This window comes from Pomacea canaliculata, linkage group LG13, assembly GCF_003073045.1.
Source record: "Pomacea canaliculata isolate SZHN2017 linkage group LG13, ASM307304v1, whole genome shotgun sequence".
Taxonomy (NCBI): domain Eukaryota; kingdom Metazoa; phylum Mollusca; class Gastropoda; order Architaenioglossa; family Ampullariidae; genus Pomacea; species Pomacea canaliculata.
This window is the reverse complement of record NC_037602.1, coordinates 12,085,074-12,195,416: the sequence shown is the minus strand read 5'-3', so window position 1 is coordinate 12,195,416 and position 110,343 is coordinate 12,085,074. Positions and strand designations below refer to the sequence as shown.

The 110,343-nt window shown below is 37.2% G+C and overlaps 10 protein-coding genes across 14 annotated transcripts; 4 read left to right on the top strand and 6 right to left on the bottom strand.

The window, feature by feature from the left end:
* The first annotated feature begins 5,326 nt into the window (after nucleotides 1-5,326).
* Nucleotides 5,327-14,078, top strand: LOC112553862 (endothelin-converting enzyme 1-like). The gene is made up of 12 exons (XM_025221334.1): nucleotides 5,327-5,378; nucleotides 5,971-6,060; nucleotides 6,399-6,525; nucleotides 7,072-7,294; nucleotides 7,577-7,753; nucleotides 8,047-8,150; nucleotides 8,954-9,064; nucleotides 9,331-9,398; nucleotides 10,156-10,280; nucleotides 10,980-11,138; nucleotides 11,630-11,706; nucleotides 12,070-14,078. Exons 3-12 carry the CDS (start codon nucleotides 6,431-6,433, stop codon nucleotides 12,167-12,169), a joined length of 1,239 nt encoding a protein of 412 aa, XP_025077119.1. The 5' UTR covers nucleotides 5,327-5,378; nucleotides 5,971-6,060; nucleotides 6,399-6,430; the 3' UTR covers nucleotides 12,170-14,078.
* Nucleotides 14,079-14,081: 3 nt separating this feature from the next.
* On the bottom strand, nucleotides 14,082-19,127 carry LOC112553866 (deoxyuridine 5'-triphosphate nucleotidohydrolase-like). Its single transcript, XM_025221338.1, has 6 exons — nucleotides 18,922-19,127; nucleotides 18,316-18,407; nucleotides 17,775-17,819; nucleotides 16,419-16,493; nucleotides 14,649-14,719; nucleotides 14,082-14,334 (listed from the first exon to the last, which is right to left on the bottom strand). Exons 1-6 carry the CDS (start codon nucleotides 19,101-19,103, stop codon nucleotides 14,278-14,280), a joined length of 522 nt encoding a protein of 173 aa, XP_025077123.1. The 5' UTR covers nucleotides 19,104-19,127; the 3' UTR covers nucleotides 14,082-14,277.
* On the top strand, nucleotides 19,097-21,732 carry LOC112553863 (protein Mis18-alpha-like). 2 transcript variants are annotated; one of them, XM_025221337.1, is made up of 4 exons: nucleotides 19,097-19,155; nucleotides 19,459-19,638; nucleotides 20,217-20,339; nucleotides 20,686-21,732. In XM_025221337.1, exons 2-4 carry the CDS (start codon nucleotides 19,483-19,485, stop codon nucleotides 20,959-20,961), a joined length of 555 nt encoding a protein of 184 aa, XP_025077122.1. In that variant the 5' UTR covers nucleotides 19,097-19,155; nucleotides 19,459-19,482; the 3' UTR covers nucleotides 20,962-21,732. The 2 variants fall into 2 exon arrangements, with proteins under 2 accessions (XP_025077122.1, XP_025077120.1); XM_025221335.1 differs by lacking the exon at nucleotides 19,097-19,155 and having other exon boundaries at nucleotides 19,446-19,638.
* Nucleotides 21,733-25,668: 3,936 nt separating this feature from the next.
* On the top strand, nucleotides 25,669-32,165 carry LOC112554713. The gene is made up of 6 exons (XM_025222685.1): nucleotides 25,669-25,775; nucleotides 26,386-26,539; nucleotides 26,844-27,094; nucleotides 28,875-29,072; nucleotides 29,544-29,630; nucleotides 30,002-32,165. Exons 1-6 carry the CDS (start codon nucleotides 25,688-25,690, stop codon nucleotides 30,775-30,777), a joined length of 1,554 nt encoding a protein of 517 aa, XP_025078470.1. The 5' UTR covers nucleotides 25,669-25,687; the 3' UTR covers nucleotides 30,778-32,165.
* Nucleotides 32,166-34,516: 2,351 nt separating this feature from the next.
* LOC112554201 (NADH-quinone oxidoreductase subunit B-like) lies at nucleotides 34,517-45,647 on the bottom strand. Its single transcript, XM_025221853.1, is given in 7 exon segments — nucleotides 34,517-34,772; nucleotides 37,660-37,795; nucleotides 38,883-38,896; nucleotides 38,899-39,061; nucleotides 40,736-40,880; nucleotides 44,823-44,955; nucleotides 45,527-45,647. Coding segments are annotated over 7 exon segments (705 nt in total). The 5' UTR covers nucleotides 45,543-45,647; the 3' UTR covers nucleotides 34,517-34,674.
* Nucleotides 45,648-46,914: 1,267 nt separating this feature from the next.
* Nucleotides 46,915-50,944, bottom strand: LOC112554433 (molybdopterin synthase catalytic subunit-like). Its single transcript, XM_025222208.1, has 5 exons — nucleotides 50,924-50,944; nucleotides 48,890-49,022; nucleotides 48,066-48,216; nucleotides 47,487-47,610; nucleotides 46,915-47,074 (listed from the first exon to the last, which is right to left on the bottom strand). Exons 1-5 carry the CDS (start codon nucleotides 50,942-50,944, stop codon nucleotides 47,006-47,008), a joined length of 498 nt encoding a protein of 165 aa, XP_025077993.1. The 3' UTR covers nucleotides 46,915-47,005.
* On the bottom strand, nucleotides 50,924-52,607 carry LOC112554009 (molybdopterin synthase sulfur carrier subunit-like). The gene is made up of 3 exons (XM_025221565.1): nucleotides 52,487-52,607; nucleotides 51,950-52,071; nucleotides 50,924-51,111 (listed from the first exon to the last, which is right to left on the bottom strand). Exons 1-3 carry the CDS (start codon nucleotides 52,499-52,501, stop codon nucleotides 50,985-50,987), a joined length of 264 nt encoding a protein of 87 aa, XP_025077350.1. The 5' UTR covers nucleotides 52,502-52,607; the 3' UTR covers nucleotides 50,924-50,984.
* Nucleotides 52,608-53,630: 1,023 nt separating this feature from the next.
* LOC112554432 (ATP-dependent Clp protease ATP-binding subunit clpX-like, mitochondrial) lies at nucleotides 53,631-61,937 on the bottom strand (the record flags this gene model as incomplete). Its single annotated transcript, XM_025222207.1, has 11 exons — nucleotides 53,631-53,756; nucleotides 55,316-55,464; nucleotides 56,278-56,370; nucleotides 56,589-56,888; nucleotides 57,425-57,589; nucleotides 58,203-58,291; nucleotides 58,856-59,020; nucleotides 59,362-59,526; nucleotides 59,946-60,153; nucleotides 60,790-60,929; nucleotides 61,781-61,937. Coding segments are annotated over 11 exons (1,698 nt in total), but the record flags the coding sequence as incomplete, so codon positions are not given.
* A 1,990-nt stretch (nucleotides 61,938-63,927) lies between these two features.
* LOC112554008 (eukaryotic translation initiation factor 3 subunit J-A-like) lies at nucleotides 63,928-74,860 on the top strand. Its single transcript, XM_025221564.1, has 9 exons — nucleotides 63,928-64,144; nucleotides 64,234-64,319; nucleotides 66,076-66,130; nucleotides 67,754-67,869; nucleotides 69,525-69,627; nucleotides 70,167-70,264; nucleotides 71,547-71,604; nucleotides 73,239-73,312; nucleotides 73,711-74,860. Exons 1-9 carry the CDS (start codon nucleotides 64,123-64,125, stop codon nucleotides 73,831-73,833), a joined length of 735 nt encoding a protein of 244 aa, XP_025077349.1. The 5' UTR covers nucleotides 63,928-64,122; the 3' UTR covers nucleotides 73,834-74,860.
* A 1,589-nt stretch (nucleotides 74,861-76,449) lies between these two features.
* LOC112554006 (CREB-regulated transcription coactivator 1-like) lies at nucleotides 76,450-110,031 on the bottom strand. Of its 4 annotated transcripts, XM_025221561.1 has the most exons (13): nucleotides 109,856-110,030; nucleotides 109,624-109,734; nucleotides 109,280-109,402; nucleotides 107,268-107,329; nucleotides 100,696-100,731; nucleotides 96,285-96,382; nucleotides 95,480-95,591; nucleotides 94,805-95,120; nucleotides 91,893-92,070; nucleotides 91,747-91,856; nucleotides 90,122-90,331; nucleotides 87,435-87,765; nucleotides 76,450-86,647 (listed from the first exon to the last, which is right to left on the bottom strand). In XM_025221561.1, exons 1-13 carry the CDS (start codon nucleotides 110,006-110,008, stop codon nucleotides 86,424-86,426), a joined length of 2,064 nt encoding a protein of 687 aa, XP_025077346.1. In that variant the 5' UTR covers nucleotides 110,009-110,030; the 3' UTR covers nucleotides 76,450-86,423. The 4 variants fall into 4 exon arrangements, with proteins under 4 accessions (XP_025077346.1, XP_025077344.1, XP_025077347.1 ...); XM_025221559.1 differs by having other exon boundaries at nucleotides 91,747-92,070; XM_025221562.1 differs by lacking the exons at nucleotides 91,747-91,856; nucleotides 91,893-92,070 and having other exon boundaries at nucleotides 109,856-110,031.
* Nucleotides 110,032-110,343: the final 312 nt, after the last annotated feature.

The following is a 110,343-nucleotide window of genomic DNA, read 5'->3' as shown; positions in this document are numbered from 1 at the left end:
AAAACCTTCAAGTGGCAGAAGCTGGTGTGGTTCAGTCATGTTGTCTGACATGATACCTTGCCATCCTACAAGGTTATGTTGAAGGTGGTCAATGCTATGGCAAGCAATTAAAAGCTGGATGACAAACATGAAAAAGTGGGTGTCCACTGAGGGACCTTCTCATGCAGATCCAAGACCAGTCTTGCTGGTGTGAATTTACCTCTGCTATGTCACATTGTGTCTCTCCAAAGACTAGTAGCTCCGGTACCAATTAAGAGATGAAAAGAAGGTGTGCTTTTATACCAGGAGTGGGGAACCTTTTCATTGTCAAGGGCTATTTGGATGTTTATTTTTAATATCATTTACAGGTCTTACAAAATTATCAACTTAAAAATTAGCCTGTCATACCTGGTAAAACTATAGTTTTGCAAGACTGCTAAACCTTTTTGCAACGTTTACACTCCCAGCCTACCTAACACTGACTGTCCATTGATTCAATGCAATACAATACTGAATCGCCCTCTGGGATAAATAAAGTCTTATCTTATACAGGCAGAAAGGCCATTGGCAGCTGATGAAAAACATGCTTGTCTGTACCTGTATATCTTCATCTAATGTGTAATGGACATTCTTTGCTTGTCCCTAAAATTTATTGTTATTCACTTATGTTGCTATTAAAAAAAACCCTTTAAAGTTATTGAATTTGAGTCCTGGGTTCATATCTCAGACATGTTCTGCATGTGGCACTTGTTGACATAATAATAATAAATGCAAAATTTGTTAAGCACATACTAAGGAGCATGCTCTTAGCACTTAAGAACAAGAATGAAACATAGACAGCATACAAGGGACAGGAAAACAAACAAATAACACATGAACCATAAAAGAATAAACAACTATACTAAACAAAGAATAAAATCAAATACAAAAAACACAAAGGGGAACCAAATAACAGCAGCTGCCTACAGATGGTCTTCTGGCTAACATGGTTGTGTGTTATGGCATTTAGCCTTGTGAATTGGTTGTCTTGGTGTCTCATCATTCAGGGCTGTCCTGACCAAGGGCATTGTTCAGTGCTGCCTGTCATCTGAAATCATTCCAGCAGTCATTGAATGACAGAATGACACAACCCCAGCCACTCCTTTATGCATGTTTGTTTTAGCCCCCTTTTCACCCCATTCTAGCTAAACAATCTGTTCACAGTACCCATGTGTTTTTAATGCATTGTGGGGTGCTGTAAAAAAAAAATGCAGTAAAAGCAGAACACATGTTGGTCATTAAGGTTCATTCCACAGTGCTTTACTATAGGCTTTAATTTATATTTCATCACCAAATCTGCAAATGGCCTTTAACTTTTTGAAGTATACTGTTTCTTGCACTAAGATGTGTCTGTGTGCTGGCATGCATATTTAGGCATATGTGTCAGTGCATACAATTAAACATGTTCTGTGCTTTATTGAAGCAGATTTTTCAGCAGAAGAACAGAGGCGATCCTGTGACAAGAACATGTTCCTAAAAGTAATGGTGGCTCTACTGCTTGTAGTCATTGCTGTTCTCATAGGACTACTTCAGTGGAAGTGGAACAGAAATGAACATGAGGTAGACTACACAAAATAATGTCATTATTAGCTGTCCTCACATTCTTACTTATCACTCAGTGTTGAGTTTCTTTCAATATTTATATTTTTAAGTAGGAAAGCTACTGGTAAGTGTACTACTGAACCATTGTACAAATGAGATTTTATTATTTAGTAAATAGTTCATTATTTAGTGGACTGGTTCTGCATTTTTGTGTACTGGTTCTTCATTTGTGTATGTGTGCTTGTGTATATGCATACTTGCTTATTTCTTTCCTAATGCATGTGTATATGTCCTTGTGCTTATATAGTCAGTAATATGTGATAAATTATTTGTAGGTAAAAATATTTTAAATATTTGTTTTAATCACTAAAAGGTAATTATGGGTAACTGAGGGGAAACAACTAGCATAATTGTGTCCTTTGGTTTTTAGCAGGTGTGCTTATCACCTGAGTGTGTGGACATCAGCTCATACATTATAAACAAGATGAACTTGTCTGCTGATCCCTGCAAGGATTTTTACAACTATGCCTGTGGGGGATGGGAGAAAAAAACCTTTATTCCACCAGAATATGCAAAGTTTGATACTTTTGCTGAGGTCAACACATATAACATGGGCATCATCAAAAAAGTATGAGAAACTAAATTGCTTTGTCTACAGTATTCTGAAATGTTCCAGATTCATTAGTGTTGAGTTGTTGCCCAATTAGTTTCCATGTAAATGCTATATTACTTAAAATGAAAAAGCCTTATATAACTATATATAAATATGCACATTTGCAAACTTAAGATCACCAGCTTCAGCATAGCTTACTTTAATTGCAAAGCAATCCTGCTACAGTGCAACAGATTGATATGGCATTTATAAGAAATGAAAAACCCATGAGGTACCGCTCAGCTGCAACCCATAAATGGACTTTGTGGTGGGTGGGGAGCAGAAGAAATGAATTTTCTTTTTTCTTTATGGCAAAAAACTCTTAAATTCTGTAAAGCACTCGGCTCATCCCCGTGTCCTGGGAATCTTTCAAGTTTCCACCCAAACATCTGGAAACCCCTCTCGCAGATGTGGTCTCACGGCAGGCTATTCAATCAGAAATTTTCTCATGGATATCCTTATCCTTTTGTTCTTTTTATTATCACAGATTTTGGATAACAGAAGCACAATGTTGAAAGGACAAAACTCCTCTGCAGTAGACAAACTCAAAACGTATTACCGAACATGCATGGATATCGAGAAAATTGAATTGGATGGGAGTGGACCTTTACTTAAGGTTATGTATAATTTTTGTTTCCCAGTGCATTGCTTTCTTTGAAGTGTTTAGTGTTTTAATAAGTAGTTTGACAGAATTGTCTCATAATATATATTTTAGAAAGAACATTAAGAACCTTATTATTTCAAGGATATAAAGCTTTTAAAAAATTTATATTTTTTTTGTTCATTTGATACTTCTTATAATAACAACACAGAGGCACTTATAAAATATGAATTTGTTGTGAAATGATTGCATACTGAGAGGAAAGATTATCCTGACAATGATTCATTGATTTATATTGTTGCCATGTGTTACAACTTATCAATTGGCATGCTGGCTTTCACAGTGACTGCTGCCACACCATTCTTCCTTCCTGTAAGAGTGAAATTACATGAAATTACAATTATTGTCACTCAGGCTGCAAGCTCTGAAAGTGTATTACCTGTGTGATCTGAACTTCACTGTTTAGGGGTACATGATTGCCATGCTTTGTGTCCATCAAAGAAGAAACAAAGCTGCCTTTTTGGCAGGCACTAAAAGAGACTTCCCCAACAACTATTCCAGTGACAATCTCTACTCGTACCTTCAATCTGAACCACTCCCGAGTAGCTCTGTGCACCGTGAATGTAGTTGTCCCTGTGATTTTACCTGTGAGGATACTCTCCACTGGATTGTTAATGTGCATACCACGTTCATAAGCCTGGTCTGAACAAGGCAATCCTGATCCCAATGAACTTTTTTCCATCATCACCAAATTCTCATGAGCAGTTTAAAGACACTTAGCTCTTGACATCTGGCCCACTTTGCCAGCACACCAGAGTGTTCACTGGCACACAGCCAATTCTTGATTCTATCAAAAACTGGAAGCTGGATTTTGACAAGCAGATTTTGATGAGAACAAAACTGAATTCATCCTGATAACCTCTCAAACTTCTGCTTAAACATCCATTCACATCACTCATTCTCTCTGGATCCACCACTACTCTTTCAGTCTGTCAGAAATCTCAGTGTCCTTAAAGATTCATGTTAACTCAGTCTGCAATTCTATCTTTTTTTTAACTGTGCTGGGTCATTTGCATCAGATATCTCCTCTCTGTTGTTTCCACCTTGTCTACATTTGCTCAATGCAAATATTTCGGCATTTGCTCATTGCAAATATTGTCGGCATTTGCTCATTGCAAATATTGTCGGCATTTGTATTGTCCAGGCTTGACTATTGTAACTTTCTGTTTGTGGATCTCCCTGACTACCCTCTTGACAAGCTCCCAACAGCTCAGAACAATACTGCTAACATTATTCTCTGCAAGCAGAAGGCCAGTCATATCACACCACTTCTACATGATATCTGCACTGGGAGTCAAGTTCAGGGTTGCATCGAATTCAAGATTTCCATACTTTGCTATCAAGTTGTTCATGGCCTTGCCCCAATCCATGTCCAAGCTTGTGTCACCCTGCCAGCCTGGCAGGTCAGATTTCTCTGCCCATGCCAGTTTTCTCTGTTCTGCCTGATGCTTCATCTTTATCACATGTTCATCTCTATCACTACTACTCCCTGTCTCTTGTAAGGTGCATTGAGCTTGCCTTCATGTGTAGCAATGTACTATATAATTCCTATTATTATTATTTATGCATGTGCACACTTACATGCTTTGTGTGTTCTTACTGTTCTTGACATGAAATTGATGTTTTGTATTTATCTGGTGTGACTGGATAAACACAGTAATTTTAGGCTTCACATACATGTGAGAAATTTTCATGAACTATAAACTGTAAAGAGCAACACCATTACTAATAAATTGTAAATGTTGTTTGTGAGAAGTTTGGAATGGATAACTCTATTCTTATAATATTGAAGACAAAAATTGATATAGAGGACCAAGCTGGTTGCTGCCTACAGTATTATGACTTTATGAGAAAAGGTTTTGAAAGTTAGTTTGTGGTTTGGCAACTGAATACAGATTTGATGAACATTTTGTTGAAGATTGTTGTTGAAGATGACACTGTTACCAGCTTTGTCACATGAGGGAAAAAAATTTGTGTTTCTGCAGATTATTGATAAGCTGGGCTCATGGTCAGTGCTTAACAACTACATTCAGCCCAGCTGGAATCTTGAAGAAATGCTTATTCAGCACAATAGACTAGGTTTCTCGCCACTCTTCATCATTGATGTGGAGGTGGACATGAAGAACAGCTCTCGCTATGTGGTGGTGGTAAGTCCCCGATGAATGATGGTATACTATGCTCATAAAGGAAATAGCAACAGCACAAATAACTAACTTCACCACATGCTTTCTTTTTTGTCAATACCTTTGTTTTCTTATGCCACAGATAAATTCACAGAGTTGTGTGTGCTGCATGGATTTTTTGTTCAGCAATGTTTTATTTTTTTATCAGTTTAGTCAAGGAGGACTGACTCTAGATAGCAGAGAAGAATATGGGGCTGATATAGAAAAATATCACCATGCATATCTGGAATTTGGCGTCTCTGTGGGGAGGTTACTAGGAGGAGATAACTCCACCCACCAAAAGATGGAGGCCATATACCAATTTGAGAAAAGGATTGCAGAGGTGATTAAACTTTATTATTCTTTGTGAGATCCTTTGATAGTTTTATAATGTATCATTGTCTACATATGCCCTGTGTCTTGATTTCAGTTAAAGCTTCAAAGTTAGATCTTTTTCCAGGAAAGAATGAAAATTGCAGAGTTTACTCTGCACACTAAGTGGCTGAAAAATTTATCAATTTTTTTATGGTAAAGTATTGTGATATAATGATAGGGAAAAATTTTCACGTCAATTTCAAGCTCAATTTTTTTTAAGTTTAATCTCTTGGAAAAATGGATTGCCTTGTAGCTCGACACAACTTGTGCAAGATCTTTAACACTTATCCTGAATTGATTCCACGTTTAGTTGCTTGGATAAAACTTTTCATTTTCTAAACTATTGAATACAATGCCAGAGACTTGTATCTGAGTTCAGTGTTTTCTCATGAACTATGACACAATTTTTTGTATTTATTTACATTTGATTGTGGAAGAAACACAGATGCATGTTGTCCCTCTTTATACTGAGGAATTTCAGTGACAAAAGAGTAGGGAAAATAGTAAGATGGATCTGAAGCATTGACATGGCTTTATATTCCCTTCATCTGGATGTGCAGAGTTTTGTGCCAAAAGAAGAGCTGACTGACCCACAGAGTAAATACAACTTGATGAACTTGACAGAGCTTCAGGGGATGTTTGGATTGCAGGTAACATGCATCATTTATAAAAAGCCTACCACATTTAATCACAGACAAGCCTTCATCTGCTTCTGTTCCTTGCTGTGGGGCATTCCCATGCTAATACTTTGTGTGGTAGAAAAAAAATGGTGGCTTGACATTTAGAAACTACTATAGCTGATGTGGGAGGTGTACCGTGTACGCTATTATTATTAATGTCCAGTGTGACTGGATCAGGGTTTTCTTCATATATAAAATGCTACATTGGAAGATGATTGGCAATATAGTTTTATATGTGGAATGACTTTACGGAACAACTGAAGTCCAAAAATGTCCACAAAAAAATGCAGACTGTTTGTTTATTTCAGCTGAATGTAACCCATTTTATGACGCTGATATAATGAACCAAACTTTTGACCAATCATATGAAGTGGTGGTGGTAACAAAGGACTACTTTCCTAGGTTGCAGAAAATCTTATCAGAAACTGATCCACAGTAAGTCAACATTTTAATTGTGGTAATGAAGAATATGCCCCCTCCCCCCAACCTCTCTCAAAAAAAGAAACTGGAGAATGAGTGGCATGATTTAAATGAGAGTCAGAATGTTTACTGGGTGATTAATGTTGTATGCACATCTATGGTGTGGGTCTGAGATTGTCTTAATGTTCCACAGTGTGTCTACAGTGTAACTCTGGGAAAGTTTCTCGTTATTGTTCAGAATGAAAGTTACTTTGTTTATTTTTCGAAGATGTACTGTAAGACTGTAGACTGTTTAAGCAATAATCATTTTTCTAATTATTAGGCAGATTTGTGCTGGTGGGAAAGTGAAGAGGGATGAGTAGGGAAGAATATTAACATGGAGAATGTGTTATCCTGTTCACATTAAATATACAAGAGGTGTGCCTGATATTTGGAGAAGAGAATGTTCTGTCCGTATTGAATGTATAATTGGTGAGGCATGGTTGATATTTGCAGAGGAGAGAATTTGTTGTTTTGTCTGTGTTAAACATGCACATTATAAGATATTCCTGATATTTGCAGGGTGGTGCAGGACTATTTGATATTTCACCTAGTGCAGGCCATCCCTGGTTACCTTCCACAGTCATTTGCAGATGCTGCTATGGCAATAAACAAAGTGGAATTTGGTATCTCAGACCTTCCACCACGGTGGAAACGGTGCATATCTAAAGCTGAAAGTGCTTTTGGCTTTGCAGTTTCTGCTCTTTATGTAGAAGAACACTTTCCTCCAGAAAGCAAGGCACAAGTAAGTGGTATTGGTTAGTGTTGCTTCAGCTTCTCCGTCTCTTTCACTGGTAAGTTTGGATTGATTAAGAGGTAGTTTACAATATTCTGCCACCTTTATTTGCACCTTGTCCTCTTCATTCTGAAAATGTTCTAATTCTAGTCACATTAATAAATATATGGAGCTTCCACCCATGTATTCTGGATTTTTAATCAAGCAAGTTTTTAATATTTCCTTCTTTTATAGTTAAAAGGTGCTTGCTGTTGTTGATTACTTCTGAATTACATTTTACTCTCATTGTAGGCCTATGAGATTGTATCAGCAGTTCGCTCAGCCTTTATAGCTAACTTAGACAACGTTCCCTGGATGGACCAAAAGACGCTGCAAACAGCCAAAATAAAAGCACAGACAGCAGGCATACAGCTGGGTTACCCAGACTGGATACTTAATGTCACTAAACTGGACAAAAACTATGAAATGGTTAGTTCTGGCTAAAAAATAATCAAGATAGTACCATGTGTGCATTGCTTACCCAGTTTTCAAGTATTTATAAATAATATTATTGTCTTTGGCATGACTTAAATTTAAATATGATTTTTGACCAAGAAGACATGCACTTTCTTTTGGTATCAGAGCAGCTGAATCCCATTTAAGAGAAGGGAAAAGGTATAGCACAGGGGGCTTAAGTAAGGACCTGCCTTTTGAAAAAGAAAAGCTGAAAGTCTTTTAAGCTGTGTTTCATGTAATCAGCAAGAACATTTTTCTGTCCCCAGGTTAAGGTGACTAAGGGGGCTTTTCTTGATAGCTACTTCAGTGTCAGCCAGGCGGCCGCACTGAATACATGGTCACTTCTGGGGACTGTACCGGATACAGATATGTAAGTCTAGACATTTTCTGTGGGCGATGCTGCAATAGCATGAAGGCTTACTTTTGTCCGATGATGTGTTGCCTTAAGAATAACATTGCTTGATGAGAAAATGAGAACATTTAAATTTTCTTTATTTATAAATATTGTTGTGTAGGACAAAAAAACACAAGGACCAGAAACTAGATATTTAGTAAAAGATATGGAAGTGTATTTACCCTTTAGCTGAAGATATACTAGTTCTGTCATCTGACAAAATAGTTGAATAGGCTAGTCAAAGTCAGGAGAAAATAACAGCTTCTTGTACTTTCACAAAAGTGTTCATTCATGATGACTTGAACATATCCAACAAAAACCCAAATAAAAAAAGGGTGAGAAGAATAGCATCCAACACAATAATCTTCAGTTGCACTGTAAATGTGACTAGAAATATTTGAAATAAAAGGGGCTATAAATATTTGAAATAAACATGATTAAAAATATTTGAAATAAATGAAAATACAGATAGAAAAGCATTTTATGAATGTGGCATTATTTCAACTATCAAAAAGTTTGTCCCCAATGTAAACAAGATACTTTAGATTACCTTCATATTAATTTTCCGTGAAATATACTCATGAAAGTAACTTATAGCTATCAGTTTCTTAGGGTTTGTGGAAAAGAATGTAGAACAGTTGCGGAGAACAACAAGTTGCTTGCCCATGCCAAAAAGCATTTATGTGTGAAACATTTTGCATTTGACTTGGGCTTTTTTTTATACAGCTTTAAATTTAAAAACATTTGTAACATTTACCAAGTATTCTCTTATTTTGTAGGTGGAGCCTTAAACCTCACCAGGTAAATGCTGTCTTCCGTTCATCATACAATGAACTTGTCATTTTGGCTGGCCTGCTCCAGAGACCATTTTTTGACCCAAGGTATCCTCTGTAAGTGTGAACCAATTTCAATATTGGAAGGAAGCTTCTTATCAGAAACTTCCACATTTACCTGACCTTTTCTTAAATGCACAGTCTTACATCAGACATCATGGCCAAGTAGAAACATTTTCAATTTGGTGTAGAAATGGAAGCAGTGCTGTGATCAAAGCAAGAAAGGTAGGATATGTAAGTATAAGCCAAAAGTAATCTACTAAAACCTGTTACTCTTCCACCTTCATTGCAATGACTGGCATATTGCATATATTTGTTGGCAGATCATACACATATGGTTCAACAGGTTCAATTTCTGGTCACGAGTTGTCCCATGGATTTGACGATAATGGTGGGTACTGTCAATGGAGATTTCTCCTGCTGGTTGTCAATGTGTTCTAGTGTTTGCTCATTCGATTGTCGATGCTTATGTCTTTTTATCTCTAGAATGATCTCATCAAACTTACATGTCAGACTTTTTATCCATTGAAGTTTTTCTCGGCTTATAATGTGACAAAAAGTAAGTCTCTTATGCATCAGTATTAAGAGTCCTTCATTTTATTCAAATGTATTAGCTCTCTTCAATACCCCATACCATCAGGAAACTTTATTTTTAAGCTTGCTAAAACAAGTAAGAGTTTTATGTCAAGTTTTCCTGAAAGAATTAATTTGATGAAATGTGTGTGAACAAGAAAAAAAATCTCTAAATGTTTCTTAATCTAAAAAAAAAGCAGGTTTATGGGTTTTTTCAAATACAAGTAAAAGGTCTGGCAACAATTTAAATTCTGCACTGTTGTATGAACTGAAGATCTGTATGCTTATCATATTTTTTATCAATAAATTACTGGTTTGATAGCTTCTGTTATCAGGCATAGCCATCTTAACCACTTGCTCCATTTTTCCTATTTATTTTCCAGTGTGGTATATGCCGCATCTTAACAGATGTTGCTAAAATGTGATAAACAATCACTAGAGCTGAATGTTCTAATGAAGATTGCAGGACTTTCATTACTCATAATGTTGTAAGATTTTAGTCCTTTGTTTTGACACAGCCATATTTATGAAGGACGAAGAGGTAAGATCCTGATGTCATCATTTCTGTGTGTCAGGTCGTAAGTATGACCAACATGGAAATCTCAATGACTGGTGGAGTCCATCAGCATCACAAGCCTTCAGTGAGCATACAAGCTGCTTGGTTGAAGAGTATTCCCAATTCTCTATATATGGCAAGCATGTAGGTCCTCAAGTTGTACCCTTTGCTTGACATAGAAAGCATATTTTCTTTAGATACAGCTGGCATCCATGTGTACAAGTACAGTGCATATTGTTTTTTTAAACACAGCTGGTATCCGCATGGTGCATAATGTTTTGTTTCAATCACTGCATTGAGCTTAGTTCAAGGTAGCTTTCCCAAATATGGGCTAGTAAGCCTCCTCCATTCTTAAGATGTCTAAAAATATCTCCATGCACAGAGAGGTCTAACTCATGGCTTAAGTTGTCTTTGGATGCCTCTAATATAGTTCCAGCTCTCCCAGTGGCTGAAACTTTGACAACCTAGATGTGTATGTTTAATCCTGATGTCCAGTCATGAAAAAAAGTGTTGAGCTTTAGTAAGCATAATTATTAATATAATCAGTTTTTGTTTAAGGCTATCCGAGATTAGGTCTTGTCCCCATAACCAGTCCTTGGGAAAGACCCCATCTGGTAGTGCAGCCTGGTGTGTTGAAGGAACAGCTTCACGTCATTGTCACAGGAGCAACTCTGAAACTCTGTTACAGAATCTGAAGGGACATCTACAACAGTTGCAGAGGAGGCATTTTGAAAGATTTTGAAAATCTTTTGCAGAATTCAGCAGCTGTTACAAATACATCTTGCTACACTGTGTCCATAAACTGTCAAGTAAAGGACTGTCTCTTTTTGAAAATGTCAACAGGTGAATGGAGAGTACACACTAGGAGAAAACATTGCAGACAATGGTGGACTCAAGATGGCCTATGCAGCCTATATGAAGCAGAGAGATGGACAGCCAGAGCTGCGGCTGCCTGGCCTGTCTCTGACACCTGAACAGCTCTACTTTTTAGGTTTTGCGCAGGTTTGTTTGCTAGTGCATGGAGACATCTTAATTTTACTTAATCACCAAGTGAAACAAAAGTTACTGGAAACATGTTATGCTTAATTAAAAACGAAGCAAAAAATAACAAAAGGGAGTTCCCAAAAATGGACTCGTTTCAAATCATAACACCTGAGGAACCCAGCCATACTGTCTTAGCTTACTTTTTTTTTTTTTTGGAAGGGGGGGGGGGGGCTAAGGTCACAGTTCACAAACATGGACAAGACCAAATTTCTAAACTTCTGTGGTATATGACAGATATTAGGGTAGCTGTCAGTGACTACCTGCAGTATGTCTGATCTTGTATGTAATGCCAAGGTTATAGGATAGACTACTTGCCGAGCTTTGAAGGGTTACAGGGAGCATTTAGAGTCACATTTAGCTCAGATATATTTACTGATAATGCTAATTATTGTATCTCTGCTCTTGGCTTTAGTAACAATTTCAGTGGATGTTGTTTTCTGGCTGGACAGATCTGGTGCTCACAATACACACCTGAGTATGCAATACACTCCATTCTGACAGATGAGCATGCCATATCAAGATTTAGGTAAGAGCGACATGGCACTTTCTGGGAAAATAACACCCAAAATGGCATCAGATTATTTAGTATGTTCTTTGCCACAAAGAAAAAAGGTTCAGCTGATTATTAAAAATGCTTAGTTGCCTAGAACAGGACAATTATTAGTCTTGCAATAACTTTTTTTGCAAATTTTCAGAGAAATTATGCTGGAAACTTCCAAAATATATTTTCTTGGGGAAGGTTGGGGGAAATGGTCTGATGGAACTTGTCAGCATTTAAGGATGTGTTGTGCCATAATCATTAATCAGAATGTTCTCTACATGGTATCCATGCCTTAATTATGGGCAACATGGATTATTTTATTTATGTAAAATTTTATTCTTTGACCAGGGTGCTGGGATCAGTTGCAAACAGTCCTGCCTTTTCAAAAGCCTATGGATGTCCAGCAGCCAGCCCCCTTAATCCTGTAAAGAAGTGTCAAGTCTGGTAGCACACACAGCTTCAGCATCTTTGCCTTGTATAGACTGTCCAGGCTACTGTTCCTGTAACCAATTCATGGAGCTGTTACATCATTTCATGGACTGCTTCCTGTACATGTGCATCATGAGGTCAATGACAATTTTCCTTTAGTCTTCATACCAATCTATGGTTGAAGAATAAAGGCACTTTTGTTCAGATGTACATGGTCACTTGTGATGGCTTTTACAGACCTGTTTACCCTTACACGTTAGCCAGTCTTTATGGAAATCCACAGTATTGTGTGAATTATATTTAAGGCTTAATAATTATTGGCATTTTTATGGCTGCTTTCTTATCTTTTGGGGATCTTAAGCTTGTCTTAATGTTGGATTGCTTTCAAACTGTTATCCCATATTCTAAATTTTGCTGCAGGAAATGGGTTATATTTGAGCACTTGCTTCTGCAAATTCTCACCATACTTGAGGGTTTTAAAAAGAAAGGGCATATCAGGATCTGTATTAATGGAGCACTCTTCACCCCAAGTGAGATCACAGGCTGATGAACAGCCAGTTGACAGGTGGAAGATAGCAAAACAAAACCAGGTAAAGAAAAATCAGGGTTAAGATATATCTCACAGCAAAGTAGTTAATATCAAAGGATGAAACATGAACCAGATGAAAGCAGTCTAAAAGAATATTTTAATGTACTATACTATAGTATATATAATGTACTGTTTTGGTGAGAGAAATCACAACTATTATACATAAATAGCAGATGATATCCACTATACTAGAACGTAATTTAAATTTAACAAAACAACAGATATAGCCCTTCTATCAGTGCTCAATAAAAGTAAAAGCATTTCAAGAGTTAATTTTAGAAATGGCCTAGTTAATCAGAGTGGAATAAAACTGAACCAAAAAATAATTGGCCAGTACCCTTATATCAAGATTGCTGGTAGAAATTAGTGGTAATGTCATTTCAATAATAAAAAAAATATGCATATCTGATTAAATTAATCTGCATTTTCAATAGTATGCATTGTATTCTTCTGTATATAAAATATATTTCAGTTCTAAGGGTAAATGGGTCTGTTCTTACATCTTTCATGTAGTATGAATTGCTGTTTTGTAATGAGAGCCTGTATCAGTCTTGGTGTATATTAAGTGCATTCGCAAGCCGACTTCCCTTTCAAGGGATTTTTGTGATACATGCTAGGTCTACAGAATCTGAAGTGCCTTAAAAGCTTTTTTCAAATGTATGGTACATTACCAAGCAATCTCTAAGTGTTCAATGTTTATAACAGAAGTTAAGAAAGGAAGCATACATTCTTTTCCTCCTACTCTTCCACATTTGTATGCACAAAGATCAATGTAGGAGGTAAACTGCACTCCATCAAATAGCTTGTGATACAAGTTCCACTGCACATCAAATGTGATGCCCATTTCTTTTGAGCGCTGTATATATTACATGTTTAGCTCATGAAATGTACTTGGGCTGTTTTGTTGCAGTTGATCTGTAAATCAGATATTATTTATTTCAGCTTTTATAAATCCTTTTTTATATTTGCTGATCTGTTTTCAAACCCAAGATATTTTTGGAACTAACCTTGACATGTGATACACTTAAGCTGCCTTTAGCAATACCCTTGGTTGTGTTTTTCCTGCTAATTATTAATTTAATGTGCCTGAATAGTTACTCAACCCTCCTTTTTTGAGGGTTTGCGCACATTTTTCCCAGTCCTGTAAAATGTTCTGAAAGTTTAATGACATACCAAATAACTGATGTTTTGCCAAATTTGCATCAATCACACTTTTTTGGTGTGGGACTAAGATCAAGTGCAAAATGTTAACTGAAAATATTCCAGATTTATGTCACTTGAAAAAATTTTTGAAGAAAAGATTGTGTAGATCTCTGACAAGTAAAAGTTAACAACACAAGCATTGTGTCTTAATTTCTTTAATATAATGGATAACAATGAATGCACAAATACTTTTAATCAGCAAAACTGATGCAGCCTGCTTCATATGAAAATTATATTACACATTCTCTAGATCATACACACAGAGTACTAACCACTGTCAGAGTATGAAATTACACATTAACATGATAGTGATGTTAATGCTTCTGGAAAAATCATTAATTTCTGCCAGTAGAGCCAAAGCCACCATCACCACGTAGTGTTACATCTAAAGTCTGAAAAAAAGAAAAGCACTGGATTTATCTTGCAGAAATTAAACTAACTTGAAATTTTGGAATAACACTACCCCAGTACGAATCCTGTAATTATGCAGGCAAAAATGTAATATTTTCTTTGTAATATAATATATACACACATGTAATATAATCAAAAACTGGACCTTACCCAGTTCAAACTTTTTATCCAATTGCATTTTGATGTAAATGTTTGTGTATCAGGCACAAAACTCATACATCTTGTAGTCTGAATTTAGGCAACTATCATAAAATGACAGCAACCTCTTTTGTGATATGAAACATCTAATACTCACCTCAGCCTCCTGGAGAGCAGGCAGATATATCCGTTCACAAATGAGTTGAGCAATTCTGTCCCCCTTTTTAACTGAAATAATTATATACTTTGATTGCATTTCTCAGCCATTAAAATCTGTTTAAAAACAAAATTTTATCTTTCCCCTCAAAATTTCATCTGCATAGGTCAGTCTCTTCACCTTCTTCCTACCTAAATACTGAAAATATTTCCCCAATTTCCATTACTTTTCAGTAATTGTACAATTAAAGTTTTAAAATCACTACATCTAGAAAGGATCATGTGGCAAGTTGAAAGGTATTATTTTACTGGAAGATTGACCTGTTAATCACATTGACTAAAAGTTTGATACTCAAGTAACAACTGTGGGAAAATGCACCAAAAGGAGCTGAAGTGCCCAATGACAACATCAGGGTACCAACAAAATGGCCTGCAGTCATGAGTCTGAATAACATCTAAACCATACCAGCTCAAACTGCTGGACTGCCTAGACAGTGTGAAGACAATGTTTTTAAAAACAACGTTGCAAAACAAGTTACAACTGATTGTCCACAGCTGGTTAAATCTTGAAGAATTCAAAATCTAAAACAATTTCTAAAAATGGAAAATGCTAAGTGTCAGTCTACCACAGATTATAAAAAAAAATTGGATCCTAAACAGCTATCTGCATTAAAAGGAAGATTCAGTCATCATACAATACTAAATTTTCTTCATAACTTTTACATACATGAAATCTGAAGACTGTTACTAGTGTGGCTACATCTTCATCGTTTAAGGTGAAAGTTTTTCTTCATCTTCACAGTTTGATGCTCTTTCAATATTTAATGGCTTTTTGGGAGATCTGAACACTGGCTGGTGGAGTACGTTCTACATCCAAAACTATGCACATTTTTTTCTTTTTCTGTGCAGAGAACATAGTTTATGAACAAATGCCCCGTGCTTCAGAGAGTGACTGTGACTAATGTCACTGCTCTCATCAATGGGCGAGGGAAGGATACTGAGGTGCATTTTTGGTTGCTGTTGTCTGATTCTATATCCATATACTGCACTTTTGCGATTTTAATCACACTGTAAAACACAACCTAATCTATGCTTATGCCAGTAAAAAAAAAAATTCCACAGATGCTCATGCAGAAGTACTGATTTAACTGTATACCTTTATAGATCTGAACAAATATATTTAAACTTCAAAATGTGAGTGCACACACATAAAGCTCAGAGTACCTCAAGGGTTCAGAGGTCTGGAGCCTCTTATGGATCAGGTTACTTAAAGTCAGTGTTCAATGGGGAGAGAATGGGGGTTCAAATGCACATACACACCGCAAAACTAAGTATAAGTTACATTTCCTGCAAATTACTGTGTGCTCTAATAGCTGAGTGGTCTAGAAGAAAAAATAGGTTCTTTGAGAGCGCAGGCCTTTATCTAGGTTGTGGCAGTACTCGGAGAGAAGATAGGTGCCACCAAGTGTATAAACCCACAGTGAGGAAACAGGTAGCCAGGTGGAAACAAGCTTTCATGCTGGATCACTTGAGGCAGATTAACCATGAATGCAGCAAGCCCCAGGTAGGGGACAGTGAAAAGTGTGCTACTGGAACCAAACCACCCATAAAGCTGACAGAACGGACTCCATTGATACATAGACTGTCCACACATACACCACTGTTGCAAAGTGAAAGAACTAACAAATTAGAATTTGTCAGCTGGTACCAGTCAAGGGATAATAAATGAGCTCTGCAATAAATAGTATTATCTGTATACTTGTATACTCACTTTCAAACTCTGTGTCAGCAAAGTTGAAAAGAACCACACCAACATTGCCACGGTAATCTTGATCAATCACACCAGCTGCAAATGTTAAAAAAAAAAAAAAAAGAAAAACATTTAAGACGGACACAGAAATATTTCCATTACTAACTGTAAATACAAACATCTGTTCCACTAGCATTACTCCTTAAGCCAATCACCATAGTTGTAAATACTTGTGATTATAGTCAATTGACTAGTCCACCTGCTTGCATTCCTCTGCAGATTTGTGACACTCTCCATCCTCAGTTTATTCACTGATTCTTTTTGTGTCTTCTATGTTTTTCTTTCATTGTTTGTCTGCAAAGTTGATTCTCTTTCTGTCCTCTATATTCTGTTCATGTCTCCTACTTGTCTTAAGCGCTGCGAGCATGCCAACTTGGTAACTGGGTAATAGTTGCTTTTAGGGTACTGAAGTTACAAACAAAAACCATTCTATATGCACTTAATTTAATTTAATTTGTCCACTTGTACCGCACGGCATTTACAGCCAAGATAGCTCACACTCTCTGCACTGACCAGTAATGGCAAGAAGACAATGGAAGGTATGGCACACTGAACAGATGCAGTGAATACAGCCTTACCATTACACGGAATCTTTGATATGCATCCAAAAATATCTGAAAGTTATGACATTTATATGGGAGCTCAACTTGCAATCTTCTGTGCATTGGTTCAACTTCTGAAATATCGTTGCATCGACTCTTGTGAGAGACACTAACAGTCATTGTAAGCTGAGCTTCCAGGAGATACCTGATGTCAGTCATTGCAGACTTGCCTGTATTGCACAAAAAGCTTGATGTGATAGATCAAAATCAAACCTTTCTGAAGCAGCTGTAGGAAGGTAGTTAGAGTTTGAAGTTGACATTAAAAGCAGCTGCAGAAAGGTAATAAGAGTTTGAAGTCGACACTGCCGATCTGTAGATCTAAAATCTAAGTAATGGCAAGATGGCGTAGATGTGACAGTGAAATTAAAATGGCCCAGGAAAACACAAAAAGTGGCGCAGACACAGAAATCCACACAGGAATGAAGCAAATATTGTAACAGATGTACTGATGAACATTAAACACAAAATTTCATGCAGATCAACGGCCAAATATGAAAACTAGGGAGAGGAGTCACCCTCGAGCTAGTTAGGCGAAGGGAAATTACTCTCCTTTTAAATGATAAGCATGCAAGATAAAAATGCTGAAGAAAATACAAAAAAACAGATACCTAACACTGAATATGTAGCTAAGAATGGCCTGTGCAACACATCTTTATTTAATACATGAATGTTGTAATAAGTGAAAACAGTGAAATTCATTTGAATGCTTTCTCACCTCCAACATCAATAAAGTGCTTTACAGCAAGGCCAGACCTTGGAGCTGAAAAATGTTAAAGTAAATGACATTAACAATAAAATCAAAGGATAAACATCAAAATTAAGTAATTCTTTATAACCATGAAACAAATAAATTAAATGCAAGTGTGATGCTTAATGCTTGCATAAATTGGCTTCCCTTCAATTTATGAGATGATCCAAAAGCTAATTGCAGCTGATTTGAATTTCTACTGCTACTGTACAATAAATATGTGTACGCAAGTTTCAATCATTTGCACAGCTGAAATTTAAATCTGTAACTTTTTGAGTGCATATATCATCAGGCTATAAAACTTGCTAACTACTGATCTGCAACCCATCATTATCATAGAAGAATTTCATGAAGGGTTGTCTTTTGTCAACTGGTGATCAGACATAACTTCTGGTGAGCCAGCTGGCAACAGAGGAGTGGTTCTATGTGAAGATGCATATGTCCGAAAAACAGTCTCTTGAATTTCAAGCTGAAACGAAACCCCAAAAGTAATGTGACTGCTGCTTACCAACACGACCGTAGCATCCATCAGGAAGAGCAATCTGAATATCAGTGTTGGCTACGATCTTTCCTCGTGCTGGTATGATGTAGTCATATGCACTGCAACAGATGACACCCTGAGTTACAAATTTACTGAACATAACATCCCATCCTGACACTGTATAAGCAAAACAGTGAAACAAGCACTTGACCATTTGACAGACACCAACACTTTTTTCACCATCGTGAGGACTATAATAAGCAGGACAAAAGAAAAACACTTGTTATACATTGCTAAAACTCTGTGGTTCTTTGCTATACACCAGCTGTCCATCAACAGAAATGGACAGCCTTCTTTACACCATCTGTCACTACTATTCTTACGGTTAGGGATCAGTGCTAGCTGAAGTTAAAGCCCTGAAGCTGCCGTTTTCAAGACTCATTAGTAGCAAGTTGATCAGCATTAGTAATAAGTTTCACAAATGTTGCAAGTATTGCTCACTAAGATGTTGCTATGTTGTTGTCACGCATGGACACTTAAAATTAAGTGACACTGTCTATGAACCGGTTGGGATACAATCGAAGTTAAAGATTGTTTTAAAACTTACAAAAAGTATATTGTAACAAAATATACCTGTACAGATCATAACCAGCGGCCTTTTCTGACCCTCGTGTTGGCGTGTAAGCGTTCTTGGTTAGCTTAGCAAACTGAAGAGTAACTTCTGCGCTAGGCATTCTTGAGCAAAATGTGTAACGAGCGACCCACTGGTGTCTGTGATGGAAGATTCTGAAGAAAATTTGGCGCGAATGCTTCATCTCCACAGGCAAGGGGAGGTCACTGTCAAGGACGAAAAAAAAAACGATGGACGTAAGGATTAATAAACAACAATAACTGCAGGTTTACAAGCATCTGTCATTCTCAGCTGTAATTCAGACTAATTTTTAAGCCCGCCTTCAAAAGTAAAGAATTAACAGCGTTCTTTACTTTGAATTGGAGGACTTTTCAGTCACGAGTGGCCAGTCGTATCACCGTGAGCGAGTTCTCACCTCATCCTCCCGCTGGTAAACCACTTACCAGTGTGGGTTGTGACAGTACGGGAATTATTTTGTCTTTGTTTTATACGACAGTAGACCTTTTATCTTATGCTTTCACGTTTCTTTAATTATTAAGGAGGAGAGTTTTTAGTGCGACGAAATGGCAGAAAGTGCTTCCTCGACCAGAGAAGTTGAAACTTCTGGATTCAATCTTGAAGCTGTGCTTGCGGAGTCGATGATCGTGTTCCAATGTGAATCTTGCCGTTCCATCTTGGGGGACTCTACTAAATGGCTTGCAGCTTACGAAGCTCTGGAGGTATGCCCTGCCAAGAACATGCGAGCCATTAGAGTGTACACTAAATTCAGTTCAGTGTGTTTTGGAATAGACGATGTGTCGAATGTTAGGAAAGTGTACAGAAACTGACCAAAAAATAAAAATAAAAAAATTAAGCGTTTACTTATTATGATCATTCAGCGTTCTGTTAGGAGCTTATAAGAATCTGTTTGGTTTGAAACTAAGCTGTAGACTGTACCTCTCAGACCAAAGTTATGCCACTGGAACCAGCAGATGCAACAAAATATCTATTGTATTCTATTAGCTGCTAACTGAAACGACCATATTTAGCATTTTTTAAAATATGTTACTATTAATTATCATTTGGCACTAATTGTGCAAAAGAGTAAAGTAAGTTCCAGTTTTGCAACAAAGCTTTGATGAATATCCTAATTCAGAAAAACAGATGAATATCCTAATTCAATACATTTTTCTTTTTCTTTCTTTTTGCAGTCTTACTTTGTTATTGCAAATAAATCATGCAGTGTGCATACCAGCTGAACACTGGTATGTGTTATTGATAGAATTCTGCTCACTGGTATGAGTACTGATATTTCCAGGCATTTACACTGAGTGCTGTAACTAACAATGTGAGCTGTGGGGAAGTGCTTCATCACTCAGACAGTGTTCATGATGCAGGCAGCTCTTATCACCTTCTCATCTGTCAACTTTGCAAAACAGAGGTACTTGATTCAACCAGAAAGACCAGTCTCTCTAGTCAGATGCCAATGCTAGATAAGCAAGTGGAAGAACCAAGACTGTAATAAGAGAATACAAGGACATTCATTGTGTAGTGGTTTTGACCTCTTTCTGTGTTTGATGATGTTTGTAGGCTTGTAATTTTTTAATTGAATTTGAGAAATAATCTTTTGTGCTAAATTAATCAAGTCCATGCTGTCCATCCATTTAAAAGATAATATTCCTCAGTTTTTGTAGAGGTTTTTAATAAACTATATCATATAGTGTGGGCTCCATAGGTCTGTATATGTTATAAAACAAAAGCTCTTAAAGTGTAAAATCCTGTTTCAGATTGGACGGTACTACGTGACTACACCACGGCAGCTTGACCACCTTCGTGGCAACTTTACGCTTTATGTTGCAATGGTGACTAGGTATCAGTTGGGCAATGCAGGGACAAAACGGATATCTAAAGATTGCAATGATCCCCCCTTACTCTTTGAGCTTGCAGACAGGTGCTTTAAGATTCAACACCTGGTTGTGATGCTGAATGCCCGCCTGACTAACGTGGAAAAATGCCTGACTGCTGATGGTGATGAAGAGGAAGACAGCAAGATCAGCAGGTAAAACCTGAGCACTCAGGTCCTTTTGTGGAAGTGAGGAGAACATTACTCTGAAAAATAAGATGGCTGAACATTGTAAGTGTTTTTTATGTCTTGTCAAGACCACTATTGTTTAGAAAAAAGTTTGTTGATGGTAAAAGTGTATTTGTACTATCACATGATCGTGTGTTCATTCAGGTTGATGTTTATGACTCCTTGAATAATTGGACCTCAAAGTCTTGATGGTACAGTAATGAAATGTTTAAGAGTCAAGCTGGATGGTCAGTTGATCAAAACACAGCTTGATAGGACCTCCCATTTATTTTCATTTGTATTGTTTTGCAGAATTTTCTGTTTGTACTTTTTTGTACTTTAGGGAAACAGACAACTGAGTAGTTAGAGTACTGGCTTCGGGACCCAGTGGTGCACAGAGTTTCATATCTGTACATTACAGCAACCTTTCACTTGTGGACCCCACTGTTCAGAATGGGTTTGTGAATAAACAGAGGGTTGAGGGAAGCTATGGCAGTGAGGGAGGGGAAAGAGCGCCACTCTCACAAAAAGCTGGCACCAGGAAAAGTGAGATGTCTAACACCTCACTCTGCAACAACTGAAAGGCTATGGGACGATATTATAAACTTTTTTCTCTCTTTCTTATGGAGGGGTAATTGTATTTATGAGCTTGATTGTAGTATTACACACATGAAATGCATGTAACAATTGTTTTATGAGATTCTTTCAGAGAAACGTGAGGATAAAGTTGTTTTACAAATAAATCCAGGTCTCTTGTTTCTTAGTATCTTTTCTCAGCAAAGGAACAAATGTTGAAATGTGAAAATATTACAAATATAATGTTAACATTGCCAGTGAGTGTTGGCAATGGTAAACTAAATCTTTAACCAGTCATTTTTTTATGTTAAAATCATATATTTTCATTGGTGTCTACATGTAGTAAAAGATGAATGTTGTGTATGTGGCAGAGTATGTGGTACGCCCATAGAACATGAACCGCGCCTATTTTCTTAAAAAAATAACTATACTTCTTCGAAAATGGTAGTTTATAGCAAAAGCCTGAATCTTTTACCATCTGATAAATTTTGTTGGGTAAGTGTAAGTTTTGTTGTGTTGTGCCAAGGTAATTGCAGAATAGGAAGGACATGGGAAAAGTTATAAATGAAAAAAAAAATGTTATGAGAAGTCCTGGCGTGGAAACACAATTGAGAGTTTACAAGAGATCCGTAAAAATAATCTGTTTTTATTTTATCAACAGGCAAAGATCGATCGCGCGTAAGACTGCGCCATGTATAAGGACTTCCCGATTACAAGCCATTTTGAAATGAGCTCAGTACAGGATGCTAGTTCGTGAAAACTGTTACGATGACTGTACGGTTGAGCAGCATGCTTCGTGGAGTTTAATGCTAACCTTTCACTTTCCCCTTTGTAACAACGTCGCCATCAACCTCTCTCTAATCGTTTCAGCTTCCAAATAAAAACGGGCATCTCGTCTGGAACTAACGTTAATCCCACTGTTTCAGATTTATTCTTCTTTGTTGCAATACCAAATATCAAACTATGCCAAAACGTTCATAGAAATACGCTGAGTTAACCGGAAGGTATTTTGAGGATGACCAGAATAACCTTCTCTAAATTGTAGTTGTTGGACATTCCAAACCTACATCCGTATCTCCTGCAATTACGTGCGACAAATATCTTTTATCCTCGGGGAGCTGAAAGGCAACCATTGTAACTCCTATTGCTCCACCGTCGATTCTTTCCACTTATCCTCATACTGTGCAGCAAATGAAAATAATTAGAAGAGGAAGACAATTTAAGGCCTGTATACTGATTAATCGTTTTCCTAATTGCAAGTAGCCGCCTTGGCGACAGGAAGAAACAGCAGTTTTCCCGTCCCTTTGCCCGACAAACAAAACATTTATAAGTAATTACCCTTTAGAGCGACCAAGGATGGAGGGGAGGGGGGTAAGGTTTGGGCGGAAGGAAAGTAAGAACGTTTGGACAGAGAACTTCTGGCAGAATGTTTCTTTTCTTGAATACATGCGACGCTAAGCACCTGACATGTCCACAGAATACTTCAGGCGGAAAGTGTTTCTTGTCTTGAATGCATGCTACGCTGAAGCTCGCACACATGAAATACAACAACCGCAAAATACAAAGATGCACTCGTCTAAATTACAATACATGAGGACTGAAACTAAAGTACCTGTTCACCGCCACTCTAACACTTTTGTAAGGTGTACAGTCCCAGTCTGCCTGGCACTGGGGTCCTTTGTGTCTCCACAATCCGCCTTTTGGTATTTAGATGCGTGAACAATATTCTCTGCCTCTATGAAGAGCATAGATAAACAACTGTTTGAAGTCCGTAAAATACGTGTTTATAATTAGAAATTTCCTAGAGGAAGCAGAATATATAGTAACAATATTTTTTCCTAATGCACAATTTTCTGTTTGTAGTTGTGCAGAGAAAGTACATTAATAATAATCAGAACTATTTAGTACACACTTTCCTCCTGATATGAAAAGGTCATGACATTTAAAGTGTCTACACACATAGACATGCTTGCTCATAAACCCAAAAGAATTTTTGCCAGCCAGAGCTTTTTCATTTTTCTCATTCTTTGGAAATCATTGAAAGGATAATGTTAAACATTTGTGAAGCTGAACTGTTCATTAAGGTACACAGCAATGGCGACGATTTTTTATTTTTTTATTTTATTTATATATATATATTTTGTGTGTGAGCCGACATGGTGGAAGAAAGGTACACGAATCAACAGCCGACATCAAGCTGGAGGCGGTCTGTATCCTTGCTCGGGGAGTCCGGGGCTCCGGTCAGATGACATGGTTCTCACTGTGACACACTCATCATCCTCCATTTCTGTTCAGTCGTCTCGTATCACACAGGCTATTGTCTGCCACGAGGACAGCAATAGGCTTCGTGAAATGAAACCCCAAAAATCATTTGCGATGAGATTGTTGCAGTTGTCGTGGACAGTTAAAATCGATGCCATCTATAGAGAATTACTGTAGCGTAAAGAAAGAAAACATTAGGCATCGTTTAAAATAACAATCTTGCCATCAACTTTAAGTGCTGTCTGCTCGCCGATATCTACATTGTTTAAAAGTACTGCTACAACAAAACACTCCATGCGCGTGTGTGTGTGGAGAGGGGAGGGAGTGTAGGAGGTGCTTGTATATAAACACGAGTGTTGTTTACCTGTTTATTTATTTACCAACCATGCTCACTCAGTAATGCGCCATCCATACACGGTGTTGTGGCAGGTAGTCTTACGCGTCCAACCTTCCAGACCAGTGGTTGGAATCAACGAGTTAATCGTAATTCAAAATTAATAATATACGATCGAAAGATTTTTTTTTCTCAAGAACAGATGAATAACTTAAGCTGGGAAAAATAATGTCAAAGAACCAGAGCTTTTAATAATGTCTTCATTTTGACAAATCCCATTATACTCTAATTTCAACTTCCGTCATAACCCTTTTGGACTTTGCAAGTCTTCTGATCAACTGGTCAGGCGCCTCAGCCATCAGCTGTACAATAGTGAAATGTCTGCCTATCACCCAACATCAAAATGTGTAATGAACATTTGTGAGTGAGAAGGACTTGTGATCGCAGTGCTGTTCTTACTTGAGTGAGGTCGTCACGCTCAATAAACAGATTATAACGGAACAGAAAGGGGACAGGTGGAATAAGTAGCTACAACCTGAATGCTTTGTCTCGTCATGGAGTCTTTAAAAATTGGCAGCCAAAATTGATCGGGTGCCACTCTTCAGCAATTTCCTTCCCACCCTTTCATGATCACACTGTCGATTTTCTTTTCGACCACCAAGGGACTCCAGCGCTATCCTGTGGTGCAGCATTCCATCATTCGCGGTTGCCCAGAAGTGCAGCACCTGTAAGCCCATCCTCAGGTGAGTGTCGAAGTGAGTTTGATGCTGACTGATAAACAATCGAGGTACTGGGGTAGATTCGGGTTAGATTGCGCCTGACATTATTTCATAAACCATCGATGATTAAGTATTTCATGTTAATACCAGTTCATCGAAGAGTGTCCCCGGAGATTCCGGACCTATGGCCACTGTAATGCTGGATGTCACGTTTACAGTCGAGCCTGAGCTGAGCTTCCGACTGTTGACAAGATGCATGAAGTTCATTGTATTACTTATCGGAAGTTTTTTTCACATGACTTGAGAGAAAGAAAAAAAAAATTATAAGTTTAGTTGTGGGCTTACAAGCTTACGTTAAAAATAATGTGTCTAGCTGCTCAGATTTTGGGAATTTGCATGAAATGAATTAAACCCAAACATTTTAAAAAATACACCCAGATTGGTTTTATTGAGGTGGACGAAACTCAAATAAGATTTAAAAGCCAAAAGCAAACGAAAGAACAGCTCATTGGAGGCAGCTTCTTGAACACTTTTTTCAATTACTGTTTGTTCTTTGCAAGAAAAGAAACCCAAGGCAGCTGTAAACTACTAGGTACTGATAAGAACTACATGTATACTACAGGGACTCACCCCTTTAAGAACAACCATTTCCAGATACACGCCTACAAATGAAGTGCACTTTGGATGTGTCACAGCAGTGGGAGAATAACTGCAACGTCTGACATCCAAAGTGGCTCACGTAGATCAGCAAATAACATAGTAAACAACAACATAGTAAAATATCTCGGTGTTACTTTATTGGCAGATTGAGACTGCGAAGAGTCATAATGAATAGTGCTCAACATTGTCGTCTGCTGCTCGTTACTGGTTTGTCCCTTGTTGCCATGGCTGTCTGCATCATCATTCCTGACTCAGGTATGAACTTTGAACTCGTCTGCTTGTCTGTATGTCTTGTATGGAATCAACAGACCATTAGGAAATAAATGAGATATTTTTCCTGTGTCATTTTGTTAACAAATACCTCAGTTTTCTAAACGCTGATTTGAAGTAGTGTCACGTGCTGTTTCGGGTCACCCTGGCGTGACACGATTACATACCTCTCGTACAACAAACTGTTTACTATTCGCGGTGTGGTAAGTAAAGACATATTCCTTTATTGTATGTTGTCATTGATGTCCAGAGTATTTCTCTGCGCTCATCAGCTGACCACATTTCCCTTCCCTTGAGAGCGAGGTTTACGGTAATCTTCAGTAACTGAAAGCGGTTATATAGCAACTACTTTCTAAGACGGCTACAGCTTTTTTATTCATTCCCGTGACTGTAGGACACTATATCATTTGGAGATCTTTCATTAACATGCGGTGTGGTCTCTCATCAAAACTGATGTGAGTGATAAACAATACTCACGTAAACAACTGAAGTGACCTCTTTCCCTCGTGTGTTACCATTGTCTGGCCAGGTGAAGTTACAGGAAAGCCGCAGAAAATAGAAGTATTGATGGCATGTTTCCCCATGTTGTCCACAGCCCAGGAAGTGGGGAGAAGGTGGGTGTATTACGAGTACAAGGCCCGCATTTCCGTCGCAGAACAAGTGTGTCGCAAGGAGGGAGGAAACTTGTTAGCAGTTGACACGCTTTCTAAAGTCCAGCAACTTCACAATCTTTCTGATTTCCTATACAGGTAAGTCTTTGCAAAGAATATGTTCAGCTCTCTTTTCTTGTGTCGAATCTGTTACTATAAAGAAATTTCTTTATGTGGTCGTCGTGTAAAAATTAGCTGAACATTGTCACAATTGGCAATATTCGTCTGGTTAAGGTCTTAAAGGGACAGTTGGGTTCATTTTGTTTTTATCTGCATAGTCCTATAAGTGTTTATGAGCAGCTGCTTCTCTGCTGCATAGGGTAGGAGTTGTGAGTGTAACGTGCAGCGTAGTTGCAAGTATTGATGCTAACACGTCACCAATGTGACTGCACCTGTCACGAAGGACGTACAAGAAGACGCTGGACGTCATCATCACGGCTCTGTGCATTGGCGTGGACGGCCAGGTGTACGTGCGCAACTCCAGCGGCTGCACCCTGGCCAACGCATTTTCCCGCACCATCTGGAAGGACGCCACACAGCCGACGTACAAGGCTGACAAAAACTGTGTTGTCTTCAAGTTCAACGACGGGTACGTCTTGGATGAAGAGGCTTGCACCTCGGGGCATGATTTCGTGTGCGAGCTTCCGTCTTCAGGTATTTCTCACTGCTCCACACTTCACGCACAAAAGTTTCATCTCACATTACACAAGTCTGGGCAAAATTATTTAAAGGGATACTCAAGGCAAAATAAAACTGCTTAGAAACTCGTAAAGAGTATGATCAATTTGAATCTCGTCTATTTTCATGTCTGTTCATGTGGACAAAGTTGTGTTTAATAAAAGAAATTACACTGGACTCTTTCGTTTACATAGACGAAATCTCGTTCTCCGTCACATGACCGTATAACATATGACCAAGACTGGTTACCAAGCGAGAGCCTATTTTCTATAGTTTTTTTTTTCAAACTGTGGTATGAAAAATTCACTTTAAAACCTAAATATATTCACGAGACACCACCGAGCACGAGTTCAAACCCTATCAATGATCACCGACACTTGCTGTCTGTCTTGGTCCTACGTCACGCGCAGGTTCGTCTACTTGCAACGGTCGATTTCACTTGATTTTTTCGATTTTTATAAGCATTTATAACCGAAATAGTGCTAATAAATGGTAATAAAGTGAGAAACAAATCATTGATTTCTTCTGCATTGCTCTCGTGTACTGCAATCGTAACTAAACCTAATTTTTAAACGTCTTGACCGTCAACACAACCTTATCACAAGCCTTGAGCATCCCTTTAATCTTTGCACAGAAGAAGTAACAGCAGTAAATGAAGAAGTAGCAATAGTAAATTTCAGCCGCAGTTTAAACAAGATCGTCGCAGTTTGTCAAATATTCATTGTTCAAGTGATACCAAATCGATAGAAACTTTGTGTCAAACAATATTGGTGTTTAGAAAGAAAAGCAAAGGTTAAAAGACTAACCTGTTTTGAGTTGACGAGCTGTCATCGGCTAGAATGCGCCACGTGCAAAGCTGATGATCACGCTTGTGATCACAACTAATGCTCGGCTTTCAGTTGCAATGACTAGCACCATCCTCTCTCAATACATTTGGTGTCGCACAAAGATATTGACTATCAGCTATTTGAAATTGAACATGAAATCATCGATTACTCACTCTCTTTCCCACTTTATGTTCTTGCTGAGTGGTGTCCGTCGGTGGTTCTATAGTTCAGCTGTTTATTCCCCTTTTGTTTGGGATGCGCGACATTTCCGCATGGTTACATTGACCGTAGCTGGATCTGTCACGTTTGTGTGTGTTTGTGGGAGGGGGTTACATATTGAAAAAAGACAGTTGTCGATATCAGGTGGTCTTTTTCAGGTTGTCTGCATCTGCTTTCCCCACTACATGTTTTAACGTGAATCCAGAGTTTAAAGACCAACCTGAACAGTTTGCGTTTTATCAGACATCAGTAGATACAGGCGATACAAAACTAACCTGTAAATTTCAGCCTCCAAAACCCACCCGTTAATTAATTATTCGATCACGAGAAATTATCGTTATTACAACACCATCGCACTACACACGGGTGCATACCACTGTTTTCTTTTATTTCTGAGCGATACATATATTTGTGAATACCAATGTTAAACACGGAATTATTGTGAAAACACAATAGTCAGTACAAATAACTAATCTACTATCCCCACGCCCTCCCAGCAGAAATGTAGCAGAAAGGAAATCTTAAACAACCAGTAACTGCGTGCTAAAATGTATCTTCTCATATCACTGCAAAACAGGACATGGATCTCATAGCAAAGGTGACATACTTCACTTGAATTATCAATAGACAGCAATTAGCTTTAGAGAAACACAAAGATTAAGAAGTATCGCAATATGTCTTACTGTTTTATTTATATTCTCATACAATAGATTTCATTGAAAAGTCCAACATGACCCTGACTGCGGTTAAAGTCCTCACCAACACGAAGACAGTTTGCCAGGAAACTTGTCTTCAGATGACTGGATGTTATGCGGCGATGCCTAGCAACGATACTACTTCCACCCAGTGTTATCTCCTCCTGGTAGAGAGCAACAGTAGCACTATGATGGCATACCGCCCCAACCCTTGTAAGTACACAACTGTTTCAGGAATCTGTCAGACAACATACAAGATAGCTTTAGTAATCTGTGACACATGCATTGTCAGTTCAAACTTTCTTAAGGAATCTTTTCCGACCATTTTCAATTAAACATTGAAAAGGGACAATGTAGACTCATCCAGCAACAACAAATATTATTTGATTCTACATCAAGCTCTGATTCACCACCTGTAATGCACCTAGAATTATGGAGATAGAAGATCAGAGACATCGTCGACTACCTCTTAATTTCATCTCTCTTTTTTTAAACTGCTGATGTTATCATTAACTTTACTTTACTTGTCGATACTGTTGTTATACATGCCATCTTCCTATTTATGCTTCTCCGTGTTCACGATACTTCACAGCCTGTTGCATCTTGGAGCCTTGTACATGCGTCCGTTTTATGGAGGTAATGTGTGTGTGGGTAGAATAGTTTTATTTTTGCGCTTGTGAACAGATGGCTACAACAAAACGGCTCTTAATATACAGCCGACAACTGGTACGAGTACCAGATGCTGCCCGGATGCGACCACTAACACACCCAGTAAGTCTGCCAGGCCCTGAAATTTCCTCTCTCATGGTAGAGTACTACCTGTATCGCAATCAAAGATAACTCAGAAATTACATGCATACTCAGAAGGCTGTGTATTTTTTACAACACCATTTAAGAAAAAAAAAAACAAACAAAAAAAAAACAAAAACGAACGTGTTGTGTGTGTGAGAAAGAGAAACATAAAATACGTTACGTGATATTTAAAATATTTATATATACCTACTGATGTGCCTGTGTTCTAAGTGTTGTTTCGTGTCGCATTTTCGTGCTGGCTGAATATTCATGGACTCATTGTCTGAGTCGAGGAGGTTCTTACTCCTCGGTGAGAGTCAGTGAGTGACGTGCGATCGCATTTCTTTCAGGTGTCGGAGAGATCATGTCTTCAGGTGACGTGCAGAGCCAGGCCCCGAGCGGCACGACTGCGCTGTACGCGTGGAGTGACGCTGCGACACGTCAAGTTGCATGCACACCACAAACGCAGTCTACTGTTGTCACGATGGCGCCCGACGTGCTAACATCTTTCCTAACGCTGCCATCCGTGGTGTGGACTAACGGGATACTGGGCACTGTGACTGTCATGCCAAATTTGACCGTGACCATGACCATGACGTACCCAACTGTCCTTGTCACTTGCTTGCCCTTCGTTCCCCAAGTTTCTGTTGTCGCCAACGGCCTTAGCTGCCCCATTGCCCCCAATGTGTCCAGCTTCAACGATCTCTCCGGCATCCTCAACTTGCTCTCCGCCCGCAACATTCACAGCGTCCTACCCCTCTCTGGTCTCAACCAAACCGTCCAGGATATGGCGGTCCTGCTCAACGCCCTACTGAACAATATTGTGAATGAACAATTAGGAGGCGCTGTGAATGACTTGGTGAATGGCACCATCCATAACCTGGGTCTGATGAACGTCAAAGACCTGGCTGTCAATCACACCACAGTGTCACGTGCACGAAGGAAGAAAGAGAGTGCGCCAGACCAGCGGCCATCTGCACAGTCTTTGGGCATCTCGGCAATCTGCCTTCTCTTCTGCATCATGTTGTGTATCATCTTCTTCGACTTGCCCGTACTCTACCGTGGGCTTTGTCCAAGACGGCCCGATGAAAGGGCAGCGCTGCGTCGTCAGACTCAAGTGATGTGACGATGCCCTTTGACTTTGGGGTCAACTAGCCCTCGAGTAGAGTTCAGGACGAGATCACGGGGGACACATCACACACCCACTGGCCTGGGGCAAAACAAAACAACAAAAAAGTGACCTTGTCATCACACTCCAAACCGATACCATTGATGTGTACGACACCAAGTCATGTGATCTCGTGTTTACAATTCGATTTGAAAATCACTCGGACACAAATTCTGGACTCTGCATTTATCGCGAAAATGTGCACAAAACACTCGAATATCGATGCGCGAAAGTGTTTCAATGTAACAATCAAGAGACGGTCAAAAGACCGAGGCTTGTGAAGAACATTTAGAAACTCATTTCCGCGCCGCAGACCGCGACAAGCAGAACCATTGGGTAGACCGGGTAGAGGGTGGAAATCAAAGCGCGTGCATTTGTTGTCGTCTGCAAATGGTGAAGCTTGTGCAGCACGCGGCTACTGATGTAAAGTTCGTGATTTTTTTTTTCCAGTTAGCCTGGTCGGAGTTTTTAATATAGCGACGATCTTTACTTTTATCCGAACATGGATTTCTGCCTATAGGAAATTCTCATTTGTGCTCGTTTATGTTACCTGCTTTTGACCATCTTTCTGTGAGCTACACAAGACTGCAGTCCTAACATTTCTTTGAGTGAAAATCGGTGTTGGGTGAAAGATGTGGGGTACTGGGAGGTCTTCACTGCAAAAAATGTTATGCACAGCGACACTTTGTGGCCAAACGCACTTTCTTCAAGTCACCAACATCCACCCCCTTCGGTGTATATCTCTCATTTGTGAAATCATAATGTAGGGAGGCAACGATAAAACATCCCTCCCCCAGCAACTAAGATATAACAAGTTAAGGACCAGGAAAGACATAAAGCTTATAAAACTTGAGAAATAAGCAGTAACATTTTAATTTCATCATTGGATAGTAAGTTGTGAGAATAATTTTTCTTGTAAACTTATTTCAAGACATAAGTTAAACAGCCCTTACTCCAGTGTCAGTGTCAGTGTTCACTTTGACAGCCAACCACGTGTGTGGCCGCCGTTTCTTGCCACACCATCAGTGCTTCTTTCTCGCAAAAACTGAACAAGTGCCGCTAACATCCCCTTACTGGTATCACTATGAAGATACTCCGAAAGTCGCCAGAGATGGATATAGAGCAAAGAAGAATGAACTTTGATTACAGGAGTTAGCTGTTCAGTTCTGTTCAACCAATGTGCCACACCAATGCTGGGCAGAGCTTCATATGACTACAAATTCCAACATCCATATAACAGAATTGGAACCTATCAGCCTAAACTCTGGTAAATCTGAGGTTGCTGCTACGCCATATCCTGTCCAGCTTGACCATCACTGCTGTCGCTCTTGTGATTCTGATGCGAATGTCTGAGTGGCTCCCATATACAGATATACTTAAAACTGTTCACCTCCTCGAGCTCCATTCGTGACTTTGTTCGTCAGTGTGGGTTAGCATTCCATATGCACACGAACTTGTATAACTGGACTGCAAGTAGACGATTTTCCAGTTAACTACTAAAGCGAGGCTTGTGTATACAAAGCTTCCGGTTTAGTAATATTCATTGTTTACGCTCGCCCAGACTATCCGCGGAGAACTTTGCAGGAGGAAAAGCGTTGGTCTCGACAGACAGACAGAAGTCCACCTACACACGTCCGTGGTATACATTCGCACTGTCAGTCCACTGGTAAGGTCTTGAAGTTCGCTGTTGGTACTTGCTATCAGATCCATGTCGTCTGCAAATCGTAGTTTACACGTAGGTCTACAACTAATGGCAATGGAGGTGTGATGGTCATAGAGGGTTTCTCGCATGTTTCTATAACGATGCTGAACAGTACAGACGCATCACATGAGGTGGCCCCTCGTGCTAGACTCTGTCGGATGCTTTTTTCAAAAGTCGATGAAGTCGTGGAAGAGATCCCGCTGGCCTTGTAATTTTTGCTGTGTGTGGAAAAACCAGAACACGACGGTTGAAGACCTGTCCAATTGTTCTGCATTGCCTCAGTTGAGACAATTCTGGATTATTTGCAGCATGAATTTGCTTGGGTGACTGATTAGGCTAATACTTCTGTAATTTTAAAGCTGTTTCCTTTCTTTGAAGCGGGTTAGATTAGTGATTGCGTTTTTTTTCGGAGGGGGGGGTGATGGGGAGGGGCACTCTTTACGGTCCCATGCACAGAGCAGAAAGGGTCTTTGCTGTTTCATCCAGCTCAGTTGAAACGTTATTCACACCAGGTGACTTTCCTCTCTCAGAACACTCCATAATGGCAAGAATAAATTGCACTTTCATCCACAATAAATCCTTTAGGAGATAACAACCATGCAACGTTCACTTTCTCCTTTTAGTCTACTACATCAGTTTCTGTGCACTTCATATTCGACAAGAGCCTGAAAAAATACCCGAAAACAACTAAAAAACCTGTCGTAGTATAACAATACCTTTGAACTGAAAGATCACAGGACATTGAAAATATAAAAATCATCACACTCGTTTCCATCGCCCACCCAGCATTGTCACCGAAGGACTGCTCCCTCTCCTGCTGCCCCCTTCCACGCCTCCCTTTTTATATCAAATTTCTATAAGACAAACTAAGGTTATGCTGAAGCTGTTTCCATGTATTACAGTGTTGTATCTAACTTAAGGCGGTGGACACGTATTCGTGGAGCACTCTGTTCAAAATGATCATCTGTCATCGCCGTCTTTTTGCGGGGTGATGTGAGACACGCGGTGAGGAAGAGGGCGAGAGAGAGAGAATCCAATCACTTAGATACTGACAAACGAGACTTCACATTTGATTGGAAATAGTGCTGTGCCCCGCCCCATGCCTTTGCAACAATATTTTTTTCCAGCTGCTCAGGTCTATATTTTCCTCGGATATTGATCTACAACTTCTGTTGTTTGCGCCGCCTGTAAAATCCACCTCTTACTGAGACCTATAAATTATTCAATATCGCTCTCTCTACAAACAAGTTATAGCGAGACACAACATGCATTCCCCGTAATCCTGTCACTGAACAGCAGCAACCTACCATTTGTCTTTATGCATTAAACAAAAGATGAAAGGATTCTGCAGAAAACTATATAAATTATTATTTTATAAATTATTGCAAGCATGGCACTTTGTAACCCAGTAGCAGGATAGTGCAAGACTAATCAAATCTGGGCAACAGTTTTAATCAGTAAAATATTTTATTTCATTTTGCTTTTGCGCTGTGCAGTATTATGCTACATTACTTGACAAGAGTTCTTATTTATGCTTAATGCTCAGTGAGTCTACCCTTGAGAAAGTCCATCAAAAAGGGTAGCTGGCACATATTGACAGGTCCCTCAGGCATAATAAAAGAGTATTTTGAGTTTGCACTAAATCACTTTTCTACTTGACAATAGTGAACAAGTGGCCGATCGTTCAGGAAAAAAAGACAAAAGAAAACGTTCCTTGGTGCCACAATTACTTAGTCTCTGCAGATGTAAAACAAATGTTTCTGATTCTCCTGTTGATGTAACAGCTTTTGAGAATGTGTATTTCTGAGTCAACAAATCATTGTGTTCAAACATACACGTTTCTGGACCGAGAACAATAAAATAACTAGGAAGAAAATGAATGCATGCAAATATATGTGCATGAGTGTGTGCTCTACCCTAAAGAGTGTTTGGTGTTAAACATAAGACAATGCACTCCATTTAGTGACCGATAAATGCTAGGATAAATTACAAACGTCAGATTTGCACTAGTATTCATTTAATTTCTTCAGATATCTTCAAATTAAATCTAATTAAAAATAAAGTTCCAAAAAAAAAAAAAAAAACCCCAAAGAAAATGTACAAATAGATATTAGTGAGTAGTTTGTCCATAATGTCACACTCTAAACCACTCGTTATTTCCGGTACCACATCTGCACTGTTTTCATGCGCTTAATCTTTTTCTGAAGCTGTAACACTCCATAAAGCAAGGCTTCTGCTGTTGGTGGGCACCCTGTAGTACAAAGGAATACAATTTGATTAATCGGCATGCAAGTCTTTACAGATCAAACAGATGGTACATTAGGAATGTACAGAATCGATTACTTGACAAAACACTCCCTACCCCTAAAACTTCTACCATGCAATCAACAAAAAACATATCTTTCATGAACTCTACACTCTATGTTCTTTTTCAAAACAAAATCATCACTAGCACCAAATATATTTTTGTTTCCAATCAAGGGACCATGTAATCCTCATATCTTGTCATCTACAGACAACCTGATTTGTTGCTATATTTTCTGTTACATTCAGATTTTATCTGTGCACAACCTGGACTGCACTACCAATATGAAATATTTATATTCTGCCTCTTGCTCCATGGATTTCCTTGACCACTTCATGATCATTCACACTTCTGCAGTTCCAGAACTCACGATGCTGTGCCACTAGCAGTTCTTATGATGATGATGTGTAATGTTTTTGTAAAATGTTTTTAACCCACTTGATGATAGCACTAGTCAACACTGAAATTATTACTGACTTCAAAAGGTCCTTGGTGTGCTGAACACGAATATGACCATGAAGAATTTTTCCCGGCTCTCATTTTGAAGATCTGATGTTCATTTTCTATGTTTCATTGTGTAAATTTATCCAGTAGGACTGTAACAACATCCTAAATAATTCTAGAATGATGTAATATTGTATCACAGTGCATAATATACTGTCATGCACATGTCATCCAGAGTTAATTGGATAATTTTCTGATGCAATGCAGTACTACTGCCAGGGCGGCGTTGAAGTAAGCTGACGTCAGCAGTGTGCTATATATAGCCTAGTCAGAAAGATTGAGCATTTAAAATATTTCCCAGCTCATGGGATACAGTTTAAGCTACTGTAACCTAAAATGTTATTATTTTATCCATTTCGTTATAATACACAGCACTAATGCCTCCAAAGTGCATTAATACCATGGGCAAATTTTGCTATATTTGTGTGAAAATGACACTTGCCAATCAAAAGAAGAAAAGCATCACTTTTAAAGTGAAGAAGGCATATCATCTTTACTTCAGATACAAGATTGGCGACCAAGACAAGCCTTGGGCCCTGCATATATGCTGTGCTACATCTGCAACACAGCTTTCACAGTGACTTGAAGATAGTTGCACTTTTAACAGCACTGCAGCAGGGATGTGTTTCTTATGTGAATGGGATAGCTAAGCAAGGGAACTGCCCTGCTTGTGGAAAGAATGGACTTGCAGACAAAATGTAGCAGTTCGGGAGAAGAAAATCCAGCACCCAGCTCTGGTTGAGGTTCACAAAATCCTGCAATACCACCCCTTCATATGAAACTAAGTTTGATAAAGAATGTCATGAAAGCCATGGACCAGACTTTGTCAGCTTTCTGATACCTGCATGAAAAGTTCCCTTGACTTAGTGAGGCAAAAGTTGAAGAGGGTGTTTTCGTGGGTCATCAGATTCGAAACCTCTTCAAAAATGACCGGTTCAACAACTTGCTTGCAGGGTGATGGGAAACAAGCATGGAATGATTTTTGCCTGGTGTCTACAAACTTCCTCGAGAATGTTAGGGAAGAAAACTACAAGAAACTAGTAGAAGACATGCTATACAGTATCAGAAACTTGGCTGCAATATGTTTCTACAGATCCACTTCATTCCCATCTAGATTTCTTTCCTGACAACTGTGATATGGCTAACATTTTCATCAAGATATTGCAACAATAGAAAAAAGATATTAGGGAAAATTGTCCACTACCATGCTGGCTGACTACTGCTACAAATTTTTCTGTCATGTTCTCCTTGAAAAATTTTTTAAAGCACTAAAAATTTGTTCTCATTACTCTTTTGTGACCTAATTCTAGCAGGCATATGTTTTAAAGTAGTTTTGATTAAAGTAATTGCTGACAAGAGAATTAGTTATTTCGTTGCTCTATTTTCTGATTTGCAACCATGTACTTTGCTACATATTCTGCAGAACAGATTTTGGATCTATATGCTTCAGTGATGTTTAGTGAAAGATGCATTTTGTATCATCCTACATCTTGCTCCATATGTGTTTCTGCACTGTTGTTGCCTTTGTCTATCCTCAGTGCCAGGATTGTGCTCTGTTCTCAATTGTGTTGACTTAAAACTTCAAATGCAGTATTATAAGGAATCTCTCTTTTTGGTGGCTGAATTTGAAATGAAATCCACTGCTCATACCAATCCCTGCTAAGTGAAGGTCATCTTTACAGGAAAATCTGGTGCTGACCTGGTTCTCAAATGTCCATGGCATCTGTGCTAATGGAACAAATGCCTTCATCCTCAAGTGTCACCTTTGACCTTTGCAACTATGCCATTGGATGCTGCCTGCCTTCCTCCTATTTTCATGAGCAGCTACACTAACAGGGCTCAAAATCAACTCTTTGCTTTTGAGACCAGCTGCGTGTTTTCTTTGTGCACAGCGCTTTGAGCCTCCCATTGATGGTGGGGTAAAGTGATATGTAAATCAACTTTATTATTATCACTACTAAATAGATAACAGCTGGTTCAATCCTCAAAGCCTAACTTGGACAATAATGCCATATACCTAACTGACCTAATGCACACTATCAACGGAGAATACTGACCAACTCTTAAGACAGAAAAACATTTTTAGGAGCAAGCCATGATGGAAAAAAGTGCTGATGACAGTGTACTTGTTTTATATTTGGCTCCTATACATGCACAGATGAATACGTGAAGCTACAAATGGTCAAAACCCTATTATCACAGTTCTCCATCACACACTTCCAATATTCTACCCTTAACACAGCTGCCTTATAAAACTGCAGTGACTTGTTTCTTTACCGAGACATCACAGAAGTTGCAGTACTACTGTCCAACAAATGTTCTCACTGACCTGGCACATAAATGTCAACAGGTATAATGCGGTCACATCCTCGAACCACTGAGTAGGAATAATGGTAGTATCCTCCTCCATTGGCACAGCTGCCCATGGAGATGACCCATCGAGGCTCAGGCATCTGATCATATACCTGTTAACAAACATACACTCTTTCAAGCATCTATAATAATAATAATTTTTTTAAAAACCAACCAACCAAACAAAAAAACCCCAAGCAAAATCTATACTTTTGCTTAACTAACCTCATTGTATCAACTATCTCTCCCAACAAAGACGTCACTAGACCTTGCTAGTTACAAACAAAATTAAACAGTATACATAAAGCTTTGCAAGCAAAATAGTATGTACAAGACTGCTTGATATTTTTAAAAACACTTTCTAGCAAAATCAGGCCTTCCTTAGACTGTTCTTTTAAACATGTTACCCATGGCAGCTGATGGCAGATTTATTTATATCACCCTCTTAAAAACATCAGTTCAGAATAACAATTTCAAATTTCTTGAACTAGTGAGAATAATGTCAAATTTCTTGAACTAGCGAGCTACTTCATGATTGGGGCTTCTAATACTCCAGCCTTAAAAAAGAAGGAAATCTGATTCAATTCAAATCAGTTACAAAACAAAACACAGAATCACACAAAATATGAACACTACAAAGATTTATTATAAAATGAGTCTAAAAATCAAATATGAATTTTTTAATATACAGAGACCCTTGCCCTTAGCAATACAAATGCAAAATGTTGCTCTGATATTTTTTCTTAGTGGGAAGGGTCCTATCTCAATCCCCTATGCTGAAATATGAAAAAAATGCCTTCCACCTGTTAACTCCCTATGCCTTTTATTCACCAGGGAAGGGTGGTGGGGGAACATGGAACTGCTTGGTCAGAAAAATATTCAAAATATTTACACACCCTGTTCATGACACTGCCTTTTTAACCTTTCTTGGGGAGAACGTTTTCCCATAGGTGAAAATCTGCTGAAAGGCAGAGAAGTACAGGTCCTACTTAATAAATTAAGGTTATCATGATACAATAAATATCTTATGCTTTTTATATGCACTAGCAACTTAATGCTTTTTTCTCCAAGAGGGACATAGTGCCTTTATGTAAAGTTTTCAAATACCTGCACATTGTCTCTGTTATTCCAGTGTTCTCAAGTGAATTTGTTTTTGAACACATGCATTTGCAATTAAGAACACACTTAAATATAACACACCTTTCTCAAAGCCGAGCCATTTTATTAGTCAAAGTTCCAGCTACAATGATGCAATCTGCTTGTCTTGGACTGGCACGGAACACAACGCCAAAACGGTCCATGTCATAACGAGGAGCAGCAAAGTGCATCATCTCCACAGCACAACATGCCAGACCAAAAGTCAGAGGCCATATTGAACTCTAAGAAACAGAAAAGAAATTACTCTATTAACACTTAACATCCATCCCCATCCCTACAAGATGACATAATACAAATGTTTCCAAAAAAAGTTACCATAAAAATAATGTAAAAACTATAATTCTATGGGGATGTCTCTTTAGTCAAAACTACTTAAACGGTAATTGTTTCTGGTCAACTGAAACTCAAGTGGTCTGTTTTTTTCTGTAGATGGCATAAATTCAGCAAATACAGTGGTACCTCGACATACGAGTTTAATTCGTTCCGTAACCTTGCTCGTATGTCAAATTGCTCGTATCTCAAAGCAATTTTCCCCATTGAAATTCATTGAAATGCCATTAATCCGTTCCAGCTCCCAAAACACCACCTCAGTTGTTTTGTTAAGTGTTTTTGAATAAGAAAAAGTGTATTTACAAGAAAAACATTATTTATGAATAACAAACTACATATTCTATAAAAACATATTAAATTCTTCGTTTGTGGAAGTGTGTGGGATCTGCTTCAGCAAATCACCGTAAATCGCTCTGCCTTCTCACACATGCTTTGTGTTAAGGTTCCTCCTTGAAGCTGCTTTTCTGTCACCCACACAGTCAATAGTTTCTCCATCTTTTCATGGAGAGAAGTCCGGAGCTTAGAAATTATTGTAAGGCCCCTAGCTGGCGTTGTACCCTTTATCAACTCCTGTTTAAGCTCAGAACATATCATTGATGTGCTACACCCGTACATCCTCGCCAAGTCAATTACTTGCACACCTTGCTCATGTTTTTCTACGATTTCACGCTCTAATTCAATAGACATCATCTTCTTCCTCGGACCCATGGTTACAAAAATAAATGTGATAATGTTTTGTAAATGTACAAAAAGCAAAAAACGCGAACCCAACTTATCAAAAATGCTTCGAAACGAGGGAAACAAGCACACAGACTGAGGTCTAGTCTGAGGTGGAGAAACTGTTAGACGCTGCACACGACCCTAATATCCGCCCCGCATGTTGGGTCGTGTGTAGCGTGTAGTGTGCGATAACTCGTATCTCAAATCTTCTCTTATCTCGAAGCAAAATATCGCTCGCTCCGGCTCGTATCTCAAAAAACTTGTATGTCAGGGCACTCGTATGTCGAGGTACCACTGTACTCCTTTTCTTTCTCAGGCCTACTGCTTACAATTCTCTTCCCCTTTTTCTACGAATTGCGTCTATGTTTAAAGCCTTCAAAATCCATCTCTTTAAAAAATATCTTGAATCCAAATTACGGTTCTGCTCCTCAGTTATTTATCCATGCACATAGTTTACTTTTTTTTTTCAGTTATGGTGTCCTCTGTTTGCAAATGTGTTTTGTTTCTTGTATGGACTGTTTGTTTCATACCCAGTACACTGAGCTCACCTCCACATAGGGAAATGCTCTTTAAATATTAAGGTTATTATGAAACTGATAAATTCTCCATAGACAGCCAATGCTTAAAATGTTTTCTATATTTACTATTCTGCATACATGTGTATGTGTGCACACACATCCCAAAGACTACTTAAAAGTCTTATCTGATCTACCCAATGTTAAAAATAACTTGCTGAATAGAACTATCATGATTACAGGTTTACAACTCTAAAACACAATTACTTGAGAATGAAAAATAGATACCACAGATAAATCTCTGCAAGTCCACTTCATATAAAATCATACTTGCCTTGCGTGCCCAATTCAAAGATCGTCTGCTCTGGCCACTGCAAACTCTACTTTGTTGCTTGTGTTTTGAAAGGGGGAGTAAGGTTTTCGTTTGACCACTTCTTGTGCAGGTTCACTGCTCTTTTCACGCACTGGTACCACACTGACAAACACATTGGCAAAATGTATGGGTTAGCATCAAGGTTTATCCCCCAACCAAGGAACTGTTTACAAATTCTTTGCTACAGTTTGGCTGTCCTGAATGTGGAACATGCTCTACAAACTTTACTGATGTTGTATTTATCTCAAACTTCACATTTTGTGTGCATGATGCCTGAAAGTTGTGATTCAGTTTCTTCAGATCTCTTATGGGCTGCTGCTATCTTATTTCAATGGAAATTTCAGTGGCTCTGTATGGCTTCAGAAGAGAATCATTCTCAAGTTAACTTCATGTTATTGAGAATAATTCAGCTGATGATAAAGCAGTGGCTTCACTTTATTGACAAGCCTCTTATAAAGTATGCCAGAAATAACACTGCTAATATTGTGGGAAGTGCCATAGGTTAATGTGCTCAACTTAAGAGTAGGTCACATGTTCACTGAAAATCCTACATCCACCCAGATTAAATGGGCACATAATCTGTCATAGGTTAAAGGGATGGAGAGGGATGGGCTCTTTCTCCAGTATGATATATCCTACACATGGTAAACCACTTACAAATCACTCTAACATGACCACTAGAAAACTTTTAATTAACAGAGTATTTTGTCTATAGTCCATAAGCAAAAACAGCTTAAAAATTATTCTACAAATCAAATCAAACTTTATTGTCTGCCCCAGGAAGTCAACGACAGAAATTTTTCTTATGCTCACAAGCCCAACCACAAATACAAACATAATATGAGCATAAACATAATGTGAGCATGACAAAACATAATTGCCAGACATAACCATACATGACATTCACCACACACACCCCTACACCGTCTCTCACATACATGTGAAACTTCCTAAGGAAGATGTCAGGTAGTATGGCAGCTCTATGAGTGCCTCTTATTTAGGATGGTGATGGCTGCTGGCACGAAGGATCTCTGGTAGGCAGTTTTTCATGCATGTGGCACTTTGTAGCACCTGCTCAAGGGAAACAGCTGAAATCTGGGACGGAGAGGATGTGTTTGGGCTGAAATAATGTTATGTGCCATCTTTCTGACTGCATGAAGTACAAGTCAGAAAGTAGTTGTGGTGTATCAGTAATTTTATTTGCTTGGTGGATGACTCTGGCCAGCCTTGCCTTGTCTTTGACGAGGAGGTGACCATACCAGATGGCGATGCTAAATGTCAGGATGCTCTCAACAAGAGACCTATAAACAGTCTCCAGCACCCCAGAGCTGACGTTGAAGCCACTGAGTTTTCTCAAAAGGTACAGTATTTGCTGCTCTCTGTACCTGCTGATTTGGATTGGTGGGGAGAGAAGGGAAGTGCCATCTCTTCCATTGTGTTCACGTCCAAAGCCCATCTTCTCCGTTTTCTCAACATTCAACTACAGGAACCTGCGGTCAAACCAGTCCTCCAAATTCCCCCACGCAGGCCAGGTACTGTGACAGGGACTGCTTGTTTTTGAGGCAGCCCACAAGAGCCATGTCATCTGCATGCTTAACAAGTTAGAGAATAGCACTGTTAATAGTGATCTCCTTTGTGTATACAGAGAACAGGATAGGGAAAAGAACACATCCCTGAGAGGTATCTGTTGAGGATCTGCTCGTCTGACAATATCCATTGACAGATTTACCCTTTCAGATGAGCTGGACCCTACAGTACCTGTTGGTAAAACTCTGAGACCCACCCTCTGTGGTCCGTCCTTTAGGAATGATCTTATCAACAGAACTAGGCTGGTGTTGACATCCAAGTCTAGTGCGCGTTTTACAAGAAGGTGTGGCTGGACTGTGTTGAAGGTGCTGGAAAAATCCATGAACAGGACCCGAACAGAGGTGCCAGAAGGTGTCCAAATGTTGTAGGATAGTATCTAAAAGAGTGAGAGCGGCATCAGACACTCCCCAACGTGGTCTGTAAGCAAATTGAAGAGGATCCAGGCGATCAGCCACAGTGGAGGTTATCAAACTTCCCGCAACCCTCTCTAAACACTTGGCCACAACAGACGTGAGAGTCACAGGTCGAAAATCTTTCAAGTCTGTAGCATTAGGCTTCTTTGGCACTGGTATAATTATTGATGTGCAGGGGACACAGTGAAAATCAAGGGAAAGCTTAAAAAGTAAATATACCATCTAGTTGACTAGCATACTCCTTTCGAACCTTGGCTCTCACGTGGTCAGGTCTAGGGTTAACATGAGAGAGAAGTCTGATGACATCTCCCTCACAGACTGTGACAGTGAAGAGCAAATATGAAATCTCTCACATCAAATCGTGTGTAGAAGTGTTGAGCTCATTAACAAACGTGAGTGGGTCAAAACACTTTACTCTTTGTTTCTTTTGTTCTCTACCCATCATGGTGTTTAGGCCCCTCCATGCTTCCTTTGCATTGCTCTCGCTGTCGCTTTTCTACCTTCTTTTTGCATTCAACCTTTTGCCTTTGTTCTGAACTCCTTCTCTTTTTCTTTCACCTTCTGTTTCCCTGCATAAAAGCTATCTTCTTTTCATTGAGACAGTCTTTCAGCTCTTTATGCATCCATGGTTTTTTATTCAGATATCTGTAAATCTGCTAGGTAGGGATGACAGACTCTTCACAGAAGTGATATAAGATGTGATTGTGTCTGCCAAACAGTCCAGGTAGCCTCCACAACTAGTGAAGAATAAATTCCAATCGGTGGCCTCAAGGCAGCCTCTAAGCATCGATCTATCTCGATTGCTTCAAATGTCCAGGTCCTAATACACTGTGTTGTTGGGTTTTCACACTTAAGGAGCTGTCTGAATGTTGGTAGCAGATGAACAATGCTGTGGTCTGATCTGCCAAACAGTGGGCAGCACTTTCAAACATAAGCATCCACCACATTACCAAAGCACCTTCCAAGTTTTGTCAAGGCGGGTGGGACCTGTCACATATTGATGGAGACAGGGAAGCAGCTTACTGAAATCATAGCGGTTGAAATCCCCGAGCAAAAATACTAATCTCATCGCTGCTCGATTGTCCACAATGTGCTCAGCTGCGAGGCTGAAGTCTGGGCCTGCACATAGGTTAGTATCACAGTAATTTGGCCGAATTCACGAGGTAAATAATGTGGCCTGAAGGATTATCTCAGTATCTCATAATGGGGAGTACTATTCTGTTCCCGTATTGTGTAGTTCGTTGCCCATTCTAACTTACAAGCATACACAAGCCTCCCCCTAGATGCTTATTTGTTGCTTGTGCATTTCTGTCAAATCGAATTATTGTGTATCCTTCTATTTCAAATGTTACCTCGTCTGCTAGCCATGTTTCAGTAAGACAGAAGAAGTCACAACGTCGGTAGTCCCCATCGAATTTAATCAGTGCAGATAGTTCGTCCTGTTTACGTTGAAGGGAGCGCACATTCGACAGGGTGATGGCTGGCTATGGATATTGACACCCTCTCCTCTTCAGTCTGTTTCTGATCCCTCCTCTATATCCTCTCAGTTTCTTTTTTCTTTTCCTACATTTTATTGGAATGTCAGGGGCCTGTGTGGCCTTCTGCTGCAACGATAGTAGAAAGTCTCAAGCGTAATCCAGCATGGCTATGTCACCATTTTGACCGGTTGCACTTTGAGAAGAGAAAAAGTCTCACATACAGGTGCACTCACACCAAGAAATACAGTACTCCATACAGTCAGAGGCATTGCAGTACCACGTATGTCCATCTGTGCACAAGCTGTTAGAAGCAAAATTCCTGTAGGGATCAAAATAGACAAAAAATGTGATGGAGAAAAATTGAGCTGGGGTCAAGCCACAGCGTAGTGGCCCCAAAACAACTTTCCTCCAAATATCAACTGTTCCTATTCACAACTATGCTGCCTTTTATGGAATCCTGCTAAACCATATAAAGAAAATGGAAAAAAAAGCCATTGTCTTCACTTCTTTTGGGATCATAAAGCACATCCAACTTTTCAATCAATTATGTTACAAATGCAACATACCTAACACTTGTTTTCTCTTTGCCGGTTTTGGTGTGGTCTGTGAAGACTTGAGAGAAGGGAAATGTTATTGATCCCATCTGCCGCCCCATTACAAAAGGAATGGTTTGTGAAAAAGAGCCTGACATCCGCAACACTGCAATATTTTTTGTTTTGGGAGGAAAAGGGAAAATTAATGAACTATTTTCTACAATAGTTTTAAAAAAAAAACTAAAAAAGAAATTACATGAGTTGGAGCAGTCATAATGTCAATTTTCTCCATGTCTACCACAAGTCTCACAGTTTTAATTCAAAGTGTTTGTTGAGGTTTCTGACCAATCGCTTAATGTGGATTTATACAGAGAATGAAAGACTGAAGACATTATTCTGTTTTTAAAATATTCATTGAATTTATTGCTTACTGTGTTTAGAAATGCAAATGTTACTATCAGCCCTGTAACCAATATGACCGGTGTATCCGATCTAACTAAAAAAGATTTTGAATGATATGCCAATAAATATCTCACTTCTTAATGAATTGACAGTTGAATAACAGACTTCAACGAGTTGAAGCATAAAAAAATCGTTACGTAAGTCTAAAAATGTAAAGTGCATGCGTCCATGAAAAACAGTTATTAACACGATCATATAAGTTTTATAAAGTAGCACCTAATCTGTACAGCATGTAAGAGGAAGAGATTAGTATTTGGGAAGAAAAGCTACCATACTTGTAGAGGACGCCATGTTCTTGAACTGAGTGAAATCGAACCGAAGGAAAATACGAAATACAAAATAAATAGATTAATAAAATATTAACGGCAGAATAAAGCACTTGCAAATATATACTGAGTAAGAATAGAAATAATAGTAAAAAGCATTGTTTTTCACTGGGAAAACTGATATCAGATACATGTATGTGGTAAAATGTTTACATTTTTATTATGATTGGCCACAGAACGTGAACACGAAGTCAAGCGAGATTACCACAGACTTCATAAAAGAGAGATTACTACGACTTGTGTGACTAGAAATTTGAGGTACTTGTTATTATTCGTGTTATTTATTTTAAAAGTTTGTTTTATTTATAGCATTTGATGCCTATGCTGCCCTGTGAGAAAGAGCTGTGTTTCTCGTGGAGTACAAGACAGTATAGTGACGATCTTTAGCTCAGGTTATTGTTTGGTGAGAGAGAACTGGAGGCAGGCTTGTAGCTTTGATATCATCTAAAATTTTTAACTGGTTTTCTTGTCATATCGCATTTGTCAAGTACTTGTGCCGCGTGTGCATTACGAATATGCATTATTTTAAGGGATTGCTAGTACGATTACTAGAACGAGGCTTTGCAGCAAACAGCTTCCGGTTTAGCAACGGCTGTCAACAGTGCGAAGAGTTCAGTTCAGTTTCATGCCCGGTCCGGGCGTAGGGGGGACCGTCCGGCAGCAGCAACAGACATAATTTTCCACCCGGTCCTGTCTTGAGCAGATCATTCTTTGATTCTTTGACCTAGCTTTTCCTCGGACGACCACGACGACGGCTCCCTTCGAGGGTTCCCTGTAGAATCGTCTTGGACAGGTACGTGACCGAACCAGGCGAGCTTGCGCCGCTTCAATGTTGGTCTTGTGTGCGAAGAGTATCGGCAACATTCCCCAACAATATATAAATATTCAAAAGGTGGCTCATATTGCTGCATGGTAGGATGCCACTATGTAGGAGTCAAATGTTTCAGTTTGTTCTTTTTCCGCTTTTGCGGGTAGGTATAGCGAAAGATCAAGACGAGTGGCGAGCGGCTCACAGACTATATTGGCAGACCATGGACGTGTATAGGTGGATCACGAACTAATATCCCTAAATATACGTCCATGGGTGGATTGCTGTCTGTCTGCTAGTTCATGGTTCACACACAAAACTGCTTTCCTCTCCCCAAATTCCACAAAGTTCTTTTTCACTAAGTACTAAAAAAAAAAATTAAAGTACAAAATGCAGTGATTTAGCATGGTTTTTGAAGATTTTCACCCATTTGGTTAACTGCAAATGGAAGCAGATTTATGTGTTTATGTATGTGTGCATTTGTCTTCTATTTTACCACTTTTCAGAAACAAAAAAACCAAAACTTGAATAAAATCATAAACTATTTTATTAAACCATTTAAAGCCGAAAATTATAATACCATGATCAAGTCAGTCAGCTCTAAATAGCGCCATTGCCAGTCAGTCTTTGCTAATCCATGTACATTCCCTGTTTTCCTTCCAAGAAGAGGTGGCATCGTTGTAGACCTCCTGCAGAAAAAGGCAAGACTGAGTTTTTAAACCATCTCATAAGGCAAAGGAAAACCTAAGTCTGCACAAATGTCCAGATGCCTTTTGCTGTTCCTCTTGAAGAGATCATCATATTGCTCACTATGTCACTGCATAGGAAGCTGCACACTTGGTCATAAAAAGAAAAACAAAATTTAAAAAATATTAAGCAAAGAATATGTCTAAAATGCATAGTTTTGATCTGAAGCAGTATGGTACTCAGAATCTGCTGCTGTCCATTTAATAACAATCAGTCGAAAGTGCTCACTTCTAAGAAAATGTGTTTCTGTGTTAGTGAATTTTCATTAATACATCTAGAAACATCCACTCTCTATATACTAAGAAGAAATTTGCATTTTTATGTTAGTGAATTTAAAAAACTTAAAATTAATACTTTTTTCCAAATAGGTACTGTGGCCTTGACACTGTCAATTGCAAAATGAACAGCTTCCAGAGCTTCTTTTCTATGTGATGCTGAAATAGCAATGATGATGCTGGCCTCCATCACAGGTACCTCCCTGACAGGACAAAAATGCAAGATAGATGATTTATAAGATGCATGTACAAAATTTGCTATCTTTAAAATGCATAAAAATATGTTTTCATATTTCATTATTCAATAGTGATTTTTATTTAATGGCACTGATTGAGTAATTTTAAGAGAATCAGAAAATCAAAACCTCATCATATGTCTCAATCACTATGCTATGTTGAGGCTGCCAATTTCTTAGAATAAAAGGGAATTATTTGGAAGTGGCCCAGTCATCAAACTTCTGTAGTTTCTGGCTTTAGTGGCCAAAACATCTCAAGACAAAAAATAAAATAAAATAAAAATGACACTAGTAACTACATATGCATCTGAAATCGCTGCATAGAAAACCAACAAATATCTGCAGGGACGTGGACTATCATTGAATACATGGTAGTAGTATATAGCATATGTGTGTGTTTATATATATATAACCCAACCCACCCAATTCTGTGGACCATGACAATATTTTCCACGTTCCACTGACTACGGACAAGCTGGCATGTTTCTAGCATCTTCTTTTTTGCCATCGGCATATATGCTTCATATTCCAGACGCAAAACTTCCTTTCCTTCAAAGTGGTTGCGTGTTGTACCTTGATGCATAAAGTGAGAAATTTATCTGACTGGACTGTTAAACCTATTTTTATCTGAAACTTCATTTACAATTGTACTCGTAGTACCTTTATATTAATATGCACAAATTTAGCATCTTTAGAAATATATAGCTTAGGTATCCATCTTGACATGATAGTATCCAAAGTTAATGGCATTACCATTAGCATTTGTTGCACATTTTGAAACCTCACATACAACAGACTATATGAATTTGACATATATATGTACTTCAAGCTGATTTTTTATTCAATAATAAGCAAAAAGAAAGATACATATGAAAAGAAAATTTTCATCCTGATTTCAATGATATCAAACTTTTTTCTATAACTTTTACTTGATGATAGTCCCCATTTATTGTATGGTTATTTTCTAACAATCTAACAGTGTTTCTCAAAATGAAGGAACTATAAAACATGAAATAAATGTGAAAGTGTACACCAATCATTCTCAAACAGAACTGGGAATAATGGAGGCTGAAACATCCTGCCAAAAACTCTACTTTGATCACTTAGTTACCTTGTCAGTGATTAGCAATGGAGAACAATCCAGCTTTGAATTTTTTTCACATCAGATTGTTAAAGTCATTTTCTGAACAATAAACCTGATAGCTCTGTATGCTTTATTCTTAACATAACTGAAAGGGACACTTACCAACAAAAAGGCCAATGGCTCCTGCAGATGGAGAAGTGGCTCGAGATGTGATATTTTCTATGCTGAGTTTACCTTCCACTACATCAACAAAATCCTCACCAACTTGATGTTTACTATTGTCACTTTCATTTGTCTGTTCAAAGAGAGTTCCATTTTAATCTCAAAACGTATTAGACTTTCATGAAGACAGGTGTTCTTCATTACCAAACTTTTCCATCATTAAAAATGTGAATCAACAGCTACCTAAAATACAAAAATCATGACCACACAGTTAATGGTAGCTGCCCTTTGCATGAATGTAGGCCCCTTAACAACAACTAAGGTAAGAAATAACTAGGCTTAACATGTTCCTTAGCTTTTGCATAAGTCCCTTGTGGCATGTTCATTATTTTGAAGATGATCAGTTGTTCTGAATAATATTTTGAACTACTTCAAAATGTGTACTTGAAAGATTTTGTTAATAACTTTTGATGGAAAATGTCTGCACATAGGTTACTTTAAATGCAAGTTTAGTGTTACAATTATTATTAGTAAATCTCCCTATCATCCAGTGATAAATATAAATATAATGTGATAAAAGAACTCAACACTTAAAATAGTTATCCACCAGCACACATGATACCTTCTTGTACAAACAAATGTCTAAAGACAACAGGAAAGGTTGGATGCATTTAGATTACAAATCACCAAAGAATGGACACAAATGTTCAATAAAGTAATCAGTTAATTTGGTCATAATGATGAAAATATAAAAAAAACTAAAGTTAACACTTAAAATGAAATAAAAAAAATGCTCATAAAATCAGGTAACATTATAAAGACCTGATTATTTTTAAGTTCAAGGGAGATGAAGCCAACAAAAAAGAAGGGGTGGGGGGAGAAATGAAAGTATCAGGAGAAATTAAAAAGTGATAAGGAATGAACTAAAAGTAAACCAAAAGACAAAGAAATTAGAATGATTTTGCATCACTAATACAGGAAGGTTGGTAAAACACAAACTCCTGGTGTTCATGGTGCCAAGCCCTGTAAAGGATGTTCTACAATCCCTGTACTCTGAATTTTAGGTTATAGATATCTTGCAGGTGCTATTCTCTACATTTTCAACCCTTCATAAGTATGCTACCTTATCAATCTGCCATAAAGTCTGTTCCCAAGGAGATAATCGTTATAACAATAAGAATAGTCATTCTAAGGTGACCAGACGTTTCGGGGGCGAAAGCAGGACACGTTGCCGTTGATGGTGTCGTCCCCGTCAAAGAACGCCGAAAAAAGTGATTTTTAAAGACAACCGGGACATTTGATGGACTTGCCAGAAAGCCAGAAAGCGGGACATTGCTCCCCCCCGACCCGATGAGCAGGCGGGACAAGAGGTCAAAAGCGGGACTGTCCCGCCTAAAGCGGGACGTCTGGTCACCTTAGTCATTCTCTTTATCAGCATTCCATTGCATAATTGTTATAAGAACAATGTAATAGAAAGAAACACTAAACAAGAGAATAAGAGAGGTAAAAAATGAAGATCATGTTTACAGAATAGTTCAGCTCTCCTGTTAACTTGCTCACTTACTTCACCCTGTAAATGAGCATGCAAAGATCTATAAGACTCCTTGTGACCACCTTAAAACAATAATGATAATGAAGATGACGATACTAGAATTTACATTTCCCCATGAGGATGTGAGCTCAGAACGCTGTACATGAAAGTCTACAAACAGTGGTGTGTATGAAAGCAAACAATAATACAAAAAAAAACATGCAACAAAGAAACACAAGCATCAACAAATGGATATGTTAGCTCTTTTTGCTCCAGCCTCTTGATACTTATGCCCAATTTCACAGGCAGTTTCAGCCTATGAAAATTATTTACAATTTTTCAGCATTATAAAAAACTCAATTCACTCTTTGATGAACAGTTCGACTAAACGTTTAGAGTGTAATGGATCTATATCCATCACAATGCTAAATGAAGAATCCCCCAAAATATGATTTATTGGAAAGGCCTGGATTCATTTCTGAAAGCAAATAGTTAATACTTACTTTATCAAGACTTCCTGACATCTTTGTAATATCTGGCAATGACGTCCTGGTAGTATGCATATTAACCCCCACTGATGGGAGGTATTATAGCAAGCTCGTCACCAGTCCTCAGGATCAGCTCTTGGTCATTAGTGTCAAGGTATTCTCCGTTCAGGGAGAGCACAATATTTTGAGCTACTGCACTCAAGCTACACACACAGTTTAAGCAGGAAATTTATGGTATTTAATAATTACTTGCTTCTAAGTATATTTATGTGAAAATTGAACACCATGTTCTAATTGCTTTTGACAAACATTTCTATGTATCATTGTACCTCCCCAAGGCCACCAGTATAAAATATTACAGCTGTACATTTAAAGTTTAGCAACAAAACATTATGGATTCATAAATCAATTAAACATTTTGTAACCTTTATCAAAAATATTGGTATAGTATGTAAGCAAAGCTGCCAAAACATTTTAGAACCTGGAAAGTGAGGCTGGTCGTGATCTAAGTATGCATGGATTTTTCTGGCTTAGAATACTAAATAATAAAAACATTAAAAGTGCCAGATGCCATGTGGTCATGGAGCTGGCTATCTTTAAAAAAGTGAAATGTGTATGTTTAGGAAATCAGTGACAATAATAGTAAAACCCACCATTGCTTGAATCAGAGTTTCCCATCCACAAAATGCAGACGTGAACTTAAAATTGTGGGGGGTTTAAGTGACCTTCTCCCCAATAAAAATATTGAGGTCTCATTGATTAGAAATGGAAAAAAGTCTATATCAATGTACATTTGTTATCATTACTATGATCTCTGATGTCCTGTTTTTATTTGTCTTATATAAACTACATCACTGATGTTCAATAACAAATGATGAGGTATAAATGCCAAATTCTGTGTCTGTTCTCTACTGCCTGATGTTCATTAAACTATTTGCAACAAGGTAAAGCAGCAACCAAAACAATTTCTTTTTGTGTAAAAATCCTTCAAATATCAGCCATCACCGAAAAATGTAAACTGACACTTAGTTTCACTCTTACCCTGGGTATTCACGAAGTAATGAATTCAGAAACAAACGTGGTGTTGTAGAAATGTCCACTTCAAACTCTATTTCTTTATGACCAACAATTTCCCGGCTTTTGGCGAAAAACAAAAGTCGAACCTGGAATATGTGTCATACACAACTTTTTCATTAATAGCTCTACCATTAGATGTACCTATCAGAGCTGTAGTACACTAATCGATGTTAAAACCACTAATCTCAGAATTGTGCTGTACCATTTCCCTTTCTTGAAAGTGTGACCTTCAATCTGGTACGAATGTGCTACGAATTTGTTAATTCTTGTAACCCATATTTCAAGCAATGACTAGGCATTTAATGACAGAGTTTAAGTGCTGGAGTGTACACCATAGAGTTTAGGAAAAAGTTCATCTGTAAACACAGCTTCAAGAAACCCTTCTACGTGTTCAACGCATTCTCAAAACAGCTTTTTGTTCTTAGTCTATATGTTCTAAAGATTTTTGGTAAAGCCTATAAGCGCCCTCCCACCACCAACAAAAATATACTATTTGATTACCAGAACGCGCTCCATCGGACTACATACTCGACTGTTCCAGATCTCTGTGACACTCAAGACCCCGAGTTACCCTCTGTAGAAGTATTGCAGAGTGGTCTACCGTTGCAGAGTGGTCTACCGTTGATGGGTGTGTCTGGGCATGGACTGTAAACAAAGGGGAATAGTGAATTTGGGGAGTAAGAAATTCTTCTTACTTCTGTTCTTCATTCTAGATGTGCCATCTGTTCACAAGGCTTCCCGTCGGGACTTTTTTTCGAGTACTCAGCTACTGCCACTGAATGAAATCAACCTCCAATGTATGTATACACACACATACAAGTACATGCACACACGTTTTGATCCTTTGTTGATATCCTTCCATTGTTTTTCTCAAACGTAGCACATGAGGAAACAAAAAGATAAATAGCATGTTACGTTGCTTGACAGTTAATTACAGAACAGCTGAATAAATTCACGTAAATGGTGGGATTTTGTGAAAGAACGACTATTCAATCTTTGCGGATATTTTATAAAACGTACTGTAGTCGCAGAACTAAAAAGACGACTAACAGGAAAACGATCTGCATGTTTGCTTACCTGGGTCAAAAAAAAAAAAAAAAAAAAAGGTTGCAATTTATTTTACCATTCTGATTACAAAAATCAGTTTGCTGACAAACTGGCTGGGAAAAAAGCCTTCTTTTTCAGTTTCATTTCGATTTCGGCTGACCTCTTTATTTCCATCAGTTCTAGCTAATCCAGCAGTTGCTTCAGGACTTTAACACGTTTTAACCCTTATAGCACTGCATGTAAGTATTATAAAGACAATGGCTAATAACTGAAAATGACAGTGGGCGATACTTGTTTTCATTATTACTGCTCTCAGGTAAACAGACCAAAAAGCCTATGCATTTTCGGTAGGGAGAATGCATGAACTTTGCAATAAAAGTGATGAAAATTGCCTTCCCCATGGTTCTCTGGCAAAGCCACAATCGAGGCTCATCGTACTATAAGGGTTCAATACCATTCAGAAAAATTGATTCAATCATTGCAATTTTTAAGCTGATCTTTTGCCAAACATTCTTGTGCAAGTAGCACACCTGGTGTCATCAATTTTTCATTCATGCTCAAAATACAAAGAACAAACAAAAGCCTTAACAAACACATCAAGTGCTTCTTGTTAATGATATATTTATTGTTTTCACATCTGTGTACTATTGTAAAAGCTTATGTGGTGTTGTTAAAAATGAATCGATCTCCTTGAGGTGGTAGTTTTAGCACAATTGGAGCAGACCTGAAACAGTCACCAGTCACCATGGACTATAGCAAATAGATTCTGACCTCATAATAAATATAGAGGAAGCAGAAACCATCAGCGACATCAGTATTCTAAAAGGTAGGGGTGGCACAATAAATCTAGAGAAAGGCAATGATTAAGGGGAAAAAACTGTCTGATAAAGATGGTAACAGTTTGTCCACCACTTCCACCAAAATAGTAACAATCTTCATAATTTCCTAACTCAACTCTCTTGTCTTCATTCATATAGTTGGCAGCGAACTATAACAATTGTAACTTGATAATAAATATCAATAGTAATTTTTTTCCATGAAATTACTAAATGAACACACACCATTTTAAGGATTTAAAATGTATTACCTCATGAAATTGCCATAAATAACATTAACAATTTACAAACATTTTTCTAAGGTAGGATATGTTACATTATCCTGATCTTTATAAAAGAAAAACCAAAAATAACCTTATGGAACAAGGCAAAGTGTTTCTACATATAAAATTGCTACACCAAGCTGGTTAAAGTTTCATATATTTACATTAAAGTCTGGTGACAGTAAATTTCTTATGTCCCTAATACAGAATTTCAAACCATTAAAAAAAAGTTCTGAACACATGACAAAATTTGTATTTGAATTTTGAGTTAATTTTGAAATTAAGGTCTCACTTTCTTAAGCTTATTTCACATCCTCAACAGCTCATGGATTACTTCAGACAGATATTAAAAATGCACCTAAAATTGAATCTGAATGTGAAAAAATATGACATCTGCTGAAACTATAGGCAGTAGTATATTAACATCTATCAGCTTCTGATGATGATGACAATGTCCAAAAGTCTATAAATAAAACAGATCACAAGGGCAAAAGGTGTTTGTCTCACAAGTCCTCAATTCAACTTTCAGTTCAGTTAACACTGGGAAGGTCTTATGAGACAGACATGCAACGAAATACAATAAAAGATTTTCAAAATGTCTAAAACTATCAATTAACTACACTTAGTTTACTTTGTTTTCATCCCTCACATTTTCCTGAAGAATGTTCAACTTGCCATTCTCACACATTACAGTCCTAGCAGCTAGTAACAGGAAATCCTCTTTCTCAAGTGACCAAATTGTCATGCCCCTCAGCTAGTTTATGCACTCTTCATAAGTTTATGAAAGAAAGTTATATCTATGCAGTTGAAATCTGTTTCTATAATGAATTAGGATATCTTTCAAGAAGCAGCGACTCGAACTCCTCAAAAGGAAACAATAATAAACATTAAAAAAAACAAAACAAAAAACAAAACAAGCTACCAAATTCCTCTACTCCCAATGAATGTAACCAATTGTCAAGGGACAAAGTTCAGACACAGTTTGCTCCCATTCTCCCATGTTTGCTTTCTCTCTTCTCATTCAAAATGTCAGAGACTTCTTAAATCTGCAAAGCATCAGCTCATTAACTTTGTGGAATTCCTGTCCACATGGGAGAACATGTAAGCAGACTAAAGACAAGAGAAAACTCAAATCACAAGTTGGTGCACATCAGTGCTGTTGCATTCTTTCTTCCTCCTCATACCCGGAATCTTCATCTGCTTCTGAATCCATGGTACGTGATGAGTAGATGTACCTTGGAGGTGATTTGCCTTTAACCACATCTTCTGTCACGACAACTGTGGAAATGTTTGAACCAGGAACTTCAAACATAGGCTCCAGAAGGATAGACTCCTGCAAAAATGGTATATGCTGTCAGGTAAATAGACTGAAAAATGTAAACTCAAGCCCGCTTGATTGCAATGTGCAAATTTAGCAATCACTGATATGTACACCCAAGAAAGAAAAAGAAAATATTTTGATGCAACAAGAAATCATTAGATCCCAAAATCAAAACTTTACAAAACCATACAATAAACAAGATACTAGATATATTCACAAAGAAACAGTAAAAAGTTAAACACCACCACTTAAAAAAACACTAAGCATAAGAAATTCATACAACTCAAGCATCTCAACTGAAACTCATCTCGTCACATCACTACATTATTGATTTTAAAGGAAACATTATTTAATAATAATAAACATGTGATTTATATAGCACATGATCACGCTCATAAACTAGTATGCTCTCAGCACTTGAGACAAGAATTAGACATGTACAGCATACTAAAGACAGAAGGATAAACAATCATGCAAAAAAGTAACAAAGACAAACACAGAAGACGTAAAGAGAAATCTAGCAATAAACAGTAAGGACTGAGAGTTTTGTGAATCTGTTGCGGAAGATGAGCAGTCAGACTAGTCAACAGATTAAAAAAGTGAAAGAAAGGGTTAGAAGGTGGACCAGCAATATGTGGATTTTGTTAAGAATAATGCTCATGGAACAAATGTGTTTTTAGTGCATGCTTAAAGGATTCGATGATAGGTGGTGGATAATGAAGAGTAGAGAGTTTCACTATTTTGCAGCAAAGTAACTAAAAACCATATGTAACCATGACTATATTATTTGTAATTAGTGAGAAATCTCTATGCTGAAACACCTACTAATATAGCACGGAGTCCACGGGCACCCGTTTTCCTCTCAAGAGCCATCTGTGCTATGGCCAGCAATGCCTCTTGTTTCACTTCCAGGTGGGACTAAAAACATAAATTACTAGCATAAAGCCAAACATCTCATTTTATCATAGCATATTCTATGAGATGGCTGCAAAATTTTAAAAAATAATTTGTGAAATAAAATTATGCTGCAAATTTTATTGTTGAAATAGAAGCAGCAGCCATATTCCACTGAATTTAAATGGTTTAACTAGCTTAAAATTATTATTTAGGGACCGGGTTCTCAGCTGCATGCTTACCTTGTCCATGCTGAAAAGTGCCTGGTACTGAGGCACAAGTGCATTGCGTGGAGCTACTAGAATCTTGACCAGCATATCTTGAGTGAGACTATGAAACGGAACCACCACTGGCAGACGCCCACAAAACTCTGGGATTAAGCCAAATTCAATCAGATCACGTGCTTCCACCTGCCGCAGCAAGGCATCTCGTTCTTCATTGTCTGACACAGTGTCATTGCTCTCAGCCTGACTTTTCTGGTCTGCCTCTGAGGCTGCCCGTCGACCTTGATGGGTCAGTGATGGCGCTCCAAAACCAAGATACTATTAGGATGGCAACACTTATCAGTTAGAACTTAGTGATTCATCAAAACTGCATTACTAAACATAACAATATTCATATCTCCTTTCAAGGTATAGCCTACAAATTTATAAGGGCTTGCTGTACATTTACAGACACCTTTACATACAGAAAATACAGTAAGCATGCCTTACAGCCTACCACTGAAGTTAAAATATTTTTTAGTTAAAAAAAAAAAAAAAGTTATGATAATTAAAAAATAAGTATGGTTTAATCTTTCTTGTCAACATAATGAAAAATTTTTAACCAAGGTTACAATCTCATCTTCTCTAATACTAGTTTCAATCCTTGGTATGCAGCACTTTTTCCTAACATAGTGCATAGTAGATGTGTAGCTATGGATCTGTCATAAATGAACATTTTGCTTAAGTCTTATAAAATTCCTCAGGTCTTTATTAACAGAGATAAAAATTACATCTGTAATAATTAAAAACAGAAAGAAAACCACTGTTTATTGTCATATTAAAATTTCTTTAATGTGTTCATACTTGGAACTAACCTTTTCAGTTTTTCTGCGGCTGACAATTCGGTCTAGTCCATTAAATGCTCCTGAGGCAACGAAAAGAATGTTGGTGGTATCTACTTGGACCGTCTCACCACGTAGCTTACGTGAATTACGCTCTGGGACGTTGACAACAGTTCCTTCAAGCATCTTCAGCATTCCCTACATGAACAATTAAACTGTCATGTCAGTCTGACATAAGGCATTCAAAGACTTTATATGAATCAAAACTTTATGCATTTGAACATCCTCCACTATTATCTGCTCCATTTTCATCATTAAAAATTGTTTATGACCTCTTTCATGCATGACCTTGCAAGGTCAGTGATTCAGTCCTGTAACCTAACTTCACATTTATTGCTTTGTTAGAACATGATAAAATGGACTAAAATAAATATACTCCCAAACCTTATACTGTTTAGACTCTCAATAACATTACCTCACAGACCATAACCTCTCCCTCACTCCCATGAATCAACACAGAAAATCTTTCAGAAAGATATGCACTTATACATAGCAATAAAAAACAAAACAACAGTGTAATCTGGTGAAGAGAGCACTAAAATATACCCAAGACTGTCTATAAGTTAGCTCAGAAAAAACTGCATGATACCCCTTAAAAGCTGAAAAAGCCCTCAATTTTTTCCAAGAATTCTACGATTCTTAAACTTCATGTGAATCACAAAATGTCTCAGAGCTCTCACACATGCACGTGCATGGGTGTCTGCAAACAATTGGTTAACAAAAAAAAAAATTATCTTGAAACTGGAAAGACCTGTTGAACGCCCTCTCCTCCCACATCTCGTAGTTGATGAATGCCTGGAACACTGCCAATTTTGTCCACCTCATCAAGGAAAACAATACCTGGAACAGCCACCATGTAGCATTAGCAAAAACTTCCTTGTATCTTTAAATACTCTTACTAACATCATACCCAATTTCTTGCAACTATGTAATGCAAAACTTCCCTGGAAACCCTACGGGTAACCTGCCGGTCCCAAGCCCGGATGAAAGAGGAGTGTTGGTGTGTGGGCTAGCAACCCCACCCTGTAAAAAGACCTCTGCTACAGAAACCGCAAATACAACACAAGCACAACGAGAGCCTAGATGGGAAGATCCCTATTCGGAAGGGCCTATGACACGTGATGGCGAAAGCCCTCGGGAAATGTAATGCAAGAAGTCAGAAAAAAAAAAAAAGGTTACAGAATTTCCTGGCTGTTATAGTATCTCTAGTTACCCCTTCCATCCAAAATTCTGACCAATTTGTTATATAACTCGCATTGTGATTACACTACAAAATATTCTAGCACATTTTTTCTCACCCCCATTCTTCCCCACTTATTTGCAACATTGTTTCATGGCATTAAGAAATGCTGAATACTTGGTCTCAATCAGTTCTGCTAGCAGGAAGATTGTGTGAAAAGTAACCTTGCTGGGCCTTCTCCACATTGTAATTGGCATCCTGCAGCAATTTGGCTATGACTGACTCAATGTCTTCACCCACATAGCCAGCCTGCGTTAAGGTTGTGCAATCACAGATGGCGAAAGGAACATCAAGGCATCTTGCTAATGTCTGGGCTAATAACGTTTTTCCTGCACAAAACATTTTATTGGTTATATATTTTTGGAAGTTGTAAAATAAGGAGAAAATATAAATGTTATGTAACATTTAATGTTTGATTTAACAACTATTTTATACACCATAAAGCATACTAGACATCTCTATTTACTTTTAACATAATTGCTGCCACATGACATAGTAATTGTGACAAGGCCCACAGCCATTTTTATCAATGTGGCTATTTAAAATCTGTTCAGCTGTGTTCCAGGATAAATGCAACAAAGTTCCAATCGTGGTACCTGTTAGCTGAATGGATTAATTGTACTCATTATCAAAGACAAACTCATAAAAAAAATTTAAGCTATCAACTTGCCTGACCCAGTTGGCCCTAGCATCAGTATATTACTCTTCTCTAAACGCAGTTCATGAGTGGAAGCCTCCAAGATATCTGAACGCCGCAAATGATCTTCTTGCTGCTGCTGCTGAACAGAAGGCCCCAAAGGGCTACCAGGGGCAGCTACAGCAATCTGCAGCACGTCTGCCACAGATAAGAAACCTTTTTTCTTGTCTACTACCACTTAGACTACAGGAATGGTTTCTTCCTGTCTTCACTTTCATATATAATGCAATTTTTCCCTAACCCTACCTTTTCGTTTCATGCACTCCAACTGTGCTCCTAAAGGCTCATACACAAGATAAATGAGGGTTCAACATCCTATTGTATCTGCCAGTGTGACAATGTCTTACTCTGAGCAAGCAGGCCAAAATTGCTTAGGCAAGTACAAATCTGATTCTTTTTTCAAGACATTAAAAACATATTTCTGTATTAAGCTTTCTTGGCAATATTAATTCAGTTTGTTGAACCCTCCATCTAACCAATTATTTATGGAAAGCACTGTAAGCAGACACTTGTGAAAAAAAAAAAGAAAGAGACTTGAAGAAAATTATAGTGTCCACCTCTAGGTGAGAATGTTTGTGGAAAGTGTCGACTGGTTTCCTGCATGCCTGCATCAGCCTTGTTTCCTGAGCTGGCAGCACTGGAACCAGAGGAATCAGTCTGGGGCAAATTGTGATAGATGCGCTTGTAGTGATTGTAGACAGCAACAGAGAGCACTTTTTTGGCTAGCTCCTGACCCACCACATAACGATCCAGATATTCAAATATCTGCAAGAAAAAATGCAACAAAAAAAAACAAAAACAAACTGACATAAATCTAGTTTCCCTCCCCCCCTTGTCTTGCTTCATACGTGGAAGCTTACTGATTTCATCTCATAAGCATACTTACATTCATGTTCAATGGCAAGTACATGTTTAATAATTTATTATTCCACTAATAAACATATGTACCTTGCAGTTAAAAATGATAGCATGATTTTGCTTGAAAAGATGTTTGAAAGTGACCTTTTAAAAACATCTTTCATATAGCAATAGACAACATTTATATCAGTCTTTGTGAGATCATCCGTACATTAGTTGAATTAATGAAAAACAATACATGAAGTTGAAATCTCTTTCAACTAAATATATAATAATCTAATATTTGATAAAAGGGTTTGATCTCTCCTAAAACATTCAATCACAAACTCACCGGCATCTTTTAGAGAAGTTTTATATATGCTGACACATTTGGGTGAGTGCAGCAAAGAGAGAAGAAAACAAAAAGAAAAGGACGAGTGTCTTATCTGTCCTCTACAATAAGTCCCTGTACTGGTTGGTTAAGAAGGGGAATACAAGACTTGACATTTTAACGCATACTATGAAGTTCAATTCCACATTTATCTTTATCAAGTTGAAAATTACTTTTCGAGGAGGTGGGGGAGGCTTTCGTTTCAAGCCTAGTCTTTCATCACGATTTTCTTTGAAGCTCTTTTTGGAATCCGTCTCAGAAAGGACAACAAAAAAGTGGTGACACTTCTCACATTTTACAAATCTTGTTGAGGCTGAAACAAACGAAAAAAAACAACCTCAACTGGCTAACCCTCTCTAAAACCAACAACTAAACAACAAAATTGGCTTTTAACTTTAACATTTATTACATCAGTGCATGCTTTCAATCTCTAACATACAATATAATACAACTTATTAATCCACAAGGGCAATTCCAGATAGTGCTCATAAATAGCAATATACAGATAAATATATATGCCCAAAATAATTTCTCTCTCTCACACACACTTATATACACACTCCCAGTAACAGTAAGATACAGTTGATAGAGGGTAGTAAGATACAGCTATTACAAGATCATGTCCAGTGGGGGGGGGGGAGACGCCGTGCCAGCAACTGATCAAGTAAATGGCATGTGGAATTCAATGAACAGGCGGCTGACCGTTGTGTGGAGTTGATGATTGTGTGAATCTGCATAAAGGCTTCATGAACTTACAGCCCGACAGCAAGAGTGAAAACTCAAATGCCAATACATGATCAAAAAAAGAGAGGGCACAGGATGCCTTCCTTAGGATTTGCTGATAACATAAGGCTGCAAAGTCTTTCAGCCTGCTTCTGGTGATCTTGGAACAAATTTTAAGAAGGAAGAAGACTGTTCCTGTTCCTTAGGGAGAGGTTGTGGAACCAAAAGAGAGAGAGAGAAAAAAAGTGATGAGACTTTCAATCAAGGACTGATAGCACCAAGTGAGGATGACAGATGACAGCTGACAAAGATCAGCGTTTCTGTAGATTCATAAGTTGTAACTTGTTTTGACAAGTACTTCTAAATTACAGAAGAAAGGATGCTTCCCAACGTAACCATTACTATAGTAATACACATTAATTTTTCAAATTTTATACTTACAAACAAAAGTCTCTACATGGGTGCAAGGATCACCACACTTAGGACAGCAAAGCTGATTTTTGTCCCCGCCTTTAGCATTCTTAGACCCAGTGCCTGATCCACCACCACTTCTGTTAGCCCCAGAAGTCTTCTTGTCACCACCTCCCCACTGGGAGAATCACTGCCTGAGTCTGATGATGAGCTGCTGAAATACCGAAATCGAGCTTCTGCTGCTGGTAGATGGCATGAAAGATTTAACACTGCTGAACACTGAACGGGTATCCTGATGTGCTGCTTACATGCTCCTGAAATGTAATAGGCATATAAAAATTTTCTTAGAATGTCTTTATTTAAAATAGGTTGAAGACACTAGAAAGTTAAGACACTTTATTGTACTGACATTATAATAATGCAAAGTGTGGTGATGTTTTTATGTTAGCATGCAAGAATTTTGCTCCTGAGCATCTTTAATGTAATTTTTACTAGTTATAAGCTGCCCTTTAACTTAGTCCACAAGAGCACAGCACTGACAGCTTGTAAGGCATAGAAACATCACAAAGGCAATGCTTGTATACGTGTTAATTTGTTATAAACATACTATAAATATAAATATATAAGAGTTTTCTTCACACTATTCTTTAACAAGATTATCGGTGTTTCTATAATTTATAGATTTGACCAAAGAGAGTTAAGAAGGCAATTTATTATATGTAAATAAAATCATATTTGGGTTGGGGGGGGGGGTATACAACTTTTTGCCACAGTCTTCACTGAAGAGATGATGCAACTTTTTTTGTAAGCTCTAGCCAGTGCTACAAACTTAAAGTGGGATTTTTACAAATGCAACTCTGCCTAACACATCACCACTCAACAAGACTTTGGTTTACTCTCCAAGCAAAATGGCCTCTCAAAACTTTGAACATTAAATATTTGTTACAACTTTATTTCTAGAGAGCAAACCAAACTTTAACACTTTTTTTTTCACAGACTGAATAAAAGCCTAAAGTTAAGGATAGGGTAAAGATTAGGGCTAGGATTTGAGTTTCAATTAGGTTTAGCATTTAGTGATAAGGATTTTTTCTCCCCAGGTTTATAGTAGCATCCTTAACAGCTTATGTCATCACAACCAAAAATAAAGTATCCTTTTCTATCTTCAACCTTTAACTGCAAGTTCTGTTTTTTAATAGCCACCATTACTTTTACATTTCTAGTCTTATTTCATAAAAAACTTGAAAGTTACTAAATTCTAGGCCTGACACACATTCTGAGTAGAGACTTTAAAAAAATCTTTTGCTTTATTACTCGACCATTAGAGGTGACATAAATACCACGAATAAGACAATGTAATGTGTAAGTTGAAATAAAATTGCTTACCTGTTCCTACTAACCGAACATGGCCAAAAACTAAACGACCATATCTGGCTGCTCCTGACATGGCTGACCCACTTTTGAAGTCGTCTTAACTGTAACAGGCAAGTCCAAATGCGAAATTGTCAAACAAACCTATCTAGTCAGTTGGGCAACGTTCTTAATCTACAACATGGTGGACTCTTTCGTTATTAATATTACGTTTAGTTAAGAATCAGCGATTTTCTTCTAAACCATATCTCATGTTTGAAAAAAGGAAATTAAATAAAAGAATAACAACTTATAAAGAACATTTTTTATTGTAAAAGCTTACTGCAGACAAAGAATAAACAGGGATGACGACGTATATCGTTCTTGTTCGTATGTTACTTAGTCGTAGGTCAAGGTCACATTTTTAAGGCCAAAGAGCTTTTCACAAACTTTTAATATACTTTTCCGTTTAAATAAAACTAATAAAATAATTTTGATAATAACATATGACAATTTAGAAAAGTAGTACACATATAAAGGTCTAAAATATTCGTAATCCTCCCACTTTCAGTAGTTTTGAGCCAGAGTATCACTGAGATTGTAGAGTGCAAGTATCAAACTGAAAGTTATTCAAACAAGCAAACAATTCAAAGCATAAACAATGAATGATTTTGTCAGCAGAAAACTCACTTTCAGTTCCCCCTCTCTCTTGGTTCCTAGTGTTTAATTATCTAAAAAAACCAATAAAATCTGTTCTGGCTTTCACTCACGGAGTTGCATAATTCGCTTTTTCAGCTCTCTATTTCGCAGGAAACTTCAGAGTAATCCGACAGCATTAGGCCTAACACATTAACGGTATCTAGAAATTTAGCCGTTTACTTAGTAGTTTAGAATAAGACCAATATATATGAAATATATTCACGTCATTTATTCTCTCTTTGCTTTTATTTCCTTTAAAGGCATGATGTTGATCTAACAGCTAGCAATTCTCGTACGTGAATGAGATTTCAATCGAGCTTTTCAAAATGGCGGACACTGATGCGTGGGGTAAGCCATGTGGATCCATTTTTAGTTGGATTTTACGATATATTTCTTTCTTTAACGCTAAAGTCACAGATTTCTTTGTTAAATTTTAGATGCTGATGATTTCGAGCCATCGCTTCCGCAAACCAAAAGTGTCACAGATAGATGGGATGGTGAAGACGAAGATGACGACGTCAAGGTAAGTGTGACTGCGATTTGACATAGGGATGGCTTGTTTACCTCATATTGGCATATGGCATGTCTCTTTTGATCGTCATCTGAGGTCCATCAAGATATGCACTTTGTTTATGCCTGTTTTCTCAGTTTTAGCTAATGCCTTTCAGTTATTGATATCGGTTTGAAACTGCGTCGAACTTTGGCCGTTGGGAAACGGAAAACCTCTCGTTGATTAAAGGTACTGAGGCCGCAACACAACTCGCTTGTAATCTTTACAGCTATTCTAAAGAAACAGATTTTGAAACAACTTTTAAATATTACCCCTCAAGTCACTTAGAAAATGTGCCAGTGTTGAAGTTTTCTTGTCATAACGTAAACAGCTCAAGAGCCAGTTTCACAACACATTTCTAATTGTAGGGCTAGAATCTGTGAAGTTAAAAAAAAGCTATTATTAAAACTTCTTGAAAACCTGAAATAATTTTAAAGAAAATAAAATCAGAGACAGTCTTTCACTACCGTCAGTACATGCTTAAAATAAATGTAGTGATTCCCATGAAAAAACTAAAAAAAAAAAAACTTTTTGTACATAGCAAGAGTAAAACTACTGAATAGATTGTTTATTTGTCACAGTAAATGAGTAATGCTGTCATGTGGACGATTCACACTTAACCGCACTGCTAATTTAACCATAACTTTGAAAGAAGGGTATGTAGTCTCTCTTAAAAATGAAATGTAGTAATCAGAGCCAGAAGAAGGAAACTGTCCCTCAGAATGAAATCGTAAGATTTTTCAAAGCTTTGCTTTACTTTGTTCCAATCTTGCATTAACATTTGGAGAAATTGCAGGCCGATCATTTTATCCCAGTCATATCACCCCTTAGTCAGTTTGTTCCAGAAGGCACCATTTTACAAAACAAAAGTGGCCATTTGGGAATATGCATGCAGAGAACATATCTTACAATGATGAATCAACATGATTTTTTCTCCTAAACAATATTTAAAAATTTTTGGCAGCATTTTATCATGAATTTCTTTTTTTTTTTTTTTTTTTTTGCCTATTATTTGCTGATCGGGTACCTATTTAGATTGAGGCATATACTACAGTAGTGCAGGGACATCACTGTCATCAAAACCCAAATTGATGAGTTGTCTTTTGGGCCAGAATTACTGACATCTGTCACTAGCTCATATTTTAAGAGCTGTACCCCCTAAGGGTGGAACTTCTTGTGGGCGTTTTTAAAATGGTTTTGCCCGTGCAAGGGAAGGTAGGGGAGTACACAGTGCTGACTTTTACAAGTAATTAGTTTTCCCTAATTGCTAACCCAACCCTGAGATGGTGGAGATGACATGCAATGACGACCACCCTAGCAAAAAAATGTCTTTGTGTTTTTGTCATTTCCACTGTTCATCCATTTTTGTCTCAAGCACTAAAAGTACACTTCTTTGTGAATGTGATTAATTATATTGAATAACATATTTAGTTATTATTATAATCTAAAGAATTTTCAGGCACAGACAGAAGTAATCATTTTTAACAATGAAAAAATAAATCTACCTCACGAAACAATACACACATGCAGACAACACTCATACTAGCTTCCAGTATGCAGAATCCACTTTCTCACGTTCAATAAACAACACTCTCTTCCCGTTTTTTACACTTTGAGCTCTGGTAATGTTCATTTACTGTTAAATGACAAATTTAATACATGTAAATATTTTACATACTCAGTTTGTATGTATAAGCTTTTCTGATGAAATACATTTTTTCACCACCAGGAAAGTTGGGCAGATTCTGAGGAAGAAGAAAAGAAAGAGCAGGATGGCAAAACAGGTAGTTAGCATGTATATGATGTAAAGGAGTTAATGAAAATCTTAGCATCTGCTTGTTTATATTCTTGCAGTGAAGAGTGCATGAGCATTGTCGTACAGGTGTGCAGATGTGCACTTATCCATGTACAAATACATGCTAAACACTAGTTAAAACTGAATGCTCTCTTACACAGTTTGTCAATATCTTAAAAAATTAGAGTGAATTATATTTGAATTAAATTTTTTTGTTGTTGCAACAAGTACCTAATTATTGTATGGTTCTGAAACCTGGACTAACACCATCAACAAGCTCAAGACCTTTACCAACCAATGCCTACGCCATATTCTGGGAATAAGATGGCCTGTGGAAAAGAACCAACCGGATGCCACTAGCCAAGACATCAAAAAGTGCAAATGCAGCTGGATAGAACACACCCTGTGCAAACCAGCTGATACCATTGCCAAGCAGGAATCCTCAGGGGAAGAGGAGAGTTGAGAGACCAAAGCAGACTTGGAAAAGAACAGTAGAGAGCGAGGCAAAGGAGATCAGAACCATGTGGGCCTAACTGAGGGGGAGGGAGGTGCTTGCTGCCCAAAGCCGGGTCTGCTGGCGAGGTGTTGTTGTGGCCCTATGCTTCTCGAGGAATAACAAGGACTAAACAAACAACAAACAAAACTTACAAAAGACAAATGATTATAATAAACTTTTTTAGATAAACATCATAATCTGCAAAGAAAATACTTCAGCTAGCTTTTATGTTATAGCTTTTAAACTTTTTTCAAAATAGGTAACATGGTGCGGCAGTTATATTGAAAAACAAACTAAATCGATATGGCACAACCAGGTTTTTCAGGTGTATATAAAATTCAACCACAAGCACATTAACCCTTAAAGCACAATGAGCCACATAGTGGCTTTGCCAGGGAAGCACAGGGAAGGCAATGTTCACTACTTTTATTGCAAAGTTCAAGCTTTGGCCTTTCCTAAATGTATAGGGTTTTTGGCCTAATGTTTACCTGAGAGCAGCAATAATAAAAACAAACTTCTTTTATGTCGTGCTAAGAGGGTTAAGTTTATACCTTAGTATTAAATGTTCAACCTCCACTGTCCAGCAGAAGAGAATGGTTTCATATGTGGAAGGGAGGTAAGGATGCTTGTTGCACGAGATGAAAATCACCAGCAAAGCATAGTTTTTAGCGTAGCCAGCATCACATATGATTCTCACTTTCTTCCCTGGGTTGAACTATTTTTCCTGCCGAAGGTAGAAGTTTGGCTGCATGCAGATCTTGATGCTAATAATAATTTTAATCTCAGTTCAAAGTTGTATATTTTTTGGGTCACAATTTTTTTTAAGAATAAATTAATAACTAACACATTCAGACCTGGAAAAAGAATTGCTCCAATAAGTTGCATGAAAGTAGAGTTCTACTTATTATCTGATCACCAGTGATTCCACTAGGTGTGACAATACTTTATGGTTATCAGTGCTGCAGTAAGATATTTTTAAGAAATGGTATTCTTCAACTACAGATGGATTTTCTGACTAGTAATTTGATTTGTTTATTTTTTGTGTTTAAATTTGTTTATAATTAACATGCCTGATATTGTTTGTGGTGTTCATAATATAGCTGTTTCTTGTTGCAGTGTTAAATTCAGAAAGCCAAGCCTACCAGCGCCCTAAAAAGAAACCTTTGGCAGATAGAATAGCAGAAAAGGAGGCTCAGAAGAAGAAAGAAGAAGAGGAAAAGGCTAGGTTAAAGGTGAGGAATTAAAAGAATGTGCATATAAATAAATCACGTCTAGTTTCCTCTTTGACTCTTGTCTGGCACGTTATGAGCATTCAGTTATTTTTTTTCCCATACAAATTAGTCCTAACAGTGTTTGAAAACAAACTTGCTTTTGTTGGTGCAAGCTAGTTTGCTATTTCAGTGTATAATAGACGCAAAACACAATTACATTTTATATCAGCCACTAGTTATTGGCACCATTATTAAGGAGGGAGATTAATATATAACTTAACCCCAAGTTGTTTAATGCATACAAATTGATTAATTTTAAAGTGGTCCTCAAAGAGCTGGTCTCCATTTCAAATGCCTTCACATTGTCTGTTGGTGTCTGCCATCTGATTGATGTCTGCAAAACACAGGTCTCCCATCAATGGAAATGGAGATGTGATGGTTGTGAAGGGTTTTTTTCTTGATGTTCTTTCAAAAAAAAAAGGAACAGTAAAGGCAGCAGGGGGCGCCCTTGAAGGATGGCCTCAGTTATGTGAAAGAAACTAATATTTGATTCCCCAACTATCCAGAAATACATATATTTTGTAACTAAAGACAGCGACTGATTTCATATTTGTTTGATCTGTGCACAGAATTATTGACTGTTTGGGACATAGCAACAATCTTTAAAAACTGGTTCGTATTGCATACCAGCTAAAAGAGCAATCATTTGCCTTCCAATGGAAATTTGTGCACATTGATTCCCACTCTTTTTTAGACATGATAAAGATGTTGATGTGTGATGCAGGCCTAAAATTTGGTTGCATCCTTCTATATGTATCTAAACATTTTAAGGTAGGCTTAAGTTAAAAAAATTAGTAGTTTAGTACTTTGTTGTGTCTGTTGATTTCCTAATTTTAAAATGAGGATATTTCTTTTAGTTAACTATTTCAGAAATTAGAGTTTACTCACAACAGAAATAAAGTTATAAGCTTTTCAAAATTGTTTATTTGGTCACCATCTTTGATCATTTTCATGACAAGTGCTTATGTGACATGCTTAAACAAAATTTTTTGACATTTCAAGCAAGGACAAAATAATTATACCAAAACAATATGTAAATCTCATATGTTTAATTTTCAGCCTGTGTCTGGTCTTAATGCATTTCTGGATTACTTTCGGCATGACTTTGCTTGGTTGATAAGGCTAATGTTTCTGTAGTTTTGGCCCCGATTGCTTTTTTTTTTTTAAGCGATAAGATTTGTGATTGTTTTTATTCTTTAGGCCATTCTTTGCATTCTTTGAGTCTAAAGGGTCACTGGTTGTAGTCTGACTGCTTAGGAGAACATTGTTAGGGGTCTTTGGCTAAAAGTTGTGCTGGTCCATTACAGCAGTTGTGAGAAAGGTCCTCCAGTTAAAGAGAGAGATATATATATAGGCAAACCAGCAATTGTTTAATACATGCCACAATCAGATATAACTTCTTGCTGTTGCTTTCAGAGTGCTTCTTTCCCTCTCTCTTTTTGATTTTTAGGTGTTTCATAATTGAGTATACAATATCTATCCTATGTTTGAATGTTGAAAAGTGCAGTTCTGATGGTACATAGCCAGTTACAGAATTATTTGAGATAGTTTGATTTTAATATGTTTTGCAAGTGGAGAAGGTATGCTTTGAAAACTCATGGTTTTCTTATTGGCAGGAAGAGAAAAAAGATTTAACAGCAGAAGAAAAATTAGCAGAAAAGATTCGGTTAAAAAAGATTCAAGAGCAGGGTGATCTGAGCCTTGCCAAAGGCCTGTTTGGTAAGTCCATCTAGTTGTAAGATTGGTAGAAGGCCTGCTTGGTAAGTGTATAGGTTTAAAAGTGATAAAATGTCATACCCCTGACAGATTTTATCTAATTATCAATAATAAAATTATTTGTTTGTGTGACCTACATTAAATATTGTACACAACCAGTTAAGAGAGAGCAAAAATTCCTGAAGTGATAAAAATGTCTTTTTGAGACTGCCACTAGGCATTGGAAACAGTAAATACGTAGGTACATTCCACGCCATTGGATATGTAGAACATAGCACCACTTTACATGCATATCTGTGTGAAGTTGCTAGAAGACTTGCAAAACTCTGCATGAAAGTGCATACCTGAATGTAAGCAACTGCTATGGTCTGCCTGTGAGCAGGGACTAAAATGCTCAAAAAGGTAAAACTATATGTTTACATACAGCTCTCTAAGCAGATCATCAAAAGACAGGATGATACAGGACACAGTAGTCTTATTTTGTTGACTAGTTTCAACTTAATATAAAAATTAGATGCCTGGTGTTTATAAAATTTATGCAGGTGTGTCAGAATCCAGCATAGACAAAATGATTCCAACAACGGAGGAAGAATTCAGGCAGTTTGGAGAGGCATTGAAGTCCAAAATAACTTTTTTTGAGGTAAGTCCTGCCCTTAAGGCCATAGGTCTACTTAAGGTCTAGTAGATCTAGTAGGTCTAGTAGGTTTGTGTACCACAGATATACCCAATTAACGTGTCCCAGTTTTTTTGTTTGTAGGGGATGTGCTGAAATTTTCCCTAATTTAGGGAAACAGTATCTTTGAGCTTTACCCATGAAAACAATCCTGTTTGTTTTGTAACTTAATTAGCATCATTCAGTGCTATAAAGACACGATCTCATTGCTTCTGTCATACTATTCTTGAGGCTTTGTTTCTGGGTAATTCTTTTTTTTGGCCATATACATATACACTGACATATACATAAGTTCGTTTAAAAAGATACAACATTAGTCCAGTAAAGTAAAGGCAACTGATAACTTGGCACTCACATTCTCATTCCCTGAAATGTGTACACCTGGTAGCTCGTGTTGTCTTGAGTTTACTGCTATAAACCACAATGTTTCTTGCCCCTTATTTAACTTTACGAGAGAAAAAAAAAGGAAAGCAAAGCTGCAGGCACATGAGAAATGATAAATTTTTCACAGTCAGCCCTGCTTTTCCTGTTTGTCATGTGACCTTCATTACAAACTTTTCCCAAAAACCTGTTCTAAAATTTTGTGTCTATTTTCTATTGTGGACACCAAAGCGGCTTGCCAAGCATTCTCTCAAGTGAATTGTTTATACAGTTGGTCAGAAATGTGGGTCTTACCAACTATTCCAACCCCCTTCCATTAACCATTTAGTAGGCAGTATTAGATTGCTTGCTTTCGAAGAAGGTGACTAGTGTCACTGCAAAAGGTCATCATGGATTAACTGTTTATCAAAATTATGGTGTGTTGGGAAAAAATTTTGACGAAGCTGAGACTATATCTGGCACCATGCACATATAAAACAAACATAAAATTAAGAGAAAATAATAACTTTGTCAGTTATTGAAAGGAAGCACCCTTGAAATGGGTCAATGGCCTAATCAATATCGTTCGTTCGTTAAAGGAAGCACTATTGGACATATTAGGGTTTCAAGGCTGTGTGTTGTAGTCATTAAATGCAAGAGGTACCAATTGAAGACATTTGAGTTGAAAAGCCTGCCTTTTTTCCTTTAAATTTTCCTTTTTTTAAAAAACAGCTTTAACACAAAAACAGCTTTATCATTATTCACAATTAAATTTGCAATTATATGAAGAGATTCTTGCTGATAACTAATGAAATTCTTATACTGAAATCAGAGATTTCACTTGTCTTGCAATAATTTTATCACTGAAACTGTGTGGTCATATTTTCAGGAAAGCAAGTTCTACTCTGCTTTTGCGGAAAAACTCATCTCAGATCTTGCATTAGGCTGTAAGTACTCATGGGGGTTGTTTATAAGTGGGTTTTTTGTCGAATGATTTTGTCAAGAGTAACTGTTGCTCTATATTTTATTCCAATTTGCCCAACATCTTGTAGTTTGAATATATAGCTTGTTTATTTAACCGATTTTTGTCTTAAATGTTACTTTGAGTAAATTATTGATTGCTGTTTGTATTGTGGCATTTTAGTCAAAGTTTTTGATTAACTGTGTGCTGACTAAATTAATTTGATTTCTTAAAGGTGGAACTTTGGACTGTGGGGAAAAAATGGTTTTGCCCATGCGAGGGAAGGTAGGAGTACATGTGGCGGTGACAACTAGTTGCCAGTTGTCTTCAATTAATACCAGGACAATAGGCAGGGTAGAGATTACAGGCACTGCCAACTAGCCTAGCAATACATTTCTCACCCGACCAGTATTTGCTGTACGGTCTGAGGGGTGGGGCAAAACAGCTTCGATCTGAACATACTGTCATGGTTAGAACTGAATGTATTCTAAATAAAAACCCAAAAATTAAAGAGTATAGGGGACAGAAGGATGAACAGCACAAATGACAAACATAAAGACAACTGAATTTTTAATCTTTATTTTTATTGAATTTTTTTTCCTTTATCTTTCTTCACTCATAAGCAGGGATATCAATATTTAACATTTTCAGTTCATTTCCCCGATGATCATCAATTGAGAACAAAGCCGGGTGGGGAGAAGGCTGCAGAGAAACGGCTTGTAATCTTTGATTACATCTACTGTCAAAAGGGCCAGGACTTCAGTTTTGCACCCATGGTTTTGTTTTGTTATATATCAGTGTATATGACAGTGCCCACAGCCACTGATTTTGATTGCATAGCTGTACTTCATTTATGACAATAAAAAACGTCATTTCCCAGATTCAAGGTGTAAGAGGACAAAAGTATACATAACTGGAAAATAAAATAATACTATAGTGTACATTTATGTCACACTCAAAACTTCAGTCAGCTATTGGAATGCACACATACACGTAAGTATAAGTATTACAAAACAAAACCTCAAGTGCAAAACTTAAGTCCTAGCCCTTTTGACTGTAGATGTAATCAAGGACTACAAGCCATTTCTCCATAACCTTCTCTGCGCCTAGCTTTGTTCTCAATTGATAGTCACCAGGGGAATGAACTGAAAATGTTGAATATTGGGATCCCTGCTTATAAGTAAAGAAAGATAAAGAGATGCAGAAAAAGATAATGATAAAAAGCAATAAAAATAGTTTTAAAAATTCAGTTGTCTTTATGTTTGTGTCATTTGCATTGTTCATCCTTCTCTCCTTCATATTCTCTCTATTTTTTCATTTTTGTAGAATACATTCAGTCCCAACCTTGACAGTCCGTTCAGATAGAAGCTGTTTAGCCTCACCTTTCTTGAATCCTAGTTGGGTGAGAATGACTTTATATTGCTAGAGAAGTCAGCAGTGCCTGTGTACCTCTACCCCGCCCATCCGTCGATGTAATAATTGGGGGCAAGTGACCGCTAGCTGTCATCACCATGTGTGCTCCTACCTTCTCTCACACGGGCATAACCATTATAAATAATGCCCTCAAGAAGTTCTGTCTTTAAGAACAGCATTAACTGATTTGATTTGTTCTGTTGACAGTAAGTGTAGATGATGTGAAAAAACTTGGCACAAGCATCAATACCCTCTACCATGAAAAAGAACGGCAAAGGAAAGTGAGTAAAATTGTTTTGTGCAATGTGCACAAAAATGCCATTTTTGCAAGATAATTGTGTCTGTTTTGGAGAGTATTAATAAAAGTACAGGTATTAAGGCTGACAGATTTTGTCATACAATAGGCAGGATGCATTATAAATTTTCCTTCACTGTTTAAATGCCTGCAGAATAAGAAGGAATTGGAGTATGCTTTATCCCTTTTAGTGGTCTTTCCATTTCCCATCTTCTGTCTGCCTCATACACATATTCTTACTGGGTAATTTCAATGTGCCAGATGTATGCATAAACAAATTAGCTGTTAAATGAGAATATATGGATTTGAGAAAGACAAGTATTACCATTTAAGATCCTTATGAAAAGTCAACTGCAGTGTCATTTGATGTTTTAATTTCTACAGGAGCAAGATAAGAAAAAGAAAAAGAAATCAAAGGCAACTATTAGGGTGGACAAACCGGATGACTTTGATCTTATTGGTGATGCATCAGGTAACTATGGGTACGATGATGATGATTTTATATAGCAGCCGAGCTCCGAGAGAGGGCGTTAACCCAGACACCTGCATTATCTTACTTGCATCTTTTGCTGCCATCACGCCTTAACTGCTGCTTCACCATGCGGAGTGGCCCAGCAGGGGGATTGTAGCCACCATGCCCTCCTGAGTGTTGTTGAACAGTTGTGATTGCTTTTTTGCTTCTGTAAAACTACAGAAATATCTTTGTTTGGATGGCTGATCTTTGGACAATATCTGCCCTGGATAGAAGAGTGATTAACTTGCTTACAGTGCACACAGGATAGACAGTGGGCGAATTCTTGTGGTTTTGAGGCACTTGCATGCATGGAGGATGCTTCAAAAGACTTAAGTGGCATGAAGTGAGCTGGGACATTCCTCGTGAACTATTAGTAGTGTTTCAGTCATCTTAGGATTTAAGTTGTTCAAGGAAGTATAATCTTTTGCAGTGATTTGGGGTTGGGGGTTGTTGGGTATTTGTAGTTCTGTTTGGTGCCTAGAAGTTGTTGAATTAAATTTTGTATATGCTTTATATGCATTGCAGAAAAATCTATAGATAAATGTGACCATGCGTCTTAGCATGGTCAAATTTTTTTGTTGCAAATCACAGCAAAAATGTAAAGTGAATGCCAACAATAGTCCTAGTTTTGCTCCGTGTACTTTTCTGGTGGGTGTCTCGTAAACCAAATGGTCCTCCAACTGTTCTTGCCATTTTATCCAGCCATAGATTATAAGAATTGATTTTCTGAGTAGGGTATTCACTCTTGTACAGTTTTTAATGACTACATGACCTTGAGAAAACAGCATTGACACAAGGTACAGCTGCTGCTTCAGCAGGAGTTTATTTAAAAAATGCAGTGAAACAATCCTGTAAATGTTTACATATGGTGGCAAATAGGGATGGGATTGTAAGGAACTAGTTAAATATACCACTTGAGCTTTCTGTGCCCAAATTCCACAGTTGCATTAATCGTAGAGTGTTTCACCCCATTACTGGTGAAAACTTGTTTAAAAAAAATAAAACAATTTTGCTCTTGAATTTTGAGTTTAATTAAAGAGGTTGAGATGCATGTAATGACTTACTGAAACATGGTCTGCTGCATATTGCTTGGGTATAAGTATTTTGATATGCTTAGACTTCACATGGCACAACTTTCCAACATTTACAGGTGATTCTGCCGTTTTACAGGAAAAAAGCATGGCCTAGAATGTCATCTTGGCTTTTTCATGTTTAGTTTCTGGGGGATGAAGTGATAATTTTATGGCTAGATAATGATATTTTTAAAACAAATTTGCACTACCAAACACTCTGAACTAAAAATTTTAACTTTTGTCCAACCTTCATACTTGAGCAAAAATTTGTATGGCAAAGTTTGGTAAGCGTTGCAGCTTTTCAACACAGCTTTAATGATTGTAGCCAATTTCTGCTTGTTTACACACATGACCTCGTGCAGTTATGCTTAAGTATCAAAAATGCAACCTTTTCCTCAGAGAACTTTTCATGTTGAATGGAAACTTAAAAAGTTGTATCTTAAATCTGTTTGAGACTGTTCTGCTGCTTTTGGGAAACCATTTATGGATGAGCCAAATTTACATACTTCAACTTGTGTTGCTATTGCAAAACAAAAAAAAATCAATGGAAGGCATAACCTACTGTAATCTCTCCACCTCCAGCATCTTAATTAGGAAACTTGAGTAATTAGGATTATTAAAAGTGAACATCTTTCAATGCTTAAAGGATACTTTATCATCATCTACACCAAGTGTTTTGCATTCCAGTTAACATGTATTTTTAGTGGTGGACATAGCAGAAAACAAATTTAGCGATTAGCTTAGTCTTTTTAACATTTTGGGCAAGTTGAGAGGCAATCCTTTGTGTGGGACATAAGAACACAGCAGCACTTTGATTATAATGCACATGATGCTGATGAAATTCCAAAAAATAAACTTTGAAAAACATTTTTCCTGTTAATCCTTGAGTAGGGAGCACTCTTGTCTAATACTCAGTTACTGCAGACTGCCTCAGAAATGCTTTTTCACTGTATGCGAGTCCCATAATTGGCACTTTTTTGTGTTTCAGTGCTGTTACATTTTTTCTGGGGGTAGATGGGTTGGTCAGAGGTGTTTAGTGACCGCGTAAACACATAATTTTGTTTCTAAATGCAATGTTTTTTTCCCTTTGATAATGCCTTGAACTTTCTTATATAAGAACATAATTTCACTGTACAGATGATAATCCATAAAAAAAATATTGTCTAATTTGAAGAATATGTAAACAGTATGAATGCAAGACATTTCTAGCCATAGGAAACTATTTCCCACTTTTCCATGTCTTTTTCACTTTCAAAGCAATCCTTCATACTAACAGACCACAGATATTAGATCTGGTCTCCTGTCCTTCAACTGTTGACTACAGGAAAAGAAAAACTTGAAAAAACATAGAATGTTTAAGATTATCTGGATGATGGTCTTCTCTATATTAGGCTGGTAGACAATACATCAAGATAACCATACAATATTGTGTAGAATGCATGCTAACTTCAAGAATCCAGCCAGCACAAGCAAATCTTTGCACTTGATTTATACTTAGCAAGGCCATGTACTAAAAGACAGTAAGAAGCCAATGCAGACCATTTCAAGGTTACTTTACTTCAATATGGCAATAGTCGAAATGATAAAACTTGACAAGACGCAGATGGCAATAATGACCACAACAGCAAGAATGATGAAAAGTGCCTTTACAGAAAAAGGTGGTAGTAAAACCAGATCAGGGTGGCCAGATGCAATGAGCAATAGCTATACAAAGTTTTGGTCAACAACACATTTTGTGGCACAAGCAACTTCAGCTTAACAAAATAATGGGTTTCAGATCAATTCAAAATATCCATAAAATACTCTTTGAAACACCACAAAGGCTTATGTCAATTGTGATGCTTTTAAGAACGGGATAAAGTGAGGAGTTTAAGAAAATGGGAACTGGCTATTTTGTGTGCATACCAACTCACAAAATGCAATAAACATGGGCAAGGGAAATGACCACCTTTATTAACAAAAAAAAAAAAAAAATTCAGAAAATGCAGCAACTGTTACTGTCATATAACAAGCAGATGAGCATCGAGGATCTAATACTTTCATGCATCAGCATGCCACACCTTGACCTGCATTTGGTTGTACCACATCAACAGGTATGTTGTACACCCTCTTCTCTGGTAAAAGTATGAGCTCCAGCTGCAGTATTCTTCGGCCAATACAGTGAGAGAAGGAACCAATGGTGCAGCTTCATGGACTTCATTAAGAAATTTCATCATGCAGCTGTCTACAGTCTGGGCCTCTGTGGGTATAGGTACTACTATTAACGCTTTTCTTAGTATCCCAAGTAAGCTCATATTCTATATCTAGCCTTTATTCACCACAGTTCTACCATTTCACCAAGACCATATTCTACCTCTAGCCTCTACCACAGACTAGAATCATTCTACCAAGGTCCTGTCTTTTACTAAATACATTTTTCACACAGCGACACATTTCCCCCTTTTGTTGTCTCCAGCCTTGTGATGGGTCCTGTACACTATTGTGTTAATGCTGTTCAATTAACATTATCATATTATCTACTGCTATACAAATGATACCTAACTTTCATTAGTCAATTTCTCGAAAACCATACAATTACTACTACAAAAGCTTTTAATATCAGGCACTTTACCAACAGTTTTCCAAATTCAGTACAGTTCCAAATAAAACAGTATTTTTGAGTTGAAATAACTCCATCCGATTATCTTCGGCACTACAGGACATTATGCATAATAACTAGGTTCAGAAATGTTCTCAGCAGGCAGCTCACAATCATTTCTATTAAACAGCCTATCTCGACTCTTGTAAAATTTAGAACCAGAAAAACCTCAAACATGCTGCAAGACCTGAGTCACATTTTCTTGTTGCTATGGAGAGATTTACATGCCTATAGACCAATGTCTGATAAACTAAACCTAAAAATGTAAATTATTAGTATGCCCACTGACATTTAAAAAACAATAGCCATGATCAGCTGTGGGATTACAACATGCCCTTCACTCAACCTTTTCCTGCCAGATCAAGTGTCAAAAGCAGACACATCTCATGAGACAGTCTTATAAAGACTTGTTTCAGACTGTATTAAAACTCTATGAAGACAACATTTCCTGCTGTCCACAAATAGACATAACTTTACATTAAATACAGCTGTGTAAAGCTCTTTATAACATGCTTTGGCACACTGACAATACATTCAACAACTTTAAAAACAATAAAAACACTTGTTCTTATAGAAACAGCATTCTTCAGTGCCGATAAGGCAAAGTGCCTTATATCTCTTTAAACATGAGCAGGGTTAGAACACCACTGGCATTCTTTAAAAAAAAAAAATGTAGAACTGATTTTCTTCTCTCCTCACACATATGCCTCTTAAGCACTTTCTATCTACAAGATTTTCCTATATGTTAATGGGAACACTAAGATTGCCACTAAAAACTTTTCTGGATATTTGCACAAATAAACAAACTCAAGTTAAAAAAGGATATGCCTGCTACAACTACTGATGCCCACCTATCCACTTTTTCCTAAAAGCTACTGCCTAAGAATAAAGTGGGATAATTTCTCAGAAACTTGCCAATTTTTGATCACCTCTTACAGCAACATTAACCTGTCTTACTATCAGAAAAAAAAATTCTCAAAGCCACGAATAAAAGTTCATCATGAGAGGGAATTGGATGACCAAGAGATGGCACAAAGTTTAAGGCCAACATGCTTTCCCATTATCATCGAAAAATTGCTGTCTACATTCATCTACACTTTTTCTTTTAAATTCTATTTCCCCCATCCACCAACATAAAAACATAGTTCTTCTTTGAAGAATATATTAACAATTATTGACAGTAAAAGTTCAACAATTTGTCATTTAAAAATCCAGGCAAATATTTCACTGCATACTTTTTGTAATACTTATCCTTTATGAATGCACTCCAATTATTAAAAAACACCAGACATACAGAAACTGAATAAGAGGCACTTGAAAAAGATGTTTGTTTTGTACATGTATATGCTGTGTAAACTGCTTTATTTCATCACCTTAGGCTTGAGAGAAGTTGCCCCAACTATCACGTGACATTGTCTAATCTTAACGCACTCACTTTTGTAGAGGACATGGTGTATTTTGTGCAAGGCAGGTTCTGGTGGTGTGTGTGGGTGAGAGAGAAAGAGACAGAGAGGATGACTACTAATATTGGCCTCAAGATACTGCTGTCTTGATTCAAGACTAAATATGTACATTGCTCATCTGCATCTTCAAATACACAGGTATCATCCAAAACAACTTCCCTTGAAACAATACAGTAATAGGATTAAAATGAGCTAGTTCAGAGATAAAGCTGTTGGGCTGGAAGTGTTGAGATAGGGGTAGGCAGAGGAACCTTTTGGTGTATATGAAGAGAGACAAAAAGATCACAGCCAACAATATGATTATATTCTGCCTAATCTAAATATAGAGGGTGGTCCCTCTCTATGAACACCTTCTAAAATGTTGTCAGTGTTATTATACTTTTTTCCCCCTAACAATACAACACAAAAAACGAGAATGGCTGCCCAAGCATCTTAATGTAGCAACATATATACAGGTTGTATCACATTCTGACAAACAGCAGCACTTTAAAACAGGGCCACTTTTGTAAATCACATACCAGCCAAGGAAAAATAAGCCTATTTAACAATAAAATTTCTTACCAGTGCTTTTAAAAGCTTGTATTAGACAAAACAAGTTAATTAAAATCTTTAGGCATCATTAAATAAAGAATTGGACAATTTTTTCTTAACTCTAATTCACGCACTAAATGCACCATATCAGACTTAGTTTAAGAGTTTAAACATTGTTTAATGTTAATGCTGTTAAAAATCTGCTTCATCTAAAGAAGCTAATAAATGATATAATTCATGATTATGTGATAAAAATAAACATTTTAAAATTAATTTCTCTGAACTATGGTCACCATTACTTGTCATATGCTTTAAAAACACTTTAAAAAAAATCTAATGAAGAGCGGGTTCTAACATTGTGCACATTGGAAAGTGGAATTCCATGCACATTATGTACCATGCTGACCTAACTTTGCTATGGGGGCAAACCTTCAGCTTAGCAAGTGTAACTGAGTGTGCACAAAGGAATCTAAACTTTCAGCACAGAGACAGGAAGACATTTAGCATGAAGAGAAAGTCCTGTACATGATGTACATAAATTTTTTTCAAATGATTTTAATTTTTACATGGAAAAGACTGGAGAAAAATGTTTCTTTTCCCAAATATTAAATCTGTATTCACTAATCCTTAACTTTAAAACAAAAATTTTGCCATAGCACAAGCACCAATTTCCAAGCCCAGCTCAGTTAAAGGACATAATGAACATGCAATCCTTATATCTTTGACACATTCACACTTAACCCCAGAGAAAGAGAAACTCTTGCGGCCTGACACATTATTACATGATTTTGTGTAAGATATACTGCTGGCAGCAGAACTGATCACTAGTTGATGAACTACAAGTTGTTGCACACTTTCTTCATCACCATGACCATAGGCTACCAAAAACTGCTGTGCTAAAAAAAAGTTGGCCAAGAAGAATGGAATGACCCTCTATTTTTGTTCATAACCAAGACTGATAACTGTGTTGAAAAGGGTACAGAATATTGCTCAGCTGATTGTGCATAATTAGCAGCCACATAGCCACTTTAGCTCCATTTGCCTAAATGTGCCTATGTGTACATCTTTTTATGATGGGCAGCACATTTTGAAATTACCATAAAAGTGTTTATGTTATGCAAATCATTTTAATTTCATGGTAAATTTCCCCATATGTGTTAAGTCTTAAGATTACAAGTTAAGTGGAACATACACTGATCGTCTGAGTGTTTAAAATTACACTAGTCCATGAACTACAAGTTGCCACAAAATCCTACAATTACACTTAATGGTTCTTAAACAAAACACTGCAGCTTTGGAAATTGGAGAGAGAGAGAGAAAGAAAATTATATTACCACCAACATAGGTTATATTATAATTTTTTTCTTACCCAGACTGACCAATACAAAAATCCCCAGATCCATCATAAAACCAGGTATCCTCCATAACACCAACTTTTTTACGTCATGGCAATGACAACTTGGGCGAAACAATTTACAAAATCAAGTGCATGCATGACTCTTTTAATATTAAATGCATTAACATTTTTAAAATTTTGGTTGCAACCACTGCTGACATGCTGAAGTAGACTGTAAAATTTCTGCTATCTATCCATGTAAATCTTGAACTGTACCAACTGTACTCTGACCAGCATATATCTGAACATTTTTGGTCTCTGAAACCATCTCTGATCAACTCATGCTAAGCATAGAGGTGGACATTTATTCACAGGAAACATCTGTAGAAAAAAAAAGAGGGGGAGACAATCATTTGACCGCAACCACATCGTCCATTTTTTTTTTTATTAGATAACAATGGGAGCTGACCTACATATATCATGTGACTAAAATTTGTATTGAAATATTTAACTTTGTTTGCTTACATATTACAAGTGTCACTACACTGAATAGTGACTTCTGTTCTCAGTGGTTGAATCAACTTAGGAATATATTCAAATCAACTCAGGCTAGTGGTAGAGTAGACTCTTAGTTGTAAAAGCAACTTGTGTGGTCAAATCAGCAAATGATCAAATCAACCAGTGACCAAAAAAAAAAAATGTAGGCACAAATTTCTTGAGGGTAATAACATCTCAATACAGCACTGAAATATGGTTTACTGATTGTTCTCAGATGTTATATACGACCCACCACCGGATCTTAAGTTGGAAATTTTAAATTTTGCAAACTGTACATTTTGAAAATGTACAGGTTTTCATCTTTTTTTTTTTTTTTAACTTAGGTTGTTCTCCTAGTCCTAAAATTGAGTGAGTTATATAGGTTTGAAGTGTGCAAGTCTGATGGCACAAGGTTGACCCTAATCACCTTTTCTGGGCCTCTTCTAAGAAACTGCTCTGTGTGACGTTTTGTGGTGGTGGGTCACATGCTTGTGTTTTGTCAGGAAATTTGCATGCTGTAACTTACAGTATAATTTCAATGATTTTCCCATTTTAAGCAGAGCTTCTCTCTGTAAGCACGTTAAACTGCTTGGGTGTACAGCTTGTCTCACTCAAGAGCTTGTGGACACCCTGGCTTCAGAACTATGGGAGTCTTGGAGAAAGAATCACATGTGATGAAGGGAAAGCTTTTTACTGCTTTGTTGCTTAACTGAATAAAAAATGTACCCTTATCACAGGACTCATCCATATTCAATGTATCCTGTTTTAACCATGAATGTACACAGGCTAAGAAATTGTTTGTCCATTAATCTCTCTTAAGCTCTATTCATAACCAGATCCATCTGTAATGTGTGGAAGTGCAAAAGTGAATCTGAATATGTGTAGCTCTTGACATGGGGAACCGCAGACTCTCTTGAAAAGTGTTCAACATTTAAATGAACTGCCAAAAATTTTAAGCACTTTATACCAACAGCACTGGAAAAGTTTTCACGAAGAGCTTGAAATTTTTTTTCTCTTCCTATTGTATTACCTGACCTTCTCTCCTATCATCACCAACCCCACCCCAACAAAGTGTTTTTAACCTTTTACTTGAAATAATGCCTGCACATGTAAAGCATGTTATTACAAACTCAAACATCACAAACTCAAGTTGAAGTTTTAACAAGAACTAAGTGTTCTTCTTAAACAAATTATCATTTATGTCCATGCAGTGTTGACTGGAATTGTATGTCCAAAAGAAAGCTCAAGTCTAGTAGATCATAATGTATGAAATAAATGTACATACACCGTGTAGAAAGAATAATCCTTACCAGTCAACTTAGAAGTCTTGCCTCCAATCGGTCTATTATTTGCTGTTGCATGTATGAATGTGACAGTCGATGTGCTGTGCCAGTTAAATGATCATTGTGGTAGTCAAATTTATTTTGAATAAACAGCAATGGTTGAAAAGCTGACAGATGAAAATGCGCTTTAAAAGTAAAACTGGTTTACATCAGTCAACACAACCCACCCAAGTATGGCTCCCTGAAATATACTTGAGAACAATACAAATGTGGCAGTGTTGTTTTATGGATGTGTACGCGAGGGAGAAGAGCACATAAGCACACATTCATAAAAAATATTGGGTCTGATGCGAACGACATGGGTCTGATTTGTATCCACATATAGATGTGCCGGGTATCAGTAACAACACAGACCAATTTAGCAAGTTGTGTTACCACAACACAAATGCACACCTGGTTTAAGTGATGATTAACACAAAGGAGTGAGAGAACACCCCATAGACACCTGGAGCTGAGATAAACTCACTCCAGATGGGAGACAGTGTACAAGAAAATTTAACACTTGCCAGATTCACAATTAAGACATAACTGTGTGACAAAATGCTTAGCACACTTATCCATTCATACAATCATTATCACTTGTTAACACTGGTGAATATGCACATGCTCACAAATAAATGGAGAAAACAGCATGGAATAAAGTTCTTAAGAAACTGAAAAACAATTAAAAACAATGTATACAAAACAGATAATTATTTTCTTAAATGGTATATCCTTCCAAAGATAAATTCAGAAATATTTTGAAACTGTGCGTTTCATTATATATGCAGATTATTTCACTGCAATTGAAATGCTATAAAAATCTCTGAATAGGCAAAAATAGTTCTTTACAGATTCATCAGTGCAAAATGGTCTAACACTAAAAATTTCCCCTTGAAAAAAATGATGAAATGCATATAAACCCCTTAGGACCAAAGTGGTGTGAAGTAGCCAAATTACACTTTAAAATGCTATTTGCTGGACTTGCACTGATAATGGCTGACTTCATAATGGCTTATGAAGAATGGAATCTATGAGTGAACGTTAGAGGCAGTCTGACAGCAGACACCACCACTGTTGCAAATGTGATCTATGTGCTTGAAATATGGATAAACCTATTTTTTAACTTTTGTATTATTCCAACTTTTGGAAAACTGAACAGACTTTAAAATTAGTCTGCAATCAACGAACATGAAACTTGCTCCATAGAAAGAAATATAAAATATATTTTCTAAAGAGGACAACCAGGTAAGGAAACAGAATGGAATTTACACAAATTGAGTTGTTAAATCCCCTTCTTCCACGCTCACTCTGGAACTAAAGATGAAATACATTAATATTACAGCTGATAAAATGAGCTTCAGAATTAAAATATTTAAGCTGCACTGACAAGCCTGTTGCTGCAAACAGTTGACAAAACTGGAGAGAAGAGAGAATTCCTATGCACGTGCATAAGAAAAAGCTGATACAATGAATATTTTTTAATGTCTTTTTGCAAGTCTTAGGACTTTTTTTTTAATCAGCAATGGGAAGTGAAGCCTGACAGTTGCTGAGCAGTCTGCCTGTTAAAATTAACTTCTTTGTGCTGAAGCAGCAGGTCTGGATCTTTACCTGCATAACATAACTGTAGCTTTAGCCTCAGGGAGCAGTTACTGATTAGAATCAAGATGGGCACCCTGAGGTCTGCACATGTAAGGACCAGCTACTGAGACCACAAGAGTTTTGGCTGCAAAGCTGGTTAGAACAGAAAAGAAAGAGGTGTAAAGTGCTGTAGACATGGAAGCCATTAAGAGTTGCAGATAAAATGCTATGACGAGCAGCAGTGAATGTAAGAGACCAAAGTAAATGTCATGAACTGCCTTACAACTGATTCAATGGTTTGATAGCTTTAAGCAGCTGAGGAGAGAATGCCAAGCTCTATTAAACTGAAATGAGCAGAAGTGTGCATGGACATTTAATGAACAAAGCAAGGAAAGGTATATAAGGTGGTCAAACTGTTACCATTTGACTACTGTACTATGTTATGCATTTACTGAAATCTTTGACAGCTACTTTCCTCCACTTAGTCTTTAGGTCACAGCCAAGTATGTCATGAAGAAAAGCTAGTCTTCTGGACATAATCTCTATTGACTTTAGAAATGCTAGTCTCCAGTGACCCCAGAAAGCAGAATCAAACTGTAGTGATTGTTATTTTTATTGCCTTTGCTGCCTGTGACTATATTCACCTATATGCTTTGTTTTTAATCTTTCATCATAGATATAACTTTACAAATTCTTTTTGGCAATCATCTTTGTTATGACTACAAACTGTTCAGCTATTCCTTGTTTTCAAGGCATAAATATAAAAGACGGACAATGAGAGCAGATGCACCAGTGTAAATAAATTTTAAAGTTTTCATACAGTGGGTAGAAAGAGAATTGCACAATAAAGGCTGAAAATAGGACTTACAGATAAAGATAACAGATGCCATCTTGCAAAGTAAGGTCATCCTAAAGAATGAGACAAAGTGTTCCCCTCGACATGTTTACCCATCTGAATCCAAGATACATGGTGTCTTATACTGCAGCAGAACACCACCACTTCCATCTACCTCATGGGGGTGGGAGGGTGGGAGGAAGCTCTACTTCAGTGGAACAGCAAGAGGCTTGTTGAAACTGCAAGGAACTAACTGGGCAGATGGGTTTACCAGCTACATAATGATAGCTGCCTTCACTAAAACAATGTTTGTGCTCTTCCATGGGTCTTTTGTCTGCCTTTATTTGTACTTGCAGGCTGACCCTCCTCCAAGGTGATCCACTTGTCATATACAGCCCCAATGTTCACTGAATTATACTCAGTGTGAGTGCCTCAATATAACCCACACACAAAATGAATACTGGTTGGCTGTCTGAACACATACACAAACATAAACTACTTTGGAATGGCTGAAGTTAGGATTGCTACTAGCATCTTGTCAATGAAAACTCCACACCAGATCTCAACTTTCCTCCCTGATGCCTAGCACTGCTCCAGGCAGGAAACCATCAAGGCTTGTGAAGCACCTTTCTCTCAGGTTTACCACACATCTACAGGGGAAATCCGAATTTGGCATTTATTTTAAATCCAAACTTCAGTAGTAGCAAAAACTTTGACCTGAAGTATATGTCTGACCGACTGCTTGTTTTGCACTCAAAGTTTTGTTTACTTTTAACTTGGTTCATGTTAGGAGGCTGGGGTAGCTCACCTTAACAGCTCCAGCTTTTCTGACTGTAATATCTTGCAAGCACAAGTTTGAATTGCAGGCAAGTCAATGTTCATTTGGTTCCTTAATTGGGAGATCACAGTCAGTGTCAAAGGGATCCTGAATGGTAGTTATCCACTTGTATGTATTCCAGAATGTAGGCCGGGCGCTTGTATCCAACTGGAGGAAGGGTGGGGATCAAAAGGTTTGAGAAACATCTTGGCACACCATCAAAACTTTGCACAGCACCAAGTGGTAGGCACAGAAGCAGCACACAGCCCATTTCAAATGCCATCCGCTAAGTTAGGTCCTGTCACTGGATAGGCACAAGAAGCCTGCTTGAGGAGCCCTTGCACACCCTACTGCCAGCATCTCTGGCAGTCATGTAGATGTAATGTCACAAAACTGGCATGATCATCACTGCTTGTAGAGAGAGAGAGGAAAAAAAAAGAGAAACACCCTTTACAAGCGGTCTAACTTGAAGGTGTCTTCTGTAGCAGGGTCTGTTACCATATTTGGGTCTGTTAGCATTTGCAGTCCATCAAAATCCAGTGGACCCAGATCTGCTTTAAAGGCTTCATCATTTGAGAGAAAGTCTGCATCAAAACCATCAGGCATACCTGTGATTGCATTGCCCAAATCTTTAGCAAAATCAAGAGGTGTTCGTCCAAATGGGTCATCAGCACCTGTAACAAATTGTTGTTTTGAAAGACCTAGAAAACTTCTGGAATAATAAAAAAAAAAATTACACCATTTTATTAAACCGCAGATAACTTAAGCTACATTTTCCTATTATTCTCAAATTCAAAAACACAGATGATGGCAGAAATCTTATTTATTTTTAAGATAACAATGTAAACTATGCAAAATAGAAACAGGTAATAAACGACATAACTGCAAGTTACTCTTACTTAGTAAGTATAGCTGTTTTAAGAAAACTGCAATGTAAAGGTTTTTTATGCCATGTGCCCTCTCATCACCAGTTTTATTCAAAATATAGTTCCTTAAGTTACTTAAGCTACTTCCTTAAGTACTTAGAATGAAGGTTCCATCAGCTGGAAGAAAAACAGCAAAAAGCACAAAAAACCCCCATCCAAAAAACAAAAGCAAATAACATCTAAGAAACAGAAGTTACACAGTTTCAGCTATGATAATTTTTTTTAATAAGCTTGATTACTTTTATAATTAAAATTACTACCATTCAAGGTATTAAATCATTGGCTTAGATTATTCATCAAAACAGGCGCTACTTGAAAAAAATTATACCAAAAGAAGAGAAATGCTGTTTCTATCTATTGTTGGTCCTGATATGAAGTCTTCAACTTAGGCACAGCTGTTTCTTACATGGTTTGATTTTTTTGAAAAAGCTACTGCTGCAAGTTTAGGAAGTAAAAAAATAAAACAAGACTTCTCTCAAAAACAGTTACTCTGTCAATGGTTTCTATCAGTGAAAATCTTGGCCATATGCCTCACCTGTCAGCACAATATCTGGGATTTTGTTGTTGGATGAGGGCGAAATATGTTGAGAGTGGCTTGCTGAGCTTAGTCCCAACCCAGCCAAATGTGCCAACCCAGCCAACTGCAAATCTGTATGGAAAAAGTTTGGTGGCTGTTGCTGCTGCTGCGATTGTTGATGCTGTTGCTGCTGAGTGGACTGCTGCTGCTGAAAGTCAATGCTGCTCCCCAGACCATGCATGACCACTTGGGAGAAATTGATGGCTGGGGGAGGAGCCATTGACTGTGTGGGACTCATCAGCCCATTGTTCATCAACTGTGATTCAATGGCAGAGATGGGTGAATTATCCTGTAAAAATAAACTAAGAAGTTGATATTTAGGCTATTTATAAACAACAGAATATTTTCATACACAATCACAGATGTCGAAAAGAAGTAACAGGATAACATGAGACTGTGATTAAAAAAAAAAGCACTTCTCTGAAATGTTTAACTCGTAAACTCACAACTGCAATTGCAAAAACACATGTAAGAACAGAGATTACTCTGCAAGACAGGTGGACAAAGGGTACTTACAATTTTTTCCCCATTTAAAAAAAAAAAGACTAGGGAAGTAACTGTAGATAAAGCGCAAGGATTTTTCTGGTTACCTCCCTTTGCACTGCTTTGGGGGCGTCAGCTCTGCAGCATTGTGCAAGACCAAAGTTTCAGTTTAATTTGTAAACTGAATCTGGCAGACTTTGATACATACAATGTTGCTGTAAAACATCAATTTCAAAGATCTGTTGCAGTCAACAGCCAGAAACTGTTTAAGACATCAAAGAAAGAATAAACAACCCTGGGTCACAAATGGCACTCTAGGTCTCTGTAACCAAAGGATAACTTTGAAGAAAGAAAGGAAAAGAAAAACCCAAAGTAAAACCCAAATAAGTGACCTGTACCCTTGAAAATGGATGAAGGCATCAAGGACTGACAGGCAATGCTGGAGGAAGGAATGGCAAAAGATGACAGTAAAAATGCCTACCAACTACTAAAGACAGGTCAATACAAGACCTTGGTCATCAAAGACAGCAATATTGCGAGGATCTGTACACTTCCAGCTGAAGACAGACCCTAACATCCTTCAAAACAACCAGACTAGAACCATCAAGCCTGCAGACCTATAAATCATACAGTCTGAAGCGAGGAAAGTTACCTCATACTGACAATATTCCAGCTGAGCTGCTCAAGCAGGGTAAGGATGAAATCAAAAGATCCTCACTGCTCTGTGCCAAAAAGTCTGGAAAGGCAAAGAATGGACAGTCACTGGTCCTACCCCCATCTCCCACAAAGAAAAACCCTGGCAAAACAGAGCCAGAACTATTGACTAATATGTCTAATCAATCACCCAAGCAAATCATGCTAAAAGTAATAAAGAGCTGCATCAGCATCATCAAGGGTACCATCTATATCTGTGTTGTTCAACTCTTTTTATTTTTTTTTTTGGAGATTGTGCAAAAAAACCCTTTATGGCCATCAAACTTCCATTTCCATGGTAGGCTGATTTTCAACCAATGTTTTGTAGACATCAACATTTGATTGCAAGAACCGGCAAAGAACTGCAAGACCTTACCAAAAGACTGACTGTTTAAACACACATGAAATGGAGGTCAGAACTGACAAAAATAAAGTCATGGTCACTGGCAACAGCAAAGTAAATATTGACACGAATGGAAAAGTTAACAGCTTTGCATACTTAAGGCGAGGTACCGATCGAAAAAATTTTTTGTTTCACAGGATAGCGCGGATTTTTTTTTGGTATCAGCTATTTAGCCCTTGAATGAAGTTTCGAAAAATGGTTTTACTGCACTTGTAACGCTATCAGTTGCCATGGAAACAATCCAAAATGGTGCCAAAACAAGCATTTTAAAAAGCACAAAACTTTTTCAATTTTGAGTAGTAGACTCAAAATTCTGTTTGAAATAGTTACTTAAAAGACAGATCTACATTTCTATGGGAAAAGATTTTGCAAATCGGCTTAGGTTTTTTTTGAATTTTTTTTGTAAAACACCGTGTTACATTTATAGTGAATCATTTACATGTGCATTGAAAACACACCTCTTCGGTAAACATTACTTTTAACACCCTTTCCTATAATGCTAGTCTTTTTTCACACCCTTCCTTTTGCAATATCATGCTACTCTCAGCTCTTGTTCTTGTTATTTGGTTCTTCTTTGTGTTTTCTGTATTTGATTTTATTCTTCGTTAGAACTGTTGTTTATTCTTTTATAGTTCATATGCTATTTTTTTTCTTGTCCCTCGTATGGCATCCATGTTTCATTCTTGTTCTTAAAGGCCGAAGTCGAAGTGGGCATGTTTTGAAATGGTTTCGCCCGTGCGAGGGAAGGTAGGAGTACCCGGTGGTGTAATTGAAGACGACTGGCCGCTAGCACTCCGCACCGCGTGTACTACCTTCCCTCGAATGGGCAATACCACTCACTTCACTCAGGAGGGATGACTTCGGCCTTTAAGCACTAAAATCATGCTCCTTAGGAGTGTGACTGTGTGTTTTATAAATTTTGCATTTATTATTATTGTCAGTACTGAAACTGCAAAAACCAAAAAAACAAACAAAACTTTTAAGGTTATGTAAATTAATGGTTAATGTTCATATTTGCAGTGCCCAAATGTCTTGAATGAGTTTTAAGTAGAGATTGATGTATTACCATGTTGAACTGCTCAAACTGATGTTGAAGTGCACTGGTCTGCTGCTGATGCTGCTGAAGATAGTAGGCCTCTGCAAAGGGAGAGTTGTTAATTGCGGAGGATGGAAGCCCTGGAGACTGGGCTGGAGAGTAAGAGGGAGCAGAGTGTGGGGAAGTTGGTGACTGACAGCCTGCATCAGACACACTGTTGCGATACTGGGTCATTGATGGCTGCAGACAGATTACAGGCATCACATCATCAGACTGCTCAAATAATAATGGTCATTCAGTACGTGCTTTCCCCTTTGGTGCACATGTATTTATCACTTTATGTTCAGTTTCATTACAAATGCACATCCCATATTTTGTTTTTATATAACAAGAATACTCGACTGCTTATGTTGTCTCTTGATAATCAATGTCAAAACAATTTTATTGTGAAATAGTCCAGGAAGTGGCAACTTTGTAAAACTCCAATTTTTAATGCTCTAACACTTGCTTTGAGATCTATGGTTATCAAAATTAACATTTTAATTCATAGCATATGAGACAATATTACATATGGTATAATAAGCAACAGCCTATACAATACTTAAAACTGCCCGGATGTGCCCCTTTCTTCCAATCCGTGCTTTTTCTTAAATCAACTTCAACAATTTTGTTTAAATGTTATATAAATTTGTCAAGTATTATTTTTTAAAAAAGGCATGGAGGAGAGGGCTTACCAAGATTCTGCTCACTACTTTGAACATAAGGTTTATATAGTGTTTATGAGTTATTCTTTTAACTACTGAATAATATTGCCTCACAACCTGGTACAGCTTACCATTGCTTGCAACAGGTATTATTGCAACAGGCAATTTCACTTACTGAATGATGTGGTGTACAAGCCATGCTATCACTGAGGGATGAAGTTAATTAAATTGTTTTAAACTAGGGCATGCTGAAACTACAAAATATGAAGCTTGTGAAATAAAAGATTTCTAGAATTAGTCATTACCTGCCTCAAAACTACATCTTCATGAGATTTTGTTTTAAATCCATGTTAATATGAGCCTGCAATCTAACCTGTCAGTAAATGTACTGGCAAAGAAAGATTCCATGATTCTTTAGAACAGTCCTAGGTACACAGTGAGCATGTGTAGATGCATCCATGCATGTTCTGTATACACCAAAAGGCTCTAATATACAACAGCCAAACATTTAATACAAACAAAAGAACAGTTACACAATGGCGTTCACTGTTGTGTGCTGCACAGGCCATGCTAATAAAGCCCACAAATGGTGCTCTGCTGAACAAAGACCTAGCATGCAAAACAAATACAATGCAAGTGAAACAACTGTGTATATATATATACTAGTTTAGTAAAGGTAATGGCATAATGCTGGTATCATGTGTTATCTATCCCCCCCACCAACAATTCTTGCATATATACGATGTATATATTTCACCTAATGGATGTCATGGTATTATACGTGTTTGCTTATAGTACTATGGAAAAGACAGCAAGAAAGAAAAAAAAGCATGCTTGCAACAGCCATACACCTACTAAAAAGTGTATCAACAGGCCAGACAGCCTCTGGATGTGCAGCCATGGTTACAAACATTAAATAAGGGAGGGATCTGCAAGCCATACAAGACCCACCTGAGGTTCAGATAGGTCGCAGGCAGTTATATGCACCTGTGGCAGCCCCCGAGGCTGCACACCTGCCAGGGGAGCCCCCACCTGTCCTTGTGTGGGGTGTGTAGTGCCACCACCCCCAGCTCCCACCCCCACCCCACCCTGAGTACCACCCTTTCCTAGAGTCAGCGTCATGACCGGATGGTGGTGGTGGGTGTGGTGTTGATGGAGATGAGGATGTGGGTGATGATGGGTTGGTGCAAGGGGCGATCGCTGTCGCTGCTGGTGTAAGTGCAACATATACTGCTGGGCGATGCGTGGGTCCATCTGCAATCTACTGGGATCCACCTATAAACCAAATGGGTTCTCACAACACAACCAGATAAAATGCTACAAACAGAGAAAAACAAGACAACATCAACCTTTAAAAAATAAAACTTATAAATTAACAAAATAAAAGAGCTCATAAACACAATGCAATTTTGACACGTGAAGCTAAAACCGATCACGACTTAACTAAGTAAATACAAACATGGACAAATTTCTAAAAGCAGTCTGATTCTTAGCTTTCTATACAATAATAGCAAACAGTACTTTTGAACCAAATACTATGGAATGGAAATGTTGGAAAACATTCTGTGTGCAGTAGGAACAAACTACTCAACATCTAGCATTAAGCAAACATCCATGCAAACATGAAAGAACATATACAATGAAAACATACTAACACTTGTGTGCACACTATTTTTAAATCAGATCATGCAGCGTGCTACATCTCAAATCTACTGGCACACAATATGCAGGTTGCTTCTCAGCTTTAAATTTTGATGTTGATGTTTGAGCTTTACAAATAAATCCAGAATTCACTTTTGTGCTTTATCGCTGCTTTTCAAGGAAAAAAGCCTCTGTATTGTAAAATATAAAATGTTCTCATACACAGTTTAACTGTAAAGGCAACTGACTGTGCAAATGAAAGCAATTACTTCCTGACAGATTAAACAAAGAAAAACTTTTTCTGCTGTTATCTATGCCTGTGTAAAACATATGACACACCAAGGGCAAGCAAGCATATTAAACTCAATGCCTGCTCAATAAACTATTTAAACTATTTTCAAATGAGAGACTGAGGCTTATGAAGTTAGTTCGCATCAACCACTGCTTATGTGACTTGGCTAAGCCCTTTGCAGGATTCAGTCCATTTTATTTATGTTTCAGTAAATTATGTTCTTTTAAAGTCATTGTGACCTTCTCAACAGCAAGTGCACCAAATAAAGATCATGTGACAGCTTTGTGAAGTAATTCACAGCAGACATTTAAAATTTCATATTACACTGTGCAACACAATTTTTGTAACAGACAGGCGGATAGGTGGCTTATAGTAACTTCAGTGTGCTGAATTCAGAAATGATGGCCCTTTTTCAATTTTGGGGGAATGATGTAATCCAGGGGTGGGCAATTAATTTTCCCAAGGGGCCGTATGAGAAACTGGGATGGTTCTAGAGGGCCGGACTAATATAGTTAACTCAGTTTTACCCAATACTGTATATATAGTATATATATATACTGGCGGGGGGGGCCTGCGGGCGGGCCGGTCAGAGACAGGAGGCGGGCCGGATCCGGCCCGCGGGCCGGCGTTTGCCCAGGTCTGATGTAATCAAAATATATAATCCAATTGCCATTGTACTTTAAGGAAATAGGCCTATACAATTAATCAAGTGGGCTTGCCATTAGCCTTGCTTAATCAAAAGAATAACAGAAGTGACTGTGCAATTATTTCATTATTACTCAATATCTGAGTGTATTGTGCGATGTCAAATAGCACTCTGACATTGCGCAACTATCTGAGTGAAATCACTCATTTGAGTGGTGTCTCTTGGGAATAGGTACAAAGATTAGCATTTACAGAAAATGTAGTGAAACTCTAGTAAAATTCTATGCCATAAAGGACTGTTTCTGTTAGAAGCCTTCTGTGCCCCTTTCTCATGCTGTTGATATGAAGGAATCTTGTGATAGCATGAAAACAATTTAAACTGCTATGAACTATGACAAATATTATTGGAGTATCTATGGGCATGCAGAGCAAGTTTACCAAATATATGTGCTTCCTTTGTTTATAGGATAGCCATGCCACCGAAAGTCATTATTCAAGAACTCAGTGGCCAATAAGAGATGAATATGTACCAGGAAAGATGAATGTCAAATCCCCCTTGTGAACCTAAACAATGTATACTTACCATTCTTTCACAAGGTCTGATGAATTTTGTGAAGGCTCATAAGGTTTCCAATTTCAAACTCAGAAGTTCCCTAAATTAAGTGATGCTAAAATAAAGGAAGGAGTTTTTAATGGTCACAAATCAGAGATATCCTGAGAGATCCATATTTGAAATGAAGCTAATTTGGAACTGGAAGCATGGCTCTCCTTCAGAGCAACTGTCAATGGGTTTCTTGGCAAAAGGAAATCTGATGATTACAAAGATTTAGTAGCAAAGATGCTACCTGATTATGAGAAAGAAGAAGCTTAAATGTCACTGAAAAAGCACTTTCTTCATTCACACACAGATTTCTTTCCCCCTAGCCTAAGCGGTGTCTGTGATGAATAAGGGGAATGCTTCAATAAGACATCTGTCACTGAAGACAAATACAAAAGAAAGTATGAATATGATGGGCGACTTTTGCTGGTTCTTACAGAGAGAAAATAATGTTTCTTACAGGAGGAAGTCAAGATACCAGTGTCATTTTCCACCAGCAATGGTCAAATGGTAATATTACGGCATGTCCAAACTATTAATCATCTTAAATAAAGGAAATGGCTGAAAGTGAGACATGCGAGCTATTACTCAATTTTGCCAGTGTAGTTAGCATGTTTTTATCACACAGAAACACATTAATTATTCTCTGTTATGAAAATTTAAAAAAAATTATTGCACAGTGTTATGGCTGTTCCAGAATGATGGTCTCAACAGTTAAGTACTTATTGTAGTGTGCTGCACCACAGTGCGTAAGCTACATGCACGTGCACACACTTTCATACACAAACTTCCCACTCACAAGCCTGAATGATGGATAGCAGATAACTCCTTACCGGAGGAGACAGTGGTACACGCATCTGATTGTTGTTATTTAGTACAAGAGGCGAAGGTACTCCAGGAGGAGGGCGGCGACGAGATGCTGGAGACTGTTGACTGGAAGGAGGGGGCATGGCCATGTGATGAGGGGAGGTGGGAGAGAGACTGGAGGGTGAACTGTTCCCTCCATAGGCCCCTGAACTTCCATCCTCTGCATCTAGGGGTGTGGTGAGCGGGGATGGGAAGTGCAGCACAGTCAGGTCTGGCAAAGAACCCGTATTATTAGAGATTGGTATGTGGGGGCCCATATCTTGCTCCTGCGAAGGGTAGATGCTGAAACAGCCATTTAAGCATGTCAAAACAACCGTACTTAAGTTAAATTTAGATGAGTTGTAGAGCGCACTGATCCCGTGAATACCTTCTAATGTAATCCCATTAAAATAATCTCAACCACGGCATGTATGGTAGTAAATATCAATGCAAAGATATTTACGACAATTATAGAGACAGGAGAAACACTAAAATCCATGGGAACATATGCAAAGTCATAAAGCGCTGTATTTCTGCACTGATTCACCCACGCCTTCCTGTAATGTTTCTTGATTTGCATTACAAAAACTCAAACTTTGATCAGGTTCACTTTCCAGAAACTGTCTACACTGTTTGACTTCCTGAACAGCATAAAGCCTTACTTGATGTTTGGAACTTCACATGATTTTGGTCTAGATGTGACCAATTTCTTGGGGTCTCCCCAGTAGCCCTTCATCTGAATGTCTCCAGAGTCTTCCCCAACCATCTCCATGACTGTAAAGGAACAATGTGCTTTATTTAATGTCTTACCTAGACCATATTTGTAAAGTTCAATGGCTCAAATGTGACAGTAAATTAGATAGGTGAGGAAAAAGGCACGAGGATGGGCAAGGGGGGAAAGAAAAGGGAAAAGCATGCTGGGCAAAAAGATTTATTGAAATTCACTGAATCTTTTTTTTTTCTCCAGTATCATTATGACTTTTGCTTTCACTTACACTCTACTTTTCTTTCTTCTATTTTTAAGTTCTTAATACTAGTTAAATAATTTTTGAGATTCTTGAATCTACAGGTGTTTAAAATGCAAATTAAAAAATGCCTTTAAAGCTATGTTTATTTCATTTAAGTATTTTAAGACAATGAGATAGGAAGCTACAGATGCTGAACTAACAGTTTGAGAACAAGCATTTCACTATTTAACTACCCCCCCCCCCCCCAACAACCATCTTAATTTCTAAACCAAGTTTGACTCAAATGAAGTGGCAGATACAAAGATAATAAATCACAACAAATAATTGAACTCTCCACAAGAAAAACAATCCCAGACCAAACAATCTGTGGTATGAACTACCTAGAACGGAAAACACTTGGTACTCATAGCTTGTTATTAACGTGAAATCAAAAGCTTGTCATCAAAGTTTTATCAAGCCATTCCCCTCAACCCCCAAAACCCTAACAAGGTGCCCATACTTCGCCTGTGAGTGGGAGGGGTTTTTGGAGGATGTGTATAGTCATTTGATGTTCCAGGTCCCATAGCACTTGTGTGTAAAGCTGAATCAGAATTTGTCCTGGAAAAAAAATCAGACCAAGTCAAAAATAATGACAAACACTATCCACAAAACCTAAATACAGAGTAAACAAAAAACAATTAAATTAATTTGAAAATAGTTAATACAAAACAAATCAAAAACAGGAAATATTTTTAAGCTTTGTTTTTTTAATTTGCTTTCAATGAAGATTACTACTTACCACAACTACTATTTCCAAAAATATTATAGAAACAGCAAAATATGTCATACCAAAGTTACAATAATGATAACACAAATAAATGTTGCCCTTAAAAAAAAATGTGAAGTGCGTATACATCAATGCATCAGATCTCCTGCAATACTGCATACGACATACAAAGAGTCTTCACAGTGTCAGGAGCTTTTGGCAACTAATGAGCCGGGGTTTTTCAAAATGATGGGAAGTACAAACATTTGACTTGTAAGTACAGATTGATGACGAAAAGTATCACTCAAAATAGTGCTGATAATTTTGATAAAATGATTTCACCTTCTGTATTTTAAGGTTAGAAATTAAAAGGATTCTTAAATATTTAAACCCTGTGATAAAAGTTACAAAGAATGAAAATGCTAGGATGAAGAAACTTTACAAACTACCATTAATAGCTACCGATGAAGATTAAATGTTTATGTACACTTTAAAACAACACATTTAAAAAAATGGAATAGACTCAAGTCAACTACGATATGTTGTGTTTATCTTATAAAACTCTACTATAAGAATCATGAAACCTGTTACAGGATAAGTGATATTTTGGCCTCAAGATTAAGATAAGATTACAATACAGAATGATGATGTCTTAATGATCTGGAAAACTTAAAAAGTTTTATGCCTACATCAAAACAGCAAACTAAATATGCTCTGAAGTGAAAGTAAATGACATGCTTCTTCCACTAGAATCTGCAATAAATATTCACACCGCCCCCCCCCCCCACAATTAAATATTCACCTCCTGAGCTTCCCTCCCCTCCCTGAATTCTTCTAGATCTTTAGCTTCCCCTGTGGCAGAAAACTAAGAAGTGATATATCAGGCCTGTGAATGTGCTATGTCGAGGACTGGGAGAATGCTTGCCAATCTTGTGCTGACATTAGTAACAGGTCCCTTGCATATGGAAAATAGGCAGAAATAATTACACATCTCACACCAAATTTAAACCACAGCAATGAAAGGTTATATGTCCCACAGCCTATTACCTGTAGGAGTGGTGAACTCTTAGGTGATTTACCCTGTAAAAAACACTTCAGGGATTTGGTGGTGCTGCTGCTGCATGGGCAAGCAGGGTTTTCCAGTCCCAACTCCGAGTGAAATTTGAACTAGCCACCTACTACTTTTAGCGCAATAACTGGGTTAAGAGCTAGGCAACTAAAAGAGGGGAAAATGGACCAGACGATTTGTCATGCATGAAGTGTTGGTATTAATGATAAGGCATTTGGGTACTTGATTAGAGATTTTCCGCAGCCAAACACTATGAAAGTAATGAATCTTTAAGCAATTAGTTTCTTATGCACAAAGGCTTTAGTGCACAATCTAATCCCTCTCTACTTCACTTGTGATCAAAATATTTAACATACTTTAAAATTCTAATAACTTTCAAAATCAAAAGCTTGAGCATAACAAAAGTTAATAAAGAAATAATGCAGCTGTGTACAAATTCTTATGAAATAATCCTTACAAATTCTTCACAAGTGATTCTTATTCAAAAAGTATGCAGATTAACAACCTCTGATAAACACATTTTTTGTTTATAATAAACGGCTGATACAGCAAACAAAACATTTATTAGTCCTGCTAGAATTCTTCCTATAATATCAGCTTATATAAATAACCAACCAGAAAAAAATTAAAATAGCATCTCAAGAGATGGCATAAAACATCTTCTGTTCAAGAAAATAAACACAGGCTCTGAAAAATCAACACTCACGGCATTTCTGTAACAAAGCAAAAAATACACTTGACATTTGCGATTCAATTATCTAGCCTTCCAGCTTAACTGCATAGTGACCTTCAGAACAACTCGAAGAAATGAACTTGACATAAAGCAATATAGCCCTGGCTCCATGACAGGTTTGCTCTGCAGCAAAGTTCTCAACTCTTTCCTTGGAGAAACCAAATCCTACACACAACAAGCAAGCTATATGTTTTCATTTTACAGTTCTATATTCCTGAAAGTGAAGCATGACCTTCGTAGGATTAGTAAACTGACCATGTAAACTGTTTTTTGTCTCTCGTCAATAATTCAGCAGTACAAGTTTGAGAAACCTTTCTACTAATGCTACACAGTTCACCGACAGTGATACTGGAGGTTGAAAGTGTCATGCTCTGTGAAAAATAATTCCTCTGAGTAAACAGCAATGTCAAGTCTAACTAAAGGTTATTAAGGATTGCTTATTTGAGTTCAAAGCCAACACAAGCAACAAGAAGGAAACAGTGATGGGAACAGAATGAAGCTAGGATATGCCTAAGGGATGGGATGCCATATGACAAATACACATCTATTTGAATTCAAACATATATGGGTATGTGGAAAAAATGCACCTAGTAACATACAGAACATTAAGCATACTGTTACATGTAGCCTGAGGTAGATTTAGAAAACTGTCAAATTTTAAGTAATCTTAGTTATATGTCAATGTTGGTCAGCAAAATATTATAGAAAATATTGTGTGAATCTTCTAAATTAATCAATTTGCCATACAGATTGAGAAAGAGTGAAAAAATACTTCATACAAAACCCATCAATCACATAAATGCCATATTTTATTACACAACTGCTGTTTTTCAGTATTCAGAAGTCATAGTGCACTATGATGAACACAACACTACTCACTTTGCATGCAAGATCCATCTTCCACTAGTCTGAAAGCTAAGCTTACAGGTAAACCCATATCTGGCTTACATATATCAACAATGAAAACATCTGAATTAAAAAAAAAAAACCCAAATACTTCTTTGTGGATAAAAAAACCTGATACAGCATCACCCAACTTTGCTGAGATATTTATCAACAAATATCAATCTTAATGATTACAAAGCATTTTTCAGCAGGCAACTGGATAGACACATCAAATAACATACGGAGGTTTCATTGGGTTTTGTGTCTGTTTGCAATTTTAGCAGATAAGGGGGAAACAGGATGATGCTTGTGGGAAAGAAACATGATGCTTAGTGTGTAGGTGCATAACCTGCAGCTGCCAATTCACCAACATACATGCACAAGGACACATGTAGAAATACAATAAATATACTGCCCTATAAAAGACTCAGTAACAAACTGTAAAATGCCCAAACCTTAGGAAAGATGAACATAGAACCTGCAAATACTTTTACTCGCTGCTTATAATGCCACCTTTTCACAATGATCCCCTAAAATATATCTTAACAGTACTCTACTATTAGTACAACATTTTATTACAACTCACTTCGTCTAAGTTTTCATGTTGGGTTATATTATACTACTATAAATCATTATTTTGTGCAAAGATATTTACATTCTAGTTGGTGGTCATTTAAAACCCTGCTTATAATGTGTGCAAAGTGCAGAATGTCACAAGGAAATCATTAGTGAACAGCACTTGGTCACCTGGACTATAGCAATTACTTTTATATACTGTACCTCTTGCTTGCAATGACCAGTCTTTAATTACCTTAGCCACTAACATAAACAACTCCCTAAGGAATGAATCCTTCATTTTTTTTATTTTTTTTTCTCAAGTCTCCCAGCACCACTTGTAAAATCATTTGTCAGTGGCTCACATGAACAATAATGCAGTCTCCATGACTACCATGTGAACGTTTCATAACTAGAAAATACTAAAATGGAACTATAATTGCCAATCTAAGGTAGAAAATATGTACACTGCTAAATATATGTGCTTTTCTTCATGCACTTATATTAAGTGATTTGCTGGTTTTGTCTAAATTCTCAAGAGATCAAGCCAGCTACCTCCCTAAAACTGGGATATTTACCAGTATCATTTTACCACCTACAATGACAATGAAACAATCTTGCTAGAGGAGCTAAGTTGCTTTTGGACATTTCAATTCTTGCCTAGACACTCTTTCTGAGTCTATTCTGAATTCTTTACATAATTATACAGTATTACACAGTACATTTCAATTAATTTTAGTAGCCATGCCATGTAATACTACATTCAAACAATAGTGAGACCATGTTAACATCACCAACTGTTTTCTTTGATTTTATCAGATGCTGAGTGCAGCATACATGTTTATATTACAATTAATTGGCAACAGCCCCCGCACCCTTTCATGCATCCCATCACCATGGTTACCAGGAGGTAAACAACTCACCGGGACAAGGAAACGCCGTTAAGATATCGATACATCCTGTCATGGGGAGAAGACACCAAACAAAATTGAAAACCAAACAAAATATTAAATCAGAAAAATCTGCACTATTTACGTTTGCTTTTACTGATCTGTGTTTTAAAAAATTAAAGGGATTTAATTAAGAAAGGGTTCTTTACTCCTGTATGTCACTGACAGTTTCTTTAGCTTCTAAATATTTTGAAACAATGAAAAACTATTTTCAAAATGTGACATTTTTGTTCTATCATGCATATCAAAGAACATTATAAAATGTTCATGTTCCTTTAGTGATGAGACACTGTCAAAAATCTGTATATTAGGAATGGGCACATGAACAGATGAGCATACCCCTCCTACCCTTCCCCAAGTCCCATGCAAATGCACTCACACACTCTATGCATCATTAAAAAGAATTCTTCTCTGATCAAAGCAGTCATAAATCCTTTACAGTATGCGTTAATTATTTTTGCGCTTCATATGGAATTGAGGTGTTCATCATCATCTCTCCCACCTCTTGAAATATATATATACATTGTTCTTTCAATTCAATTAAAAAGTTACGAAGAAATATAGAAAAACATGATCTGTTTATTCTTGTGGGCTTAAAATGCAGTTGTACTATAGTTTATTTTCTTAAATTCTCTGCAAATGAACTATATAAAGTTAAAAAGAATTTTGATGTTAAACCATCAACATTTTTAACTTAAGTTAAACTGTTACTGTCTTTCAAGTATAATACATAAAATCCCCCAGTAACAAAAAATGTGCTCTAAATAATGAAATCAGCTGTACTGTAACTCAGAAAATAATACTAGACTGTGGCCATGCAAAGTTGGTTACAGTGGCGAGGATACCCCAAAAAAAAAATGTTTATCTGTGTTATTTCTCTCCTACACAACCACTATAGTAAATGTCAAGAAAATGTATACAGTAGAAAAATGAGAGCATGCTGTATTGTCCTATGAACCCACATAGATCAAAATTTCAGAAAATATTATATGCATCTGAGCAAAGTATAAAAATAAAAAAAAAAAAACAAAGAAATTTTCCAATATCTGCAGAATATAACAGAAAAAAGAGTGAAGGGCTAATATCTTATTAAAATGTTACAAAACACATACTGCCTTCTAAAAATGTTTTCTGGAACTTAACATCAAGCTGATGTCATCCTGATAAGGAAAACATTTTTATTTAAAACTCACTGCATTAATTCAAGAATTTATTAGCACTAAATTCAAGTGCTTTGACCTTGTGGGCAACATCATGCCTTATATAGTCAATATGCAATTACAGAAGTGATTATACTGATGTGATCATGTATTAATCACTAATGCACTGTATCAAATGACTGACTTTCAGTATTTAATTTTATAATGCACAAATGATTATGCCACATGTACATATGGTTTTAACCATTCATAAAATTCATGCTGTCAGCATAGCCATTCACATGCATAATCTGTCATTACTTGGGGACACTGCACAAAGATCTTAACTAACGTTCCATAATAATACATGCTTTTCCATCATAATGAAAGCTTCAAATGAAGTATAATGCAGAAAGAACTCTAGACTAAGACTGAGAATTTCAGCATTAACTGAGTTAAGTAAAGGGGACCAAAGGAGAGGCAAAAAGCCCTCCAGTCACTTCTAGTGCTCATTATAATCAATAGCTGGGACAATCCTATTTCATGTAATCAACTAAGCAGCAGCAACACTATCACCACCTAAAACTGTAAATCTGCATAAGAAGAACCCAATACTACTGTCTTTTATGGTAGGGTAATGAACAGAAGAGGGGACAGAGATATTACTGAGGTTCTGATATGTAAGACCTTGTCTTATGGTCAACATCTTAACATGTACACACACATTCAAGATCATGACAACAGAGGAGAGACATCAAAACACTGGCAGATACATCAGAGCCACCTGGCTTGACTATATATAGTTAAGGGCTAATAACACTGAATGGAATTATCTTCAAGCCTTCTTTGCTGGACTAGGCTGCAATCTGGATGTAGGCAGTCTTTGCCTTTTAAACTATACGATATCACCACTTCACTTTCATGGTATGTCTGGACAAAGTGATCCAACGGTGCCAATCTTTTCATCACAGCTACCAGTATTTCCAATAAATCCAGTAAATATCTCATGGCTGACAAGTCATGCTAGCACTTATAGTGCAATGGTATCTGATTATCATCCTATCTCTCAAATTCTTAAATATGAAATCATTTTTCCCACGGTCTCCATCTCCTTATTTTACCCAATGTAGCACGCAGATGAGATGGGAAAGAAGAATCTAAAATCCAACGCTCAAGTCCCAAAGTAGATAGGAGCAGCACTGGTGAATAAGCCCACACTGGCAGCAAGCAGAATCAATATTTCTTCTGTTGCTAGCCATTTTCCTGCCCCTGTGTAAAACTTCCAGCAGGCAACAGAAATTAAGGGGCAGAAAAGTGTTTCCTCTCAGTATCAGCATTTGAAACAAGTTTTTAACTGACCAGCAGATAAATTATCCTTCAACAACATACTTCTATGTGCTAACACTAACATCAGCTATCAAAGTGTCTATAAATCTCATCTGCCTGCTAAGGTCAAAATGTAGAAAGAGAAATACAAAAAAAAAGCAGAAGCCTGTGTTCTAATATATACATTTATGCTATGAAATTCTATCAAATGTGAAAGTAAATCTCTCTGTGGAATCTGTGTTATAAGTCAATCTAAATTTAAAGGTCATAAGAAAGGTTAAAAAAAATTATACCAAATTCATTTCATGAGAACACACTAAAAACTTTTTAGTTTGAATGTGACAAAATTTCATGTCTTTATCTGAATCTTGAACACATGTTTAGACTAAGCTATAACAGACCTTTCTTGATAATCTAAAAAGCTACACTTATTTTGTTAAAGTTAGATTATTTTTAACTTCCATTTGTTGGTCATCCCAAATGCCTGCTGGATATGCTTCAATGATCACAAAAAAGATGTCACCCAACAAAATGTGTCCCTCAACATTGTAACTTGACATCCACATGCTTGTCATCTAAGCTTTACTATTTGACATTTACAAAGATTCACAAATACAACTGAAATTCTCTCTTAACACATACTTTGTTTTCATAACGTAGCATCATTAACACCTAACAAGACAAATTTGTTTCTATCTTTGGCGAGGTGGCCAAAAAAAAAAAATCTGAAATTGAACCCACAGATATTGTTTATTAATTATAAAAAATACACAATACCAGTTACACAAGTGCCTTTTTACACATGCACCAAGACAACATTTATACTAAGTAAAAGAACATTATTTTAGAGATTGTTTTGTAGCACAATTACATTTAACCAGGAACCAACTCTCTCCCCGTTATGAAATTTTTTTAAGCAGTATTAACTTGACATCATCAATTATAGTCAAAAACCCACATTTTCTTAGTGGTTAGGCAAAACTTTTTGGACTGCATAGTGTTAATCAAATCTGATATGCAATAAACAGTAAATATTACGAGGCTAACATCCTGTTTACAGATCTATTTAACTGTGATATTCTGACACACTTCCAATTTTTACTGTCACAATTATTTTGATAAAATATGACACCAGCAGATTTATTTCAAAGCACTTTCTGAACAAGTAGTAATCAATGGCCACGAGGAGGATGAGTTAAAGTGAAATAGAAAAAAGCACAAGCTCAGTTAAAAATAATCTCAATTTTAAAAATTAGTTTTCCCTACACACACTTACACCCAGAAGAGAGAAAGAATATGATGCATACAATAACATAGAAAACAATATGGGAAAGAGTCCCCTTTTGTGGTTCTGTGATAGAAATATAAGAATTCACAATTCTTTTTCAGATATGAATAATGGCCAAATTTTCAGAGGCTGGGTAAGCCCTACAACTAATGTCTACCAGGAGAAACAGAAATGTAATACTTGTGCCACAATGTCCATGTCAATAATTCGTATGAAAAGCCTTCAAAATACAACACAACATTCTAGACGCCAAAGAATATATTTCAACCACCTTACACAAAATTTATAAATAACCGAATTGTCTAATTTTCAATAATTCTTTGAAGCTTTGCATTTGCCAAAGAGTAATGTTGAGGGAAAAACCATAAGATTGTGATATAATGCTTCAAAAAGCCCTTGTCTCTCAAAGAAGGTAGGATGAGATCACAAAGGTAGGACCCATCACAAAACTTTGCAGCCAGATCATAACTGTATATTATTTATGTATCTCCCAAGTTATAACAACTTCAAGTAATTTAATGTTACATTCTTATCCTACATGATTTCATTCCGTATTTAAACTAGTTTCCCTCAATATCAATTCCTATAACCATGGCTGTATACTGTTAAGAAAAAAATAACCTAAAGTTTAGAGACCAATAATAGTAATTTGACGTGAATAACACTAAACAGATAATGCATGTGTTCATTACCTAATGTTCAGTAGCTTCTATACCTAAGGTGACCAGACTTTTGACCTCGTGCCCCGCCTGCTCATCGGGCGGAACGCCCAATGTCCCGCTTTCTGGCAAGTCCATCAAATGTCCCGGTTGTCTTTAAAAATCACTTTTTTCGGCGTTCTTTGACGGTGACGACACCATCATCGGCAAGTGTCCCGCTTTCGCCCCAGAAACGTCTGGTCACCTTACTATACCACTTAAAAATCAGCCAGGGGCCATAACTATCTGAAACTAAACTAACCTTGAACTTCAGCTTGGTAGTCTTAAAAATATTTTTTTTAAAAAACCCACTTATACAGCTCATGTGCTTACCAGATAGCTCAATACAAAGTAGCACTAGAAATAACATCTAAGTGTACAGATATTTCTCTGTGATCTTTTTAACTATCAAAGTTTTATATACTGCTGCATAGCCAACAAAATCAAATTTGAGAAAAAGAACATTGTTTTCTATATATCATGTACTTATTTCGTGTTCTAATTTCTTCTTACACTCTTTGCTGAAAAAGAAAATCTCTGCGGCACCATTTATTTGTTCTAATGGACAAAAAAATAGTATCAGTATCATTACTGAGACAAACTTTAAGGAAAAAGAAAGTCAAATGGTAAACTGGGCTCTGATGATAAATGCAGATGTTCTAAATCATGTCGAAGAAATATTTCAGGTTTCAAAACCATCATTTACTTCAACTAAGAATATTGGTGTGACTCAGGATAATGTTACAGACAGTAAACGAGTTTCAATGTAGCCACTGCATGCTTCAATACTGCAATTGCTCTTGAAGAATTTGTTGGGCCAACAATCATAAGGTGTGAAAAATGCCTTTGAAAAACTTAATGAATCTCCTTTGGCATGACTTGCATTGAGGTTATACTAGCAGTAAAATTTGTACATATCCTTGCACAAAAATGAAGCAAGTGATCCACAATCAATCTGCTGCTTTTTTTTTTTTCCCCTGGGAGATTATTCAGAATATCAGTATCTATCATTTAAGCCCAACTTACAATCTGACTATTTGACTTGTTTTTTCTTGTAAAAATACTTTTAAAAAAATAAGAAAGATCATACTTCATTTCTTTCTATAGCTTCCTGGTGTAAATTTTGTTTCCTGTTGTTATGACAAGAGTATTACTTCAATTCTTTTCCAAAAAATATTATTCAACACAAAACCCTCTTTAAGTCTAATATCCAAGTATCCTTTTTGACAACCTCCATTCTTAATATGTTAAACAAGCAGTTCATTTATCACTTAAGAAATTTATAAAATCTGTTAACATTATACTGGTACAAACCCTTAAGAGTGTTCCCAAGTTTCTGTTTTCTAATCTTATTCAGAAACAACTGGGAAATATAAACTACGCCAATTTGAAAAGTGCTGTAAAGAATTATTTATTAATAAGCAGGCAATTTCCTGTAGTTCTTAACACTTGAAATAAAAACATATATGGTACCCCAGGTCCTAAATAGATTTATTCTATTTGGCAAATAAAATGGCCAAATTAAAAGGAAAATCCACCAGAACATTCTCCTGGTTTAAGTCACAAGCAGCCTCTGAAATATGGTAACAAGATAGGTACAAGTCTGCAAAATACTATTGCTTAAGTCTAAGATGGCCTAAATATGTAAATCCATGCAATTACAAAACATTCTTTCATTAACATAAAATAAGGTATCTGTTAAATGTACAACCTGCACTCCAAAGTTTACAATCATGTACAGAAATCATCACATATCAGATTAAAACAACTATTGCCGTTAAATATTTACCAACACATATGGAAAATAATAGAAATGCTTTTGAAGCTTTTTGACATGCAAAGCAAAGATCTGCATATAGGATATACTGATAAATGAGGGTGTGATCTCTACCTGTGACTTTATACAACATATCAAGAAACAGTGCCAAGACACAAAAGCATAATCTGATGGCAGCTCAAGACTTAAAGTGGTTGTTAAAACAAGCCCATTATATAATTAAATGAAACAGCAATGCTTTTAGTTTAGATAAAAGAACTGTACATTAGTGATCATCAGTAGAAAGGGAAAAAAAGCTCTAAAAGTAATTTTCTTACCTTCGCCAGCTTGTATCTGGTGGTGGTGATAAGTATGCTGTACCATATGGAGAACAATCCACCTAAAATTCTGGTTAAGGACAAGAGCACTTCCAGACCTTTGGTCTCAAGAAATGAATTAAGCAAGATTACCTCTAATTTGAATAGGTATATATAATATAGCATTTGAATTGTTACACTAAAAAAAATATATAAAAAATAACATAATTTTTTTTTCACTAGCTACCCAATGATTGTATGGTACTCATTTAATAATATTAATAGTGAGATTTTATAGCATATCCCAGCCAAAGCCATGCTCTCTGCGCATTACAAACACAAAAACACAAGACAGACAAAATTCCTGTGGCTCTGTAAAGTTAATGGAAATGCCAGGTCACTCATCTCTGGGATAACATTCATAGACCAAGATGTCAAAGAGACAGATCTACAGTCAATAGACTGGAACAGACTAGATCAATAATCAAACACATAAATAAAATTGTCTGGAGATTATCCATATGATCACAAAGCAGAAATTGCAGTATAATGTTGAAACACATAACACTGTTGTAAAATCTATCCCATAGGCGACTTGTGAAAATGAAAAAACTATGATGGCGTTAGCTAGAGAAGATTATGACAATGAGAGAGTTGATATTAACAAGTGAATAAATAAAAAGCCACAGGCAAGCAAACAGTCAAAATCAATGCCATGAGAAAATAGTGCTCATCAGTACAATAGGCACTACAAGCACAACAAATCCAAGGAAAAAAAAAAAAAAAAAACGAAAACACGTAGAAATGGCCCCCTCAAGCCTGTTAGGCAAAGGGACACCGTTTCTCCCGGCTGAACAAAAAGTATACATGCTTTGAACTACAGTAATAATCCCTCACTATAACACAGTTCACTGTATCGAATTAAAAAAAAATATATTTAATTCTGTATTGCATTTTTTGCTTTATCATGGGATTTTGCAGTATATCCAGTAGGTATTTTTTCATATTTATAATTTTAATTATTTTTCAATAAATAATTGAAAACAACAAGAAGTATATAAATGTTAATTCAAACATCTTCAAAGAATATTAAATTAAAATAAAATACAGTATGTACAAATATATATCTGTGGATAAATACTGTCTGTTAATAATAGAAATAGGCAAAGGACATAGAAACCACCTGGGCACAACTGAAGGGGGCTGCCCAAAACGGGGTTCACTGGCGAGGTGTTATTGCAGCCCTATGCTGCTCAAAGGAGCAACATGGAATAAACTTAAACTACTAATAATAGAAATGCAGTGCTGAACACCACTACCTCTTGCGCAAGTTTGGGAAATTGTAAATGTCACATATTTATAGGAGTGAGAGACGGGTTAAAAAAAAAAGCTTCACCTTAAAACATACGAAAACAAGTCTTTAATCTGTACATTAAAAGATACTTGTCAAATCCTTTAAGTCTGTCATACCTTACTACCAGACCAGCCCACCAACAGCAGATAAATACATCTCTTTCAAAATTTTGACATTTTAATCATTTGGCCTTCTTACATCTTACAGGAAAATGATACTTTTTAAAAAAATGCCTACAGTGGTTAATATCAGATTCCTCTAGTTCTGTGCAAGGAAGTACATTTCAAAAGAAATATTTTTAAATATACTGGCGCACCTTTTCCAATCTGTTGACATCCATTTTCTCAAACTCTGTGAGCTACTTTTCTGCAACTAATTTATTTTTTAAACTTCAATTGCAATCTTTTATACAAGCCTCTAATATTATGATGTGCATACCAGCTAAAAGTCAAGATCCTTTCACCTAAAACTTCAATAACTACTACTACTACAAAATAATATAAGCTTGTCAATTAAAACTACCAATAATATGATTAATAACAATTGTCAACATGATTCTGTTGCTAATGAACCTACAACTTAAACGAACAAACATTTGCATAAAATCACATGCAGCCAAAGACATTAACAGATCAAAATTCAAAGCGGTCTAAGATTCTAAAACACAATATAAGGATACCCGCTTGTCGATTGGGAAAGGTCTTGATCTGTGAGGTACAATGGGTCGCGATCTATCGCGATGGATTCGATCAGTGATGTTTGGTCTCCCCTGTTTTATATCTTCCAGGTGCTGAAGTGCAGTCTGCAGGTGTATAATGTAGAAGAGTAAATGTCATACATTATTTCAAGCAAGACATTCCAGTCCCGTGTTTCTGTAACTGGACACCTATTGTCATAGTCATTAACAGACAAAATGTCTCAATTTCAATCAAAATATCGTTCTATGCTTGATACACCGCCATGTTTTCAATGCACGCGAGACGAAAGCGAAAAATGGGGCAATGTCACGCACCAATAACTTACCTGCAGGTCAATGCCTTGGTTGGTGCCAATCTGATTGACGTTAGGCAGCGATCCTCCTCGATAAGCACCAAGACTAGGCGAAATAGGAAGATGTTGTTTTGCGTATACAACCTGGAAAGTAAACCGAGAGAAATAGTCACAGTCAGTCAAGAGTGGCCTACCCTGTGGGATGAAATGGCCGAGCGTTCATTTGCGACTGACACGACGTTGGAAGAATTTCGTTATAACTCACTGTTCTCGTGGCGTTGTTTACTTCTTTCATAATAGCCTCAAATGCTGCCGTTTCTTCTGCCTGCTTCTGGTTGTGCAGGGCTATTTTTTCGCTGAACTTCCGTGGGTTCGCCATGATGGCTGAAAACGACAATCTTGTTATGATTTTGACCATGCAAACGAGGGGGTCGCAGGGCCATTGGACCAATGAGAATGCACAAAATTGTCATGTGATAACAGGGTAGATGGCAGCACTTAGCAGTTGCTGCTGTCGTGCGGCAACCCTTCTCAATTGTGGGCAAAAGAGCTTGAACAGTTGTGTGTTTGTTTTGCGCATTGTGTGTATTTTAACATCACTGACTTAAAATTAATTTGTTTTCACGTAGCCTTCAAGGGAAAATCGCCAAGCCAGTTTTGCTTTACTTCTGCGGTTTTTTTTCCCCTATCATGGCGGACGAAGTTTTGAGATGAGGACATTTTTTTTCACATCGGTAGATTTTGAGTCTTAAT

Coding starts and splice junctions, on each gene's coding strand:
- LOC112554006 (XM_025221559.1), bottom strand. CDS start 110,008: ATGGTCAAAATCATAACAAGATTGTCGTTTTCAGCCATCATGGCGAAC. Junction 109,735..109,855: donor TAAACAACGCCACGAGAACA/GTGAGTTATAAC, acceptor TTTACTTTCCAG/GTTGTATACGCAAAACAACA. Junction 100,732..107,267: donor CCAGATACAAGCTGGCGAAG/GTAAGAAAATTA, acceptor TCCCCATGACAG/GATGTATCGATATCTTAACG.
- LOC112554008 (XM_025221564.1), top strand. CDS start 64,123: ATGGCGGACACTGATGCGTGGG. Junction 64,145..64,233: donor GGCGGACACTGATGCGTGGG/GTAAGCCATGTG, acceptor GTTAAATTTTAG/ATGCTGATGATTTCGAGCCA. Junction 70,265..71,546: donor CCAAAATAACTTTTTTTGAG/GTAAGTCCTGCC, acceptor TCATATTTTCAG/GAAAGCAAGTTCTACTCTGC.
- LOC112554009 (XM_025221565.1), bottom strand. Junction 51,112..51,949: donor TTACTTCGTGAATACCCAGG/GTAAGAGTGAAA, acceptor CTGTGTGTGTAG/CTTGAGTGCAGTAGCTCAAA.
- LOC112553862 (XM_025221334.1), top strand. CDS start 6,431: ATGAACCAAACTTTTGACCAATCATATGAAGTGGTGGTGGTAACAAAG. Junction 6,526..7,071: donor TTATCAGAAACTGATCCACA/GTAAGTCAACAT, acceptor TGATATTTGCAG/GGTGGTGCAGGACTATTTGA. Junction 10,281..10,979: donor TCTCTATATATGGCAAGCAT/GTAGGTCCTCAA, acceptor AAATGTCAACAG/GTGAATGGAGAGTACACACT.
- LOC112553863 (XM_025221337.1), top strand. CDS start 19,483: ATGGCAGAAAGTGCTTCCTCGACCAGAGAAGTTGAAACTTCTGGATTC. Junction 19,639..20,216: donor CAGCTTACGAAGCTCTGGAG/GTATGCCCTGCC, acceptor TGATATTTCCAG/GCATTTACACTGAGTGCTGT. Junction 20,340..20,685: donor GTCAACTTTGCAAAACAGAG/GTACTTGATTCA, acceptor ATCCTGTTTCAG/ATTGGACGGTACTACGTGAC.
- LOC112554433 (XM_025222208.1), bottom strand. CDS start 50,944: ATGTCAGGAAGTCTTGATAAA. Junction 49,023..50,923: donor TGTCAGGAAGTCTTGATAAA/GTAAGTATTAAC, acceptor CTCTTTGAACAG/ACAAATGAAAGTGACAATAG. Junction 47,611..48,065: donor GTCATGGTCCACAGAATTGG/GTGGGTTGGGTT, acceptor TTGTCCTGTCAG/GGAGGTACCTGTGATGGAGG.
- LOC112553866 (XM_025221338.1), bottom strand. CDS start 19,103: ATGAAGCATTCGCGCCAAATTTTCTTCAGAATCTTCCATCACAGACAC. Junction 18,408..18,921: donor GCTGGTTATGATCTGTACAG/GTATATTTTGTT, acceptor CATCTGTTGCAG/TGCATATGACTACATCATAC. Junction 14,335..14,648: donor CTGCTCTCCAGGAGGCTGAG/GTGAGTATTAGA, acceptor TCTTTTTTTCAG/ACTTTAGATGTAACACTACG.
- LOC112554713 (XM_025222685.1), top strand. CDS start 25,688: ATGAATAGTGCTCAACATTGTCGTCTGCTGCTCGTTACTGGTTTGTCC. Junction 27,095..28,874: donor GTGCGAGCTTCCGTCTTCAG/GTATTTCTCACT, acceptor CTCATACAATAG/ATTTCATTGAAAAGTCCAAC. Junction 29,631..30,001: donor TGCGACCACTAACACACCCA/GTAAGTCTGCCA, acceptor CATTTCTTTCAG/GTGTCGGAGAGATCATGTCT.